The 144,179-nt window shown below is 36.1% G+C and overlaps 1 protein-coding gene across 4 annotated transcripts; it reads left to right on the forward strand.

Moving 5' to 3' along the window:
- The first annotated feature begins 15,199 nt into the window (after positions 1–15,199).
- Positions 15,200–72,960, forward strand: znf608.S (zinc finger protein 608 S homeolog). 4 transcript variants are annotated; one of them, XM_018244278.2, is made up of 10 exons: positions 15,200–16,630; positions 17,120–18,236; positions 37,929–38,187; positions 62,903–62,990; positions 63,104–65,546; positions 66,377–66,779; positions 67,298–67,473; positions 67,852–68,005; positions 68,796–68,877; positions 71,938–72,960. In XM_018244278.2, exons 2-10 carry the CDS (start codon positions 17,355–17,357, stop codon positions 71,942–71,944), a joined length of 4,494 nt encoding a protein of 1,497 aa, XP_018099767.1. In that variant the 5' UTR covers positions 15,200–16,630; positions 17,120–17,354; the 3' UTR covers positions 71,945–72,960. The 4 variants fall into 4 exon arrangements, with proteins under 4 accessions (XP_018099767.1, XP_018099769.1, XP_018099770.1 ...); XM_018244280.2 differs by having other exon boundaries at positions 17,354–18,236; XM_018244281.2 differs by lacking the exon at positions 71,938–72,960 and having other exon boundaries at positions 68,796–68,881.
- The last annotated feature ends 71,219 nt before the right edge of the window (positions 72,961–144,179 follow it).

Here is a 144,179-nt window from a genome sequence, read left to right on the forward strand (position 1 = left end):
GAACATTGTGTCATCTTGGGCAACAAAAGATTATTTATGTGGCCTAAACTTAAATGGGGAAATTATACACCACCTCTCCTTCCACTTGCAAATGAATGTCTAGAAATTGCCTGGAAAACATAAAATTGGAGTACTGACAGCAGAAGTCCTCATGTCATGTAAATCTTCAGCAATTTTTTTAAAATAATCATTAATTACATAACTTAAGTACTTATAACCATTTTCCTGAGTTTTACTTGTCTTCCAATTGTTTTTAAAGTATTATAGATACTGTATATACATATGCAGATGAGGAATATATATACAGAATTTTATTGGATCTCTCAGAATAGTACTTGAAATAATTTAAGTTGTTAACCCTTTTACTTCCAAGTCTGGACTTTTCCTTTACTGGCTTTTTTTGGATGGCACTTCCAGAACCATTCTTCTTTTCTTAGAATACTGGACCATCTCTCTTGTAAGTATCAGACAAAAAGATCATAACCTTGCAGAAGGAATTTGGGAGGAGATAAAAAAATGTGTAATCAAATAGATAATTAACAATGAACGTTTATGCAAGACTGAAACTGAAATGGAGTCCTGCCAGAAGTCAACATTTTAGGATAGTGGCACAATTTAGAAATCTCTCCTCATTCACAGATAGTGGGAATCACTTCTATGGGCCTTGACAGACATGTATTTTTCAAGACTCTAGATAAGACTAACTCTAGATAAGGCAAGGCATAGTTTTCCATTCACTTTTTGCCCCTTCCCACAGAGGAACAAAATGAGTGCTAGAAATCCGACTGTGTGCCTTTTCTCTTCATAGGGTATACCTTGTTTTCTCTAGCTTTGTAGATATGCCAGCAGAGAAAACATAACATGTACTACTAACCTAGCAATAAAGGCCAATTTGCTCTTGTCCGCTCTCTGATGTTTGGGCACTGACAGGCATTGCATTGGCCCATCTAAGCTCACATATTGAGGATGTCAGTGCAACAATGCTTGGCTTAGCGTTTGCATGCCAGCATCCATCCCGGCAGGCCAGTGCCATGCCTTTCTGTGTGCATACAACAAAGTGTGGATAGGACCAGAACTTGTTGACTGTTGTCATTGCTATCTGTTATTGTTCTTAGAGAAACTTACGTAATTGTGTGGCCCTGTTCAAATGACACTCCATGGTGCAAGTAGAAAAAAATTTTTCTCCACAATGAGAAACCTGGACATGTTTGGTACTCCCATTACTGTTAGACACACCTCTTTACACCTCTGGTGTTGAGTGCAAATACACCCTGAGTTTGTCATGTAAAAGACTTGCATGTAGCCAGCTCATGTCCACATGATAACCCCTTATATGCTTCTTAGATGTAGGAGCGCCTGTAGGTGTAGGGTCCTGTTCAAGGAAGGTGCAAGGCATAGAGTGTAGCTCACAAAGTGCAAGGGCCAGGCACTTGTGCTTAATTGTAGGTAAAGTGTCTAAATAGCACTAGCCCTTTGTAAATGAGATCTCAAGTCAAATAGTCCATTGTTTTACTCTTGTGAATTAAAAAAATAAATAAATGCAAAACACAGGACCCAGTGTTTTAATCTCTAGGGAATAAAAATTACTACATATGGGGGCACTAGTAAGCTGCAATCCAAGATGGCCGATCGTACTGATGGGGCACTAAAAACCCTGTTAACTACCTCGTAGAAGCACTTCTGGGCAAGAAACTATTGGCAGCAAGACTCCAAAGCAACAGCGACAACACGGGTGGCACATAAAAGATGCAAATTGGAGAAAAACGGGTTGCTTACTACCTCTCCGCAGTGATGCGTTCATCATATTTGCATCATATTTGCATCATATTTGACTAGGCCCGAAGCCCCAATCCAGCACCTATGACTTTGCAAGCACTCTCCTCTTTGGAGAGTGATTCTCAGCCGCCCCTTGGGGGAGGGCACCAACCTATAGACATAATATTACGTTTCCATTATCATCAGACACAGGTAGCGATCCTGCAGGCTGCATGACAGAAGGACTGCCTAGAATACCAATACCAATGCTCCATTTCAAATTAACACAGATTTAGCTCCGATTACACTACTGAAATGCAAAGCTCTGGCACGAATGACCAAGATCCTTCAGCAACACAAGATTAGATATCATTGGTTATTTCCAGCAAAGCTGACCTTTTCGTTCAATGGTCAATCTCATCAATTTAATTCTATACAAGCAGGAACAAATCTACTAACATGTCTTGGTTTCTTATTGCGTCATACAGAGGGCCCAGTAAACACGTCCCAACCTTCTCAACCCAGGAGAGTTAGTCCAATATGGGAGAAAGTATTGGACTCACCAATTCAGAAATCATCAGCCACTTGAGACTTCATAATGTCTGAATCAGGTTATCTTCATCTTGTTACCCAGTGGGTCTCTTTATTAGTTCAATACCAAGATTTTACTCATATCTACTCTACTTATCTGTGTAGCTCAGACTGGGCTTTAAGGTATCTCAGGTGACTATGTACTAGAACTCTAGGAAACTATCCATTATATTTGACCACAACCAACCAGAATAACCGGTTTTCTATACAAGAGCTCCATACCAGCTGGGCTGGTCTGATACAGGCCTGGATGGCCGCCAAAGAGTCGGGGTGTAATGCACTACCATATACATCTCCTTGCTGAGACTATTCAACAGGTTGGTTGACTGATTTGTGATAGTTATAAGCCACTGGACATTACCAATCATGATTGCCCAGTATTGACCACTTTGTTTCAGAGTCAGCCCATGGATTTACCTCACTGCCCCCCAAGCAGATTTTGCCCTGCTTTCCCTATTTTGTTCTAGGGGCCTAAGGGTAAAGCTCAAAAAAAGCAAACGGTTCCACTGGGTTGTTATTAGAAATGATCTAATTTTCTTGCTAATACATTTTATATGTTTGTGACAGTGGTACTTACAATTGCTAAATATTTTAATAAAACTCCCTGCCTCCCTACCTCAGAGTTCCCTATATATATGCTACTTTTTCCTAATAATATAGTGGGGCTGAAAGTTTTATCTCATAGTGTCCAGGGATTTAACTCCCCTTCAAAGCAAAGGAAAGCCTTACAATACTACAAGTCTCTCCATACATATTATTCCTTTAAGAAACCTACTTTTCGGCAACATCTTATCCATAATTTTTACATAAAAGCTATCGATTGGTATGTATGGCCAACAGTACAACTAAAGGTGTAGCAATTTGTATGAGAACTGGTTACAAGCAGAAGTATTAGAGACCTTTGAAGATCCAAATGGTAGATATATCGCTCTCAAAATCTCATTAACTGATATGAAATTGTTGCTGGTCTTTTATTATGCCCCAAATTCAGGTCAATTACAGTTTTTTGAATCTTTAGTAGGCTTCCACTCCCATTGGGCTGAGGGATATCTGATTATCGGAGGTAGTGATAGATACTAGAACAGACGATTTTGTTGCCCCCTGATTTTAAACATACTTATATCTCAACTGAAGGGACAAAAATAAGCCTTATATACATCTGAAAGATGGGTAGAAATCTGAAGAGAATTACACCCAGGTACCTGGCAATTTACTCACTATTCCCCACCCCATAAATTATATACCAGGATCAGCCACATTTGAATCTCTTAAGGGTTACAATGCCTCAGTCCTTCAGAATTTTAAATATATCTTGGTCAGACCAGAATTATGCACCTAAGTAGAAAATTCTCTCAAAACATATTTCCAGGAAAATGCTACCCCATCCACCTGATCTACTACTTTATTGGTTGTTATATGGGGTCTCTTAATTCAATGGGGTTCACAGTGGAAAAAGGCCCAAAATTTAGAAATCACTAATCGTACCTCTCAGATGAATGATTTATTGTATCAACAAGCTGACAACTCTAATGTTGATCTACAAACCCAGATTAACCAAAACTGTACAATGAGAAATGGACCCAACAGGGATTATATTGCCATACTAATAAACCTAGCCATCTCTTTGCCAGGAGGCTCTGAAATCCCAATCACTAAAATCAAAACCTCTACTGGGTAGAGGAACGACAACGAATGGATGCTATAAGGAAATTAATCTTATAAGTAGCATGGGCTAATAAAACCTCTACCCCTTCTCTGCTCCTAAAACTGGATATTAAAAAGGTGTTTGATTGCTTAACGTGGCTTTATCTTTATTACACTTTACAAAAATGGGGGGTTGGGTACAACTTTTTGAAATGGGTTCACGCACTTTATGATAACCCAATGGCAAAAATTCGAATTGGGCCATATTCCTCCTCCCCATTTAACATTGAAAGAGGACACGACAGAGGTTCCCCCTTTCTCATTTACTTTTTGACTTAGCACTAGAACCTTTAGCAATCACTATTAGGAACAACTCAGATGTCCTAGATTTTAAAGATAAAACTCACCACCACAAACTCAGTTGATTAGGTCATTTGACCAGCTACAGTATAGGAAGCCAATTACCCATGTTTATATTTAACACTATGTAAACTTCTGGAAGACTGGGGTAAATATCAAACATCATGGATAGGGTGAGAAACAGCAGTAAAAATGGTATTGCCCCAAAGATTTTATATTTATTTCAAGTGTTGCCTATTCCTATTATACGTGCCCATTTACGGAAATTAGAATCTAACATTTCAAGGTTTATTTGGAATAATAGCATCCCCCGGGTGCAGAGGGCTTCCAAATCCAACTGGTGCACCTTCCCACTATGCATGCTCAGGCAAATGCTCCTCTATGGACAACTCTAGAAAATTGGTTTATTACCCTATATACAGCAGATTCCTTACTCTGTACACAGGCAAAACATAGACCATTTATCGCTGGCCCCACCTTGCGGCATACTTTAAGTGTCTAGTACATTAACGCACAATCCTATACACTATACACAAGTGTATAACATGTTATTTGCAGTACTGAATGTGAACTTACAAAAAACGTACAAAAAAATCCATGAGAGACCATAATGGGAGCACCACCACAAAACGCAACAAGGGTACAAAAAAAGTTAATCAACTGCATTTTCTTATCTGCTAGATAAGTCTTAGTGAGATCTTGGAAGTCCCTATCACTAAATTATAATCTGTTTAAGCCTAAAATTCACTGTATATTTGTCAATGAAAAACTGACTATCATTATTTAGAAAAATACTCTTCATTCTTAAAAGTGTGGCAACCCTGCATAGATTTAGAGGGACTCTCCCCCCTCACTTGCTATCAATGTAACCACTGGGAAGTAGAACTGTACCTTTACAAGTCAACACTCTATAGAGGTTTAAAAAATGTGAGTTAGCCCACTTTCTTGTTCCATTTTTTCTTGTTAGTTTTTCTTTTTACCTTATGGTTTTATTTACTCTTTTTATTCTATGTTATCATCACATATGTTTTACTGTTGGAATTGGTTTCCAAACTCAATATCACATATTTAAACAAAATACTGTCGCGACTTCACATTTATACGTGTACTAAAATATTGTCAGAATCACTACATTTATATATCATACGATGTTGTAAACTGTTATTTGTAAAACATTAACAAACATATTGATAAAAGAAGAAATTTACTACACATAATACTCGCACACTTGCTATGTTTGGAAAATGTGAGTTAGACAACTTTCTCGTTCCTTGTTCATTTATTTCTTGTAAGTTTTTCTTTTTACCTTTTGGTTTTAGTTTCTCTTTTTATTCTATGTTATCATCACATATGTTTTACTGTTGTTACTGGTTTTACAAAATACTGTTACAACTTCCCATATACGTGTACTGAAATATTGTCAGAATCACTATATGTATATATCATATGATGTAAACTGTTATTGGCAAAACAATAACAAACATATTGATAAGTAAAATAACTACACATATTACACACAAAAACTTGCTATGCAGATTAGTTATTATTCATTTGTGTGGAACTTTTCAAGAAATCGACCAATCAGAATACATCACAATGCTTTACTAATAGAAGTCCTGGCTGCTGTTTGAGAGCTAATTTCCTCCTCTCCAACATTACATTTTTTATCTTGAAATTAAATTCTGGATGTGTCTAAAGTAATCTCCCCTAAAAGTGTGTAGTATTTTAAAATTAATTTTATTGATTCTCCTGTCACGCAGCTACTTTACAACATATTAAGACAGTAATCATCACAAAGTGTTTTTAATCTTATTTAAACAAAATTTGTGAACACATTTTAGGAGCTGGAGTAATGTTATTATACTTTATACATGTGGGACCTGTAATTTGCTCTTGACTTTTCAGGTCTGTTTCTACAGATGTTAGTGAAAGGATTCTTTACTTCTGCTGAATTTTGAAGCCTCACATTCAGAGATTTTCTCACAGTAAATATGGATGTAGCGTTGATGTTGATTATAGAGTTTCCCAGTAATTGATGGGAAAAGTGGATGAAGGCAAAGAAAGGCCTCCTTTAATGCAAAAAAAATGTTCTTCTGGCATGATGTTTTGCTTTATAGACAAACATATTTAGAATGTTATTAGCTGTATAATAAAGCCACCTTCAAATCAGCTAAACCCAACCATCCCCAACAGTTAATATATATAAAAAAATCTACCTGTCAACACTAAGGGGCAGATTCACCAAGGGTCGAATATCGAGGGTTAATTAACCCTCGATATTCGACTAGGAATTAAAATCCTTCGACTTCGAATATCGAAGTTGAAGGATTTAGCGCAGATAGTTCGATCGAACGATCAAAGGATAATTCCTTCGATCGAACGATTAAATCCTTCGAATCGAACAATTCGAAGGATTTTAATCCAACGATCGAAGGAATATCCTTCGATCAAAAAAAGTTAGCCAAGCCTATGGGGACCTTCCCCATAGGCTAACATTGACTTCGGTAGCTTTTAGATGGCGAACTAGGGGGTCGAAGTTTTTTTTAAAGAGACAGTACTTCGACTATCGGATGGTCGAATAGTCGTACGATTTTTACTACGAATCCTTCGATTCGTAGTCGTAGTCAAAGGTCGAAGTAGCCCATTCGATGGTCGAACTTTGAAATTTAAAGTTTTTTAACTTCGAATCCTTTACTCGAAGTTAGTGAATCGGCCCCTAAGTTTTAATGAGTTTTAGTTTACATATGTATTTATTTAAATGATTTGAATGGGTAAACATATTAACTGTTTGAAATAGATATTAACTGTTTGACACTGGGTCAGTCAGGCAGGGCATGAATCACTATGTGTCAAGTAAGAAGTTGTTATCTTGTGTGTGGGGGGGGAGTTTGGGCAGAGCATGTGCAGTGGGTGGTCCAGCTGATAAGCCAATATAATGCTATTGATGATGTCCTGTATTTCCATTGCACTTGGATGCTGAATCAAAAGAAGTTTATGGCCTTATGTGACAAGATGAGCTTTTTGTGACCTGCATTTACAAAAGGGTGAAAATTTTACTCCGGATGATCTCCTCTCTTGCTGTAGGAATATATTTGTTCTTAAAGCTGAAGATAAATGCCCATGAGTCTACCGCTTTATATTTACAAGCACTTGGATATGCCATGTCCAACACAATGCTGCTGCTTGAAAGTTAGCCCAAGGTCAATTATCCTTAAACAGCAACTACTTAATTTTTTGTTTTACAATTAACAAAACTGTTACTTAAAATTAATAGCTTGTGCTTGACTTTCTTGTTTAAAAAGTAAACACCACCTAAACATTTGCATATTTTCTTAACAGAGTGGTTTCTGTTCATTCCTTAACCTCCTGACTGAATGAGGTTAAGTAACCCCACCAACAGGACCGGTGTTGTACACACAGCGAGATGAGGACCATGATAATAACGTTAACAAATGTTACAACTAAGTTATAACTGAGGTACAGTACAGCTGTATTTGCAATGCGACTAATATATTTAAAACTAATATCTATATATGACTACATGTTGGACTGCACTGAACATTTGAAAGAATACACTATTCTTACATAATTGAAAGAGCATTTATCTCCTTAAAGACTGTAGTTTGTGATTGTGTTCTTTGACTGATACTTCTTCTAACCTTAAACTGCCTATTAACTCCTGTGAATAACATATGAGCAGCACTTGGCAAATGCAATTGTGTATATTACCCTCATTTGTGACTTACCCTTAAACTACTGTAGCTTTTGCTTCCTGACCTTTGGTGTTTACTATGCCAAGTCTTTATCTATCTGCAAGTTGAATTGTTAACCACACACAACACTAAAAGAAGTGCTTTAATTTAAAATCAATGTGTTAATATAATAATTGGGGCTGTATTGTTTGCAAATTAGTTCTTGGCCCTGTTAGTGTTGATGTGCCCCTAGAAATCATTACCATGTACCATAGGATTGCTGTCAAGTGTAAAAGGAGAAGGAAAACTACAAAAGCAGTTTATTGTCAATAGATTAGCCACAATAGTGCAAGCTATAAGACTATATTTTTTCTGCAGAAGGCTTTACCATCCCTGAGTAAACAGCTCTAGAAGCTCTCTCTCTCTCTGTTTGTTTAGGATAGCAGCTGCCATATTAGCTTGGTGTGACATCACCTGCCTGAGTCTCTCCCTGCCTACTCATAGCTCTGGGCTCAGATTACAGCAGGGAGGGGGGAAAGGGAGGAGGAGAGGGAGAAAGGAGCAAACTGAGCATGATCAAGCATTAGCCCTGGAGGTTTAAGACGAAAAAAGGAAGTCTGATACAGAAGCCCATGTATACACAACAGAAGGAAAGAAATGCTGTGTTTCTTTTGACAGAGGACTCAGAGCAGCATTACTTTGAGAGTTTACTGGTTTATTTATATAGACTTTTCAACTGAAAGCACCATTGCAATTTCTTGTAAGACACAACTGTCTAACAAACCTTTACACATGTCTATGAGGCTATGATTAAGGGGTTGTACTGATTTTGGTTTTGTGCGTTTTCTGCTGTGCTCCCCTGCATCTAGTTAAAAACATTCAAAGCATCCTCATCATGGCACATGTAAGGCAATGCAAGCACATGCATTCCACCTGCATTCGGCACTTTCGTCTATTTGGAAGACTGCTCTTTGAGTGCCAGCTCTACAACAATACGGTTTGACCCACTCCCCCAGCTGAAGGCTTAGGGTGCTGCACCTGGGCCTCTTCCAGTACTTAGTACTTGGTTATGAGCTTTCTCAACCACTTGACAAGCCTTTTTTCAGTTTATGGCCATTGTATGCAATTCAAATTTGCAATGCCATATGAGCTACTAAAAATGACAGCTTTCCCTGATATAAGCCAATGCATTATGTGTCCCTTTCGGCATCCATGCCCTTAGGGATTATATTTTATATATCACCATTGGATTCTAGCCTTCTAATGTATATAGCAAGAAAAGAGTATAATGAGAGTTCCTTTTTCAAACACTTGTATTTCGTTTCTTATCTCCTGCACTTTTTTGGATTACAAATCATCAGGCTGTAGGGTTGTGACTTATGAGAACAAGGCAACCCTGCCTCAAGGATTTAAGGTAAGGCTCAGCTAAAATCAAGACTAAAAATAGTAGAGTGTCGTGTATAAGGAAATACCACTGAAAAAACATGCATACATCTTTTTCTAGTTTCTTTTTCAGTAACCCATTTGGTGAAAACCTTATTTGTGAAAAAGTACATTTCGATTATTTGTAGAAATCCTGCCACACTAAAGAATGATTATTATGTTTTTCTGCACATAAAAAGCTATTTCTGCTGCTGATAGAACCAAGAAACTTGAAAAAGAATGTAGTTTGCAGTTGAATGTAGACTGAAGCTTACATTTTAGATGCTTAAAGCAAGACGTGGCCCTGTGAACTCTTTCTTCTACTAGCACATTACATTATGTTTTATTGTTATTCATAAACAGTCCCTTTCATAAGTCATTGCTAAAAGTACAGTACCTAAAATGTAAAATGTACTTAAGAAAATGCATGTAGTTAATTCTTCAGTCTCAGACGTAATGTCTTATGATAACAGCAAAGTACTAACCATTTATTTCTGCAGAGTGATGACACTTGGATTGAATAACCTTATGCTACACCATACACAAAGGAATAATTCGAATTTTCTTGTACTCTTATAGAAAAGGGTAAAGACAGGAGGAAGGAGAAGTAGAATAAAAAACAGAAAAATGCTGTATTTCCACATTATTTTCAAATGTAATCACATATTACAAACATGTCATAGTTTGTATAATTATAAACTGTCTAAGACCAGCAGCATGTAAGCTTACAAGAAGACAATGTGGTCCAGTTAAGGCAATTTCATCCAAACTGTTCTAACAATTCATTAGATTTAACTTTGAAACAAACAAAAGTTATGCCTTAAATCCTCTCTAGTAAAACATTTTTCAGTCAGACATGTCAGTGAATTCATTCAGTAGTATGGCATCTTGGACAAATTAGCTACTTTAGTCCCCCAGTTATCTGGCAATTTGGTCAGCTGTCAAAGATGGGTTTGTTCCTGTGTCTGTTAAATGAATGATCTGCTTGAGTGTGACTTGCAAAATAATCACAGATTTGTAGAGAGTATTTTAGGGGAGATGGAATTCTGGTGTCAAGGAGTTTATAGTGTTCTTTTATTCTGAATATAACTGAATGATATTCCATGGATATGAAACTGTGCCTTATTTAATGTCTGTGTCATTGTACAAATAACTACACACTTGCACAAATGTGCAGTTCCAGTAAGACAACATCTGTTTTTTTTGTGCATTATTATAAAGGGATTTGTATTATCTCAATTACACAGGAGGAATATATATTTTTTTTTACTTTTTATTTATGAAATGTTCTCCAATAAAACTCAAGCAGTTTAATAAGAGGGAAATATGAAGGAAAGTTAAAGAGAGTGGGAAAAAGGAGGGGGTGGAGAAGTTGGGACTCTCACTTGGCCTTTAGGTCGTGAGTCCACATTTTCTATTGCATGGGCGAATTACCCGTTTATCTTACCTTCAATGCTTGGACATTTTGAATGGATGTATTTTTATCCAGTGGTGGAGTTAAATGTTGTTTGAGTAGAGTGGCTTTCAGTCTATAGTATCCATGGGGACCAAGTCTTTGTATTTTTTTACAACTTATATTGTATCAGTGCGGACAGCATTTCCATGGTGAATATCCACCACATTTTATTTTTCACTTCAGGGGGTTCTGGAGGAAACCTTTCCATTTTTTTCTATAGCACATCTGGTTGCAAGACATATTTGTGAGCATAGCTTAAATTCCTTTTTGGTAAGAGATTCTGATTTGTGGTGTAGTAACCCAAGCCAAGGATCCAGATCCTTTTGTAGAAGTTTGCCACACAGTCCCCTAAAGCACTTTGTGTCAGAGCCATAGATTTTGTTTATTTTATGCATTGGGATATGTTTGTTTACTCTGTGGGTCTTGTCCTTCCAGAAGAATCTGAACATTTTTCTCTTTAGTTGTCTTTAATCTTAACTTTTTTTAATTTTCAAAGTGGGAACCATGATATGGGTTTTTCCCCCATGAGTGTAATAACATTTTCAGTTTTTTGATTACTGACTCGTAGGGATGGGCAAATCTGACACGTTTTGTTTCGCCACAAAATTCACCGCTAGCAAATATTCGCCAAAATGCATTAAAGTCTATGGGCAACAAATTTTTTGATGCATGTCACTTCCATTGAAGTCAATGGGCGTCATTTCCGCAGTGAAAATTTGCCCATCCCTATTACTGAGGGATAGTTTTTATTGTACATGTCTTTAGGTTTTAGAGTCACGTTAAGTTAAGGCATTCATACATCATTTGAACCCAAAATGTATTTCTAAAAGTTGTGGCCTTGACTGATAGCATTAAGGTCTTTGACTTTGAGTTGTTCACTCTAAAACCAGGTGCCCCTGCATATTTAGTTATTTTTTTAAATAGATTTGGCAGGGATGTTCATGGTTGGATGATGGTTAGTAAAGTATCGTCAGTCAATAAAGCTATTTTAAATGATTCCTTTCCCATATGGATGCCTCCTTTGTCGTAATTCATTCTGATCCTCTGGGCTATTGGCTTGATACAGGCCCAAAGAGGAGGGGTGACAATGGACACTCCTGCCTCGTCATGTTGTGGATATTAAAATGCTCTGAGTAATATTCTGACGTGCTTACCCTTGCTATTGCTTGACTACATATGGCCGTCTGATGTTGTTAGTAGCATCCCTCCCTAGTATGAATCCTACCTAGTTTGGGGGTATACGTTGTGGCATTACTATGGCTAGTCTGGCTGCCACAATTTTCTCTTAAACATTTACATTCATATTAATTAGCGATATGGAGCAATAATTCTGGCAGTACATTGGATCTTTTGGCGGATTAGTCAAGACTGTTATGTTTGCTCTCAACATATCATGAGGTAGCTTACACTTATTTTTAATAAGATTGTTAAATAATGATTGCATATGGGGAAGGAGTTCTTATGAATCTTTTATAGTATTGCACTGTAAAGCCATCCGGCCTGAGGGAGGGTTCCCTGTAAACATGGATGACTCAATTTTAGGTTAGTAGCTGGATATACAGTGAAACCAGTGTCACTTTCGATTATTGATAATGTTAAATAAGCAACCCTCCACAGTTTCTCCACCACTAAAAAGGCCCCTATGCAGCACTTGGTTTTCTTACCTGAAACGTGTGTACATGTACGTACTGTATATTCAGGTGAATTCTGTGAAACTCCAAAATGTTTTTATACAGGTATAGGACCTGTTATCCAGAATGCTCAGGACCTGTGGCTTAATAGATAACAGCTCTTTATGTAATTTGGATCTTCATACCAAACATTTAAACATTAATTAAACACAATAATCTTATTAATTATATCTTAGTTATTATATCTTAGTTTGGATCATGTACAAGTTGCTGTTTTATTATTACAGAGAAAGAGGAAATCATTTTTGAAAATTAGGATTATTTGGATAAAATGTAGTCTATGGGAAACAGCCTTTCCGTAACTCTGATTTTCTGGATAATGGGTTTCCGGATAAGGATCCTATATCATTCTCATAGAAGCAATCACCAGCAGTTTGGGCATTTTAAGGTATCCTATTCATGTGTATGGTGTAAGATATTTTCTGGCACAAAAATGCAACTAAAACAACCTTAACTCAAGTTTAGGATTAAAAACATATTTCATACTTTCTTGCTGCATGTACCTCTTGAAAAATAAAGCCCAGGGCACACTGAGTAGTTCTGAGTATTTGCTTGACGTGTGTTTTTCCTAATACCCAGAAATTGCTCCTCATTAATGTCAGCTGCAATCCTGTGACTACACTAGCACAGGCAGTTTTAATGCAGGCTGCAATGGGCAGGATTGGTGAGGATTTGGGTTTTTCTAATGCTACTTTTTTAACATGGAAAAATCTCATCTGGAAAAATGGCCAGAACCATTATCTTTAATCTTTAAGTGATTGTGGCAGACACTCACACTTACTAGTGTGTGATTTATGCAAGGTTTTACAATGCTATTAAAGGAAACAGAATAAATTAACAGATTGGGATTGGAGAATGAAACAAGGAAGTTCATAGATATCCACAGAGGGCAATCAGTTCTTTCTTTGAGTGATTTCACCCAGTGAATCAAGAGGCTTTTCATTTAGTCAGCCGACAATCTTCTTATGCACTAAAGGCAATTGTGTTTTTTACCCATATCTTGAAACATCTTGCTATTAGCATTTGACTGGCACACTGCAATTGCATATCATTGCAATAAACACGTATAAAGTCCACAATCAGAGTGAATAGTAAGTTAAAATAACTGAAAGAGGCCAAATAATCAATCCTATTATTATTTTTTTTCCTTTATTGAGAAATTACCATTATATGTAGATTCTGTATCAATTCAATGCTGAAAATCTCTTTAAGGCTGGAACGTCTCCCGTGATCAATTTAAATAGCATGCCTAATTAGTATGCTGCCGTAGTCAAATATTTTGGTTGCCAATGGAAACCGCTCTCTGTAATAGAGTGTGCCACTGAGTGCATTTGATCTACGCAAGAGAAATAATGTAATGTGTGCAGGTCCTGTTACTTATTTAACCTCTATTTTTAATGTGAAGCCCAAAATTAGTGCACATTGCACTTCTGTTAGTTAATTGCTTTCGTTCAGTACTGTATTCAGGCAGACGCTTTTGTGTTCAGCAGATTTGTGTGTTAAACTGTTACTAATTCAGTTAGGAACATGATGAGTCTAGTGCTATGAGTTTTTTTTTTCCTGAAGGCTCAGTTTTCTCTCTTACTTGCCTGTGTGTTTGTTATGTGTATTCAGAGGGCTCTCTCTGCTGCTCTCCCATTACCTCCCCCACTCAAGCTAAAGAAACATGCATCCAATCAGCAAGCCCAGTTCCACAAATGCTCCCATCTGATTGGATGCATGCGAAAGGGCATTTGGAACAAAGAAAAGTCCTTTCAGGTAGAGACAGAGCTCAATTCTCCCTCTCTCTTTTCCAGTTCTGATTTCTCACCATTGTAAGTAGGCACCCAGTGAGCTGTATTGATGGCCTTTTTATTAGGCAGAAGCTCAGGCATTGAATTATTGGCTTCTAACCTATTATGCACACAGGAAGAAAAATGAACACAAAATAGGTGTAAAATAAAAATGACTGCACCATAAAACGCATTTAGAAGCAAAGGTCATCTTGATCCCATCTGATCGTAAGTATAGCTGTATGCAATGCTGCGACAAGATGATCATGATGAATGTTCATAAATAAATCCTTGTTTTAGAACCAGCACTCATGGGATAAAGGAGTGTGCTAGTTTTACACATAATCCAGAATATATTTATATAGCTTTAAGGATAACGGAAATTGTAGTCCAACAATAAATACATTTTTGAATGCTGCCCCTCCCTGCATTAGCCATTACACTCAATCAGTGCTATTTCTGTTTCCTACCCTGTGCTGCAAGCCCCCCGCCACCACCACTTTAATACTGAACCTATAAAAATGAGCTCAGTTCAAATAGTGCTTACACAGGGGTTATGTGCAATTAACATTTCAAAAGCAGATTTTAAGTGGAGTTCATTTCAGAAGGCTTTGGGTGGGGGGAGCAAAGGCAAAGTTTATCCAAACTCCTTGCCCCCCCCCACGGTCTTTTACCGGCTGAAGATTAATTTTTCAGATAACGATGGGCAGAATGTTTTTCCGCTTTATTACAAAACACACAGCATTTCTCTATAAATCCACAAGCACCATTCCCCTGTGCATGCGAATCACGTTTCTCTGCTCTTTTTTTTTTTTATCCCCCAGTCCCAGATCTACATCTGCAGAAAGAAAATGTTTTGCATTCACGCGGAATACTTGTACTGGGGAAATAAGGGAAAGAAGAATCACTGAAGGTTTTTCCTTGTGTTAAAAAGATGAGATTTTTTTTTCTATGTGTGTGTTGTTCTCCTTGTCACCCATTTTTTTTGTTCTCACATCACGACAAGCAATTGAGTTCTTGATCCTCACGTGATGGGAAAGGTTGAGCTGCTACAATATAGCTGCTTTTATATGGTTGGTTGTCCCTGACGTTCCCTTCCCCCCCCCCACCTCATCTTACATTTCTAACAAACCACTCCAGCCTTCCAATCTATCAACAATTCATTACAGCTTTTTAGCTGGGAATGCCAGCTAATTAAAAATACTAAGCATGCTCAGAGATCATTTGGCTAGCACACACAGACACGCATTTACAATAAACACACATAGGCTGGAGAAATGTTGACAGAGAAAAAAATACAAATGCATTTTAACATTTCCTTGCCTTGGAGAAACACTATAATACATTTGTCAGAGTGATTACTGGGTTAGGCATCGTGTACAGACAGTTAAAGCACAGAGGATTTTTCTCTCTCTCTCTCTTCTATGCAGCAGAGACAGAAGGCAGTGTGCAGAGGAAAAGGTTCACATCCCTCTCAAGACTGAACGTCACACTTAAAAATGTTTTGATAATAGGTTTATCAGATCACAGATCCATCACTGTTCCAACCCACAACCCCCTCTTTCTCTTTTCCCTTCAAGTGTTATTCAAGAAACCAGATTTGTCAGGAAAACTGGTGAATGGGGGAGGGTGTGGGAAATGCCACTTCCTGACTAAGCAAAGAGCTGAATCCAGACCAGAGTTTCAGTCCCTCTCTCTCTCTGTTTCTCTCTCTCTCCTTTCACTAATTTATCCCGATGTTAGCACATTCTGTCTTGTTACAACCGGACGCCTGTAGGTTTGTTCATTGGGATCATTACTTTAACTGATCAGGATGGCTGTGGAATCTCTGTTTAAAGGAGAGACGTGACTGAAGTAGTTGGAAGGAGAAACACACACACAAAAAAAAAAACTTTTTGCTTTTTTTTTTAACATTTTTTTCCTTGCCTGGCTAACATTGTATTTTGGAAAGGATGAACCATTTCCCCCCTCTGTGTTCTTGTCTTGTGTGTGAAACATAATCTCCAGCTGTAAAAACTGAAAGAAGGGAAGACTCACGAGAAAGAGGAAAGAGCATTCAGATGTTTTTAGTAACAGGGGATCTTGTGAATGGCACGTTTACCCTTTATCTTAGATACACATGACTTGCGTTCTGCTTGATCACTTGTGGTGTAAAATGAGGCACGGAGCGTTTATTGAAACTTGGTGCTTACAGGACTTTGAACCGGTGGCCTTAATAACTAAAAAGACAAAACAGGCGTAAGAAAGGTAAGCAATGTATGTGTTTGTTATAGTCATGCTGATGCTGGCATAAATGCTTGTCCCTGTAAGATTCCCTTAACTCATCTTTGTCAAACATTGGCTCATTTGTGGTCACTGAGGCCACCTTGGTGCAGATCACTTAAAGCGTATGTCTTAATCAGTTTCCTGTACAGTCAGTAATGCTATATTTAACACACTTTGCAATTCTCCTCTGCATGACCACTCTGCAGTGTTTTTACCCATTTTTTAAGTTTTGTTAAGATTTTCAAAGCACCACAAATGCTATAGAATATATATCCCCCATAGCTAAATGATTATTACATTATTGCCTAAATGTGTATGTTTTTTTTTTGTTTTTTTTTTCCAAATAACCATAAGAATGTAAATGATGTTATCTGGGATAATTAGTAAATAAATCCCACTTTTAACCTTATTACTACTTCATTTGAGCCTTACCATTTTTTAAAACCCACCTATTTCTCTCCCCCCTCACAGGAGGTGTAATTAAAATGAAGAAAGATTATTGAACATTTATTGGGGTAAACATCTCTGAAGACAAAGACAATCCTTGTTTATTTTTGGAATACTTTGATTCAATCATTTGGATTTCTTAGATTTAATTAAATTTTTTTTGAAGAAAATATAAATATTACATTGGAGATAAACGAATGTCCCCATTTTCTAAAAAGCATTTTCCTTGGAATTTAATGCCAAACGTTTCATCTTCAGGATGTCAATAAGTATTTCTGCTGCAGCGAAAAGTGTAGATACTAACGCAGTTGATGCCTACGACAGTGGTGATGACTGGGAAATCGGTGTGGGAAATTTGATTATAGATTTGGATGCTGATTTGGAGAAGGACAGACAGAAATTTGAGATGAGTAATTCAACAAGTAGCAGCTGCACTTCCAAGGACAGTGGCCATGGTTTGGCATCAAGTGGAGCAGTTAACTCTACCTCTTCTTCTTTAGCTGACAGCATCAAATTTGCTTCTGTTCAACAGCAATCATCTGGCCCTCAAGGGAACGGCCACAAAGACACTAGCAGATCAAAAGTGAAAAGGAGTAAAACTTCCAAGGATGTTAATAAGGCTTTGGCTTCTGCATCTTTATATGGAATTCCTGAGATTGCTGGTGGAGCTGCCAAACGACAGCAAGAGGCTGGACGCCTTGGGGAAGTGGCATCTACAGTTGGCATGAGTGCAACACTGGGCCACAATAGTGGTGGAGCTGGTCTTAATGGAAACACTTCATGTAATAAAACTTTGAAAGATGAAAAAACAGGAGGAGGGAAAAGTCAGAGCACCAGGGGCTCAAAAAGGGATAAGGATTCTGGAAAATCAAGAAAGGACAACAGTAATAAGTTGTATGACCTTGGGCATGCAAACACTGGAGTGAATAGCCAAGCTGTTGTGCATTTGTATGGATTTGGAAGTGGAAAGGCCGCTGGGAATGGCAGCCCTTTTCACTGTGGCAATAGTTTGACTGGTGAGATGGCAACGAGTGCAGTTGATTCAGGGATTATGGGGAACTCAGTACTGGTTAAAAAAGAAGATGATGATGAAGAAGAGGAAGAAAGCCATAGGCGAAATAAGAGATTAAAAACTGAAAAAGTAAGTAAAAGCAATCATTAACCTGCTGATTCTGCTTAGCTAATGTTTTCCAAGTGTCTCTTCTTGTTGCAAATCACATTCCTTAAGAGATCATGTTTTGATATAATTTTCCTTGCTGAAGGGAATTTAAGTATGTTAAACTTTGACCTCTCTTACCCTCCTACATTTTCCTTCAGGGGAAAGTCAGTTACAAGGTGAGGCTCATGTTTGTTAATAACGAGCTGCTTAGATAAATCAGGGATTTTTCATTAACTTGTATGTCTTTTAGAACTAATTGTTTTGATTTTGCAAATGTCATATTGCTTTGTTGCCAGCTACTTACTTGCCTAGGTGATAATTGCTTGCAAAGGTTTATGATTTAATGGGTTTTTTTAGTTGTAAAATGATACTTCTTTCCTATGACGTGATCTGTTTCTTGTATCAGCAATTGTTGGGATAATGCAGTTAAGCTCACTGAGCAAAATTGTGCTCAACACCTGAAGGGTTAATGTAGCTACTGTATTACCCTTCCCCCATAATCTTTATTACATGTAACAGACAGCTCTATTTGCACAACAGGCAATAGTATAAACAACCAATGAGGAATGACATGGTTATAATAATCTGTTGTTTGCCATGGTTGGGGGAAGTGTCTTTATGTATCTTGCATTGAAGGCACATTAGTGAAAATGTTCCCTTTTCTCTCCCTCTGTAACTAGAGTGCTATTTTGAGAAATGCAAGACGGCACTGTTCTTGGCCTCCCTTTGATTTGAACCAGTCTGTCTGAAACTGCTTGAATGCTAAGTAGCTTGAAAGCACATGAGCAAATCAAATGTTAGGACTGGTTATTTAGAATGGCCATTCTTGCTGCTCATTGAGGCAGGTTTTTTTTACTAGCAGTTATCCAGAGGGCGTAAGGTTTCTCTGGGGAACTAGTGCTTTTGTTGATTGATAATTAAGGGTCAAATGCATTCTACAGGCAGTGAACTCTGTTTTATCTCATTCCCTTTTCTTTTACCCCTCAGATTTTCTAGCTGAAATGCTGGAAACCTTATGCACCCTTCATTGTTTTTACAATCTTTTGTCAATCTTTTCCAGTCTTGCTACAACTCAGCTCATTGGTTTTTCAGAATCACATTTTTTAATCCTCTCAGCTTTAATATGCATAAAATACTAATAAGACGTGGTTTCATGAAAGACAAAATTATATTTCTTTCTCAAATAATAACAAATGCAATCATGCTCTTGCCCTTTCTACTGATTGCTGTACGTTTGCATGTATTACATTCCTTTAAGATGCAATAAAGACATGAATTTTTATTAATAACAATAATATATCAAATGGACTTGTGCTACTTGTTTCTAGTTTACCTTTGTTAAAGCGGGATTTCAACTGTCAGTAATAGCTTTATATCTGTAATTTCTTAATCATCCTTAACTGTCCAGATAAATTGCCCTAATCCACTGATCATAATAGCACTGGTTAAGGAGTCAGTTATTTTCGACTGGATTCAGTGGTTTCCTGGAATGTGGGAGGTTTTACCCCTTTGTGTCCCCTTTAGCCTTTTAATCTTTCAGCCAAATGTTCACATTGAACAATTTTGTTTAGCTAGCAATCTGTACATTTCAGTATCTCAAAAGGCTGCTGTCATGGCAACAAAGATTAGTATGCTGTGGTTTCCTTGGCTGGTTTAATAATTCCTTTTATACAATGCAGCTTCAGAGATAAAATGTGAAGGAATTATATATTTGTTCATTGTTACATTTTTATGGCTTTCGATATTAACTCAGTTGGAATCAAATTGCTATGGAGAGCCTTTTTATTTATTTTCTTTAAAGGCACATTGGCATTCAAAGGGTAAAGCAACATTCCCAATGACAATAGTTTCTTTACTGGTTGTCTTTAGCAAATATTTTCCTTTCTGTGCTCTGATTACTAACCCTATTACATTCTTTGATCTTTTATTTTGGATGTTTTTCATCTTCCTATTTTGGAAGAGAAAAACATCTACAAATGCACTGCTAAATAGGCACTTCAATATTAATTGGGGAAAAACATATATATATCTATATATATATATATATATATATATATCTATATATATATATATATATATATATATATATATATATATTGTTATAATCAGTTCATCCTACATAAAGGGAATGAAATAATTATAAATGGATCAAGCTAAATACCCCATTCTGCTATGTAGTCATTGATGATCTATACAGTTTCGTTTTTTTAACCAGTCTATAGCAGATGCCAAACTTCCAGTTTAAGGAATCCATTTAAATAGCCAACCCTAATATCCCACGTTTAGCCATTAGAAATTTCCTGCCTAATATGGACATTAATCAGTAGTTGGTAATGTATCTAATATTGTGTTTGGCTGCTTTGAGCTCTTTGTTGCACGGTGCATATGGTTTTCAATGGAGTGTTTACTTTGTAGTACAAAGGGGTTATTCTCGCCAACATATTTTGCTTGTATTGAATAAGGGAACATTTAAAATTAGGGTTTTGAAACATTGTGTTTCTGTACATTCTCTGTAGGCGAATGCACAGTTTTGCTATAGAAAAAGAGAAAAAACGAGAAAGAACAAAAAAAAATCTGATTTAGGCAATGGTGGTTTTAGAAAAAAAAATATTGATTCTATTCCATAAAGCTTCATTTGTAAGTGTAATGTCACACATTGCTATTCGTCCTTATTTTGTTGTGACTACTAAATACATTGCAGATGGCTTCACATAATAAGAAATGGAAATAGCCCGAGGGTCTGGCACATGGGGTGATTATCACCTGAAACCAAACCCAATCTGTGGGATAAAGTTGCATTTCCAAAGAAATTTTGCTAAGAAAAACCCTGGACAAATCACCTTGTGTGAAATTATCCTAAAATGTAAAATGAAAAAAAGAATTCTATGACAAATTCATGTACCTGTTTTTCAATATTAAAACAAATTTGGTATGTTAAGTTTAAAATGGTGCAGCAACCTGTTCCAGATTTGACCTGAGCAGTTGATTTTTTTGCAGTTTTATAGATGATGTCATTTTGTAGTTGACAAACCTGCAATATGAGACTGGATAATGGAATGGTAGAGTCGTATTCATGATTATGCTGTGGACAAATTGGCCAATTATGTACAGTGCAATCATGTAGCTTGTATCTACACTTGTCTAGGTGTAGTTAGGTGCATGTGATTAGTCATAATCTCACTTTGTAGACCTTGTACGTGGTGTTTAATAAGCTCGCATTAATCATTGATTTTTTTCATTTGTTTGTCTTCCAGTTTTTTTGTAGCCTTAAGAAACAGAAATAAACAAGTATTCCTAATAGACGCCATACCTAAAAATATATATGTAGAAAATATTTGCTATATTAAAAATGGCAGGAAAATGGTATATTTTGAGAGTATTGCTTTTCATATTTCAGTGGACAAATATTTATTTCAGAATTATTTTTAATTAGATTCTTTTAGATAAATCAATTTGACATACTGCCTAATGGCCACACACATTGCAGTTTACATTAATATATAACCTGTATACATGTATAACCTTACTGTAGTATGATTACTATAGGCAAAGCAACAGGGGGTAATTGATTTGTCCGCGAGACGTAAAATAAATCTACAATAAACAGTAATAGGCAGGCTACATACAATGAACTATGTTTTAATGTCTTTCACATGTGTATAGCTTTCACATGCAATAGATCCATATGCTCTTTATTTGCCTTGGCTTAATGTAGATACTTTTGTTGAACCAGAGAAGGCTCACATTATTCCCAATTTCTTTGGGGCAGATTTTTCAAGGGTCGAATTTTTAAGTAGAAAAAACTTCGAAATCCGACCATTGAATTGGAATACTTCGACTTCGAATATCGAAGTCGAAGTTTTTTTACATTGAATTTGGCCATTTGCGGTCGAAGTAAAATCGTTCGATCGAACGATGAAATACTTTGAATCAAAGGATTTCAGCCATCAATCGAACGATTTTACTTTGACTTGCTCTAGAAGGTCCCCATAGGTTAACATAGCACTTTGGCAGGTTTAATTTGGCAAAGTATTGAAATCAAAGTTTTTTTTAAAGAGACAGTACTTTTAATATTCAAGCTATTTTACTTTGAATCGAATTCAAAGTATCAAAGTTGTGGTATCCTATTCGATGGTCGAAGTATCCAAAAAATTACTTTGAATTTCAAAATTTTTTTACTTTGAAAATTCCCTCTAATTCACTTTGACCCTTGATAAATCTGCCCCTTAGTGTACAGTGCATCTTTTCACCTTACGGCTCACTACACCACACCGCTAAATGTGAATATATTGAGGATTCCTTTAGTATTACATTTTATTTTATATTTTGGCATAATCCAGGGTCCTTTACAGTGCAAAATATTTACATGCTGTTAACCAGTCACTGTAAAATTAGGTTTGTGGTCTAGAAAATGCCTACTTAAAAAATGTAATGTTACTGGACTCTTCCAACCCACCGCCCTGTTTTTGAGGAGGAGGGTATTCAGCTGCTTGAAATGTAAGTCATTCATCCATTACAACTGTGACCAGCCAGCTCTCAAACCATGAAAAGGAAAACATCACGTGGCCTTTGTTTAAGGTCTTTTATTGAAGCTAATGACTGGTCTTGTGCCACCCTTAGATAAATGACATTATCTCTGAGTGGTCTGACAGGCAACAGACATGTTAATGGTTAAGATGCATGTAGGGTTTGTCATTGTTCTAGCAAATGAATTACAAATCCCTGAACTAATACAAGGAAGACCAGTGTGGTGGTGTTATGGACTGTTTTACAAGAAACATGTTTTTTTTTTAATTAATAATTTACATACAATATCATTTTTTGTTGTTGCTGTTCATGTAAAAAGTGATTTACAGCAATAATAAAAAAAAACATGTTTTACTACGAGAAAATTGTGATTTTCCCCTTGAAAAGTCCAAACAGAAAAACTTGGACTATGATAAATAACTCCCTTATTGTTCCTCAATATATTAGAATATTAATCCATATATCGCCTTTTATACTGTATGTGGTGTAATTTTATACAGTGGGTTTTTTTGGAAAATGATTGACATTTTAATATTAGCATATAGAAGGGATCATTTCACCAGCATCCAAAAGGGTCACTCTGAAGGATTATGTCATGCTGTCTGGAGCTTCCACTTACTGTAACCATCAGCATGGATTACTGCATTAATTAACCCATGGTAAGTGGGAGATAAAGGTTGCAAGACTGCTATTATTCTTCTGGGGGTGGTCAAAAAAAACATCTGACGTATAATTATTTAAAAACCTCTTTATAAAATACTAAAGCCTTGGTACTCCTTTTTTTATATGTATTATCTTTTGTTTATAAAGTAGAAACAACACAGATGTGCTCCTTATGGTGTCCCAATTACCCTGTAGTGTAGTGTTCAAAGGCCCTCCAAGTTTGGATTGCAGATCTACATAGTTTTCCACCTCTGAAAATGTTATGTAGTTCCCTCTATTGTTAACAATCAGCCACGCTGATTGCACCTCCCTTCACACTTGGTAGTCTTGGTAATTGGAACAGTATGCTTTGCATTTCAATACATGAATGCAATTCTATTCAGCTATAAACACTGCCATTATAATATGAATCCAATAAGAGGGTGACAAGCATTTTCCCTATTAATAAGGGATTTTTTTTCACAAATCAGATTTAAACATATAGCCAGCTGCTTATTACAGCACTCATTTTGCAATTATATCTTTTCATTATTGTTATGAGTTCTAAAGAACAAAGCCTTTCAATAATTTTCTGCAACATAGCAGAATGAAATGAGATTATTAGACATTAAAAAGCATAATCCACCGTGCAACAGCATCTAAACAAAATGGGTTGTGAAACAGATGAAATATTTTAACATTATGATTACATTTAATTACATTCATTTTGTATTATTAAGATGTTAGTCAATTAGTTATTTTCATGTAGACTTGAAACAGTCTCAATTCCTCACTTGCTCCATTTTCATATTATTGAGCTCAGTTACTATTAGGTGGAAGTGTTGCTTTGCTAAGAGGGGCAAAGTGCATCCCCTCGGGCACCAATCACTTAGCACCTGTGTCTATCCAATTTCCAGTGAAAAATGTACTCTGCACTTTGTGCTTGTTGCACATCCAACAAAAGCCACAGTGGTCAGACAAAAGGAGCCTTGCAGTCAAAGCTTGTCTTGAGCAGGTGTGAATTAAAAAAAAATGTGCATTCACAAATATGTTAACATAGTGGGCACAGATTGCAAAGATTTGTGTCTTACAGTGTGACTCTTATCACATTAGTTTATAAATGATCACTTATGTGCAGTATGAAAGTTTGAAGTAAGTCTAGTTACCTATAGAAAACAAGCTTACATACAAGCAGATACTGGTATGGGATCAGTTATCTGGAAACTTATTATCCAGAAAGTTCTGAGTTATGGGAAGGCCATAAAGACTCCATTATAATCAATTAATTTGAATTTTTATAAAATATTCCCAGTGCCTCGCAAATAATATACAATTAATCATTGTTGGTGGAAAAACAATCATATTGGATTAGTAGATTTATGTAAGTAGATTTAAGGTATGGAGATCCAAATTACAGAAGGCTGCCTTATCCAAAAAAAAAACCCAGGCCCGAGCATTCTGGATCCCATACCCAAATTTGCTTTCAAATGGCAGACAAATAAATACAACCTATTCAAGGTTTTAAGGACTAGAAAAAAAGCTTTATTTGTTGTTGCATTACCCCCTTTAGTAATACCCAGTCCTACAAATCCTACATTGTTATGGCATTAACATATGACTACTAACATTAACATAACACGTAACACTAACATTACAATCTTTTCTAGAAATGGCTGTCTTTCATGTTATATTTTTTTTTATTTAGAGTAGAATACAAGTCTGAGGAGTAAAATATTACATATAACTGCAAACAGATACAGCTAATTGTATTTTGATCCTAATACTCATTTTCCCCATCTGCACTGCTGTTTTTTTTTTATATCATAGCAATTTAATTAAATTAAAATTGCAGCAATGGAATATCATGAAATTGGCCCAAACCTTCATGAATTCTATACTGAATTTTATATAGATAATGTTTTTATATCATATATTTCATTACTGTAGTGTATCTTTCTTTAAAAGAAAAATTCTACCACATTACAATATGTGACTTCTTATGGCTAGACTTTTATTAACAATAAAGTGGAAATAATAGCAAGGTTAAGGGAGCAAAATACAGAAAAGGGTTAGAAAACGGCAGGCACATTGCTAATCACTCATAATGAAAGTGTTTCAGTACATTTCTTGTTTCTTAATCTACAAACCAGGCGTTCCAAGGCAGTTATACTATCTGGTGTGAAATTTTTAAATTGCACACCGACACAATATGTGATACTTCTGAAAACATTCGAGAGGGTAGAGTCAATAAAAATAGAGGGAGGTTGATAGGATGAGGTAACTGCTTTGAAAAATGGTAAATGCAACACATGGTGGAAAGAATCCATCTGAACATAAACAATATTTAACATAACATATCCAGTGTAGCAAAGATTTATTGCTCTTGCCTTCTAAAAGGCAAGGCAGCCTAATATAATAATGTATGGGACCTTTAACAAAGGACAGAAGTTGATGGGTAAATTTATTCGCCAGGCATGGATTCGCGGCAAATTTCTGCACTTTTATACACGCAAATGTTTTTACTGCTGCGAAAATTTGCCATGGAAAATTGTCTTGCGTCAAAATTATTTGAACGCCTTTTGAATAGAATGCATTTGGACAAAAGAGACGCGCATCAAAATTGTTGTGCGTCAAAATAATTTTGACGCCCATTGACTTCAATGTGTTTTGCAAATTTTTTGAGTTTTTCCAGAGTTTCGAAATGGGACAGATTCGCCCATCACAACACAGAAGTAATATGTAACCAAAAGATTAAATAATTTCTATACCAAACACAAAACATTGCTTTGCTGTGCCGCCATATTGCAAGAAAAGTGTATGACTTTAAAAGATGTCCTGTGCATGCTTTATATTTGGGTTTGCACTACTAAAGATTTTAAATGAATATTGAACTTTTGCCCTGTCCGTTGAACCCATAAGACAAACAATAGAGGTGTAGAGGGGTTAACAGAGTAGTACTCTATTTAGCAACCTACAGGCTCATTTTACAAAGTATACAGCTAGATGAAATTATTTTTGGATTTCCTTTTACCTTCTTGGCTGGATATTTCTGGATGGCTCATGTTAAAAAGCAATAATGATGTTTGAATTGGAAGGGTTTGGTCTTTTGGTTTTCATTCTTCATGCAGAACTATTTGTTTGTATGTGGTTCACCGCACTACATGGATAATGCTATCAAATCTGGGCTTTATTATAGGCTTATAACTGCAGTGCAGCAGCACTTTTCTTGTTGTGTGTTCCGCCTGGGATTCATTTTCTTGCCAGCACAATCTCTGATATAAATAAAATGAGATCTTAAAGCTAGTGCTTCTTTTGTAGGAGAAGAGTAGAAACCATGAATGTTTTAAATAGATTTTTCAACATAACAAAGGCAGGATTGCAACTTGTTCCCATTAAAATCCCCTAGCAGACCTTTTATTGATGTAACTACTGATCTTTTTTTGTAGATCCATACACATTTTTTATTAGCATTACTGCAATAAAGGTCATTCAAAATACATTTTGCCCATAAGATCAGCAAACCTTCATAACATAAGTCTAATCTACATCTGTTGCAAAAATGTCACTCTTTAATTGGCCCTGGATGTTTCAAAGCATTTCCTTCTTTTATTCTTAATTTCATTTCTACGCCAAATCTTATTCTGTTAATGTGTTTTATGCTATTTCTGTTTGGTTATGCTTACAAATAGGTTTGGATTGCAATGAATTTATTTTGCTTCACAAGCAGATGTTCCCCTGCCCCCATCCCCTCCTCCCTGGCTCTTTGAGTTAAGTCATTGTTTCCTAGCTCTATGCTGTTATTACTCAGATGTGACTGACAGAACTCCATACAGTAAAGTGAAGCATATTCATTTTCATCTAGTACCCGTTTATTGCCTTGAGCACTGTAAATCTGTCAGCTCTTCAGGATACTTTCACCTCTTTTTTCATTTTCTCTAGCTCCTAGTTTGACAACATTTCCCTGAGGCAAAATCCTAATTTTCTTCCAATTAGTTGCAAAATGTAATGTAAACTTTCAGCATTATAACTGGAATTTTACTTGCACGCAATCCTTACACAGAAATTAATTCTTTAGAATATTTTTAGTTTGGGTGCTTTGAGTCTGTTTTCCATGAACATCCTCAATTTCTTTCAAGCGACTTCCATGTCGTATTTCCTTGCTGCAACTCTCAGATGTTGACACAACTTAAAATGCTTTTGTACCCACAGAGCCTTCCTATCATCAACTTGATTAAACTATATCATGCATGCATAATTCAAGTACAAATCTTTCTGCAGTATCTAGATCAAAGGATTCTTACCTTGCAGAATACAAAGATAATCCTGATTTATTGCTCAGATAATGCACTAAGGCAGGATATTGCAGATAGTTTCATTAATAGGCATAATCTTGCAATACGTGTTTTGTATTGCAACCTTTTCAGATTTGTACCCAGCTTCATTTACAGTGATATACCCATTGCAGTACACGATTCAGGAAGTGAGGAAAAGGAAAAGTCCCAGTTATTTTCAAGTGCTAACATATTTTAACGTTAATTACAGTTAAATTAAACTGTATACTATCACACAAAATTGTAGGCTGGTTATCCAGTACATTCTGTTTTTAAATGGGATCATATTAAAATTACATACAAGGAAGATTATAAAACCGCTGGACAATGTGGAGCCATAAAAGTTCATTGGCTTCAACTTAGAACCGAGAATGTGAGTTGGATAGTGTTAACCTATGACTATATTGTTGAGTTATTCTTCTTTTTAAATGTAATAGGCTCTGTTGAAGAACTATTGTTGATTATCACTTCTATTCATTGTCAAAAGTGGAATCTCTCATGCTTTGTGCTTGAGACTTAGGCTCCAATTCTTTATTGCATAGTTAAATGAACTTTACACCCTATTTTATTCTCTTTATCAAGTCCATTAAGTTCAAACTTTGCAAAATAAACTCAGTAGTAAGTGAAAGGAAATCAAAGAGCTTTCCATGAAAATGGCTAACTGCCAGTTTGACCTCCACCATGAAAGAAACGGAAAACAATTTAAACCCAACAATTTACTCCTAACCACTTTTTGAGGTTAAAATAACAAATTACTATACCTGTGAAAATATATCCTGGGCTATTTTTGAAATGCGGCAATACAGAAGCTAAATATGCATGTTTCAGTCCCTATTGAAGCTTAGCACTTACAGCCATATATAACTAAAATCACTAGCAATAACACCAAGAAGACTTGCACAATATTTATTGTAGCCTAACAAAAGGCAAATGCTACACCATAACAATATCCTGTCTTGCAATTCACAGTATACATTTGGTTTGCTTTGTAATTCATAAGGAATTTTCAAGTCATAGCACTGAAATTAAATTAGGACATCACATTCTGATCTGAAAGGTTATTATTTATCTTGGTTGAGACTCATGAGAAACATTACGGTAGGGTTCCTGGGCTGAAATATATGAATGTCATCTTGGTTTCCTTGGCTTTTACTTGTATGGATTTTTTTATTAAATGGGGTGTATCAGTATGGTATATGGGGTGGCACAGAAACTTTCAGAATCTCTTTTGTAAAATCATTGGGAGTGTAAATTGGGTGGGGTTGTGATCCTATGCACATGTATGTCATTCAGTTTTTCTTATGTATTTTGAGCTTGGGTTGGCTTCAGAGCCCTGCATATCAGACACTTTCCCATCAGTATAAAAGTGCTAAGATTTGTCTGTCTCCTTCATTGTTTCATTTGTTTATATGTAGATGTTTGAAACCAAGTGAAATACCATTTAGGACCAGTGTGTGGGCTGTTATTTTGAAAAACTACACTGAAACAATTTTTATCAACCTTCTGCAATTTTAAATGAGTGGCAATGGTAAGGAAAACTTTGATAAATGGGGATAATATTAACTGCTGAGAATTATTTATACAGCATTATTGTCTTGTAAAGAACTTCATAGATTAAGGGATACAGGGGTTACAAACACCAGATGTAACAATTTACACCAACAAACAATGGTATCATACTGAGGCATATGTAGAGTTTGCATAGGGCTAAAGACAATGGGGGAGGGCCCTGCTCAAAAGCACTTATAGATTTACCCTTAATTGTTGATACTTGAGAAATCATTCCTCATGTTTAGGAAAAGTTTAGTAAATATTATATGGTTGTCCAATAGCTGCCTGGCTAACCTTTAAGCTAATTGCCCACTGTAAGAGAAATTGGCAACTTTAGATCTTCACCTTCTCTGCCTAGACAGATGTTAGTATGGACAGCTGAACTGTGCCCATGTGGAAGATACAAACAACTCAGCCTAAGAACATATAGGCTGCATCATTGAATGGTCTGTAAGGCCTATTACCTGCTTGCCTCATTATGTTTCTTACGTTGCAGTTTCATGGAAATAAGTAGCCATTAGGCTGTGCTAAAAATTCTCTAGGGGTTACCGTGGTTTTACACACAGCTTTGCAAGCCTTTGGTGTAGTCCTTTTCTTATTATTTTTTAAACTGGATAGCCATACAGCAGATAATCTATAAAGATGCAGCATCATTATCATGATATGTGTTCAACCTTTTTTCCCTTGGTCTTTTTGACATGGCATAGAGGTCTGTCATTTTTGTCATTAAATGCATTTCATAAATGTGATTCATTTAAACATATCTTGCTGCAATTTGCTAAGGAACATCTCCAACAAAATCCTGCATTGAATATGCATGTACATCCCCTTGTAGAGAAAAATATAATTCCATCTAAAATGCTATTTGCTTGATTAGTGCAGTCTTCACTCTGAATGTGTTGTTTCTTCACACCCTTCAAAAATACCCAATAGATTTTTATCATTCAAGTAGCATAAGAGTAGTGTGCAATTTGCAGTAATTGACTACAAAGCACTTTACCAAACCAAGTACATTTCTTCCTTTTTACATTATTAATTCTGCAGGCAAAAGCCACAGAACTTCTAAGAAGCTTTAAATGCTTTTGTTGATGGCTTACAATTTTATAAAGTCTAAATGAGCTTATTGCCTTTTAACCATCATGAGTACTAAATAATAGAAAAACATATGAGCTTGTAGATTGGATGACTGCCAAGCAACTACAAAAAAGAAAAAAAAAAAGAAGAAAAAGAAACGGATAGTCTAATTGTAAAGCAAATCATTTGTTTACAGATTAAAACCTAGTTGGTAGCCAACTGCTACGGACAAAAAGGTTAAAGAATAGGGCGATGAGGTATAGGAAATGAGTGTCTGGCTTTAGATTTTGTCACTGTTGTGACATTGCTCCCTCTTTCTACTAGGGAGGCATTAGTAATGAATCACAAGGACACTACATCTAAGCCTTCTGTGAGTCTTAAAATAAAAAGTGTGGGGGTAGGGCAGTGCGTTGATTTGTTTATGCTGTCTGAGTGGAACCAGATAAGCCTAGTTACTCCCAGCAATTGTACACCAATTATTGCAAGAAGGACTTGTCGGTTTTGTTGAACTGCATACATTAAACAAAATGAAAGAAGAAGAATGGTTGTGGATCTGATAAAACACAATGATTGCCTTAAATGCTGTTGTTTTTTCCCTGTGCAGTGTACATGCAGAGGCAGAAGGGTGATCTCGCATTTTGTTCACTGCATTTTTAAGGCTTCTTAAAAAAAAACTTAAACATTAACATGACCACACAAAAAGAGAAACACAGCTGGCTCTACAGCTTAGTAAAAATTATCTAAAGCACAGAACAATTCTCTGCACTTAGAAAACGTAGTGTCAAAAGCAATTGTAGAACTATAGCTCATCCAATGGGAGAGATGACCTGGGTGTAGAAACCCCAGGTCCGACGCGTTTCATATCAAAGGAGGAGTAATCACAGTTGCCTATGATTACGTACCCTTTGATACGAAACGCGTTAGGACGTGTGATTTTTAACAATATGATATAAAGCTTCTTCTTTTTTACCTCACAGGCTGGCTGCAGGAGTGTGTGCACTTTCTTTGACTGAATTAACATGACCAGACAACAAAACGTTGTTTAAAAAAAAAAAAAACACAGATACTGTATAATAAAACAATTTTCAAAGAATGTGCCATAACATTACAAGATATTTGTTTTAGCCTTAGTTTGGAATGTTTTCTCTCTGGTGCACAGTTGGATGGATTTAGTAGAGAAATTGATTTGAATAAGGGGTCCTTAAAATAAAGCTGAGAAAGCTCTTCCACCCTGTAGATTTCAACTATATCAATAAATGGACTAATGGGCTTGTTTATTGTTTTTGTGTCTGTACACATAATAATGACGTTTGAACACCGGATTCTGCAGTATAATGCTTTCTGCAGTCAGCTTGGGTATGTTGCTTCAGTATGTAATAATATGAAGGGAAATGAAGAAGCCCTTTAATGATCCAGTTGCTATCTATTTGCTATATCAGAATCTCATGTGCAAATTGAGCCCAGAATGCTGCTCGTTTGTACAGTACAGTGAAATTTAAAGTAAAAAAAAAATTATATATATATTGATTAAATAAAAGTGAAGATTTTCTATAGATAATTCTCAGTGTGCATCCATACTTTTGACTATATATATATATATATATATATATATATATATATATATATATATATATATTTTATATATATATATATATATATATATATTTATATATTTTTATATTGAGTGAAGGATTAGAAGGAAAAATACTTCGAATTTCAATGTATTTTTTTGGCTACTTCGACCATCGAATTGGCTACTTCGACCTTCGACTACGACTTCGAATCGAATGATTCGAACTAAAAATCGCTCGGCTATTCGACCATTCGATAGTCGAAGTACTGTCTCTTAAAAAAAAATTTCGACCACCTACTTCGTCACCTAAAATCTACCGAGCACCAATGTTAGCCTATGGGGAAGGTCCCCGTAGGCTTTCTAGGCAATTTGTGATTGAAGGAAAATCGTTCGATCGATGGATTAAAATCCTTCGAATCGTTTAATTTGAAGGATTTAATCGTTCGATCAAACAATGTTTCCTTTGATCGTTCGATCGAGCGAATTGCGGTAAATCCTTCGACTTTGATATTCGAAGTTGAAGGATTTAACTTTGATATTCGACCAATAGTAAATGTGCCCCTTAATGTGGGCACAAATTAACGTTTCGGCTGGGACACCAGCCTTTCTCAGCCGAAACATTAGTTTGTGCCCACATTAAATATTTTTTCTACTTTGTAAGACCTGTGAGTGCGCCTTCTTTGAGGACTACATTAAGAACATATTTAAGGATTGCACCCAGGCATTCATTTGACCAAATTTTTTGTGAGTGCCGGCATTCGACAAGTATATATATATATTAGGGATGCACCGAATGCACAATTTTATGTTCGGCTGAACCCCTGAATCCTTTGCGAAAGATTCGGCCGAATACCGAACCGAATCCTAATTTGCATATGCAAATTAGGGGTTGGAAGGGGAAAACATTTTTTACTTCCTTGTCTTGTGACAAAAAGTCACGCGATTTCTGTCCCTGTCCCTAATTTGCATATGCAAATTAGAATTCAGATTCAATTCGGCCGGGCCGAATCCTGGCCGAATCCGGAACCTGGATTCGGTGCATCCCTAATATATATATATATATATATATATATATATAATTTAATCAATCATTAAAAGAAAACAGGCCAATGTTTCAGGTCCCCATCTTGGACCTTTTCCATATAATGTATATATAAATAAACCTCAGTTTTACCCTGATATCCTGATTTTCATCTTTTTTACCCTGATTTCCATTTCTCTCTCATTTCGCACATTTTGGGGGTCCCATCGATAATATAATTCATAATGCATTTCTCTGATTTTACACCAAATATATATTCAAAATTTCAATTTTGGTCTTTTTAGCACTGCTTTAAATTGTGTTATGCAGGTGGGATATATTTTTTCCTTCTACTTACAACTTTTGCTCTTCTTTCAGAAACCTGAAATGCTCTTCCGCTTATGGCCCTAGAACTGGCTTAAGTGTAAGCTGGCAGTGCATTACTTCTTTATGAGGGCTATATTATGAGGGCTATATTCCTAGGCCAACTGTGTAAAAGTGGGAATATCTTGTTTTAGAGTGTGAATTACACAGACAGGCCTTCTCATAACCCTTTTCTTTATTTATATTCTTTATGATGCAAGCTTGTAAAGTGAAGGATTGGCTGTTAATCTTTTAGATCTTGAGGGCTTTTGGCAGTGTCCCATAATTGATGTGTTCACATAGCTGTTGTCTGACTACTAATAATTAGACCTCAGTGTTAACCTGCAGCTAAATCAGTGTTACTTATAAATCATCATTGATAAACTGCAGAATCAATTCTTCAAAGGCTTTAATATATGTATACTAGAAGCGTTTTATGATCCTGTCACCTTCTTTGACCTATATATTTAGTTATTTCTAAAAATATTTGTAGTGTAGTATCTTCTTGCAGATTATTTGTTTACAAAGGGATTCCTCTAGTCCCTGGTGGCCTAAGAATTTTAATTCCCTGAGTTTGGGAATTCCATAGAGGGCCATTCAGGACATCAAAAATGTATTTCCAGTTGAGTAAACAGTTGACCAAATGCTCAGATTGCCCCCATTTCAGTGGCAGTCACTTGGACAGGTGGGTACACACATTACCTTATCAGTATAGAATCACCCTGTCTGCCATTGCCCCAAAAAATAACTGCCTGTTCTTTTAGATAATAACTCACATAGAGCACCGATTGCCCTTCTTATATTAATAGGTTACTTCTGGTTCCTTTAGAAAGTCACATAATGACCCATCTGCAGATTATATGCCAGAGTTGTTTTTCCTCTCAATGGATTTGGAATTTTTTATAAAGAGTATTTATACTTAAACAAGTTATGGCAAAACACTCAGCATGGAGCTGAACCAGTTGTGTGAGCATTGTTTTACACTGTGGGATTGGAAGCTACAGTAAATGAAAAACTCAGCATCATATATACTTTCCTAAAGTGTTTACACTGATTATTCTCACTTCACAATTGTCACCCTGTTTCAGTACTAATTAAATGTAGGTTTCCTGGGAAAAGCTTAGTATCAGCGATTTTCCCAGCATAATTGTGCTCTGTGTCTATGTTCTGGCTAGTTCTCAGTGCGCATTAACACCTGGCAGTCGTCAACTTAAAATAATGAGCTACTGCAAAAAAAAACTGTGTTTTTTTCCCTTTGTATTAAATTCTGGATTGAAATGGTGCCAAAAACAGCTGTTGTATTCGTTGCATCTCTACTACTTTGTTATTTTGTTTTGTGTGTTAAAAATAATGGTTAATTTTAAAGGACAGCAATGAAACCTCCTGAGATCACTTTGCCCCGAGTATTGTGCTGCTGTTCCACTTTTCAGCCATAAGAAGCTGAGGCAATCTGTATTTAGTCAAATTTGCTTGCTATACCTAGGAAGTCTGTGAAGGTTCTCATTCATCCAGGTCATATTATCTCTGTAGTAATAAGTCAAATCAACTGGACTTGTTGTAGTTTTTTCTCGTGAAGATGTTTCACTAGTCATCAATTCTGAATTGAGAAAGCCAGTCGGAATCATTTTGAATTGAGAAAGCCGGTCACATGACTAGTCAAAGATCTTCAAGAGGAAAAATACAGCAAGTCTGGTTTGATTTGATTTATTACTATACAGTTCATGTACCTGGAAAGCTGTACAACTATTTATTGTCTGTAAGATGATATAGGGCTATTGTATTTACTTTTAGGCCAGGTCCCTGTGTCCTCTGTCTCTCTTATATTTGTGAATGATTTACACGTTAGGGGGCAGAAGGTGGGGACACCTATGTACCTCCCCCCAGCCTCTTGCCAAGAAAGCATTCTAATCAAGGCAATAGCTGCAGCTATCTGGGCTGCAAAACAGAAGACAGACACTTGCGCAACTCTACAAGAGTAAAAGCCTCAACTTTGTTTGCTTTTCATACATTTTGTTCATCACTGAAAAATCTCAAGTACCAACAACTTATATAATGTTTTCTAGCTATTAGTTAATGTTATATTTCTTAGCAAGGGGTTTATTTGTATCCATTGCAATGTGAGGCAATATCTAGCATTCCATATTGTTCATTAATTTATGTTTGTTTGTCTAATGTGACTAGTGATGTTTTTTTTAGGTCAGACACACATGGGTGGTAACTAATACAGGTATAGGATCCATATCCGGAAACCCGTTATCCACAAAAAATTATAAGAAGGCCATTGCACACAGACTCCATTTTATCCAAATAATCCATTTTTTTATTATTTACTTTTTCTCTGTAATAAAAAACAGTATGTTGCAATTGATCCAAACTAAAATATAATTAATCCTAATTGGAGGCAAAATCAGCCTATTGGATTTATTTAATTTTTAAATGCCTTAAATAGTAGAGTTAAGGTATGATGATTAAAATTACAGAAATATCCATTATCTGGAAAACCACAGGTCCTGAGCATTCTGGACTCATGAACAACAGGGATTGAGGGATGGAAGACTTAAATTATGAGGGTGGACTGTCAAGGTTGGGGTAGTTTTCTCTGGAAAAAAGGCGCTTGCGAGGGGACATGATTACACTTTACAAGTACATTAGAGGACACCAGAGGCCACCTCTTTAGACTAGAAGAAAAGAACTTTCATTTGAAGCAACGTAGGGGGTTCTTCACAGTCAGGACAGTGAGGTAGTGGAATGCACTGCCGGGTGATGTTGTGATGGCTGATTCAGTTAATGCCTTTAAGAATGGCTTGGATGATTTTTTGGACAGACATAATATCAAAGGCTATTGTGATACTAAGCTCTATAGTTAGTATAGGTATGGGTATATAGAATTTAATTAAAAGTAGGGAGGGGTGTGTGTATGGATGCTGGGTTTTCATTTGGAGGGGTTGAACTTGATGGACCATGTCTTTTTTCAACCCAATTTAACTATGTAACTATGTAACTATGTAACACTTGGTGGTCACTGAGGAGATAAGTGAGGAATACATTCCACATATTTATGAACTGCTGGAAACAAAGATCATGTCAGCTAGCTGCAATAACCCTGTGAATTACCCCGTTACCTACTGCCTAGCCAAGACCTAGTTTTATTGCAGAACTGAATACTGCATCAGTAGTTTCATTTATTTATTGGCTTTCTGCATAATGCAGCATTTTTAGAATAAAAAAAGGCATCATTTTTCAAATTCTAAATTAAAATTGTGGTGCAGGATCCTATGTATAGTATCAACATTTCAAAGGGAAATATAAAATGCAAATCTGTAATTTTTAAGGAAATAATTGTGTTGAAATATTATTAAAAATATAAATAAAGGCTAAAGTCATGTATTCAGCCTATGTAACATGTATTTCTGAATCTTGAAAATAAAATCAACTCTTTGCTTTTGTGGGTATACAGTGTAATATGTTGGTGCTATATAAAGCAAGGATAATAATAATTCTCTGGTTGGAAGATGCAGCACAAATGGAGAACTAGAGAGGTATTGGATTGTTATCATGCAATGATATAGCTGTAGATGATTATGCAGCATATATGACAAGTAGCCTCTTATGGTGCATGGCACATAAGCAATTTTCTACTCAGTGAGCTTTATCTGATTTTCTGTGAGACTGCTAAGAATCCAGGAGATGACCTAGAATCAAGGAGATACTAAGCACATTGTCTATTCACCCATTCATTCAACTATTCCTCACTAAAACCTGCTGGCCATATACATAGCATAATTATAGATCTTCATTGGGTTGCAAGGTTAGTTACAACCTTATGCAAAAAGTCACACATACACACAGACTATAAACATACTATAGACAAAGCAGCTAATCACATTTTATTTTGCAAGAAGACATTTTCAACCAACAGTTAGCAACATAGGATTAACAATCCTGCTACTGGACTATTCCAATGTGTTTTATGTCCATTGTTTTAAGAGAAAATGTAACAAATCAATGTAACAAATCTCCCCAATATCACATTACCCCCAAATCATTCCACTTTTCCCTTGATCCATTTAATTGTTGATAAATGAAAACTTGCCAAGCATCAAGCAAATGATTAATCCACAGACAAATTAGATGACCACTAGTATTGGATCACTAAGGTGCCTCAGGGACTGAAAATTCTGTTGGTTAATAAAGTGCCCTAATTGATCATGTGATAGGTTGTTAGCTAACAGAAAATAGCAACATCCAGTTTTTCCTCATGTTTTCAAAGTAAGTCATCCAGACGAACAGCAAGTGTGTGACTATGACCAAATAACAGTGTCTGGTCCATGCAAATTCACTTATGTGGGTAATGGGGAACACATAGAACTAGAAACAAAGATTTTGTTAACTGCATGCTATGAAAATGTATTGATCTTCCAATCCTTTATGCAATTACAAGTATACAATAAGTATTTATTAATATTAAAATAATAATTTTTAAATAAAAGTTTGTTCCTGACATGTTCAAAAATGTACATGTTGCAGTGTGATTTTTAATTTGTGGCCCTGATATGTATCATAATCTTACATAAATATTTTTTTTTCCCCAGGTTGATCCGCTGTTTACTGTGCCTGCCCCACCACCACCACCAGTTCACAGCAGCATTTCCCCTCAGATTCAGCCTTCCTACTGTTCTCCATCCTCAATAACTATTGCAGCCCCAGTGGAACAGCTATTGGTGCGAACGCGTTCAGTGGGTGTAAATACCTGTGATGTTGGAATTGTAACAGAACCTGAATGCCTTGGACCTTGTGAACCTGGAACCAGTGTTAATTTAGAAGGAATTGTCTGGCACGAAACGGAAGAAGGTATGTTCTTTGAGAAAAAATATTTTAAAATGTTACCAAGAATTCCACCAATTTAAATGTATATTTACTGTAAATGAAAATGTATCAAACTTAATTGATTAGTTTCTGTATATAACGTACTGACTTCCCTATTCTTCCCTAATCTCAGTAGTAGCTGTGTTGATCCAAGATACTAACTTATTCTTGGAAAGTATTTTTCATTAGCGGATTAATGATAGGGTTTATTAGCTTAAAACATAATAGATCTTTCTATGGCAAAAATGGCACATTCCACAACATGTAAATTGTACCATGTTGTGTTCTCTCTCTCTCACTGTGTTTTTTATTCAAATAATTGTGTAACTTGTCAGTTTATAATCAATACGATGAAAATCAATACGATGAAAATCTTGAATAAGGAAAATAGCTTGGTCAGTTAGAAAAAAATATTCTCGATCAAAGAGAAGCCCAGAGAAGTAATATAATCTCTCATTACTTCTACTGTATACACAGTAAAATGCAGGAAAAAGAATACAGATGAATACAAATGTCATATGGTATGCTATTATGATTTTGTTTAAAAAAGAACATGCAAGTTATAACATGCTTGTACATGGTGTTAAGTGGCAAAGCTTATGAAATCAATCTGAGCAAGAAATATTGTCTTGGATTCAGTATTCAGTCATTATGCAGCCAGAAATCCTGCACAAGACAAGTACAGATGAAGCCACTTGGATTTGTGAGATAAATGCGTCATGACTCATGGTTAATTGAAGAAACTGCGTTATCTAAAGTCATCTTAACTCATTTAATGCATTTAACCTTTCCATTAGCATACCAAAGCACCATTGTGAACAATGGTGAATGCTTTAATTAGATGGGATGTTGTGACTCAGTTTTCTGTGTTAAATGAGATAAATGGGATATCTGTGTTTAGTTATTCTGTGTCAAACAGACAAACCAAAGTGGCTGCATCTGTATAATAAAGGTGGCTTAAACTTTTGCTTTGTCTTATGCAAATTACTTCTGTGAGAGGTTGTGTTTACCATTTTGAAGAAAAAGCCTTTTCATTATAAGGAGTATTTCAACTGAATAAACTTAAGTTGTGGCATTCTTTGAATTAATATGCACCCCCCTTGAAAGAACAATCCTATATACAAAACTTAAGTGCTCTGTATTTTGTCTCTTTAGCCTAAAAACTCTACCCTTTTTTCATAGTAAAAGGGATTTTGTGCTTTTATGGATTTCAAGGATTTAATTCCTCCAAAAGTATCATGTGTGGCATTGTGCGCTTGTTATTATGATGCCATGGTTTTCAAAGTAAGTAGGGAGGTTAAAATTTAATGAATAACTTACTATATTTCAAACAGCTTGTTTTGAAAAAAAAAATGGCATTTAACTAGGTCGAGAATGAAATTGTCTGGCTTGGAAAGAATTTTTATTCTTCAACTGAAATGCAAAATTGTCAGAGGATGTTTTGGGTTTCCTTCCTTTTTGATCTATTCTGTGCATTGGCACGAAAAAGTATTCTGCAAAATTGTTCACAGATGCATGCAAGATTTTCCATGACATTTCATCTGTAACATTTGGGGCACACATGGCTTTGCATAACTATGTGTATTCAGATTTCCTGGGATTATAAATGAAAGGAATAGTCTTTGTCCACCTGGCATTTCCTAATATGCTCATTTTTCCCTAATAAAGGATTTTTGTTTTCTTACTAAGTTTAAAATGATGTGATTCCTAACATTCAATCTAAAATCAAAGTTTTATATGGCAGTTGTCCTGTTAATAATGTCCAGGCTCTTTTCTACACTTTTCAGTATTGCTCTCTTATCAACTAAGATGGTAACTGCTGGTGTGCATATTCAACTTCATCTGTGAAAAAACCAATCACTGTTTGAAGTTATGTAAATGAGTTGTTTACTGCTAATTAAAATTCATTTGTATCTGGGCCAAGGGTATTCTAAACAGAATGTGTGCTCTGAGCTGTGCATCAGCCTCTTACTACACAGGCTCAAGAAACTGTGCAGTAAGATGAAACATATTATTTGAAGGGTTCCCCTGACCTCCACTAAATCTAATACCTGCCGTTTTCAGAGGTCTGTTTTTGGGAATATAATACTCTAGAGGTGGTTACTATGAAATTAGACCTGTTACTTAACCTGTCACAGTCTGTTTTAGATGCTCTTATCCTTCTGGGAAAAAAGAAGCATATGTTTAGACTAGCTTCAGTGTACGGTGCATATGGTATCTAAAGCAAGAGCACATTATATAAAAAGTAATATATATATATATATATATATATATATATATATATATTATATATATATATATATATATATATATATATATATATATATATATATATATATATATATACTTCAAATGTTAATTTTTCATCCTTAATGGAGATTCAGCACAACATTCTAAACCACTATTTACAGGTGATTTCAAGTTCCAAAACAATCCATTAAAAATCGAATCTTTAAGAAATAAAAAATAAAGTTTATGTTTGTGTATATATTTTTGGCTACCTATAGTTTGTTTGATTTTGATCCTTTACATTATATAAGCAGACTAATGTCTATGTGAAAAAATTAAGCTATGGAAACCACGCTTTATTGGAATGCTACATGGTACAATTTCAAATGTTTTGTCATGTTTTTAGTAGCCCAAAAATAAAAATCCCTCCCCATTACCTTCTATGAGAATTGCCTGATTGTGCTTGTTCAAGCATAAAATAACCCTATGAGCTTTTGCCATTGAATATAGTCCAAGCATTTATTATTGAATCCTTATATTACTTCTAGTGGGGCAGATTTGGTTCTATTATTAATACTGGCAATAAAGATACAAATTGCATTTTGTAGTAAGTGTAACCCACATAACAAAACTGTTGTAGGTATCCATACTGCATTTCTATAGCTGTTGTTGACCTAAAACTTCCAGATTCCCCCAACAGACAAATTAATTGCTTTAACTGAACAATAGCTTGAAGGTTGGATCAGTTGAGGTTGAGGGTTAAGCGCTGTTTAGAGTCAGTTTAATTGGTTCCATATTAAAAGTAATAATGAGCTCTGTACATGTGGAGACATGAAATATACAGTATATTGGCTGATATGAATCCCAATAAGTCACTTTCTATAATGCCACTATTAAGGTTTTTAGTCTAGGAAAACCCCAAAGAACCCCAAACCCATTTTAAAAAAATCCAACACACACAATGAGAATTTTGTAGATTTGTTCCCTATGAAGCTTAGTTAGAAGGTAAACAATCTCCCTTTCTTTAAGTAAAGAGCAGATAGAAACAAGCCATGCTACATACCTTCAGAGATTTTTATAGACACAGACTGGATTTTCCTAACGCTAATGTTTGTGTGAAAACTTCCCTGTGAGCAGATTTTTTCACTTTACAGCTTTTGTTCAAGGAATGAACTGTCAGCATGCCATACACTTCTCACATTAGTAGACAGAGAGGCATCATCTCTCAGCCCTTCTTTTAGAACATGTTAATGCCAATAGAAAAGTAGGCTAAAAAATATGAAGCCCAGAAGATTAAGGTAACAAAATAAAGAATGCTTGAGTTCTTCTCTGCATTAAAGTTTTTCACAGCTGTATATTGGGCATTATGATGATTCATGACATGCAATATTTCTTGTATTTATTGGCATAACTGAGGTATAAGGTTTATAGTTTGGTTTAACCAACCTCCCAGAACTCTTGCATGATCCTAATAATGCACAATGTCAGATGTTCTGTTACAAAGGTGAACTGACAGCTTGGTGGCAGTGATCCAGATTTTACTTTAAACATTGTTAAACAAAATATGATCAGATGACAGATGTGTCTATGGCTGGCCATGCCTGGTTTTTATTCCAAAATTCACCTTCGTGTTTCTTCATAGCAAATGTAGTTGATGACAAAGGAGGCATCTAAAATCTAAAATAGCTGACCAGATTAGAAACCTAAACCTCTAAGCATACTCATCTACTAAGTAAAAAATCCTATTAATTTGTTAAACACATAATTTCATATTTCATTTAAAAGGTGTTATCTAGTTTTAAATGTCGCAATACATGATCCTTGTCTGTCCTATATAGATTTGCATACTGTGAGCTTGGTAACGCAGTGAAGATAGAGAACCTAAGCACAAAATCCAACTATTCAGGTTGTTATTATAGGGGGTTGTCAACATATCAGACCAGGAGATCATTTCTTTTGTTTATCACAAAGGTTCTGGCAGGTGGATCAGAATTCTTTGTTCATTTTCCAAAATTAATATTAACAGTTAAACTTGTCAAAAAATTCTATTTAGTGCCACAGTGGTCAGTTTTGGCTCTTTAGTTATCATTAATGATGAGATTCATTGCTTTTTATTTACAAAAAAACCTCTAATTTATGCCCCAAAAAGTGACACACTTAGCATCTAAAAGCTGACGTTAGAGCTCAAACTGTTTTCTCAGCTGGCCTACAGTAATTATGTTTGGGGGCTGCATGTAGACATCTATCCTATGTGGAATTCTCAGTGGGGGTGGGAAACCCTGCTGTGCGGCTTTTCTTTTCAACACACTCTGCGTTAGAGGAGGATTGAGCTTTAGTTGTTTGTGAGAGAAGAAGTATGTTATGTTTTCTGTATTATTCTACATATTTTATTGAACTCCTCAAAATAATCCTTATTTTTGTCTAGTGTCGTGTAATTACTTCTTCACTTTGCTAACCATAATCTCCAATTCCTTTTTAACTGTCCTGAACTCTTAGGTAATACTTTCAAGCCCCCAAGCTAAACCATCAGTAACAGATGTGTAAGCAACCAAACACCATGTAATTCTTACTTTTGTTTCTTTCACATCGAAGTTAAAAGTCTGCACTCAATTAGAGTATGCTGATACTGCAAACCACTGAATTGAGGGCAATGTTTAGTTTGCTAAGAGAGGAAAATATAAGACTTGTTGCTTGATCTGTGAGAGCTTCCTGGCTGAAGGCCATAATAACTTCAGCCATGCACTTTTTTTGGTTCTACTGCTTAGGTACTTTGGACAATGCTTAGGTTCCCTGCAACTGCTGGAAAACTGTGCTTTATGGATCACATGGTATATAGTCATAATAAACAGCACACCAAGAAGTCTGGCTTTTATGAGTCCTAGTCAGTATTTGTTTCTAAATCAGATATTAGGTTGTATATTTCAATAGTTTACAAGCCAACCAGATGGGATAACAGATCTGAAATTGTTTCTCTGGCTGCTTGCCACAACTCAGTATGTTTTCATTTAAGCAGCTAAGTAACCATTCTACTTTCCTCTGTTTGCAAGAGCCTTCCTGTAAGGTCTGAAGGGAAGTTAATCCTCAGTTTCCTGGAAAATATGTGCTTGTTTAATAGATGCTGCAATGTGCCATACCAGCTCTGAATTGTGTGAGTTTATAACTTTAGTTCCATAAATGTTGTGTAAAGAGTTCACATTTTTCCCCTGAGTATTTTAAGCTAATGACTAACATAAGAAAACAATGTCCAGTCAAAATAAAGGCCTTTTGTTTTGTCTGGGAGAAATTGTCCCAGAATCTTATAGGACAATGCTTGTTTCCCAGTAAAGTATTTGACATACAGTATTTTCAACAAATGTAAGACTTTATGCCAAAAAAGTATAATATGCTCACCTAGTTGCATTGCAGTTCAATACACCTCAGTGGCTACTGATATGCTTGATTTGCATCCATATGGGTGTGTGTAAACTTTCATGTATTAAAAATATTGCAGTGGTAAAATTAAGCAGTTGACCGAATAGTTATGATTTAAGGTGAAATGCTGAAATAGCATACAACTATTTATTTGCTCATTTTCTTTACTGTAGCAATAGGTGATACTCTTAAATTCCTAGGAATATCAAGTTCACAATGAAATCCTTAGTAGTTGTTTTTTTTTTAAATCAAGACCACCCTACAAAAATAGGAAACTGCCTTTTCTAGCCCACAGTGCATGTGTATTCATGTTTTTCTTTCCATTCACGGATATCTCCAGCTGGGAAAATATAGTGTGTACAATTCACTATGCCTTCAACTGACATTTCTCATAAATTGCAACAGAAACACTGTTATCAGCAGCTTAATAGCAGCTCTACAGATCAAGTCTCAGCGTGACACAGAAACTATGGTAACCAAATTTTCCAGGAAGATAAAGGAGAAAGGAGGCTTAAGTAGGAAAGTAACTGCAAAAATATTGTAAATTACCTAACAGTTGATAAGAAGTTGATGGATTAATAGTAGTTTACAGTAAGCCCTTTGCAATGCAGCTGTAGCAATGTTAACAAAAGAGCAACATTTTTTTTATCTTCTCCACAGAAAATTGTGTGGTAAATGCATATTTACCATTCCTGAAAGTATAGAAAATAAGTCTGACATCTGGTCACTTCCCTCATTGTCCAACAGTAGAGGTGAAGTCTGTCCAGATAAAAGCTTCCATTATCCATGTTCTGTACATAGCTATTGTCATACTTGTTGTAAAACGCCTTGTGTTCATCATCAGTCTAATTGCTCTACATTTACATGAATGGATGCCCACAAGGCTTGAACTGAACAAAGGGAGAGAACATTCTCCCAGAATGTCATAATCCTACCATACAAACCTCTATTTTCATTGTATTCCATGGTCATTTTTTTCCTTAGCATTTAACATGATGCTAATAAATTGCTGTACTTCTGCTTTTAGTGAATTAATTTATAGTAATAAAGCAATAAAACATCATAGGTTGATTCATGGTCCAACTGTGTTGTCCCTCCTCTAAACATCTTGCCCTTATCAGCATTAATCTAAAGCCCCAGGGTGAGATCACAGCGTGGTACTTGCTTCTCTCTATGAAGGTAATCATTCAGCGTATGTAGTTTAGTGGATATTTTAGTAATTAAGAATAAATAAGTACATTGCTCAGATATTTTCTAAATTTACCATAAAAAAGCAGCTAAGGGACAAATAACTACAACCTACCTAAAAATATAATAAGAGAACAATTAAAGCTGTTCTGACTGTTTAATTTATTGGGATAGTTAACTGTAGTGTGATTTTTAAATTTCAAACCTATTTTTTTACTTTGTGTGCGTGCATTCATGTTCACCAGCCTATCCAATAGTAAATATGAAATGTCTACATCGGACAAAATTATTTTGATATTTATCTTTGCTTCTGCAATAACAAGTTTTCCCTTTGAGTGTGTACAAAAGTGTGTGAACATTTTGCCTTAATTAGTAACTATTTAAATTGTGTTTTTTAAAAAAAAACAAAAAACCCAGGCTTATGTTTCCGTTACAACTTTGTGGTTGTAATCAGTGACTGTCAGTCTTTCTGGTACATTGCACAGTGTGATCTAGGCAGCCTATCAAGGTAAACTTCTATTTCACTTCCTCACGCACCAAGTCAGTCAGGCATTAAAGATTAAATCAACAAACTGACAAATGGTAATTAATAATGAAAGAGCTGTGTGTTGCTTTGAGTTATAAGAAACTGTAGTTTAATGGACACAATGCCCTCTGCTTAGCTGTGCTTAATTAAATATTTTTTACTGTTCTGCATATATATATATACTGTATGTATACAGAGTATATACAGTATATTTATTTTTATATATATATATATATATATATATATATATATATAGAGTCAATGGAGGAGCCGGCACTCTCGTCAAACGGTTCAACATTGCCTGGGTGCAGTGTCCAAAATTTTTGAAATATTTATCCCACAAAGAAGGTCCGCACTCTCAGGACTTAAATTGAAAAAATGTTTTTATTAACTAAACGACTAACGTTTCGGCCTCTCCGAGGCCTTTCTCAAAGTATATATATATATATATATATATATAACAGGAAGGACATAAGAATGCTTTGCATAATTACTTTGGATTTTCTCTTTGTCTAACGCTGACAAAGTATGATTCGCTACACTAAAGGGGTTATTTATTAAAGTCCAAATACTAAAAACCCTGAATATTTTGAGTTTTTTTATACCCTGAGGCTGCAAAAAGTCAGAATCGAAAAATCCGCCATTTCAGACCTGCCGATATTGTATATAAGTCAATGGGAGAGTTCCTTATCCTCTTTGGAAGTTTCTGTGGTCTGCGCTGAATAAATCAGAATAAATCAGAACCAGAATAAATCATACGATTTTTTTGGGGTTTTCCCCGAACTGATTCATTGTGCTTTTTAAATAATAAATAAGGTCAAATTGTGGATTCTAGTTTGGTAAGACTTTTTATTTAAAAAAATCAGAAAAATTCGGATTTTGAAATAAATAACCCCCAAAGTGCACTGTGTGTAATATGGCCAATTTTCTCTTGACAAACATTCTCTGATTTAATATTCACCGGTGTATTTTGACCATATTATTGTAGCGGGGAGAATTTTAAAGAAATTACATATTTTGGATATAAGCATGGAGGAGATGAAAATGAGATGTAGAAGTGGCTGTTCTACCTTTAGAAATTTCTCTTGGCAAATATTTGTTCTTGTGCTTTTGGAAAATGGTGCATTTCCTAATTTTAACACTGAATTGTCACCTGGCATAAAGATGTGAATATTTGCCAAAGAGAAGTTTGTTTGCCAAAACTTGTACTTTTCTTTTAGCAATTGGGAATATAGTGGCAATTTTTTATTTTAAGTGAAAATATTTAAAACTGTAACCTTCACCCTTTAGTAAAGATATCCCTAAAGGTCCCCATAGACGCAAATATTTTTCTTTGGTGAACCACCGATTTTAGCAAGATCCGACCAATCCGTTAAATTATCATGAAGTTAGTGGGATTTGAATGATCGTACATCTTACGATTTTTCGTCCGACATCTGTCAGAAAATTGATCAGCCAGGTTAAAAAAAAATTATCGGCCCCAGTGCAATCTATCTATGTTTGCAGGGCCAAGCAGGCAGCTACCCTTCCATTTTGCTGGCAATATCACCTGAAATGGGCTTTTTAGTTGATGGACAAATCATACATTTAAACGATGGTTTCGAGATAATCGTGGTCTCACGATAACAAAAAGATCTTTTGAAGATCTTTACATCTATGGCCAGCTTTAGTCTCTTGACCAGAACCCAACATAGGACCCCAAGGCTGAAAGGTAGTAGTGCTGACCATTGTGTTTGATGTATATGAACAGTAAATACACCTTCTGCTGTTTTGAAAAGAGACCACCAATTATTGGTCTTAATATAGATCAGTGGTCTGTATTACAAATGTTGTTTACAGCCCTTTTAAAACCTGCAGATATACAGTAATTAAACTCATATGCCAGGCACACTATTTAATTTGTGCATGATTGAATTAAATGTTTTCATTTGATGAAAGTGGCCTTTACTTCATGGAGCAGCTGTGGTGTAATGAAAGTTACCTTGGCAATGTAGTGTTTCTCATAGTGGGTGGCCATGCTCACTTGAGCAGCTCCGTTGAAAAGCTATTGAGACTCAGATAGACTCCTTGATCCCCAGCCATGGCAGAAGATTTCTCAAGTAGTTGAGCATTTGCATAAGTTCTTGTTCTGACTTTTCCTTTTGTTAAAGTAGTCTTTGCTCAAACTGATCCAACATTATGTTCCGTTTGTTGTATTATAGATTCTTGCTGTCAGGCAACTGCAAATAAAAAGGAATTAGGAGAAATTGTATTTTGTATAAGAAAGGTTTATGTATAGGTGAGCAGACAGCAACAAATTAATTAAACAAATTTGCGAAAGCACCGCGAAATTTGTTTTTCTGCACGCTGACGCATTTTCGGCGAGAAATTTGTGCCGGCGTCCGCCTGTGTCGAAAAACCGGACACAAGTGTCAAAAACGAGGCGCGGGCGTCGTTTTGAGATTTTTTCAACGTTTCACGAATTTCGCTGGAAATTTGTGAATTTCGCAGGAAATTAGCACATTTTCCGTGAAGCGAAACACCACAAATGTATTATTATTATTATTATTTGTCTGCAGTTATAAGGTCAGTAACACCAAAAAATGTAAACTATATCTATCATGGACAGGCAAATAAAATAGGCAAATAACACCTTGTTTTGTAATGGAAGAGTTTTTTTATCCTACTAAACAGTCCACAGAGGCATTCCTTCAGTATTCATTCTAGCATAGTTGCTATTTCAAAATGTTTATTGCTTACCTTTAATCATACCAGATACAGTTTGCAGGAAATAGGATTCATTACACCCATCATTACATGTCTGAGGAAATTGAAGAAATACAGTATATTATATTTGTTTCAGTGCCAAATCTTTCTGCACCTTGCGAAAGGGTGTCAATTTGTATGTATGGTAATGGATTCAGGATTCTACAAATAAAGATGGCCTTGCTTATTGAGCTGGAAATCTGTTCATAGGAAACAAATGCTAAATATGGAACTAACGACACTGGATTTTATATTGGTGTCACAGTTTTGTAGTCAAAAGAATACTAATATCTATTCACAATTTATTGAAAGACATTTATATAAAATGATTTTGTTTTGGTTTGGTACAAATGTAATTGTAATATAGTGTACACTGTACATACAAAAATATACAATTACAAACTATGTCTTTTGCTTATAAAGAAAACCTCTGAATGCTGAAGGCTCATGTGGTACTGTACTTTACACCACAGCTCAAAATGTTACGAATTGCCCCTGTTTACTTTAGTGGGAGAAGCTTTAATGCTCCAGTAATGCGATTTTTCAGTCTTTAAAGCACATTGAAACCAATGGAAGTGACAGGAGGTGGTATGACTATGAAGATTTTCATTCATCCAGGTCATGGTATATCTAGTATAGGTAAATCTAAAAACAACTGGACTTGCTGAGTAATCAATGAAGACGTTTCACTACTCATCCGAGAAGCTTCTTCAGTACAACGTCTTCATTGATTACTCAGCAAGTCCAGTTGTTTTTAGATTTACCTATACTAGAGACAGGAGGTGGTGTTTTGTTTTTTAGCTGAGTGACCAAGCACCATGTCTGTCATTAGCTAAAATGAGAAGTAGACACATTCCCGGCTCCAAATATGATCATTCTATTGTTCAAGTTTTTATCATACAGAGTATACCGCACTTGGAGTGTTACATCAGGCCTGCTGACCTCCAGATGGACCAACACTATGTTTTATTATCTGCAACCTTTTATTTTGAATTTATAATAATTATGGGACAGCAGACCCAAAACTTGAAGGAACCACTGGTTGGGAGGATTGGGGTAAAAACTGAGCCTCATGTGTGTCTTAGGACTGTCCATGGCCAGACAGTAATGCTAATGTTTTCTTGGTGACATTATTATAGGAGTCAGGTGGGTCAAAAAAGTCATAAAAATGGACCAGAACTTCAGACCCATTAAAGTATAGGAACAGTGGGTTATGACAGGCGCAGGTGGCAAATTTTAACATGAAACATGCTTTCTGCTAATCTACACAGATCTAAACTTTATAGAGAACTAAACCATTTTGTAATGTGTATCTACAGCAGGAAGGACATAGGTTTTAAATCCTTAGCCTGCATGAAGGCATAAAGATCCAAGCCAACAGATACATTGCCAATAAATATTCTGTTTACCTTGCCTGTGTCATCCTCTCATGTTCTAAGAGAAAATATTATTAAACTTAAAAGGTTATCAGGAGCCAGCCCAGCTGTGAATTTCAATCTGTTTTGCATTAGTCATTGCATCAGCCAATATGGGGTTCTTATTTGTGATAGAAACATAAAACCATATATTTTTTAATTATATATAGTATGTAGGGTGAAGGCACATAGCTGAGAGGTAATGTAAGCTTGAGTGTTAACATTTCGACTCAGTGTCAGCTGAGCAACAGAAAGGTCTAAGTGTATCCAGTATGTATTTCAGTAGCATCTGCTTAAGCCCTTTTTCTTTTAAGCTATTTGTTTTACAAAGAACTTGTTTATGTGTAGAGAATAAAGCCACATAAGCAGCTGCTCTAAGCCTCAGTTGATTGAGAAGAGATATATACGGCTTTAAAATAGTTTCTTTTACTCATTCTGAAACAAAAGCAGTATAGTAAAAACAAGACTAGCTGGCAATAGGACTGGAAAAGAAATGCAGTGTCTTTCTCTCTCTTTGTGGGTATGTGAGCACATGTGTACTCAGCTTTTTCTGTGTTATGTTCCTCATTTTGTGACATATATTGAATGGCAGGGAAAGAAACGGGCTTTGCAAAGCAATCCAGCTTAGTTTCCTTTAAAGCAAGATTTATGAATGTACTTTATCTTTGTTTTTAGTGTAATCATGTGCTGAGTGACAGCTGAAAACCAGAGTTTTAGTGCCCAGGGATTAAATAAAAGAAGACTAAAGTACTCTCACTGCTGTCTAACATAAAAAAAAAACATTTTGAGGCATAGCCAATTTTTGCAGTAAGATAAGCCCATGGCATGCTTTTAACACACCAGGGTTTAGAATATATGTGTATTCTGTCTTTTTCATTTTTTTCATTGCCTCGGGCTTGCTTTTCTTTGCATTGTTGTGTCATATATCCATTTCTACTAATGATGCCAAGCTTTGCTTGCTTACTTACATTTATTCATTCACCATTGGATTAAGTCCTTACCTGCATAAAAAAGACATAGTGGGTCAGTGCACTCCAAATTAGGGGTTATTTCATTTGTTCTTGTACTACAACTCAGCATCCAAAGGCTGCCCATCCCTACTGTATAAACATATATTTTTGACATAAAAGATAATAGTATCCATTAGGAGACTACAATTCATGAAAGCTGATTTTGTCCTTGTATGTTTTGTTTTCCCACATGAGGCTTTTAGAGAACACCCATGGATTTTTCTTTCTATGGAGGGAAGGAATGGGGTGGTTAGTCAATGCAAAATAAGAAGATTATATTCTTGCAGAGTTTAGTCACTGAAACCTTGGACCTGCATTAACTTCACAAGAGTAAAAAGGAAATCATATGAATGGAAACCCTGGAGTTTGTGTTAGGCCTAATGGAACAAGGCTGTCAGAGCGTTTGATTGATTGGCAGATACATTGCAGTCCCCAGAGCAAAGCAATCATGCTCTAGCTTTTTCTGAGAGGATTTTATGTGTCACTCAGGGTTACAGATTATCTTCTAGTAAACCGCTTATTATAGATAAACAATGTTATGGGTAGTAATTTACACTGAAATAAGTGCACGGAATGCATCTCTCTGGAAAGTTTGTGCCTACATATTCATGGGGGAATTACTGTATATACAGTAGAACCCCCATTTTACATTTTTCAGGGGATCAGAAAAAATGGTGTAAAATCCAGGAAAATATAAAATTAGGGAAATGTATTATGCATAATATATTGATGGGACCACAAAACAACAATGTAAAATGAGGAAAAACTTAAAATCAGGGTGAAGATGAAGATGTAAAATTGAAGTTCCACTTTATATTTATATAGTTTTATTAGCTTTCAAGTGGCTTCCTTGTGTAGAGTCAAGATCATATTTACCTTTTCACCCAGTGGCAATTATGTGCTTGGATAAAGGCAGAAACGAAGCAGATATTAGAAATTATATTTGCATAATAGCATATTAATTATTGTTTAATTACCAGCCATTTGCAAATGTTTGGTTTATAATTCCCACTTGCTGGGGTACTAGGGCCTTACAAATGTTGCTTTTAAACTTTTTTCAATCTTTATCATTACCTAAGTAGAAAAGTGGTTTTTTTTTGTATGTTTGAGAACACAAATCATAGAGTTCTACACTGAAAACCAACAATTCCATGGCTTCTGATTGCCTCCTTTTTGCTTGGCTCAATAGCTATTATTGAATATTAAACTATACCATATCTTTCACTGAGCATATTTAACAAGACTGAACCATTATCAGCATCATTTCTGATGTATGGGGCAAAATTCAAAATGCTCACACCCAGAGACACAAACCTGTGTGTTGCTAGAGTGGACAGCTTACATCTCAGTAAAACCAAGTACATCTTGTGTAAGTGCCATAGATTCTATGTCTGGCATGTAACGAGTTAAATTCTGTTATTTTTTTCCTGTTTTAGTGGCATTAAAGGACTCTGTGTATAATTAGCAGCATGGACATAATAAAATATTTGGATTATCCCCTCATTATGCTATCATTTTTTTTGGATTTATGGGTCAATTTTCTAAGTAAGAGGCATGCAAATACTCTTAGATATAAGGAGGCTTTTTCTGTATCTATTTACCAATATTTACCTACCTATACCTATGTATTCTTAGGACAAGGGCTCAGTTTGTTTTGACTTGCAATAAAAACAAAGAAAACAGACCATGGGGGCCTTCTCACTGTCTGCAGTAGAAATCACCATGATTAACAATACAACAGTATATTAACAATATATTGTTGGGCAAAAACGTACAGTCTTCTGACAGTGGTCATCAACTTCCATTGCTCCCATTATCCTCATTAGCTGTTTTAATGCATCTACTGATTGAAATGATCTCTTTGTCATACCATTTACTTACTAGTGGCGTCCTTTTTTTTTTTTTTACGAGAAAAATGCACATCTGCAAATCGTGGGAATTCGCCACAAATTTTTGCCTGGCGAAAAAATTCGCCAATCACTATACATCACACATTATCGCTAAACAAAGATTAGCGTTAACACCTGCTCTGAAGTTTCATGAAAATTTTGTATCACAAAAAAAAATGCGATTGGTAAATTTTATTACATACTCTACGCATGTTTGCAAAAGCCATTTGTTCTCAAACATTGCAAGGAAGTCGTTGAGGTCTGTAATTGGCCAAAAAGGATGAAAACATGGTCGCTAACATTCACAGAGGTGTTTGTGAACATTCCCCTAATAGTCTTTATTCAGTTGGGTTGCTTTTCATAAATCACTTTCTGCTATGCTGCTCAGCTATTTTCTGCAAGAGATGCGTGTACATGTCTTTAAAGGCAAGCCTTGTACATTTTACATGCCATTGCAAAAAAACATTTTTTGTTATTTACATCCATAAAGCCATTTAAAATTTAGCTTTTTTTTGCTTTAAAGATTTGCCTTTATAAAACCTTTTCAAATGGACTTAGATGCTAAAGAGACAGCACAGTCATTACTTGCAGAAATGTCCATGATTTATGACAAACCAAACCATACTATGAATGAGGCAAATGAAATTTGCAAGCAGCTCTGCCTCTGGGGACTACATGAAATAGTAACAGAAAAAACGACAACGTGTTTGGCAACTTGACTTTCTTGAAAGGAGAAATCCTGCAGGTCTATAAATGGATTCTGTGGTCAAATGGAATGCAGTTAAGTATCTGCAAGTTATTTATCTCTGTGATTTTATATTCAAGGAAATGTGATACAGTTGTAACTGTTATTTAGTTTGTATTACTATGAAAAAAATAAAAAAGTGACTCAAACATTTTATTTTCTGTTGTCTTCTCAATTTTCTGGATTCTATATGCTAGATGTTACTGGGAACATATACCCCTGTTTTTAAATGAGCTTATTCAGTTGGGTTTATGTAAAAAAGACACATCAACACTTTCTGGACTGCCAGAAATAAATATATATTAATTTTTCATGCTCTGCCACGGATATATTTTTGAGTATTAGATGAGATGTTAAATAATGATCATCAGTAATTTATATGGGAAGCAATCTAGCGTGCACCACCATAGCCCTAATAAGATTAGAAATAAGGCTGTATGGCTTAGGACTGAGTCGAATTTGGCCAGTGGAACATCACTTGGGAAGTTAAATGATATGCAGTAGCAAATATGACTTGCCTTGGAAATATGATTTGCCTTGTGATTTTAAAGATCAATTGGTGCGCAGGCATCCTGTTTGGACGGACATATTTACTAGTTGCAATGTTTCTTTTCTATAATAATAGGAAAGTAACGTTTTCTGTACAAGTTGTGTTTTGTTTCAATATACAGTATTATGACACGTTAAAAGACCAATAGATCATGTGTACAATAAATGTTAATTATGATCAAGTAAATCTTGAGAGCTCCGCATACTGAGCCACATATTCAGGATATGTCCATTTAATTTCGCAACTCTTCTTTAAAAAAAAATTCCAGATCTCTTACGCAATATGTTGGCGCTATATAAATACATGTTAATAATAGTAAAGAATAATCCTTAAATATATGACTTATGTGACCCATTTGATCAAGTATTCAAATATGCTAAATTCCAGAGGACTGGGTATTGACAATAAGTCATTGTGGGAACATCACATAATGAAACATTGTATAATTCTAACTAACTTTCCAGCATACAATAATTATAAATTTACATTGGTTTTAGAGCTATCTGTAAATGATATCATACTTCGTAACCTGCTTTTCTTTTACTTCCAATTGGGGTCCAGGGTTGGGTAATTGCCTATTATCTTCTGAGTCAGTCTATGCTGAATCTGTGTCTAAATACATTTTGTCTATTCTGTTTTTTTAATGCTTTCTGTGTGAAATACAGCTTTTTAAAAAATAACCATCACAGTGTTTTTCAATGTCCCTGAATTTCCATCTAACAATATAATGCGGGAATAATTATTTCAAGTGAAAACAGTTTAAAGAATTGCTTATTAGGAGCCTTTATGATTATCCAAGGCCTCAGCTGGCTGCCAGCAGAGGTTTAGGAATGTGTTCTCGAGGGCCTGGTAGGGAAAGATGAAAAGGACCCAGCGCTGGCACAGAAGCAAATAAATGCTTTGACTATAACTAAAACATCATAATTTATGAGACTGCTTTCAGCACAGCATGAATAGATAACAGCTTTTGCTCTAGCACAGAATACTGCCTGCTTTACAACATCTCCTTCTGCAGTGTCATAGAAAAAAATCTCTTTCACACCTTCATATAATCATTCATTGTAGGAAAAAATTGAAGATTGCAGATTTCACCTTTGTTACAGTTTTTATTGCTCAGGAGAAACATGAGGTTATTGTTGGACATGTGTGGAGATTAGTAGGAATTTATTATGCCTTCTCTCAGTAAGATTCCATCTGTGAGACTTTGACTGCAGAACCATCTTGTTTCCCTATAACAATAAAAAGTTGCTCTGATCACTTCTCTGGACTGCACGAAGACTCTGTATTTCTCTGCTTCTCTATCCCAAAGGGTTTTATTGTAGCTGGGAGCATTGATGTCGTTCTCGGCAAGACATCTGAAAGAATAAGAAATGTGTTGTTGCATGATTGCTAAATGACTTCCACAAACAAGAGGAAGAAACTGTTCAAACACTGATAATAATTCATTTCATTTCTGCATGTTCTGTGCATTGTGCGAGGAGACCTAAAAATAAAGTAGAAGATGTTAAAGAGAGTGTAGAAATGAATAAAAATATCTCATTTTAGTCACATGTACTTTATGTACTTAAACGTAGTGTTTTCAGAACTTAGAATATTTTATGATGTGTGCATATTTGCTTTGAAGGGTAAATAGTGATGGGCGAATTTGCGCCGTTTCACTTCGCTGAAAAATTTTGACCAAATCAGGGAATGTATGGCCACCTTAACTTAAAATGGTCTTGCACACACCTATGTCCTTCTAATCTGAGCACAAGTGGAAGCTTCCTTCCGACCAAATCTCAAATAAAAGATGCTAACTTGTCTTATGGTATTATAGAACACTGGTCTGGCTGCACAGATTTAACCAGTTTACAGCAAAAAATGCATCTTAATCATTATCCAGAGTTAAGAGCCAGCAAGATCTCAGAAACATTACAAGAGGCAATTTTCATTTAATGCCTTTTGCATTCATACTCATTATTCTGTTGGGTTAAAGGCAATTTCCAACTGACTAGTACATTTTCTCAAAGCAATCAATTTCCATAAATCAGAAAATACCCGATCAATTCTACTTTACTTTGCAGCCTGCTTTCCATGTTTTCTTGGACTATTCAGTCATAAGAAGGGTGTTTGAGAAATATTTAGCTGTAAAGATTCTGTAATTAATGTAGAGCAAATTGATAGCTTTGCAATGCTTTCCTTGTATGCTCTTGAGACACCAGCGCATGTGGGGAATCTTTTTTTCTCTGTTTTTGCAGTAGAAGCTGCAAGCCAGGCATTACCAGCACTGCAGCAGGAAGAGCTACTACATTGTTCTTTTATTATACAACAAGGGGGTGATTTATCAAGGGTTTTTGCACAAAAACTCACAAATTCGAATTGTATTTTCAAAAACTGTCTGGTATTTATAAAGCAAAAAAACCTCAAAAACTGGAATGTAAAAAATCGGGCTCTAAAAGCTGGTGAGTTCATGTATGTGAGTTGTCTTAGGCAAAATTCAAGGCATTTTTTTAATTTTTGATTTTCGAGTTTGAAAACTCATAAATTTGAGTGTTATGCGTATAAACTTGAAAAATTCACAATATTCAAGTTTTTTAAGTATATAATCGCTAAAAAAATTCAAGGTATTCATGGTTTTTATCATGTTTGTATTCAAGTTTTTTGCATTCAGATTTTTTTCATAAATAAGCCAACATCTGAGTTCTTTTTAAAATTATAAGTTTAGTCGAAGTAGAAAAAATCTCAGAAACCTCACAGATTTGATTTTTGACAAATAAGCCTACAAGTGTAATACAAACTGCAAAATCCTTAACTCAAGGATGGACAGATATAAATCATTCTTTCACATGTGGCATTATATCCACAAAGGGTCCCACGTACTATCAAGGTTATCTGTCAGGCATGGAGATTAGCTGCACAGGGCAATGAGTGTGTCAAATTCCAACCCAATGTTTTGTTGGGGGATTCTCTCTAACAACTACTGAAATTGAGACAATTTGTAGGCGTTCTGACTGTCTATATTCCCACATAGAAAATATTTTCGGATGGAGGGCACTCTAATATAAAGTATATGCAATATTATTAACTTATGGGTGCAAATAAAGCCCAAGTCTATATTCCCACCCCTAAAACATGTCATAAAAAGCTTCAAATTGCACCTCACTACTTTTCACCTTGCCAGTTTTCAGCCCAGAATTGCATCCAGAATTGTGCTGACAATTAGATAAACTCTCATTGCAGGTGGGTATAATTAAAAATTAATTGACATTGTGTTTTCAGTGGGAAAACCCACTGCATTTAATACTCCCCCTTGGATAGGTCTGAAATAGTTGTTTGTTAAGTTTTGTGAATAAAAGAAATATTCTTATCTTTGAAATTCAACACTAAAAAATAAGGAAACAAAACATTTTATTAGTTATCCTACTAGGACTTGGGCTTTGATAGAATGTTTTATGACAAAATGTTGGCTCAACCTTGAATTAATACATTTTATTAAGTAAGACATACAGTAAACAATCATAACTTGACCTGTGCTATAGAATGTACTGCTTCTTATCCACCAAGCCACATTGCCTATTTGACACAATGTAATTTAGGTCACCTGGGGAAGGATACAGTTACTATGGAAGCAAGGAAAATAGGAAAGAAGCAAGTGATGCTTTTAGCTGACCAGTCAACTGAATATTGACCAACTGTCTTTTCAGTAGAAAGAAATAGATGGTAGTGAATAAGCTCAAGTCTAGTTTTCCAAGAAGCTGAACGATTTCCCCAAATCAATACAGCTCATCGGGCTTCAGAACAAAGGCTGCTGGGATGCGACAGCGATTGAGGTGGTGATAGGTTCTTTTGTGTTTAAAAGCAGGCAGGCCCAGGGGAAAGCTAAGTCTGTGTTATGCTCTTCATTGCCTTCTTTCATAGAAGGTCTTCAAAGATCTGCTTTCCTTTTTTTGTTTGAAATGCATAAAGGCTGGGAAGTCCCCCCCCCCCGTCTTTAGGCATGACGCTATGCAGTTCAAGCTGTGTTTTGTCTTTTCCCATCTCCTTATTTTTACAGTGCATCTTGATTATCTGCATACAGGGAAACCAACCATGTTCAGCAATCATTAATTTAAAAATATCTCTGGTTGTGTGTATCAAATTTTGAGGGGCGTTTAAACAAAAAAAAAAGAAAAAGCTATCCCCTCAGCCCAGTCACCTGCAGGGCAGACATAACTTAACCACCAATTTCTAGCCTTTTAATCTGTGTTTAGTACATTAACACCAGAGAAATGTGTCTCAAAGGTTTATGACTGTAGCAGCAACAACTCACTAGGGCATAAAGTGTTTCATTATGTTTCTTTTTGTTAGCAATGCCCTATCTCCTGAGCTTCATTGCAGTACATTATTTGTTCAGATAAAGCTCAATGTTCAGGGTGACTAATCACAGATCTGTGTTCCAGATGGTTTGATTACAGGATGTGGTTAAAGGGATTCTTCAAACATTTAGCTCAGCAGTGGAGCTCTTAAAAAATCTGTAATTCTGTTTCTAGTCACCTGGCACAATTTCTTTGTAGCCAACTTGGTGTTTTAGAGGCATTTCTGCATTGTAAGGTAATTGTGCCTTTCAAGATAACTGAAATTTTCAACAAAAATTGGAATAGTAAAATATATTGAATCTTATCATTTGGAATTGTACATATTTAGCAGCACTTGTGACTTTTAGTTTTCATTTTACATTGATCAGTGCTTTTTGTATGTTATTATTGATAAAACGTGTAAATTTGGAGATTTAACATGCCCATTTTGTAATTGGGTTCATATTTATTTATTTTTTTCTTTAGGGGACTTTGACCTTGTTTTTATTATATTTTCATCTGAGGTAGTTTTACAGACATACAGACTAGTGATTGGCGAACTTTTGTTTCACTTCACCACAAAATTTAGCAAAAAAAAAAACTGGTGAAAATTTGGGAAACGTGAATTTTGACGCAGGCGACATTTGACGCACAGTCAATGGGATCAGTTTCACGAGAAGCCATTCAACCCATCAATATGTTTTTGGACTGAAAATGGATACTGAAGCAGCTGTATGAAACTAAATAAACAAGGACCAAAAATTCAGAATCAGAATCAAATATTATAATAGCAAAACTGGTTTTAGGACCCGAAATATAGTAGTTTTGTGACCAGACACAAGACTTGTTTTAATTAAAAACAAAATAGAACATAATCTTTAACCTTTAACGTGCATGAAAATTGTCTATTGCACTAGAGAAGTACTTGTTTACTTCACAAGGTTTTTAGTCCTACTAAGGTGTTGGAGACATCAGTGCACAATGTTTTTGCCAAATAATGAGTCTGTTTGTTGCATGTTGCACATATATGATCTTTATTACAATGCTTTATTCTAATGTACATGCTTTTGTTGTTATAGATAAAAAATTTGATCCGTTCCCTATATCAGATCTTACAATACATCCAATGTTATTGTTTTTCTTTTTAATTCCATACTTAGCATGTAGCAGCTACTGTAGGTGTTTACGTAGTAGTGCAGTAGACAATACAGACTTATTGGCTATTATTGGGGTATTCCAGATGGTGGTTCAATTAAAAGATTGGCTGACCACAATGCGATTCCTTTACATTTCTATCTGCAGGTCAGAACATTGATTTTTACATCGATTGTGGAATAACACAAGTTGGCTAAATTTTGTGAAACCTTTTAGTCGACCGGTGTAATTGTTCTTCATAGAGTTTGCTAGCACATAGGTTTCTGTTGCAGTTTATGTTTCAGTGATGTGCATATTTGTATTTGTGGTTTAAGCACTATGGTCTTTAAACTGTCACCTCATTTTCCAAAACCACAACGATTTGTCATTCCTGAAATGGCCTCCAGGAAATGTGTTTGAGTAAAGATTTCTACAAATCAAATGAATGTGGACGTTTTATTAGGTATATTTTAGAAACTGACTAGGATAATACAGATAACTTGCATGAACTGTTGCTGATTGATGATCTGCTCCATCTTTCTTGTGACTTGAGGCATGGCACAGCCATAGTTATATGGGTCATATCCAAATCCCACTTCTAAAAATATCATAAAGGAAAAGTAACATAAAATATAAAAAATATCCATTTAACCTGCATACTGTTTTTTCTATTCTGTCAGGAGGTGGGAACAATATATATATATATATATATATATATATATATATATATATATATATATATATATATATATATATATATATATATATATATATATATATATATATATATATACACACATATATATATATACATATATATATATATATATATATATATATATATATATATATATTTATATATATATATATATATATATATATATATAGTCCTCTTTATATATATAGTCCTCTTTTAAACCAAATAGACCGCTCCAAGCTTATCCTCCCATCAGCTGTTCCAATCCCTCCTTGTTAGGTGCTCTGTCTGCAGCGTCCCCACCGCCAAGTGTCGATTCAAAGCCAAAAAAATGGACGGCACTCCTTTCAAGGAGGTAGCAAGTTTATTGCAGGCTCCTACAAGGATCTAACTCCCTACACATTTCGGGATACAATCCCTTAATCATAGGCAATATATATATAGTCACACATGTCTGTCCTGAGGCAACCACTTTTTTAAAGACTGTAATCATAAGGGACCCACCAAATAATGTGATTATTGCAGTGTTTAATTGCCATACACTAGAATTCCTAGCAATTCTCACTGATAGAAGTGATTTTTCATGACAGAGATCCTAAACACACACACACCCCTGGCAAATGTTGTTTTTTTACACACCTTGACCTTACCTTTTGATGCTAAATAAAGCTCACCCATTTCCTTTAAGTTTATGACACTTAAAACATTTAATCAATGCAATGTAAGTTTTGCTGGATTTCTCAGAGCTCTATTCTTTGTTTATAAGCTGTCATGCAAGCATACGTTTCCAAAATATTTTTCTGCATTAGTTCTAAAGCCATTAATTTAGATTATAAATTATTTATCACCATCCAAATTCTTTGTTGGAATTAGCCATTTTAATCCCATACAGCAAACTGCTATCAAAGATAAAGGGGCTCATTTACAAACATGGCTACCAGTGCTATTATCCATTGCAACCAATCAGACCTTTGTTTTCAAATGTTTATCCTGTTCAAAGCTAATTGCTGATTGATTAATGAGCCAGCACACCACAGCTGATGTAAGTCTGATATCTTTCATATAGAGCAGTTGTTCTGACTGTTTGCAAATATAATTGCATCCAGCACTTGCAGGACTATAGATCACTTGCATCCATATGCCACAAATTTGATGCAAGTGTGCAATTGTCAGTTAGCTCACTGGTCAAGATAGAGCACTCAAGAACAGAAACCCAATGCCACTTTCAACCTACAAACTTATACCACGTGCCTAGGTAACAAACAGTTGTGGTGTATGTATTAGGGGTTGCACAAAAGTCCATGAAATCAGAATATGCACATTATATAAGGCTGCTAGGTTGGAAAAAATGACTAAAAAGGAAAATAGTTCAAAAACTGTTAGGCTACTCCACATCCAGCTTGCTGAAAAGCAAGTAAAAAATGTTCAGTACTATAACAAAATGGGCAAATGGTGCATTCATGGTGCAGTCAACATTGAAATCTTTTCATCTGTCACCTAACATTGATTTTTCTTTACATTCATCTCTTTATCATTGCTTTTAGTAGCAAGCATTTGCCAATTTCTTGTTGCCTTATGATGGAGAACTGAAATACCCTAGGGAAAGGAAATGGCAAAGGGTTTTCATTGGGGACTGGCTTTTAGTACTTGAGCAGACTTTCCTGTTTTTATTAGTCTTTGAATGGTGAGCTTGTTGTTCCTTTTATGTTTCCTTTCTTCCAACCAGTTTTAATTATACATATGTGCTGCACCCAGAGAATTTGTTACGTAGCTATTTACTGCATCTGGATCTCAAAATGCTGTAACATTTGACTAAACCACTATTCTTCTGATATAAATGGAGTAAATATGCTGTCACAGGTTAAAGGAAAACTATCATTAGATTGTGTCTGATAAAATTGTAAGAAATAGTGAGAAATATAAGTATAGTTCAGTTAAGCAAGGACATATTTAAGGTCAGAGTGTCTTTAAATATGGGAGAAGCTTCTCAGATTTGTGGTCGGTATTGTTCAGTGTGTATGCTCATTTTTCTCAGGAAACCCATCCAGTAAGAACTGTCCACCTACATATCTATGAAGAAATGCCTGGTATCAACTGTGTAGCCTGTCATTGGCATTAATGGCAATAGGCATTTTAATTCTAGTTTACAATGTCAAGTCAAGAATTACTTTTGCCTCTACTAATAATAATGTACATTTTCTGTAAGTGCCATAAGGTAAAATGACTCTTAATGGATTTATATGAAAATGATGATTTATTTCCCAATTGCTCGGTATATACAGTAGATGTAACTTTATTTATGCAGCACTACTTGTATATGCAGATATGTACAGTTTTACAACACAGCAAAATTGCAGACTAGGTGGAAAGAATTTTTTTGCATAAATAAATAAATAGAGTAATGAAATTAAGTACTGGGAGGTAAGAGGAATAGTGAAGTTTCTGACCATAGAGCTTACAATCTAAGTAAGTGAAATTATCACTTCAAGCAAACACTTTTGTTTTAAGACAAGTTATATTTGTGGTTACTTTCTGGTTTACTCCATAGTAACTGATGTTTTTTTTGTTTGCTAGCTTATTCTTAAATGAGGGTAATTAGGTATAGTAATGGCGACACCATAAGGTGATGTTTTACAGGAGAACATGCCAAAATAATTCCCTGCTGTCAGTTTTATCTTGCTTATGCATAAATATACACAATTTCCTGTGGGTTTTAACTTGAGGCCACTAAAACCAAAAGAGGAAGCATGACGACCACAGCTAATAACAGCAAATTTAACTGAATCTTACAATGTTTTACAGTGGAGAAAATATATGAGCTGAATTGATGTTTTTTTTGCATTTCCAGGTGTCCTAGTTGTGAATGTTACATGGCGAAATAAGACATATGTGGGGACTTTGCTGGACTGTACAAAGCATGACTGGGCTCCTCCAAGGTGAGCAGCCATTAAATCTCTAAAATTGACATAAAAGTATTTGTTTTTAATTTCTTTGGCTAATAGTCATATCATATATGCAGTACTGGTAAAAAATGTAAATTTCTATGCAGATTTTGTGATTCGCCAACAAGTGACCTTGAAATGCGTGGAGGTCGTGGCCGAGGGAAGCGAGCAAGATCAGCAGCAGCCACCACAGCAGCAGCACCAGGAAGTGATGCAAATTTTACAGAATCAAGAGGACTTCAAAATAAAAACCGGGGTGGTGCAAATGGTAAAGGGAGAAGAGGATACATTAATGCAAGTGGACGCAGAACTCCCCCTAACTGTGCCATTGAGGATGTTAAGGCAAGCCCTTCCCCTGCAGGTAAAAGAAAGAACAAACCTCAAATGGAGCTGGATCTGAATTCAAGCTCTGAGGATAGTAAGCCTGGAAAAAGAGTCCGAACAAATTCCCGAAGCACTCCAACAACCCCCCAAGGGAAAAATGAAACTTTTTTGGACCAAGGCTGCTCTTCTCCAGTTTTAATAGACTGTCCTCATCCAAACTGCAACAAAAAATATAAGCACATCAATGGACTACGTTATCATCAGGCACATGCACATTTAGACCCTGAAAATAAGCTGGAGTTTGAACAGGACAGTGAGGACAAAGTTTCTGACTGTGAAGAAGCACTAAGCAATGTGGCACTTGAATGCAATGAGTCAAGCACAAGTTTGGATCAATTAAAACCACCTTCATCGCCTGGTTCACAAGGTACACCTGGGACACCAAAGGGCAAAAGAGATGTTGCCAGCAGTGGTCCTAATCAAATTAATAGTTCAAAATCTGCAAAAAATTCTGGCAAAAAGAAAGGTCTAACTGTTGAAATAAATAGCCTTCCTGTGATTTCAAATATGACAACTACACTGGAAAATTGTTCTGTATTAGACAGCAGCTTAATAGTAGAAATGCCAAAGCTAGAAGCAGAAGAACTTATTGACAAGAAAAATTTAAATGAAAAAGAAAAGGTTAAAAAAGCCACTAATTGTAAAGTTGACAAAAACATTTCAAAGCTCAAAACAGCTAGACCTATTGCTCCAGCTCCAGTCCCTACCCCTCCTCAATTAATAGCAATCCCCGGTACAGCATTTACAAACACTACTACAGGGACAATACCAGGATTACCCTCATTAGCAACAACTGTTGTCCAGGCAACACCAAAGAGCCCTCCATTAAAACCTATCCAACCAAAGCCCACAATTATGGGAGAGCCAAGCACTGTAAACCCTTCACTAACATCACTCAAAGACAAAAAGAAAAAGGAGAAAAGGAAACAGAAAGAGAAAGAAAGTAAAGAAGCGATGAGCCCAAAACCAGACTCAAAAGTGGTTAAAGGGGAAGATATGAAAGCACTGGGAAAGGATTTGTCTGGCCAGTTTATAAAAGACCATGTGAATAAAAATGAAGCTCTTGTTTATGGAATATCAGATCCTCAAGAAAATCGGATGGCTAGTATAAAAGCAGAGGCGGATAAAGTATATACATTTACCGACAATGCACCAAGCCCCTCCATTGGAAGTGCCTCAAGGATAGAATGCAGCACTGTGATAAATGGACAATCTTCTATTCCACCACTACATGCGTTGACACAAAATGGTGGAGATAGCCCTGCTACCAAAACTAACAGCCCTGCATATTCTGATATTTCAGATGCTGCTGATGATGGGGGCTCTGACAGCAGGTCAGAGGGGCAAAGGTCAAAGACAAGTTCGCCTTCAGAAATTATTTGTAATAATGATAATGTAGGTAAAGGGCATTCAACAGCCATGGCACAATCAACCCAAGCAAAGGAACCTCATTCTCCTTATTACCATGGTTACGATCCTTACTATTCTCCAAGTTATGTGCATTCTGGACAGGTTACCAGTAATTTGTCTGTGAATAACAGCCCTTCACAAGGATTAAATATCAAGAAAGATATAGACGATGAATTCGAAAAGAAAGACAAAACAGACATGTTAGACTGTAAGAAAAATGAAGTTCTTTCCAATAATATTCCTTCTCAACATCAGTCTGTTATTACACAAAGGCACCCTGCACTCGCCCAGTCACTTTACTATGGACAATATGCCTATGGGCTTTATATGGATCAAAAGTCTTTAATTGCATCAAACCCTGCCTACCGACAACAGTATGAGAAATACTATGAGGATCAAAGAATGGCAGAACAAAAAATTGCCCAAACTAACAGAGAATGTGAAAGGAAATCTGATAATGTTTCCAAGGAATGTGGCAAAGATGAAAACAAATTGAAAACAGTGCCATCAGCTACTGTCTCAAAACCACCCTCTACACCAGAACCAAGCAAATGTAGTTCCAAAATGGGTAATGTAAACAGAACAGATGATCCTATGAAATCGCAGGCTTTGCCTAATCATCAGCAACTTCAGTGTGACAGTTTTAAGGCAAAACAAATGGAAAACCACCAGCTAATAAAAGAAGCCGTGGAAATGAAATCTGTTATGGACTCAATGAAGCAAACAGGGATGGATCCCACAATGAGATTTAAGCAGGTAAGAACACAATACTTTTAGAGACACTTAAACATTGAAATAAGATGGCAGATAATGGCCTGTTCTGTCTGCCCAACATACCTTATGTTAAGAACAGTTACTTGTATACTCTTTCTTGTATAAAGCAATAGTTATTAATGTTAATTTATGCTTGTCTAAACTGAACACTGAAAAAAAGAAATTAATTTGAGGGCCATATGAATTCTATGAGGGGGATGTCCATGCATTCTTAGACAAATATCATACAGTGATCAAATCCAGGCAGCAACAATGGTAGTAATAATGATATCTTTATAAATGTTCAAAGAAACACAACTTTAAAGGGGCAGTACATCAGATTTTCAACATGAGTTCAATGAAAGGGGTGTGAAATGAATATAATGTTCACCTATTGTTTTAATCACTAAAAATCTAGGTTTTTTGTTAATTCTTAAGGTAAACAGGGCAGACAGGGAATCTGAAGCTATTTCATGTTTGGCCCTTGCAAGGTAGATAATTAGATTTCCCTGTTTTCCCTTTTTAGCTCAAACAACAACAAAAACAACGTTTATCATTAAAACAATAGGTAAAAATGATGTTCAACCCAAGCCCTATTCATTGAACTTATGTTGAAAAGGTGTGTTCTAGCCCTTGTTTAACTGTGCCCTATAATTATTTTTGCTTTGACCTGCTTATTGAGCTTCAGTATTTTATATGAGTTAGATAAATAGTATGTCATGGTAGCAGAAACATTTCATTCTTACTACAGTAATATGTAACTTTATCTAAACTGAACAATTAAAGGATAAAAGGCAATTTTGGTATGTAATGATGTATTTGTGTGTTTGAAGGAATCTGATTCAAGATCTTGGCAGCATTATGCATATCAGTCAAAGTTCTTGGAACAACATAAAGCAGATGAACTGGAGAGAGAGAAAAAACTAAAAGAAGAAAATGTCTGCAGAACCCCAAACAAGGATAGTATGATGGCAACTGCATTACAAAACATGAAAGAAGAGAAGGAGGCAAAACGTCCAGATTCTCAGCCAGTAGATGAAAGAAATAAGAGTGATGATCGGAAAACACCAGTAAACTGGAAGGACTCAAGGAATGCACGGGTTGCGGTCTCTTCACCAATGAGCCAGCATCAATCCTATATACAGTATTTACATGCTTACCCCTATACTCAGATGTATGATCCAAACCACCCAGCATACCGGGCCGTGTCTCCAGTTTTAATGCATGGATATCCAGGTAAGTTAAGATGTAGTTACTAGATGGAACTATGCTAACCTTGGCAAAAGTATCAGATGCTGAAGTAATGATAGTCATAAAATAAATAAGTACAGATTTGCTTTTATTATGCATTAGTTAACCAAGCATGGTCAGTATGGTGTATGTTGTATTTACCAAATTCACTGTAGATGGCTTCCTGTCATCAGAGTGCCCTGAGGCTGGATCCGTAGGAGTTACAAAGAGCTGCTGTATTCAGAAAGCTTTATTTGCATAGTTTTTAGCCATTAAGTAAGTTGAACTAACCACACGTGAGATGACCAAATGCAATTTTGCCATTCACATACTTTGTAATATAAAACAGCTGAATGTTATTTAGGCATATTTTTACATTAATAGGAAAATGAATCTTAGTGGTTGTGATCGCTGCACCTTCAAAGGAAAACAAAAATACTGCACATTTGCAAAAACGCCTAATTAACTCTCTTGTTTATTTCCTAAAAGCAAATATTAATTTGTATTTCTATGTTTAAACGCAGGAGCTTATTTGTCTCCAGGCTTTCCTCATTATTCTGTTTATGGGAAGGTGTCTGGGAGAGATGAAGCTGAGAAATCAAGCACCAGTCCCAGCATTAATTCAAAATCTGCATCTGAATCAAAAGCACTAGATCTCCTTCAGCAACATGCAAATCAGTACCGCACCAAGTCCCCTGCTGTAAGTTTCCTACAAATCCATTCGTATTTCTCAGTTTGTGTGAATTTCTTGTGTATAATGATCTTCAGAAACTGAGCAACAGCTTTGTGCTGATGTGCATCTTTTTTTATTGGTATTTGTTTTAACTAGTCATGTTGTATAAAGGTGCACTAATGGATGGCATTCAGACAGTAGGATAATGCACATAATTAGAGGGTTGGGCTCAAAAAGTTTATACTTCTGTTCTGTAATGATCACCCTAATGATCATAGCATTATGTAAAAATATGGTACTTGTAGTATTTAATTATGTGCTGTTCTCTTTATTAATATGTATTTAAAATGTATTTTATCTAGTTAAACTTCTTATTCTAAGATTTTTTTTGAATTCCTATTTCAGCTGGCAGAAAAAGCATCATCTGAACGGGAACGGGAAACTGAAAGAGAAAGAGATCGTCACTCCCCATTTGGTCAGAGGCATCTTCATACACACCACCACACACACGTTGGAGTGGGCTATCCACTAATACCTGGACAGTACGATCCATTTCAAGGTAAGAGATCCCCTTGTCAAATGAATGGGAAATACAGTAAATGCTTTCAATATGGATAAGCTGTCCCTTTTTAGACAAGCATTTGATATTTGAGTGTGCTTTCAACCTCCTCAAGCATATTTCTCTATAACGCAGGGGTGTGTTCTAATAGAAAAAGAGTGTAGCAATAAGTTATCACTGAATGCTAGCTACTCTACTGTCATTTGTTAACTTGCACACCCCCATTTCTCATTTCCAAGTCATAAGTCAGGGGCATATTTTGCTAAAGAGAGACCATACTTACATCTTAACTTGGTATAGAAATAAACCCCATTGTGCACATAAAGGAATCTGTAAAAATGTAATAATTGCTGTGAGAATGTAGTGACAGGACTTGCATTATCTTCAGGTCTGAAGCAAGCATTATATTTCCTTGTATTGTGTACCTACTAGTAATGTTCAAACATTTCCAACCATAAAGGAAACACTAAACTAAGAGAAAATCTTAGCTGATTGTGTCTCTCTGATTTCTTATTATTCTTATATTATAGATTTCACAAGTTAAAAAATTGTTGTGAGCCCTAGCAGTCCTGTATAATAAAAATATGAGTACTTGCAACACATTTATTCTTGCCAAAATGGTGATTCATCTGGCAGATTAGTTCCATAAAGCCCGCCCCAGGGAATTCTCTTTTTGTTTTTCTTTTTGGATATTAGCACTATTTGATCTGTATACATCTAAAGCAGCACCAATTGTGATGCATGTGTACTGCATTCAGAGGAATGTACTCACATGGTGCTTTTCCTTTAGGGTTGACCTCTGCTACCCTTGTTGCCACTCAGCAGGTGGCTGCTCAGGCATCTGCAACCGGTATGTTTCCTACTCAAAGAAGGTAAATGAGTGCATCTATGGACATAAAAACACATTTAGAGACATGTGAATGATGGAACTTTTCAGTATTGTCAATTTTTTTATAAAGTTAGCCAAGCCCACTAAGCCCAAACCAATGTGGAGGAAAATTGCTTTGGAGTCAATTTTATTATATCCACAGACTGTTCTTTTTCTATATTTTTCAACTGCATGGCTTAAAATTTCATGGAAATGAGAATAAGCATGGAAGTGTTGCATTTAGTTTTTCTTATACCACCAAACAAAATCTATCCAATGGTAATAATCATTTAAAAAGGAATGCCAGCAATGCTGCAAAGGACATACAAATACTGCTGTACTTTTATTAAACAAGATAGCAGGCAAAAAACGTATTGTATACTTTATTTCATACCATAAATAAATATAGGTCCAATGCTCACTGCATACATTGTGCAATATTTTGTGTATCCCTGTGAACTTTATGTAAAATGTAATGCTAAAAAGTTCCCTGTGTGCATTTTTTGAGCTCTTTTTATTATATTACAAATTGTTTGAGCAAATACAGAAATATCTGGCAGTGATATATCTATACTGCCATCTGCAATTAGTGTTAATTGAAACATGAATTATATACAAACCTCTACTAAAATAATGTTATTTGCTGCTTATTTGTCTAATAAAGGATTCCTTTTAGGGATCTTATAAACTTTAAGAACATTAGAATATTTTACTATGGCTTTATACGACAATATAGCTAGCTATTCTTTGTGCCTAAATGTTTTATTTTTATGCAGATTAGCAATGTGTTATAAAGCTATGATGGTCATTTTATCTGCTTGCCATGGGTAGTCTTGTATTTCCTGGTACTCAAGGCTGTTTCCTTTTATTGTCATTTATCTAAAAACATAGAAGGGAGGGGTAGATTAGAATGCCCACAAACTAAAATCATTGCATGTTATAAATAAAAGATTTATGAAAATAGCAAAACTGCTTTTACAAGCCTAGAATATTATATGAAGCACATAGAAAAAAATGGTACCATGACAACATCCCTTCTTTTTTAATACCTCTGCTCTTTACTTCAGACTGCACGGAAAGATACTGTTTTGTTATCTGAGCCCATTGTATTAAATTGTCTTTATCAAGGAACTGCCCATTTTGATATTAGGACTAACTGATGTTGACATGATTCTGATCTAATCATGTTTCTATTGTGAATAAAACCTTTGGGTCAGAGTTATAAATAATTGCCTGACTCTACTATGCTATAGTGTTAAAATCCCATCACTTAAAGGAAGGCTATGGTCAAAACAATTACATGTACATACATACAGGATATACATTCCTCATGCAAGCAGAAACATTGCACATCATTTCAAAAACTGTTAATGGAACTGTTTTAGAAGAGATACTATAAGTTAAATACAAAAGAAATGTTAAGTACAACATAAAAGTAAGCACCTCATAATAAAAAAAATCAGGTTCAGAACCTTTATTCTATATTTTGTCAGTTAAGTGAATAACTATGTCCTAAAATTGATTTTTTTGAGGAAGTGATACTATCTATCAAAATAATTTTTTAACGCCCTTTGCCGCTATTTTCCTTCTCTTACTGTCTCAAACATTTAAATAGTCATAATAGTCATGCTACTGAGAAATAACTGCCTATTGACGGAGGCTAGAATAAATTGATAAAATGGCAGAAAAATCCATTTCCGGTTGGAAGTAGGTGTAGTGTTTTCATAAGTGGAATGTAATGTTTCACTAGCGCAAAAAAACGTTTGCAAAGATGCTTGCGAACGTTAAAGACCATGTTTGCAAAATTTTTAAATGATTAAAGACCTCAACGACTTCCTCGCAAAGTTTGAGATCAAATTGCTTTGGCGAACGCTCGCAGTGTTTGTAATAACATCTCGTAATTGCAAACCATTTTTTGTGATAAAATATTTAACAAAACTGCAGAGCATGTGTTAAAGGTTAGCAATGTACAATTAAGATTTGCAATGCAATAAAAATCTAACGAAGAATATTACATTGGGAAAGGCAAATTTTTATGTGCAAAGTTTTATTACATTTCCCCCATAGAGTATTAACTAACCAGGCATGCAGGACATGAGGACACCTTAATTACAGTAAGACATCAATAGTGAAGAACAAAGAATATATAAAGAGATTAGAAATAGTACTTCCTGACGGTTTCCTCTGGGCTGCCTGCACTGGGCATCAAAGTGTGAGACAGGATAGGACATACGGTGACTTTGAAGGATCTTAGTAAACAGTATTTGGGGAATGCAAAGGAAAAGGTCCTTGCTTCTGCTTTACTCTATACCAGGGGTCCCCAACCTTTTTCCACCCGTGAGCAACATTCAGATGTAAAATGAGTTGGGGAGCAACACAAACATGAAAAATGTTCCTGGGTGGTGCCAAATAAGGGTTATGATTGACTATTAGTAGCCCCTTTGTGGAATGGCAGCCTACAGGAGACTCTGCTTGGCGCTATACTTAGTTTTTATGCAAATAAAACTTGGGAATTCAAAAGTAATCACCTGCTTTGAGGCCACTGAGAGCAACATCCAAGGAGTTGGGGAGCAACATGTTGCTCACGAGCTACTGGTTGGGGATCACTGCTCTATACTATATACAGTCTTCCTGTATTGTTGTAAATTCATTAGGAAAAACACAAAAATATGAAGTATCTCCCAGCAACCCCTATGTTTGTGAAACAAAGTGTCAGTTGTAGCTTAACTGTGTCAAGAGGGTCAGTGGTTACCAACCATCCTTAAAGAATCATCCTCAGGTTTATGAATAAAACCATTTAGAATATAAAGTATATAAAAGTATATAATGTATAATAAATGGTCAGCTCTCTACATCTGGAGATTAAAGCAAAGAGATTTTGGCATTCTTATCTCCAAAGTATACACATTAGTAAATGAATATGAATCAAGTGAGAATTAATAAAGGGGCAATGATTTTGATTAATAAAAAATGCTTGTTATACAGTCAATTGTCAATGTTCCATAATGATCATCAGTAGTTATAGCATGGACAAATGCTAACAATTTTTTTCTCTCTCTTTCAGGGAATGAATATATTGAAAATGTACATTAATTCATGTGACTGGATCACATGGGAGAGCTCTTTATTGCAGACATCAGTTCCATGGTGTTTATCTGAAATGCCTAAATGGCAGGCAAAAGTTCTGTTTCTTTCTCTTTTTTTTTTTCTTTTTTGTAAATTGCAGATTTTATAACAGAGTAACATGTTCCTGTAATTAGACGTCTGTGTGCAAGTACAGCATATATATGAATATATATGTACACAACAGTATGTTTGTCTATTTACATGCACACAAATATATAAATATATATAAATAAATATATATTCTTTACTTTTTTTGTATTGGTAACCAGGCTCGCACACATGTAGAGTCTGCTGCTAAAGTGCAAACCACACAGTTACTACAAAGTGTATTTGTCATGTTGGGATGTGTTTACTTACAAATAGCTGATTATTATTCCCCCCGTTTCCCTTTAAAATGTAAATATTGTTAAGTATCCATGTGCCTGAAATTTAAAAATCCTAACCATATTGGCCCTAGGCTCTATTAGAGACAGACTGTAATGAGGACAGTTTGTTATAATGTAGATAGCAATATGGTGCCTCCAGTAAAATGCTTCAGTGTAAAATGTCACTGTAATAATTTGTTTTATTGTAATTGTGTATTGTGAAAATAAACATATGGAGGGCAGGGGGTTGCCAGTACCATAAAAAAACGGCATTGTACATAGTGTAAAAAGTTAAAATAAGTAAATAATGAGCATATGTGAATATGAAAAAATGTCTCTTTTAATCTTGAATGACAAATAATCCAACATCCTGCATACCAGATGACATCTGTGATTGTTCTTTTACTTGAATAGTACTGCAGTCTTTTTAATGTTTACAATTATCTTGTTTTAGAGAAGAGACTTTAATGCCATTGCCTGGTTACTTGTTTTATGCTGTAATCTAGTTTATTTTATGTAAGATGTATATTGAATGCTTTCTTTTTATACCTGCCTTAAATAATTTGGCAATCAAAATAAAAGAAGTTGTTTTTGTACAGTTGTGTTCCCCGTCTTTCATTTCAGTATTTTCATCTTGCCTTTAGCCTGTAATTTGGGATGTTAAACACTGGGTGCCCAATATGGCACTTAAGCTTTAAATACATCTTTAGATGTGAAACATTTGCTTTATCCACCCTCTGATGTGTGTTGGGTTAAACTGAATAAAGTATAAATGTTAAGACTCTCCATTAAGATCATTCTAAAGTGCTATTTAAAACCATCTTTCATCAGCCATTCTAAAGCCAAAGGGGTATTTAGAAGCAAACAATACATTTCAGCCTTGAATATTGCCCATGTCATTTGCATTTTTTTTCCTTTACATAATTTTTATTTGGCTATACCAATACATGTTTTCTAACAAAACATACAATGTTACGAGCAGGGAGCATATGGGGTGTTTTTGTCAGCATGATTTTGGAACATTTATTGCTTTGATGGGCTTTGATCTATGCTTTTAACGTGTTTTTAATAACTGTTATTATTGTTATTTACAGTATATAGCATTGCCACATTTACGCAGTGCTTTACACAAATAAAATACATAATTTTTGTAAATCATTTTACATCTCTGTGGAAACCCTTACCAAACCTACTGGTCATTGGGTGCTACTATTGTATTGTGTTCTCTGCATCGCTTTTCAATGACTACAAAATAAAACACAAAAGACTGATACAGTTTCATATGCCAAAGTAGACATTAGACTTGTGGAGTAGAATTACCACTCATAACTCAGGACAGTGTTGACCATATAATGTTGTTTGGCGATAGCTCTGCTTGAAAACATAAACAAAGAAAATATCAAATGAAACTGTGTTTGATAGTCTTACTGAAAGAAATGATCTGCCATCCCCTATTGCTATACCTGTGTAATCATGCCTGCTTCCAGTAGAAAACATTGAAGTCGCACTACTTGAATCAGCTTTAGAGATATCCTCAAACTGCAGATAGAGGGGTCCTCTGACAAAGTAAAAGGGTTGCTTAGTGAAGCAGGATAAAATAACAGATTATAAACTTCAGTAACAAGTACCCAGTACCCGTGCTTGAAATCATAGAAACCCTTGTTCTTTTATTGATAGTTACAATGAAAGCCAAGCACTTCCTAGTGATAACAATGGGATGTGATCAGCACAGACCTTCTAGCTAGGTTTTTTGGACTTGACCCTAATATTTCATAGCATCTGGCAGAACTAGACGGATCAGGAGCAGGAAAAATAAAGTTTTGTAATTCTCCATCTGAAACATCCACATTTAATTGCAGCCTCACAGTTCTATGGAAGAAAGACAACCAGTAGCACAGGTTAGACAAATAATCAATAAGCTCATATATGAGATTTATGCTGGGCACTGTGCATCAAAGGTTTTCTTATAAAGGAAAACGGTAATATCTTTTTTTCTACAAAATACAATTCCTTTAAATTGCAGAACAAAATCCCAAAGAGTAATTAACTTGCAAGATAATAGTGTCTCCTGAAAACCAACTTCACCCCAGTAACCTCACTAATTCAACAGTGCATTGCTGGTTCTAACAGTATCCAGTCCATATAGACTAGGGAAAATTGGTAAATAATCTCTATAGACAACCCTGCCCTGTGCACATACATGAATGAAGGATATTGCTTTGTTTCATAAATCCCTACAACACTCTAGCCACATATAAAAAAGACAAATGTCTAAATAAAACATATGTTTCCTTAAGAACAATGCAAAATTGTGAGTGCTATAAACAAATTTTTACTTTATTTTTAATTGTGTAAGGGGAACTAGGAATGGATTGCTATTTATTCTAAAGCTGAAAAAGTAATATTTTATGGTTTAAAACCACTTACTTTTAATATTGTACTATAGTTTTAGCCATGGAAAAATATGGAAACATAGGAAAAGGTGATACCTCACTATAGCAGGTTTTGACATTTTCAGGACTTCTTGATGTCTTCTTCAAGCATGTCATATAACATACTGTATGTAGGTAAGGAATAAATCTATAATGTTTTCCTGTGTGTACAACATACACAACTGTAAGAAAAATCCAAGGATCATTATTCAAGGGCCACCATACTGCTATTCTGCAAAGGAAACGTTATTGTCCCCACTGACTGTAAAATATAGGGAAAATGTTGGTTGGACTTGCTTTTCCAAGGTTAAGGCTAGGTTCAGAGACAGACAAGACTACATTCAGGATACTAATTTAGTCATCTGGCTACATCAATATCTCATTATTAACATTTGGTTAGGATATTGTCTTCACCCATTGTCTGTATCTTTAACATGCAACATGACTGAAACTCACTACCGATGGGTAAAATGCTATTATTTTGATAGATAAATATTATAGGCTTGCTCATTAGGATTTTGCACCACTAAGATTAAAGCTAGTTACACAGCATAATCACTAGCAGCATCCCAATTTAGTCTGCATTATTTCTTGGTTTGTCCTTAAGGTCCCCTGTGGTTAGCTGATTCTCTTTAGTTTAAAACATCCTGGGCTATAGAGAGTAATCAAGATATAGATCAATAATTGCCAGATTTAAGTAGTTTATAGTTAATAAGCAGACATAGGTTAAGGCTTTGGGATTAGTGATGGGTGAATTTGCACAGCCGAAAAATAAACGGACACCGGCGTCAAAAACGGACGCTGGTGTCAAAAACGAGACGTCGACGCGAATTTTACGGCAAAGCGAAACGGCAAAAAATTCGCAAAACGGCGTCGGCGTCTAGTTTTTGACACCAGCGTCCGTTTTTGATGCCGGCGTCCGTTTGTTTTTCGGCTTCAAATTTTCCCATCACTATTTGTGATCTAAAGCGGTAAGAAAAATATGGCTATTTTTATCATATAAATACTTGCAAGATTCATTGCCACATGAGAAGTCAAGGTATGCCATAAAGAACCTATTTTAAAAAAATTATTATAATGCCTAGAAAGTAGCTTAATGGAGGAGAATATAAGGATATTAACCAGGCAATGATAAGGCATTATTGATTAAGTTTGATGAGTAAATGTACAAGATGAATGGCACCCCACTCTGCTGTATTTTATGAATGTCAACTTTGACTTTTCATTTTCATTACATTCATTAAAATGAAATCATATGTCCTTTAAAGATCCAGTCTGGAAAAAACAATAAAGATATATATATATATATATATATATATATATATATATATATATATATATATATATATATATATAGCTAGATAAAACAAAATGCATAGAGTTCTTTATCATCATTGTTTACCAAAGTATAACAAACTGCACTATACAAGTTTTCAACAAAAAAATGAAAGATTTCACTAGCAACTGTCTTAAATAAATAAATAAATGAATAAGTTTGCATCATAGGTTTTTTTCACAGTAAATGTATTAAAGAGCAAGTAAACTCACCTTTATACTAATACTCAATGTCCGAATAACCAATGAATACAATCACAAGGAAGCATCTCTTCAAATTGTACATGTAATTGTGTTATTATTAGCTGACAGTGTCAAACATTGTACTGAAAATAAGTAGATTTCCCCAGTCTTAGTAAATAAATATAACCATAGGCTGTGGTAATTGTCCAAGTACACATCTGTGATGAATACAAGTTTATCAATAGCACAGCTGATGACTCTCTTTATTAGACATAAATTCACTTTCCTGTGTGTGTAATAAAACTGCCTATTGATTTCTATGGGAATTATAGATTTTTCTGTCTTGGATTTTTTCATCTTTACCTGGATTAAAAAAGATTAGAAAAGAGAGGACGTTCTATTGTGATCAAATATAAACTTTGATGATTAAACAAGAAAAGACTCCAATATGTTCCTGCTGAATAGTGCTTAGGGGATCCTTAGTCTATGGAAGGGAGTAATTCCCCACTTCCTGGTTATCACAGGTTTGGCCACTAGAATAATGTGCTATAATATATAAGGCCTGAGCCATCTGTCTTCAGTGGATTCTTTGGTCAGGGTTGTTACAGTACCTGAACCTCTTTTAAGTGAATTTGAGCCTCCCATGGAGCCATCATTGGTCAGGTCTAGTAAGGATTAACTAGATTCTGTAACAGTCTCTCTAAGAGATAACTCCAAATTAGGGCTACCTATATAAAATAGCTTTGAGCGAAGTAACTAGATCCCAAGGGCATCTAGTTATGGAACTAGAGACAGGGCAATAGGGAGTTAGAATCTGCTGGGTATCCTATAGAAGTGTCCCCAGAGGAAACAGTAGAAACTCTGGATAGTCAGATATTCCCCTCTCAAGCACTATTAGAGGGAAGACTCTGCAATTGGTCTACATTGTATATGCTGAGATATATATATATATATATATATATATATATATATATATATATATATATATATATGTATCAAAGAAATCCGCACTCATAGGTCTTTGGTGAAGAAACGTTTCAGCTCTTAGACTCGAGCCGTCATCAGGAAGGATGGCTCGAGTCTAAGAGCCGAAACGTTGAATAAACCCATTTTCCATTGTTTTCTGAGTGCACCTATCTAGTAGTTTGTTATTACACACACACATATATATATATATATATATATATATATATATATATATATATATATATACACAATAGAAGATAGCACTCACGGAAAGGAACTTGGTGCCACATGGAATGACAAATGGCAAGTTCCTAGAAGTTTACTTTATGGGGACAATTAATCAATGTTTAGGGGGTTTTTTCCATTCCCCAAATCAGACTTTTTTGCTAAAAAATTGTGTATTAGAAGTCGAATATTGAAGTCGAAGGATTTACATCATTTTGTTGGATCGAAAGAAAAATCTTTCGATTGAATGATTAAATCCTTTGAATCGAACGATTCGAAGGATTTTAATCCATCCACTGTACAGTTTTGGTCTCCATTGCTCAAACAGGATATTTAGATTGTATTAGAGAAGGTACAGAGAAGGGCAACTAAGCTGTTAAAAGGTATGGGAAATCTTAGCTATGAGGAAAGACTGGCAAAATTGGGGATTTTCACGCTGGTTAAAGGGGTGATATGATAACTAGGTATAAATATTTAAGGGGACTATATAATAATCTCTGTAATGCTTTAATTACCAGTAGGTCTTTCCAGCTGACACAAGGTCACCCATTCCGATTAGAAGAAAACAGGTTCCGCCTAAATATTCGGAAGGGGTTTTTTACAGTGAGAGCTGTGAAGATGTGGAATTCTCTCCCTGAATCAGTTGTACAGGCTGATACATTAGATAGCTTTAAGAAGGGGTTGGATGGCTTTTTAGCAAGTAAGGGAATACAGGGTTATGGGAAATAGCTCATAGTACAAGTTGATCCAGGGACTAGTCTGATTGCCATTTTGGAGTCAGAAAGGAATTTTTTCCCCCTCTGAGGCAAATTGGAGAGACTTCAGATGGGGTTTTTGTCTTCTTCTAGATCTACTAGCAGTTAGGCAGGTTAAAAAAAGAGGTAAAAGGTTGAACTTGATGGACGTGTGTCTTTTTTTCAACCTAACTTACTATGTTACATATATTGTTGTCTACCTATTGGCACCTATTTCTGTATAGTGAATATTATTTTTCCAGATTAGCCTATTTGTGTTTAATTATTTTAGTTAAGGCAGATACGGTATACATAGTCTGAAGATGTAGCCTCATCTATTTATTGTCAAAGATAAGGGAAACCTGATTTGTGTGCAATTTAAACTGGTCACCAGTACACAGCATATTTTTTTTGTCTGCAATTTACAGCTTGTGGATAGAAAAACACTTAAAAGTACCCCCTCCACAGACCTGCTATTCGCTTTGACCCTGCCGGTGAAACCTAATATCAGACAATTATGGCTTGAAAATGTTCATTGCATTTTCAAATAATAATCACCAGACCTGTGACCGCACTGTCAGGATTACACTGTGTGGGACAATGTCATTGACCTTGTTCTTATTTCGCCTTTCACCTCGATTCCCACATTTGTTCAGAGGCTATATATTGTTATGTTTCATTTGTCGATATGAAAGAGTTATGGGAAGTGGAGGCAGCGCCATAAGGGCTTGATAAATGGTGTATAACTGAAATGTTGCATGTGAATATGAAATGTAGACATTGCAAAAAAAATTAAAAGAGTGCAAATCTTAGAATTGAATTACTGTGGATGCAGTAAGTAAAGGCTGTGGAATGAGAACCTTAAAGCTGTGAGTGTGAGCAGCTAAGTGCTTTTAAAAGGTATGTATACACTGCCAACAATCAACAACCCCTTATTAAGTGATTTGCAATCACATCTTTGCATTATCGGCTATCAGTTATACATGTAAGCTTTTAGAATTTTATTCTCAGGGACTGCAGTTAGATAAAAATGTTATCAACCTGTCAAAACCTTTGGCCCTTACAAACAAGACTGCCAAGTAGAAAGGACTATTTGAGGACTAATATGTCACAGGGGAACAAAGTGATAAACAGGGAACAGGGGTGTTTTTCTTTTCTCGTAAGATTGAAAAAGCAGCTTAATCAGCTACTGTTTTAAATCGAAAAAAACCCATGTTATTTTCTATGCTTACATAAAGATTTGTGCCATAATTCTGGGACTGCTAAATCCTTTCTTTCAAACTAGACACATATTAAATGCTGCATTGATTTATAGCAAATCATTTCGATTCCTATGAGAGACTGTATAGCTTTCGCTATTTCCACTCAATACACATGGCTGAAACTATTTGCTAATTAATCATATAACATGAGTATTTTATATACCTAGTTTTAAAAGAGTGACCTAACAACACCCACATCTGTTAACTGAGATTTAATAAAGACATTTTACTCTATTTATATTTATAATTATGTGAATTAAAAGGCAGTTTGTGTGTGTGTGTTTGTTTCTTTTAAACACTTGTATTTAGGTCAACAGACAAGACTAATCCTCTTAATTCCATGTCAAAAAATGATTTCCATATTATAATTTATGTATATTGGCCACAGGGACATAAAGGAGTGATTTGCATGTTTCTGCTCATAATGACTCATGTGAGCGTTAAACTCTCATTTTGGGTATTAAAGCAATGCTACAGTATGTATATGCCAAGAGGCAAGTAAATACTGTCTGTTTTCAGAAGGCTTTACCCTGTATGTCTTGCATGTGAAGGGCTTTTGGCTTCTTTAAGCCCATTTCATCCTAACCAGGCCATGTTCTCTGCTGTATAGCAAATGGTAACATGGAAATCCTACAAAGGAAATATATGGCTTAATTGGTGATCCTGTCTTTATTAGAAATATATACAATTTTAATGTACTTCACTATTAATGAGCCATGTGTAGTTTTGCAGTGAATTTCTGAGTCACCACTGTAGAAAAGTTTCACGGAACAGTGGCAAATAGTCGCCATGGCGCGAGTTATGTGTATGACAAAAATGTTGCACATGCAACAAAAAAGTCACCAATATACTCTAATGTATATTGCTACAAAAAAGTTGCTGCGACAAAAATGTCGCCCATAGACTTTAACGTGTTTTCATTTTTTTGCTGTTTCCCAAATTTTCTCGTAGTTTCTTGAATTTTTCACCAAACCATAACAGGACAGATTCACTCATCACTATACTTCACACATTCGATTTTAAAATATACTGAAAACTGTGTATTTAATGGAAAATAAAAAATGATTTTTTTTATTTATTGTAATGGAATTAGTCTGTTTATTTCATTGATTCAATAAAGGGTAATAAAAGGGCAAGAAAACGGTGGAGCTACTTACTTATTTTATAACTGGCTCTAACAGATTTCAACAATTACATAGTCCATTCTGTATGCAATGAATGTGCAGCTCCCAATTAATCTAGTGCACCTCCAGGCAAGGTCTAATTCAGCTGGATTCAGCTAAAGCAATTTGCACACATCTAAAAACAAATTGGAAAATAAGTGTTCTACAGTACTGCTGCCTAACTGCTTGAGCCAAGTACACAATCAGGATTCTGGCTGCAGTCTTTTTTCATGCTACTGAAGCTATCAATTTTAATTATAACAATTATTGATTAGGAGGGAAAGTAAGTAATCAAATGTTCGCACACGGTTTCAAGGCCTCGGCTTAGAAATTTTGCTATTCAGAACAGATGTTCACCATCTTAAATGTTATACTAAATAGATACACATCCAAAGACTATGATATTACAGGCTTTTATGTGATTGGATTTGATCGAGTGCTCAGTAAAACTATATATTGGATTTTAGTTTTTAAATCAAATCACTTTCAGATAAGAAATAAAATCAGGCAGTGAATATTTGCTTATCGCAATGTCAGTATATCCCCCAAGGTTAGAATCAGGATTAGGGCGGGGTCAGTAGCAGGAAAAGAAAGGACCAGGAACACAGCAGAAAGATTAAGCTATTGAAACAAAAATATAATAATTTATTTTCATGTTTTAGTTCTGCTGACACAATTGGGTTTGCATAGGAATACTCTGTATCAGTGCAGTACTCCATATCAACCATACTAATCAGATATTTGCTTTGAGTTTCTAACTTGCAGTAAAACTATTTGCTGATTTCCCAGTGTCTATAAATAAGTCCCAAATAAGTACATGCCTCATAAAGTGTGCATATTTTGAAACAGAAAAGGAGACCAAGCAGTTATATTATGTTTCTTTATTTTACAGCATCCAGTTCCAAAAAATAAACAGACACACCACACATATGGGATCTCTTATCCGGAAACCCATTATTCAGAAAATTTGGTATTATGTAAAGGCCATCTTCCATAGACTCCATATTAACCAAATAATTAATTTTATTTATTAAAAATCCCCACCAGTACAGAGGCTCAGTTGAAAGAGATGGAACATCTCAGAGGGGCCCTGAAGACAGGTGGGTATCCAGATTGGGCCTTTGTGAAAACAGGTAGAAAGAAAAACAATAACACCAAGACTACCCGTGAAGGTAGAAAACAGGACAGGATAAAGAACTTGGTCCTCCCATATGTAGCTGGGTTGTAGGAAAAACTTAATAACTATCCCTATCTGTATCTAGTATAGGTAAATTTAAAACAACTGGACTTGCTGAGTAATCAATGAAGACATTTCACTACTCATCCGAGCAGCTTCTTCAGTTCAACTGACTGGTGTGGGAAGTTCTCGCCATATAAACTCCTCCACTAATCCAATCACAATGGCACATTGTAACTCTTCAAAGAGGCGACATCTGAAGAAATTCACAGAGGTGTTGATTCTGTGTAGTTACTGTGATAGGTTTATCCAATGTGTCATGCAACTCCTAGAAAGAGGTGTTACCTGTGAGAGTTGCATGAATGGATGTGTAAGTGTTCTGAAACCGCCGGGGTACAGATGTAAGAACAGCATTGTATGTAGCAGACAGGTGGTGTCGAAGGCCCCCACCTCTGTTCAGGGATGGTTTCTCCACCTTGACATGCGGTCTTCTTTATATAATATTATATAATAATTATATTTTAGGTGTAGAAAGACAGCTGAGTCTTGAAGATGTCCACGAGAACAAACTTGCCTTTTTGGACTGTTTAATATGCATCCAAGAGAGGGGTAACTTGAAGACGGAAGTATACAGGAAACCCACTCATACGGATCAATATCTGTTGTTTGACTCCCACCATTTACTGGAACACAAACTGGGTGTAATTAGAACTCTGCACCACAGGGTAGAATGTGTGGCAACTGATATAGAGTCCAAAGACAAAGAGCAAAAACATCTTAGAGGAGCTTTGAAAGCGTGTGGCTACCCAGACTGGGCCTTTGTCAAAACAGCAGCAACCAAGCCAAACAGGAACACCAATAGAAATAACCACCGGGAGACACATAGTAGGCGAAACATAGTCATCCCACATGTAGCTGGAGTGTCTGAGAAACACAGGAAGATTTTTAACAAACACCACGTTCCTGTGTTTTTCAAACCTAGCAACACACTGAGACAAAAACTGGTACACCCAAAGGATCCAACCCCTAAAGAAAAACAAAGCAACGTGGTATACGGAGTCCAGTATAGCGAGGAGTGAACAGATCTATACATTGGAGAGACAAAACAACTGCTCACCAAGCGAATGGCTCAGCATTGGAGGGCGAACTCTACAGGGCAAGACTCAGATGTCTTTCTACACCTAAAAGACAAGGGACACTCCTTTGAAGATAGCAAGGTACAAATATTGGATAAAGAAGACTGCTGGTTTGAACGAGGCATGAAAGAGGCGATTCGTGTCAAGGTGGAGAAACCATCCCTGAAAAGAGGTGGGGGCCTTCGACACCACCTGTCTGCTACATACAATGCTGTTCTAACATCTGTACCCCGGCGGATTCAGAACACTTCACACATCCATTCATGCAACTCTCACAAGTAACACCTCTTTCTAGGAGTTGCATGACACAATGGATAATCCTATCACAGTAACTACACAGAATCAACACCTCTGTGAATCTCTTCAGATGTCATCTCTTTGAAGAGTTACAATGTGCCATTGTGATTGGATTAGTGGAAGAGTTTATATGCCGAGAATTTCCCACACCAGTTAGTTGAACTGAAGAAGCTGCTCGGATGAGTAGTGAAACGTCTTCATTGATTACTCAGCAAGTCCAGTTGTTTTAAATTTACCTATACTAGATATACCATGACCTGGATGAATGGAAATCTTCATAGTCATATCCCTATCTGCTTTAAACCCAGCAACACACTGAAACAGTAACTAGTTCACCCAAAAGACCCAACCCCAAAGCACAAGAAGAGTAACATTGTGTATGCAGTGCAGTGAGTGAGGAATGCTCTGATTTGTATGTGGGGGATACCAAATAACAGTTACACCAGAGAATGGCGCAGCACAGAAGAGCCAGCTCCTCTGGTCAGGAATCAGCCGTGTACATACATTTAAAAGAAAAAGGACACAAGTTAGATTCTAGAATGGGAGAGCGACTGGTTCAAAAGAGGTGTTAAAGAAGCCATATATGTTAAAACTAAAAAACCAAGTTTTACTAGAGACGGAGGAGGGGGTGTAACATCTATTGTCTGCCACATACAATGCTGTTTTGGCACCTTAAAGATCCAATCATGCTAATACAATCAACCCCTAACTTCATGACATCCTTGTGGATTATAATAAACAGATTATGCTGATTGGAGCAACACACCAGAGGATATATTCCCGAGGAAAGATTCTATTTACAAGTTATTTTGAATTGAGAAATCCAGCTGGATGACTGGTAAAACATCTAAAAGGAAAAAAACACAGCAAGTCCAGTTGATTTGACTTATTTCTACAGATATACTATATACTGAATGAATGAGAATATTCAGAAATTAATTAATTGTTCTTATGGAAAACCAGATAGATTTATTGCTGTAATAAAAAGTGCTTAGAACTCAATGTGGAATTTATTCTAAATCCATTTTGGATTAAAAAGTGTTTTCCTCTTCTTCCTTTATTATATTCTTTTAAAATATTGCTTGAATATGACAATTGAGATTTTCTGGTAATACTGTTATACAAAAGGAATGACAATGGCTAATTATATGGACATCCTCATAAATCATGGATTATAATACACTCTATAATTGGTATTCTGAATGTATTAGGAACCATAGTCACAGTCTACAGGCAAAACTAAACCCCTTCCCTTGAGAAAGTTACATGAACGTTTTACAGTAGGTCACATGAGAAAATAGATAAAAGCAAAACTTAAAGGGATACTGTCCTGGGAAAACATGAACAAAACACACTAGTTAAAAGTGCTATCTAAGGTCTATAGACATGCACATCATTTCCAGTTTTTATGTGTGCAAGGGAATGAAAAAAATAGCATTTTCTGTTATCCTGATGTAAAAGTTTACCTTCAATTCAGCATGTTGATGGCAAATCTATGTGCATTATACAGTACACAACATTTACAAATTACACTCAAAAACAATTACTACAGGAGGTACAGAGACACAACTCAATGGAAGATTGCACTTAGTAGGAGGCATATAGAATTGGCTTCCATATATTAAAACTCTCGCTAAAATACATGCTATCATTTCAAATCAAGTTTTTTTTATTTTAAGAAAAGAAAACACAGTTAAAATAAGACAACTAATTTTATTTTAAGTACTTGTACATAGTTACACAATGCTATAGTGCTCAGCAGCCCTTGTCCTTGTATCAACAAAGCCATCTTAAATAAAATTATTTCAGGTTAGAAGGCACAAGAATAGCTGAGTGATTGTTTTGAATTGCAGCCTTCTATTTACGCATTTGCTTTACAATGTCTTTGCATAGGTAATTGTGAAATATATGTTTCAGGGTGAAAAACATTAAAGGACTATTGAGGGCATGTAGTTTGGTAATTTGAGTCTCAGAAATAGCTCGGAATAATAATAACGCTTAAAATGCAGTTTGATGTAATGCAAAGAGCAGGGTTCATAGATTTCTGTAAAAATAGGTTTGGTTCTACATACCCTACTAAATCACCTACTGGGACATTTTGTCCCCATGGAAATTCCTACTTACCTTCTAGGCAAACCTTTCCATAAGACCCGCAATAATACCCAAGCTTTAATTAACCAGGTGCTGACAGCCACCCACATAGCCATTGTATTACAATGGAAATCTTCAACACTACCATCATTGTGAGAATTAATAGGATTTGCAACCCTATAAGAACCACCCTTATGTATAAGGAATCAACTTTAAGGACTCAACTTAAAATGAATGCACATGGTAAAATCCTAACTGGGACTGCTAACCACTGAATACTCTCAATGTTATTCTATCATGATGTAATATTTATATTGAATATTGCATTAAAAGATATCCAAATGCCTAATTTTTTTCCTTTCCGTTTCCTATATATGATTTGTTATCTTCAATAAAACTATAAGTTACAAAGAAATAGGTTTGGTTCAGGATATAAATAAAAAAAACCCAGTTTATTATAGGGAAACGGGATGTGCAAAACAGATGGGGCCTGATGTACAAATGTTTTAATGAGCAAACTATAAATCTTGCATTCTCTAGAGATGCTGAACACACAGAATCAGTGGGTCTTTGTTTAAATCTGCTCAAGGCCATCACAGAAAAATTAGTTTCTAGTCCCAGATTACTGTGCAGTTCAGTTCATGTCCATGTCACCAGTTTCATCAGAGTAACTGATATCTTGGCAAATGAATATCCTTTAAAACATACTATAAAACTGGGATTATTTCATTAATCTTGAAACTACATTTATTACCTTCCCTCCTACACACTAGGGGGCCCATTTACTTAGCTCGTGTGAAGGAATAAAATAAAAAAACTTCGAATTTCGAATGATTTTTTTGGCTACTTCGACCATCGAATTGGCTACTTCGACCTTCAACTACGACTTCGACTTCGAATCGAACGATTCGAACTAAAAATCGTTTGACTATTCGACCATTCGATAGTCGAAGTATTATCTATTTAAAAAAAACTTCGACCCCCTACTTCGCCACCTAAAACCTACCGAGGTGCCATGTTAGCCTATGGGGAAGGTCGTTCGATCAAACTATTTGCGGTAAATCCTTCGACTTCGATATCCGAAGTCGAAGGATTTACATTCGGCAGTCGAATATCGAGGGCTAATTAACCCTCGATATTCGACCCTATGTAATTCTGCCCCTAAGAAAACATAAAATTCCCTAAAAACAATTGCTCAATTGAAGTTGATTGCATTTGTGGCTGTGACCAGCAGGATAACAGAACTAGGTGTTTGAATCAATTTATTAACATCATTTTTTGTAAAAATATTATATTTAAAAATTAAGCTTTTTTTTATTTAAAAAATTGAGTTCCTTTACTAGCCCAGCCACAAAGTATTTAAAACAACCTTTGCCTAAACGTTTGATCTGTGACCAATATATCTCTAGAAGTCCAGCTACACAAAAATGTATTATGTTATTTAAGAATTATATCCATTTTTAATTAGTTGATGGAATACATTAATATGCGTTGTTGTTGTTGTTGTTGTTGTTTTTGTTGTGTGCATGAATGCATTTATCCATACTAAGGACAGTACCGCAGATGAATATTTCCAAAATCCAAGTAGGACATTTTGTTCAGACAATATATGCATTTGAGCCAGCTAGTTAGAGGACTAAAAGCAATTAAGGATCTTCTCTAATGCTGCTATTATTCACAAATGTACTGTATGTACTTTGTTTTCCTTGGCATAAATTGATTTTGCTGTGGCTACACTGTAATGGGACAGTCTCTTCCCAGTTCTTCAATGTATGCCTTATGACATAATAACCACTATGTTTAAGAAAGTTTGTACTGGCAAGTTCAATCCTGTTCACCAGTTGGGTAAATAAATTGTCTTTTTGATAGAGTGTCTAAAGGGGAAAGAGAAAAGCACTGAAGCACAGCAAGAATAGATAGATGATTTTTTTTGTAAGTTAGCGCATAAAGCCTTCAGTATAACTTGAAACATGTAGAAAGGAGGATTCTGTTGCACACTCCCACCCCAGTTGCAATATCCCTATTTGTACACATTCAAATCGATCTCAATTAGAGATGTCGCGAACTGTTCGCCGGCGAACTTGTTCGCGCGAACATCGGGTGTTCGCGCTCGCCGGAAGTTCGCGAACGTCGCGCGACGTTCGCCATTTTGGGTTCGCCATTGTTGGCGCTTTTTTTTGCCCTCTCACCCCAGACCAGCAGGTACATGGCAGCCAATCAGGAAGCTCTCCCTGGACCACTCCCCTTCCCTATAAAAACCGAAGCCCTGCAGCGTTTTTTCACTCTGCCTGTGTGTGCTGAAGAGATAGTGTAGGGAGAGAGCTGCTGCCTGTTAGTGATTTCAGGGACAGTTGAAAGTTTGCTGGCTAGTAATCGTTTTGATACTGCTCTGTTATTGGAGGGACAGAAGTCTGCAGGGGTTTGAGGGACATTTAAGCTTAGGTAGCTTTGCTGGCTAGTAATCTACCTTCTACTGCAGTGCTCTGTATGTAGCTGCAGTGGGCAGCTGTCCTGCTTCTGATCTCATCTGCTGACTGCTGCAATAACAGTAGTCCTTGTAAGGACTGCTTTTATTTATTTTTTTGTTGTTTTACTACTACTACTACTACTACTACTATAAGAGCCCAGTGCTATTAGTCTAGCAGTGTTGGGGAGTGGGACTGGTGTGCTAATCTGCTGCTCCTAGTAGTTCAGCAGCACCAACTTTAATTTTTTTTTTTTAATATTCATTTTTTTTTTATTTTACTTTTTTTTATTTTACTACCGCTGTAGTAGTGTATAAGTTGACCTTTTAGGCATTATTTGCCCTGTAGGCATTATTTGCACACTGTTTTCTTCAACCCGCCATCGAGCTGTGTGACCTTGTTCACATTCTGTCTAAATATCCATAATATTACCGTCTCCAGAAAAAACACCGGAGTCACTTTTTTCAAGCAGCCATAATATATTTTACGTAATCCGTATCCACCGCTGTAGTAGTGTATACGTTGGCCTTGTAGGCATTATTTGCACACTGTTTTCTTCAACCCGCCATCGAGCTGTGTGACCTTGTTCCCATTCTGTCTAAATATCCATAATATTACCGTCTCCAGAAAAAACACCGGAGTCACTTTTTTCAAGCAGCATTCATATATTTTACGTAATCCGTATCCACCGCTGTAGTAGTGTATACGTTGGCCTTGTAGGCATTATTTGCACACTGTTTTCTTCAACCCGCCATCGAGCTGTGTGACCTTGTTCCCATTCTGTCTAAATATCCATAATATTACCGTCTCCAGAAAAAACACCGGAGTCACTTTTTTCAAGCAGCATTCATATATTTTACGTAATCCGTATCCACCGCTGTAGTAGTGTATACGTTGGCCTTGTAGGCATTATTTGCACACTGTTTTCTTCAACCCGCCATCGAGCTGTGTGACCTTGTTCCCATTCTTTCTAAATATCCATAATATTACCGTCTCCAGAAAAAACACCGGAGTCACTTTTTTCAAGCAGCATTCATATATTTTACGTAATCCGTATCCACCGCTGTAGTAGTGTATACGTTGGCCTTGTAGGCATTATTTGCACAGTGTTTTCTTCAACCCGCCATCGAGCTGTGTGAGCTTGTTCACATTTTGTCTAAATATTGATAATATTATCGTCTCTAGAAAAACCACTTGAGTTACTTTTTTTCAAGCAGCATTCATATATTTTACGTAATCCGTATCCACCGCTGTAGTAGTGTATACGTTGGCCTTGTAGGCATTATTTGCACAGTGTTTTCTTCAACCCGCCATCGAGCTGTGTGAGCTTGTTCACATTTTGTCTAAATATTGATAATATTATCGTCTCTAGAAAAACCACTTGAGTTACTTTTTTTCAAGCAGCATTCATATATTTTACGTAATCCGTATCCACCGCTGTAGTAGTGTATACGTTGACCTTGTAGGCATTATTTGCACACTGTTTTCTTCAACCCGCCATCGAGCTGTGTGACCTTGTTCACATTTTGTCTAAATATTGATAATATTATCGTCTCTAGAAAAACCACTTGAGTTACTTTTTTTCAAGCAGCATTCATATATTTTACGTAATCCGTATCCACCGCTGTAGTAGTGTATACGTTGACCTTGTAGGCATTATTTGCACAGTGTTTTCTTCAACCCGCCATCGAGCTGTGTGAGCTTGTTCACATTTTGTCTAAATATTGATAATATTATCGTCTCTAGAAAAACCACTTGAGTTACTTTTTTTCAAGCAGCATTCATATATTTTACGTAATCCGTATCCACCGCTGTAGTAGTGTATACGTTGACCTTGTAGGCATTATTTGCACACTGTTTTCTTCAACCCGCCATCGAGCTGTGTGACCTTGTTCACATTTTGTCTAAATATTGATAATATTATCGTCTCTAGAAAAACCACTTGAGTTACTTTTTTTCAAGCAGCATTCATATATTTTACGTAATCCGTATCCACCGCTGTAGTAGTGTATACGTTGACCTTGTAGGCATTATTTGCACACTGTTTTCTTCAACCCGCCATCGAGCTGTGTGACCTTGTTCACATTTTGTCTAAATATTGATAATATTATCGTCTCTAGAAAAACCACTTGAGTTACTTTTTTTCAAGCAGCATTCATATATTTTACGTAATCCGTATCCACCGCTGTAGTAGTGTATACGTTGACTTTGTAGGCATTATTTGCACAGTGTTTTCTTCAACCCGCCATCTAGCTGTGTGTATTATCGTTTCCAGAAAAACCAACTGAGTTTTTGTTGTTGTTGTTGTTTTTTTAAAAATAATGCCAGGCAAAGGCAGGCCGCCACGCAGAGGCCGTGCTAGGGGCCGTGCTGCTATGCAATCCTGTGGCCCTAGCAAATTGCCCAGTTTTAAAAAGCCAATGACCCTGAACTCCCAAAATGCTGAAGAGGTAGTTGACTGGCTTACACAGCACACCCCATCCTCTACCGTTTCTAACTTTACCACAACATCCTCCTCATCCTCCACTGCTATGGCCACCCCACGTAACACTTCCTCCACCACCGGTGCCCCTTCTTCACTGGGGTCAGAGGAGTTATTTTCCAATGAGTTTCTTGAACTGAGTAATGCGCAACCATTATTGCCAGAAGAAGATGAAGGAGATGAGGACCTTACACCAGATTTAATTCTGGCAGAGAACACGATAGAGATGGACATAATGAGTGATGAGGAGGAGGTCCCCGCTGCTGCTTCCTTCTGTGATGTGTCAGAAGAAATTGATGCATCTGAGGAGAATGATGATGAGGAGATTGATGTTTTGTGGGTGCCTAGTAGAAGAGAGCAAGAGGAGGGTAGTTCAGATGGAGAGACGGAGAGTCAGAGAGGCAGTAGGAGAATAAGACTTAGAAGAAGCAGGGAGGACAGCCCGCAGGGATCAGCAGGGCAACAACATGTATCGGCACCTGTGTTCAGCCGGCCAACGCACCCGCCATTGCCGCCAATACCGCCAACTCCGCCAACTTCTACTGTTACCGCCAGATCGCACACTTCCAAAAAGTCAGCAGTGTGGGATTTTTTTAATGTGTGTGCCTCTGACAAAAGCATTGTAATTTGCAATGAGTGCAGTCAGAAACTGAGCCTTGGTAAGCCCAACAGCCACATAGGTACAACTTCTATGCGAAGGCACATGAGCGGCAAGCACAAAGCACTTTGGGAGCAACACCTCAAAGGCAACAGGCAAACTAAAAGCCACACTCCTTCTGGTCCAGCATCTTACTGCTCTACCTCTGCTCTCCTTGACCCGTCTGAACCACCCTCCACTCCGCCTTCCACCTTGACCACCTGTTCCCATTCCCAGTCATCTGCCACCAGCCAAGTTTCTGTGAAGGCCATGTTTGAGCGTAAGAAGCCAATGTCTGACTGTCACCCCCTTGCCCGGCGTCTGACAGCTGGCTTGTCTGCACTCTTAGCCCGCCAGCTTTTACCATACCAGCTGGTGGACTCTGAGGCCTTCCGCAAATTTGTAGCAATTGGGACACCGCAGTGGAAGGTACCCAGCCGCAATTTTTTTTCTAAAAAGGGAATACCACACCTGTACCAACATGTGCAGAGCCAAGTTACCGCATCTCTGTCACTTAGTGTTGGGCCAAAGGTCCATATGACTACTGACGCATGGTCCTCCAAGCATGGTCAGGGCAGGTATGTCACCTACACTGCCCACTGGGTGAACTTGGTAATGGCTGGGAAGCAGGGAATGGGTAGCTCAACAACAACAGTGGAGTTGGTGTCACCGCCACGGATTGCACGCGGTTCTGCCACCACCTCTACTCCTCCATCGCTCTCTACCTCGTCTTCTTCTTCTTCTTACTCTGCTGCTGGGTCCTCCTTCTCCTCCTCCACACCTGTGCACCCCCAGCTCCCCCTAGGCTATTCGACGTGCCAGGTACGCCGTTGTCACGCTGTCTTGGGGATGACGTGCCTGGAAAGCAAAAACCATACCGGATCTGTACTCCTGTCATCTCTGCAGTCACAGGCCGATCGGTGGCTGACCCCACACCAACTGCAGATCGGAAAAGTGGTGTGTGACAATGGAAGCAATCTGTTGGCAGCGTTGAGACTAGGCAATTTAACACATGTGCCCTGCATGGCACATGTGTTAAATTTAATAGTCCAACGTTTTGTCTCCAAGTACCCAGGATTCCAGGACGTTCTCACCCAGTCCAGAAAGGTGTCGGCCCATTTCAGACGTTCCTACACAGCCATGGCACGCCTTGCTGACATTCAGCAGCGCTACAACATGCCAGTCAGGCGTTTGATTTCTGACAGCCAGACTCGCTGGAATTCAACGCTCCTTATGTTGGAACGTCTGCTGCAACAACAAAGGGCCGTCAACGAGTACCTTTTTGAACTGGGTGGTAGGACTGGATCTGCACAGCTGGGGATTTTTTTCCCCCGTTACTGGGTGCTTATGCGCGATGCCTGCAGGCTCATGCGACCTTTTGAAGAGGTGACAAATATGGTCAGTCGCACCGAAGGCACCATCAGCGACCTAATACCCTTCGCTTTCTTCCTGGAGCGTGCCGTGCGACGAGTGACAGATGAGGCTGTAGACCAGCGTGACGAGGAGCTGGAAGCGCACGATTTCTGGTCGGAATCACCAGAACGAACCCAGGCACCTGCTGCAACGCAGGGAGAGGTGCCAGAAGTGGAGTCAGAGGAGGAAGGTGGCTTTGTGGAGGAGGAGGAGGAGGACCAACAGGAGCAGGCTTCCCAGGGGGCTAGTGGTGACCTTTTGGGGACCCCTGGTCTTGTACGTGGCTGGGGGGAGGAGACCGTGGATGATGCAGTCCTTGATAATGAGGAAGCGGAGATGGATAGCTCTGCATCCAACCTTGTGAGAATGGGGTCTTTCATGCTGTCATGCCTGTTGAAGGACCCCCGTATCAAGAGGCTTAAGGAGAAGGACCTGTACTGGGTCGCAACGCTACTAGACCCTCGGTACAAGCATAAAGTGTCAGAAATGTTACCAACATACCACAAGTCCGAAAAGATGCGGCATTTACAAACCAGCCTGCAAAACATGTTGTACAATGCTTTTAAGGGTGATGTCACTTCAGGAACTCATCAACATTCCAGGGGCAGAGGTGCCAGTAATCCTGCCACGAGCACACCTGCAAGGACAAAGCCCTTTGGCCAGTCTGTAACGTCAGACATGCAAATGTTTTTCTGTCCAAGGCAGCGCCACAACCCTTCTGGATCCACCCTCAAAGAACGCCTCGACCGGCAGGTAGCGGACTACCTGGCATTAACTGCAGATATCGACACTCTGAGGAGCGATGAACCCCTGGACTACTGGGTGCGCAGGCTTGATCTGTGGCCAGAGCTGTCACAATTTGCCATGAACCTCTTGTCTTGCCCAGCCTCAAGTGTGCTCTCAGAAAGGACCTTCAGTGCAGCAGGAGGGATTGTAACTGAGAAGAGAACTCGCCTAGGTCACAAAAGTGTCGATTACCTGACCTTTATTAAAATGAATGAGGGGTGGATCTCGGAGGGTTACTGCACGCCGGAAGACTTGTTCTGACTTCTATGCAGCTGTCCTTCTCTTCAAGCCTCATGACTCCACACACAGCTGTCCTTTAGCGTCCTCCTCCTCCCTCCGCCACCGTTACAAACTAGGGTGCAAACCCTACTGGTTTAATTTTTTCTGGCCTCTGTGCTTCAGTGGCTGCAACCAAAAAAACTGGGCAAACAATGTCTACAAGGTCAACGTATGGCAAAAAATGACTATTTTCAGCATTTATATGGCATATTTTTTCTGGCAACTGTGCTTCAGTGGCTGCATCCAAAAAAATGCATATTTTCTGCATTTATATGGCATAATTTTTCTGGCCTCTGTGCTTCAGTGGCTGCAACCAAAAAAATGCATATTTTCTGCATTTATATGGCATAATTTTTCTGGCCTCTGTGCTTCAGTGGCTGCAACCAAAAAAATTTATATTTTCAGCATTTATATGGCATAATTTTTCTGGCAACTGTGCTTCAGTGGCTGCGACCAAAAAAATGACTATTTTCAGCATTTATATGGCATATTTTTTCTGGCCTCTGTGCTTCAGTGGCTGCGGCCAAAAAAACTGGGCAAACAATGCCTACAAGGTCAACGACGTTGACCTTGTAGGCATTGTTTGCCCAGTTTTTTTGGCCGCAGCCACTGAAGCACAGAGGCCAGAAAAAATATGCCATATAAATGCTGAAAATAGTCATTTTTTGCCATACGTTGACTCAACGTATATGGCAAAAAATGACTATTTTCAGCATTTATATGGCATATTTTTTCTGGCAACTGTGCTTCAGTGGCTGCGACCAAAAAAATGCATATTTTCTGCATTTATATGGCATAATTTTTCTGGCCTCTGTGCTTCAGTGGCTGCAACCAAAAAAATTTATATTTTCAGCATTTATATGGCATAATTTTTCTGTCAACTGTGCTTCAGTGGCTGCGACCAAAAAAATGCATGTTTTCTGCATTTATATGGCATAATTTTTCTGGCCTCTGTGCTTCAGTGGCTGCAACCAAAAAAGTTTATATTTTCAGCATTTATATGGCATAATTTTTCTGTCAACTGTGCTTCAGTGGCTGCGACCAAAAAAATGCATATTTTCTGCATTTATATGGCATAATTTTTCTGGCCTCTGTGCTTCAGTGGCTGCAACCAAAAAAATTTATATTTTCAGCATTTATATGGCATAATTTTTCTGGCAACTGTGCTTCAGTGGCTGCGTCCAAAAAAACTGGGCAAACAATGTCTACAAGGTCAACGTATGGCGAAAAATGACTATTTTCAGCATTTATATGGCATATTTTTTCTGGCAACTGTGCTTCAGTGGCTGCGTCCAAAAAAACTGGGCAAACAATGCCTACAAGGTCAACGTATGGCAGTTGTTTAAAGAGAACAGTAGATTACTAGCCAGCAAAGCTACCTAAGCTAAAATGTCCCTCAAATCCCTGCAGACTTCTGTCCCTCCAATACAGAGCAGTATCAAGCAGATTACTAGCCAGCAAACTTACTATCATCTGTCCCTGAAATCACTAACAGCTCTCCCCCTACACTATCTCTTCCAAGCACACACAGGCAGATTTTTCAGATACATTTTTGCCCTTGATCCCCCTCTGGCATGCCACTGTCCAGGTCGTTGCACCCTTTAAACAACTTTAAAATCATTTTTCTGGCCAGAAATGTCTTTTCTAGATGTTAAAGTTCGCCTTCCCATTGAAGTCTATGGGGTTCGCGAACCGTTCGCGAACCGCTCGCGTTTTTGCGCAAGTTCGCGAATATGTTCGCGAACTTTTTTTCCGACGTTCGCTACATCCCTAATCTCAATAGACAAAATGTGATTGAATAAAAAAATAAAAAAAGCTTTATATTTGCTATAGACATCTCCCATTGACGTTTACAGAAACTCAGCAGTTTTTTAATGCCAGTGTTTTGTGCTTAAAAAGTATCATGCATGCAAGTTTTTGAAAGTATAATTCAAATAGTGGAAAAAAAAGTAAACAAAAATGTAACAATTCCTATTTGAACACTGATAAATAGCCTCCCTAGACAGAGCCCTTGTCCCCCCCCAACTGCGCCACTCCTCATTTGACCACTGTGTTCAGCGCAGGGGGCAAGGTAGAAACCTATGTACTTGGCTGGCTTGGCACGCCACTGGTTCTCCCTGTGTCTCAAAACTTGTCTGATTACTTTGGTTTCCACCAACATTCCAAAGCTGGTATATACACACAGAAAATAATTGGTATCTGATAAAATAGACCTTTTTTATTAGTTTAATAGTTTTAATAAGGGACATTTTTAAAAGAAAATTTATTGGAGCTATATAAATTATGTATCACATGTCACTCTAAGGGGCATATATATCAAGCTGTGTGGATAATGTGGCTTTAGAATAAACCAACTATTACTGCTTTAACTCTATACTACACTCTAAAATCAAGTAGTAAAATGAATGTGAAGCTTAAAGCATCGCTTTTTACAACACTTTTTTCTATCCTTATCATATATTTGCACAAATGAAATCCTTAACATATATTCTAAAACTGTGATCCTTGTGACAGAGTTGTTGGAGACGCATTACACACATTCCAGGAAAAGATTATTTTTCTGTTCTTATGATTGTTTCAACTAGTTAAAGCCCTCTAGGCCTGTACAGTTTTAATGAAGCAGTTAATGATGTGCGAATTATAGATCCTGACAGCCTGTTTAATAAAAACAACAGAACTGCACCAACTGGCTATGGCAACTACATTAACTAATATTACAAAATTATGAGTTTTTTTACATATTCAAATGATGGATCCTAAACCTGTTCTGCTTTTTATGTTATTGATTGATATGAGGGCGAATTACATTACCCTTCTTACATTTTCATTTCCTAGTCTTTTTAACAGCAAGATTTTAAAATGCTCATTAAAGATTTTTGGTTTATTTATTGTTTATATCTGCCGGGTTTTTCTCCCTACTGTTTTTAGGCTCATTGGGGGAAAAATAACTTTTTTTGGTAATTTAGATCATGATGAATAAGCCCAAGTAGCTCTGGGAAAAAGCCAAATATATATATATATATATATAATGCAGTGCAATTAAGCCATTGTTTTTTTAATGAAAAAGACATATGGATAAATATAGCGGCAGATTTATCAATGTGTGAATTTAGATATCACCCCAATAAAACTCACTCACTTTCTATTCATTCCAATGGAATGGAATTTTTAAAACCATATTTATCAAATGGTGAACGCCATTGATAAATGCATTTTAAAAAATCGCATAGACTTGAATAAAACATGGGTTAATTTTTATATGGTGAGCTCTAATCTCACATTTCGATAAATCTGTCCCAAACTATATTTTCGTTGTGATTATAAAAAAAACTGAAGAGGATATCTACCTCATCTGCCTACAGCAGCATACAGATAATGCATTGCAGAGTCCCCATACATATTTTTACAAAGGTATCATCCACCTTTCCTTACTATTTCAACTGTAAACAGTCTTAAGCAAGCCAGCCCATCGTCTGATCTTTCATACACTTTATTTAATTTGTTGCCCTACACTGAAGTAGCATTAATATTTTGCAGCCGAACGCTATTTGTAATAAAGACTGAAATGCTTGCCCAGATGCAGTAACCCATATCAACAAATAGAATGTTTTCTTTTAAACAGGTGACCATTAAATGCTACCTGTTGATTGGTTGCTATTGGTTACTACATCCGGGCAGACAGAGTACCTTTTATTACATAACCCCATAAATACATAATCCTATATTTATCAACACATTATTTTATCAACTGTTTAGATAAGATATGTCCAGATTATGCATTCTGCACAAATTTTACTGTACACAATTTTATATACCACTGAAAAAAATCTTTTGCAAAAGCAAATTTGACCATAGCTACTTCAACGCCCTTATGTAGCTTTCAGTTATCTGCATTATATTTGTTCACCATGTGGATAAATAATTTTCCATATAACAGTAGAGAGAGAGAGAGAGAAAGAGAGAGAGAGTTTACTGCAAAAAAATTTGGTAAGGTCACGTTTCTTCTAAATAGTTTTGTAAATTCCCCAAAAGTTCAGAAAAACATATATTGAATGTGCAGAATTTCAAAAGATCAACTCAAATGGATAATTGGTACAAAGTAAACCTTATCTAATACTATCTTGGCCTAAAAGCTCCTTGTCTAGCCAGTTATGGTAAACATTGGTCACATCAGAGTTTCTTACCTAGCTGTGAAACTATACTTCTCTGCTGCTGTGTAGAAATACAATTAGGACACCAGAGGTTCTTGCAAAAAGAAACAAAAGGGTTAATTAAAGCAGCCCCACCACGGGGTTAATTCTCACATATCAATGAGGAAGTATTTATATTGTCAGATACAGTCAAAGGTAGAGTAGGAATCTGTGTCACCACTATTGAGAGGCTTGGTAGGTAACTGTCGACCTGGATGCTAACATATTTGAGGAAGCCCAGGACCAACTGTAAGAATACCTCTTTAAGACTACCAGCTTGTGGTCTGGACCCTTGCAATATAAATGGTTAAGGGAGCAATGTACTAAACCTGACTCCCTCTTCAGTACTGTGGTCCCTGAACATTGGGCTAGTAATACCTAAGGAGAGCAATTTTCAGCCACAATCCTTTAGTGGAGCACAACGCTGTTCTCTATAGCTTTTCTTTACTATCTTGCATTTCTGTAATGTACTCCTAACAAATGATAATCCTTATAAACCTCCGTCACAAGGTCCCAGAGGCCCTAAATTTTTCTTGGAGGGTTGTCTACTTTTCAATCACTATATTAAAGAGTGGGAGGAATAGCCTTTGAAAGGGCCAGAAGCAAAGATGTATAAATAAGATACAGTAATCTAGGTTAATAAGTCATCAGCTATCTTAACCCCTGTCACGGAAGAGATAAGAAACTGTATCTGGGCAGAGTTGAGAAAGTCACTGGAAATTTAAAATATATATATATTTACACATTCTAAACCTCTCATGTTACATAAAATACCAGTACAGGTAAACCTTGTGTGTATAAGGTTGCCATTATCGTCAAAATGTCTTATTGTGTGTTAAAGGCATTTCCATAATTTTATTTTGTTTTTGTTGAGATATGTAAAAGGAAACCCAAAGGTTGCAATAAATCGTAATGAAGGCGCAGACATTGAGATTAAAGCATCATTTGTATGAGTGAGTAAATAGTGTCCTGTGATAATATCTTGGGACATGTTGTCCTAGAAAATGTTCTGTCACTGTAAAAAAGGAAAAGGTGCTTTCAGTTCAGAACACAGTAAAATAGAAATGTGTATCAATTGAACAGAAAACAAACTATGACAAACAAACTATTGTGCTGGGAGTTACATGCTGATGGCTACAAGAAGGAAGATTATAAAATACAACATACACATCAATAACCTTTCTGCTCAAGCTGAAACTGTGTCTGACTCATCTCTCAATTATCCTTCAAACCTATAATAGCTAATTTATGAGAAATGTATTTGTTTATTTAATCTAAAATTTCCTGCACATCTACCCTAAGATTTATATTGAAATTCATTGTTAAGATAATTTAGTAGAAAAATCCATTAAAAGGATGAAATTCAGGAATGAATCACAAAAGCTGTTCATGAAACATTTATAAGGATAGAGGAATATCTTAAACAAGCCATAAACCTGATGCTGAATCATAACACATCATGGGGGATATAACCCAGTTCATCATTCTTTAAATAATTTAGAGTTCAAGAACTGTAACAATGTACAAAGGACAGTGAATGGATTATATGGATTTAGAAATAATTAGGATTGCTCTGAGTAATTTTATGATATCCAGCTTTCTATAATTTAGAATTTATATCCATGTTTTGTCTAGTTTGATTAATAGAAGTGACATGCAGTGTCTCTGTCCCCAACAAATGAAATTACACTTGCTAAACATATGTTCTTACAATAGCCAAAGGTTTTAGAAAATGTTCAATTAAAAACATTAATATAAATATCAATCATCATCATCTTGACTATCGTTATAATCAATTATATATAATGCTAGCAAGTTAAGCATTTATAACAAACGGGGACTTACAATAATAAAACAAACAATGGTTAAAGAATAAAAATGAGAATGGGAAGGGTCCTTCTAACAAGAGTTTACAATCTAAAGGGGTTAGGGAACTTTTGAAACATAAGGAATATAAAAACAATTAGTATTTCCTAAGTTGTTGCCTGATCAATCAAAATGCATTGAATATGCCTCTCTAAACAGGTACAGTAATTCTTCAGGGAGTGTTTGAGGTTATGTAGGGAAGGGGATGGCCATGAGCAGTAGCTCAAGAGAAGTCTTGCAGCCAGGAATGGAATGTATTTGTATCGCTATAATAAACTGAAATAACTGTGGTCAGTTTTAGCTACTTTCAGTGTGGGGTAATACCACAAATGAGGCCCTCTCTCTCAGTGTAAGCCCTCGCAACGGGGAGGAGGCAGGGTGCAGTGCAACTGTAATCAGGTGCAATCGCACAATAAATGGGCACCAGTAGTTCTTTAATGCTTAACCAGAACAGTATATTTATTTAAACATAGCACAGATCCACAAATGAGTATTCAAAACAAGTAGCATAAAGGAAAGGTACATCCAGCTTTCAGGATCTCTTTAGTTGGCATCTAGGGGAATTCCTATCATCCCTAGTCTCAACACTTTGTTCCTACTTCTGGGCTATTAGTACCCGGGATCTTAATTCCTCTAATGTCTCCTCGTTGGAGCTTTGAGCTGCTCAACTACCTAAGCTATCTATCACTCCTAGAGTGATCTATGACAGAGTATGCTAATCTTTTTACTAGGGCCAATGCTCCTAGGAACACACTACCCATTCCCTTCCAGCCTGCTTGGTTGGGCTAAAGTAATGGACCCAGACCTCATGGTTCCCAAGACCTTTATACTACTGCACAGTGCCATCTAGTGTACACTGTGAGAACTACAGGGGTTACAGAAGCACAAGGTCCCCATCAGGACCCACTTAGGCATCCATATTACTAGGGATGTGCCTGTCAATAATGTGTAAGGGTGTCTAAATTTTCACATCCCTACATATTAATGAGAGGAGAAGAGAGGCGAAGGTCAGAAGTAGAGCACAGGTTTACTGAAGGGGTCTATTTATGGATCAGAGCTGAGATATAGGGAGGAGCTTCATTGTTAAGGGCCTTGAATGTGAGTAATTTGAATTAGATTCAAATGGACATTATGAGTCAGTAAAGCATTATACATCAGTGAAGGTGGGAAATAATAACAGACTGAATAAGGATTAGGGATTTTTGCATTTTAGCTGAAGTTAGGTTGTAAACAGGCAATGTTGCACAGATGAAAGTGATAGGATTTTGCAGGGATGTGGGTGTGTAGTGTAAAGACATTTGGAAGTCTAAGATAATTCCTACATAGCATGCATGTGTGGTTGACTGAAAAGTGAGGTAATCGATGATGACTCAATTCTAAGGGGCAGATATAGTGGGAATATAATGAATTCTGTTTTAGAGTGGGTCAGTTTCAGGGGACACTGTGCTTATCCAAGAGGAGATAGCATAAAGACTATCTGTATATATCAAGCTAAGCTTTCAGGTCACAGTATGTGCAGGAAACTCTGGGTGTATTAGAACTACAGGCTAGACACTACAAAATATCACCAGGGCTAGACAAATCTTTGGAGACAAAAAATACACGGACTCCTATAATCTGACTCCACATTTTACATATTACCATATATTATGTATGATTGTGTGTTATTGTTATGATTCATGGCAGGTTAATGTTTGCAGCAGATTTTTTCTGCGAATATATGAAATTAAAAATGAAATGAACCTAGTTTAATTCATTCTTATTAAAGCAAAGAGATGTAATGAATTGTGAGACACTGGGGTTTGTTTATTAACCATGGGCAAATTTAAACGAATCAGCAATTATTTCTGATCAGTCTACTGCAGGTACAATAATGAGAGTAACTAGTGAGTATGCATGAAACACTACTCTATTTTACAGACAGAAATATGCTAATGGACCAGTAACAAAAAACATGGCCATTTTTTCATTTTCAATTTTATTTGAATCTTTTTTTTTTTTTTTTTTTTTATTTGCTATCACTTCTGGCGAGTTCAACCATCTATTGTCTAACAAAGCCCTACTGAGTCTATTATGTTAAGGGTAATGGAACACAGGGTGATGCCACATATTTTGTCACCAGATTTTTGAGTGATAATCACTTGACCCATGAATGCACCTGGGGTGCAAATGGTAACGATGTGAATGAATGGGGGGGATTTCTGCATGTGCTATTAGACCAGTGATCCCCAACCAGTAGCTCGCGAGCAACATGTTGCTCTCCAACCCCTTAGATGTTGCTCCCAGTGGCCTCAAAGCAGGTGCTTAATTTTGAATTTCTGGCTTGGAGGCAAGTTTTGTTTGTATAAAAACCAGGTGCACTGCCAAACAGAGCCTCAATGTAGGTTGGCAATCCACATAGGGGCTACAAAATGGCCAATCTCAGCACTTATTTGGCACTCCAAGAACATTTTTCATGATTGTGTTGCTCTCCAACTCCTTGTACTTCTGAATGTTGCTCACGGGTTCAAAAGGTTGGGGATCCCTGTATTAGACTAAAACAAAACTTAAATATTACACCTTAATTCACTTAAGTAACACACAAACACATAGGGGCACATTTACTTAGCTTGAGTGAAGGAATAGAATAAAAAATACTTCAAATATCGAAGTATTTTTTGGCTACTTCGACCATCGAATTGGCTACTTCAACCTTCGACTACTACTTCGACTTTCGAATTGAACGATTCAAACTAAAAATCGTTTGAATATTCGACCATTTGATAGTCGAAGTACTGTCTCTTTAAAAAAAACTTCAACCACCTACTTCGCCACCTAAAACCTACCGAGCATCAATGTTAGCCTATGGAGAAGGTCCCCATAGGCTTTCTAGCCAATTTGGGATTGAAGGAAAATCGTTCGATTGATGGACTAAAATCCTTTGAATTGTTCATTTCGAAGGATTTAATCGTTCTATTGAACGATTTTTCCTTTGATTGCAGGAAATGCGGTAAATCCTTCGACTTCAATATTTGAATTTGAAGGATTTTACTTAGACGGTCGAATATCGAGGGTTAATTAACCCTCGATATTCGACCAATAGTAAATGTGCCCCATAATATGGATATTTTCAAATATCTTGCTTTTAGAAACGGTGACACAATTTCAGTATATTTCAGTACTGTATGTATAAAGATCAAAGTAGAAATAGATGGAACACATATCAAAATAATGGTTTATTGGCCCAATGTTTTGGACCCTCACAGGACCCCAACAGAGGATACAGGTTATTTAAAAACACCCACTCAAGTGATGAGCAAATCTGCCCTGTTTGTCTTTCCAGAAATTTGCGAAACAACGAAAATTTGCAATGCCTTAAAGTCAAAGGATTTTGTAACAGTGACCGTGGTTTTTTTTTCACTCAACTTTTTTCATAGAACAATACTGTACATTGAAGTCTAGGGGCATTATTTCATGGCAAAAAATGGGTGAAAAATTTCGCTCATCCCAAGTCCACACCATTTTCACTATAATATTGTTGCTTGATAATGCAAACAATTTAGTATCCTAAATTACTTAATGTACAGTAAAAAATACTCAGCGATGCAAAATATAGCAGTCGAAATCCAAAGAACAAAGGAACGAGATAAAGAAGATAGCACAAGCAGAAATGTACAGATGCAGCCACTTTGGTTTGTCTGTTTGACACAGAATAACTAAACACAGATATCCCATTTATCTCATTTAACACAGAAAACTGAGTCACAACATCCCATCTAATTAAAGCATTCACCATTGTTCACAATGGTGCTTTGGTATGCTAATGAAAAGGTTAAATGCATTAAATGAGTTAAGATGACTTTAGATAACGCAGTTTCTTCAATTAACCATGAGTCATGACGCATTTATCTCACAAATCCAAGTGGCTTCATCTGTATTGAAGGATCTGTCACCATACAAAAAATGTGAGCCCCTAAATAAAATAATTGTCAGTAGCTATTTAAGGTTTACTATAGTGTATTAGGACATGATAAACAGCCTTACACATTTCCTGCTTGGTGGAGCACTTAATAGGCTAATAGACACACTCCTGTATAGTTTTTTTTTTTTTAAAAGTGGCTGTGACCACTAAAAATGTGCTACACAACTACTAATTAAACAGTGCTAAACTGACATTTAAGGCCCCCCATGAGCCACCTGCTGGAGTATGTGCATCAATATAATGACTATATAACTACAATATCTAGTGCTAATAGCAAGATACACAGAAACTTGAAGGAGTAAAAAGCATTGGGTGGGGCTTGGGGGTGGGCGGCACCAGGTGGCCCAGAAATGTGATTTCTGAAGGCGGCCCTGTCTGTAATAGACACAGTGACTTGAATGCTGATCCACTGACACCACCCTTAACTTCTTTTTGTTGTATAATATTTTACATATTCTTATAAACATGTACTGTACCTATCTTCACATGCTTTAGATCATTTACATTTCCTGGCGTTACTGGTTCTTTGTGCTTTCATTTCAACAAGGTGCAACATCAGACACAATTTTTCAAATAGCAGCAAAATGGTTTTACACTGCCATTTAACATGTGCCGAGCATGAGAAATAAAGTTTACTTACTAAATAGTATTATACAATTTTATACATATTCCCAAATATTGTCTTCTGGCATTTAATAAAACAATTATTTTATTATGAATCACTTTGCATTCATTTAAAGTTTACAAATCCCAAATCCAACCTTGGGTCTAGGCTTTCTGTCACCTATATCACAGCCCAATTATTCCTGAAATTTCCTATTTTGATCCACAAGTTGATTAGCTTGTCATGGTGGTGGTATCAATAGGGAACTTGATACCTAAGCATTTTCTAAGCATAGGCATGTGCCAGCCTGCTTCATCCCAAATTTCGTATATATGGGTAAATATTAGCATGTATCAAATTATCTGTAATTGTCTTGTTCTGGTAAATTGGTTAAAGATTGATTATTAGAATGGGCAGAATAGTCCTACTTTGTTCATGAAACAATGGCAATGGAATTGCAAGTTTCCTTTCAATTGGTGTTGACTGTTGTTTTGTTTTACTACAGGGTCATTTATGAACTGTTCCCCTCAAGTTAATTGCCTGAGTTGACAGCTTGCTTCACATGAGGAACATGGTGACTGTCAAACTAAACAAAGTGTTGGGGTCAGTCTTTTTTTACTATGTTCAGCTGGGACATATTAAGACACACTGTGGGGCAATAGTCTAACAGTTTTCATAGCATAGTGATCTCAGATGGTTGCAAGACACAGAATGACAAATTGTTTATAAGTTTTATACAATAATAACACAAAGCCTGTTTTTGCTTTGCATCAAAAACTACCCTACTTTGTCATTTTTGCTAAGTGACCATGCCTTCTTAAAAAAAAGCTTCATAAATGTTGTTTACTGATACTGTCAGATAAATTAGTTATATTTTCTGTAAAAGTCAAATCAAATAAATTTTCTAGCCATATTTAAAAATACTTGAAAAGGAACAAGACCACTTCTGGTTTGCACAGTAACTTCTACTTCTCCACCCCATGTCTTATAAAAAAGCAAAGCTTGGTCTTTTTGCACTGTTCAACTGCTGTGTTACTGTATGTTCGCTCAGCAGCTAATGCACAGACTAAAAAATCTTTGCAGTAATGTTTAAACTTAAGACTGAGCAATTATTAAACAATGCAGATATATAAAAACACATTGCTATCATCCAAACACCAACCAGTGCCAGTGTCAACTCTATTCCTTAACTTTATTTTGCTCTTAGTGAAGGAGTAGGGACTATTTATGCTACCTAACATATGTATTTACCTTAACTAAATACAAACACTCCACTCTGCAACTAGATACTGTTACTGAATTGAATATAGGATACTGGCAGATTTTTAGATTAGTTGCCAGTTATAAATCTCCTGAGAAAAATTAAGTGACACATATGTTTTCCCACAGGAGATTTACATTATTGCTGTGGGCAACTAATCTTCACGTGTGCCATTACCCATAAAGCAAAACTATACCCTTTTTTTTTAATAGGCTCATTCAGTTGGGCTTATGTAAAAAAGGGGCATAAACACTATTTGAACTTCTAAAAATAAATATAATAAGAAAAGTCCCTACTACCCTAGATACTCCCCCCCTCCCTGCTTCCCCACACATAGTTTGTTACCCTTGAAAGTGCACCTAAACTTTGCTCACATATGAGTACAGAGTAAGCGTAGCAGAGCTCATAAGCACCATCTTCCAGACTTCTGGTCTTCTTTGGGTCCTCTTCCTTCACTTTGGCAATTTCTGGCACTTTTGGCACATGCGTCGTTGCTACAAACCGGAAGACTGCTCCAACTGCACATGCGCCAATACGGCGCTCCCTTAAAGAAGAAGACTAAGATCTGGAAGGTGGCACCCATGAGCTCCACTGCTCTTACTCTGCACCGATATGTGAGCAAATTGTTAGAGGCACTTTCAGGGGTAACGACTATGTGTGGGGGAGGGGAAAGGGAAGGGGAATATCTAGGGTAGTAGGTTGGGGCTTTTCTTATTGGGAGGGGGATTTCTTCTGAAAATGTGCCCAGTTTTTATACATGACCCCTTATAGACATGCAACCATTCCCTTACCATTTTCCTTTGTAAAATTATGGATTCTGGGATTTAAAGGAACAGTTCCGTTTTAAATAAAAACTGGCTAAATAGATAGGCTGTGAAAAATAAAAAATGTTTCTAATATATAGGGATGCACCGAATCCAGGATTCGGTTCAGGATTCGGCCAGGATTCGGCCTTTTTCAGCAGGATTCAGATTCGGCAGAATCCTTCTGCCCGGCCGAACTGAATCCGAATCCTAATTTGCATATGCAAATTAGGGGTGGGGAGGGAAATCGCGTGACTTTTCATCACAAAACATGGAAGTAAAAATGTTTTCCCCTTCTCACTCCTTATTTGCATTTGCAAAATAGGATTCGGATTCGGTTCGGGTTTTCGGCCTAATCTTTCACAAAGGATTTGGGAGTTTGGCCAAATCCAAAATAGTGGATTCAGTGCATCCCTACTAATATAGTTAGTTAGTCAGAAATGTAATCTTTTAAGGCTGGTCACTGGATTTGTTACTGTCTGATAATCCAGCCTTCGTAGATTACATTTTTGGCTAACTATATTAAACATATTATTTATTCTGCACAGCCTACCTATTCACCCAATTTTTATTTTTACACTGAACAATTACTTTAAAGTCCCTCTGCTTTCCATAATGGTTGGTGCACTGAAAGCAACGGGCCTGTGCTTGCCTAACAATATAAACATCTGCTGTAGACAGCTTTGAAAGTATGGTGCATTATGGAGCTGGTACAGTAAATTTAGTAAATAAAATACAGAATTTTGGTCATAATGTTTTTTAGGCTTTACTTCTTCTATTGAATGAAATTCCTATGACACCTAAGGAGGTATATTAGATAATAAAAAGAATGAGAACAATAAAGAAACTAAACAATTGTCCAGCAAAAGTGTAATCTGCATGTATCTGTGAAGGAATGGCTGCTACGGGGCTCAGGTAAGTAATAGCTGCTCACCTCTAGCTGGCTTCACTAGAATAATGAATTTATACAGAACTGGAAAAATAATATGTAAAATAAAAATTCATGTTTGAATGAATCATGTAGCCTACCATATGCACCTATGACTGTTATGGGAACACAGGAAAGTATGACTTTATACCACACTGTTAGCCTGTAAACTCTCTTTTTTCATATGGAACTTTGGTTTTTGTATGAATTCTTAGGAAGCACAACTATCCAATGCAATGACTTATTTTAACTATTTTAGATATGATTTTAACGCATACAAATAAACCCTATTACCCTATTCTTTATTGTTTGTTTATTGAATATTGTTGACAGAAATGTTCAGGGATTGTACAAATATTCTTTAAGATGTAAGTAGGCTACCAAAAGATCAACAGCTTGTCCATCAATTGATTAAAGCATAGAAAGTGTTTTTTAAAAGGCAGAATTAAAATCAAATGAAAATATCTCTCCAGGCAAATAGCAATCAATACTCTGTACAAGAGAGTCAATTAACAAGAGTCAGAAGATCAGGACACAATACTCAAAAATAAAAAAATAGCCATTCAGCTCATTTGTGTACTTTTCAGAAAGACAACTCTTACTAGTTTCTGAAAGCATTTCTTGGGCCTGAAAAACTTTGTTAAAGGCTAGTCATCCTTTATAAGTCAAATATTAGCAATCTTACAGGTTTTCCAAAAAAGTAATTCTATTATAGATACCTTATTTTATTATTTCATATTTCTGAAGGCAAAACCTGGCATTACAATAGTTACAGCATTTCATTTTCAATTTCATTTATTGGCATTTATATTTAACCACAATAACTCAAGTAAGAACAAAACAAACATGCATGATCTTAATACTGTCATGTCACAATAATACACCCATCTTGTCTTACGTTTAGCATTATTTACTTAACATATTACATCTGATGAGTGTACACTGTATTGTAATGTCCCTGCACTGTGCTGACCTGTCTTGCAGGAGCACTTTTTGTCTGTTGTCCGGTAAATCTATGTTGTGTTGTGTGTAGCACCATGGTCCTAGAGCAACGTTATTTCATTTCACTGTGTACTGTACAAACATATTTAGATGAAATGACAATAAACTCACTCTTGACTTGACTCTTTTAAACAAGCTGTGCAAATTAGTACAAGCTGTATGAATTGTGCAACTAATAGAAAACTAATAATAATAAAAAACTATTATAACTAATAAAACTAAATAAATAACAACTTGACTGATCCAATATTAAAAGATTGAAGTTCTCACTGTTACAAAGTGAAGTTGGAGTAATTTCATTTGATTTAAATTTTTTCCCCCAATAAATTTAAAATATTTACTAATATCTATGGGAAGACTAAATTAATGGTTTTAGTTTCCAAATGATATTCGAAGTAGTTGAAATCACCTTCTCAATTCCTAACCATAGGTGAATTATTGTAGGACACAACCCCATAAAATTAAAAATATTGTTATCAGGACTCCATTTTGATGTAGTTTTATTCAAGGTATATGTTTTACAGGCCATATGTAAGAGGCAGAAATGTTCATACTGTATCTCTGTGTCAATGAAATTGTTTTAAGCTTTCAAATATTAAATTGTGTTTAGGAAAGATATATGTACTAAGAAAAAAGACCATTTTGTACTTGTCTTTCCCAAAAAACTGACTGGGGTCAGTATTATGCAACCATAAGTTACTTACAATTTACATTTCTTATATTAATAATTGCTGGAGTATTAATAAATGTATCAAGTGTATTCAAAATAGAATGCTCTTCTAAATATAGCCATGTTGGATTTGGCAATGATTTATAATAACATCTAAGTTGGTAATAAGATAATGTATCACCATCTGAGAGGGTGTATTTAAGTTGTGGAGGGTTAGTTATAAAAGGTCAGGTTTTTGAAACCAGGATTAAACTCACAAACTTTAAAACCATGAAACCATTTAAGGGGATACTGTCATGATTTTATGCTGTGGTTTTTATTTCTAAATTATATTGTTTAAACTGCAAATAATTCACTCTACCATATAAAATGTATTCCTGAACCAACAAGTATATTTTTTTTCTTGTAATATTGGTGTGTAGGCAGCCATCTCAGGTAATTTTGCCTGGTCATCTGCTTTAGGAAAGATCCACCACTTTGTGATGGAACTGCTTTCAGGCAGGCTATTGTTTCCCCTACTCAATGTAATTAAAATATCCAATTATAAACGGTACTTGTTTATTAAAGGATGAGTTTATCTGGCCGAGTTTCAAAGGGCAAAAAAATGGTTACATTCATTACATTTATTAGATTAATTTAATAAACTTAAATTTTATTATACTCTGAAGCTGCTAAAAAAATACTCCAGGCAAAACCTGTTGAAATTATGTAAACGTTAATACCAAATGGTCTCTTTAACCTTTGGAACATGCGTTTTATCTTCTGGAATCACAAGCATTTTGGGGCTGCACTGGTTTTTGTTCGATAATCCAATAAATTCAGGATTTTCAGACAACAACGTCGAGTTGAGGAAGCGAACAGCACTTTGGTGGTAAATATATCTGCACATACTCTTACAGACAAGAACTGGGGGTTCTACAAAAGGGACTCTCATTCTGTGCGGATTCTATGCGTTATTTTTTTAAACTGATTTGGAACTGACTAATTTTTTCAGAACAATTAAATTGAAAGCTCATTTTGGGACATTAGAAAATACACAGGACTGTGCATGTATTAGTGGTGATAAATATAAAAATATGTTTGCCTTGTCTATGTTTGATTTAAAACTAAAGAGTAATTTTGTCCCAGATAAAATACATAGGTATTGATACATATATAAAGATGGTAAGTAAGGACATATGTGTTCTAGAGAAGAATATTATAATTAAACCTGTGGATAAGGGAGGGGCAGTGGTAGTAATGGATAAGGCATTTTATATGCATTTTTATGTGAATACTTATGTATGATTAGGCACTGATCCCCTCCCTAATATCCAGAAAGTTATAAAGGATATTCTAATTTAGGAAGACTCTAAGGTGATTTTAAATTGTCAATTTTCCTAGAATATAAGAACCCTGTTACACCTTTACTGTACATTCAAAGATACGCAAAAATTTTCAATTTGCACCAGGGTGCCTGATATTGGCAGGTGTACAATCTGTATTTAACCCCATCGATGTGTTTCTTGATAAGGTTTTGCGTCCTTATGATGAAATACAGAGATTATTTATTCTGGATAACACAAAATTTTTGAATGAATTAAAGGCAATTGATAATGTACGGGTCACACAAGCTTGTATACGAACATACCCCACAAAGGTGTAATTGAAGCAGTAGAACATTCCCTGAATGGGGAGGGACCCTTGCTGGGATGGTGCTCAAAAACATTTTATTATTGGTTTATTAAAAATTATTCTTGAAAAAAATTATTTTTTATTTCAGGATACATTTTATGAGTAGTGCTGTGGAACCACGATATGGTTGAATGTGGCCCTACATATGCAAATATTTTTGTACATTTTTTTGAGGACAAATTTGTGTACACAAACTGTAGCCATTGGGGTTGTTACATAGATGATATCTTCATGCTGTGGGAGTGACCACATTCGACCTTGGTTGCTTTCCTGAGTGCATTAAATGAGTACTTACCTGCTTTAAAATTTACCTTGCAATATGATTTGCTGGGTAATTTTCTTGATGTATTGATCTATAAATCTGATGGTAGATTGGAGACAGATTTATATATATAAACCCACTGATAAAAATACCCTGTTGTTACTTCTTTTCATCCAGTACATATAGAATAGTATCAGAGAAGACAATTTGTTTCAAAGACTGGATGAGATGGAGATGAAATTGAGAAGGTGATCCGCAAACATTAGAATATACTGAGGGAGGAACTTCCTGGGGGTCTCATTAAAGAATATGAATTAACTCAGTTGATCTAATTATGATGTATCAATGATACATCTGTAGTATTAGGGTCTTCAAAGGTAAATGATTACTCACCACAATAGGGAAGTGGCCCAGGTGCACCGCCCTGAGCCTTCAGCACGGGAAGCGGACAAACTGAAAAACCAATTTGGAGCAGGCACTCAAAGAAGGCAAACTTCCACCAGGTCAAAAGTTCAAAGTGAAGAAAGTTTATTGTGTCCACAGCCTTACGCGTTTCGTGTCATCAACACTTAATCATAATTATGATGTATATATGGCTCAGTTGTTTTTATAATTTTAATTGTTACTCTTATGTTTTATCCTGTAGTGGCCACCAATCAGTCTACATGTGCAAGTGGAACAGTAAAAACAAGTAGGCTTGTATAAAGATTATGAAATGTATACATACATCTTGCAATATCTAATACTATAGGCATACAAATTTTTACAAAATGTTGATATTTGAATTTATGTTACATTGAGTGTTGCTGTGATTACAATATATTTTACATTTGTATTGTTCTATATTTGTACTGCTTGGAGGCAATGTTATATGGATATTTAAGGAAGTTGTAATTATCTGCAATTGATACTTTATCAGCTTAAGAAAGGACCTGGATGGTCGTTAACATTGCTGGAGTTGAAATAATAAAGGCGGTTTTATTTTTACAAGATGGGAGTGCTGCTATCTTTTGACTTTCAGTATATAATCCCCTAAAGATGCGAACGGAAAAATATGTGGAATGATGCTGTAAAAAATAGGAATACATCAAAAACTTCTAAAAAGTTTTTTTTGGACAATTTCTAGCAAAGAAAATATCTCTAAAAGTCTGAATTTATTTAAAGATCAGTGCAGCTCCCATTGACTTCTATAGGACCTCCACAACAATGTTTACTTGGCAAAGTTTCGCATTAGAGGTTTTTGTGGTTTAACACTTAATACATTTCTAATTTTTAGAGCTTTTAAGAAATATAGGAAAACCACAGATGCTTTAGATTTGTGTAAAAAATTATGATTTGATTATTAGTAAATGGGTCCCTTAGAGATTGCGATGATAACAACTCCCAACAAAGTGTTTTATGAATTTTATTAGGGATGCACCTAATCCAGGATTCGGCTCGGGATTCGGCCATAATATAATATGTTACAAGTGGCAAAAGGTAAAGATATCTCCCCTTTAAATATTTTATTCAATAAATCTACTACAAAAGGTAATAGTTTCATTGTGAAGAATTTTGTAGAATTTAACTGTGTGTTGTGGATATTTAAAATAGAAAGATATTCGTGGAAAATATGTGGTAAAGATCACTGTTTGATTTTGTATCAGAGAATATAAAGTTTGATAACAGTTTTCTACTATTTTTTTGGGATCAGTTAGTAACTCAATTTTTTCATCTAGTAAAGACATAGGTTTATTTGGATTCTGCCTCATTTTGATTGGATTAGAAGGCATTCTATTTGCTCTGTTCCCATGGTTATAAAATCTAGCTTTAATAATTAAAATATGAATGCCTCATAGAAAGGCCTTCTCTCATGTCTTTCAAATTGTCTTGCAGTTGTTTCCTCACTAGTACTATAGGTTACATTTTAGGGGCCGATTCATGAAGCTCGAGTGAAGGATTCGGATTAAAAAAACTTCGAATTTCGAAGTGTTTTTTGGGCTACTTCGACCATCGAATGGGCTACTTCGACCTTCGACTACGACTACGACTCGAACGATTCGAACTAAAAATCGTTCGACTATTCGACCATTCGATAGTCGAAGTACTGCCTCTTTAAAAAAAACTTCGACCCCCTACTTCGGCAGCTAAAAGCTACCGAAGTCAATGTTAGCCTATGGGGAAGGTCCCCATAGGCTTACCTAAGTTTTTTTGATCGAAGGATATTCCTTCGATCGTTGGATTAAAATCCTTCGAATCGTTCGATTCGAAGGATTTAATCGTTCGATCGAAGGAATAATCCTTCGATCGTTCGATCGTAGGATTTGCGCTAAATCCTTCGACTTCGATATTCGAGTTGAAAATTACTAAAGAGCAACAATTTTCTCAAAAAATTTCAGCAAGTGACTTACTAAAATATAACTAGTATATATCTGTAGGAACCCATAGGGTTAATAGTCCCTATGGCTTTAAATCCCTACAGGTTCAATTCCCTTGGTTGTTGGGCAGAAGGGAATGTATCTTAGTAAGTTCATTTGCATATGTATGTTATTGGCTAGCAGGTAAGGTGACGACTTCCTGCCTCACTCAGGAATAGGGTGGATATCTGTTTTGGGACTGGGCATGGGCCCAGTTAAAGTTAGGTTATAGGGCCCCGTGATTGAGGTAATAAATAGTGGCAGGTGTAGCTCCTGTACCACTACATTCTAGTGTAAGTCAGTTAGGGTTGAGTGCAAAAGAGCAGTTTTGAGCTCCAATATAGGAGTGACAGTTTTGGAGTTATCTCTCCCAGGCCATATTGCCTGTACTGTAGGGATCCCAGTGGAGAGGGAATCAGCATAGAGGATTTCCCAGAAATGATCCAGACCACTACAGGGTGTGTTGCAGAGGTGAATGAGATTCCTGCTAAGTCTATCTGCAGGGGATTGTCAGCCTGTGTTACCCGCTGGATGTGATGTTGCCTGTAACACTGGCCTCTGAGAAACTGTGGTTTGAGAAAACCCTGTGGATTTTCAATAAACACTTTCTGCTTTGTTGTTTGTAAAAACTTCTGGCACCCTCTGTCTCAGCAAGAACGGTGTAGTTGCACAACACCCTCACCTTCCTCTTTGCAATAATACTAAAATCTGAATTAATATGTGTTTCTGTGTGGCACACAAAAATTGAATATGTAAATGCATACATAAATACATACAGTTATATTTAATATTATAGTAGATTTTGTAAAACAACACTATCATCATAAACATAATTACACCACAAATGCTAACAGTTATCATTAATAATGTAGTAACAAGGCAATGTAGGTATCAATTAGTGAACTAGTTTTCATAAAACTGTTTATTTGAAATGTTCAGACCTTGTATTTTCTGATTTTATTTATTTTCTTACTGTATCTTCCCAAACCTTTCTTATATAAAAAAATGATCAGGCTACAGAGTTGTAATATAACAGAACAAAGATATTCTAGACACTGAAAGAACTTGAGCTAGAATAAATATTTGTATTTACATCTAGGCCAGCGCCAGGGTTTTTTTTACAGTGAGAGCTGTGAAGATGTGGCATTCTCTCCCTGAATCAGTTGTACAGGCTGATACATTATATAGCTTTAAGAAGGGGTTGGATGGCTTTTTAGCAAGTGAGGGAATACAGGGTTATCTAATATAGCTCATTGTTGATCTAGGGACTAGTCTGATTGCCATTTTGGAGTCAGGAAGGAATTTTTTTCCCCCTCTGAAGCAAATTGGAGAGGATTCAGATGGGGTTTTTTTGCCTTCCTCTGGATCAACTTAGGCAGGCAAGTTAAAAAAAAGTTAAAAGGTTGAACTTGATGGACGTGTGTCTTTTTTCAACCTAACTTACTATGTTACTATGTTACTTTCCGACATACAGAATATGATGTCACTTACATAAGATTGAGAAGGATGTACTGTAGCTTTGTTTTATCAGTTCGCCTGGTCGAAGATGGTGAAGGAAACTCTGGCAAAAGAGGTAAGGTTCTGCAAAATTCGCACTTCAGTGAATTTGCGGAGTAACGATCATTCGCCTGAGCAAAAATGCGCCTGGCGAAAGGGCATAAAACTGCACTAGCGATGGTCTCTTACAGTAGAGAATTGTTGTCTATGCCTGTTAGTAAATTGGCGAGGTACCTGCGGATGAGCTTTCTGGCGAATTTTCGTTAGTGACGACCACTTCGCCTTTTCGGAAATCTGCCCCTATGAGTTTATGTCAACATGGTTTTATGTGCAATAGATTTTACCAGACTAAATGTATTGCCTTTCATGAGGAGGTGGATGGCAGTGGATGTAATCTACATCTTTATAGGTACCTGGTAAAGCCTCACTTTAAATATGCAGTGCTGTTTTGTATTCCAGTTCTTAAGAAGGATATTAATGAGATGGGGAGAGTGCAGAGACATGCTATTAAGCTGGCTAAGGGATGGAAGATTTCAATTATGAAGGTGGATTGTTAGGTTTGGGATTGTTCTTTCTGGAAAAAAGATGCTTACTCTTTATAAGTACATTAAAGGGCATTATAGAGAGATAGCGGGAGACCTTTTTTTGGATCATCGCACCAGAGACCACCCCTTTAGATTAGAGGAACATTCACAGTGAAGACAGTGAGGATGCAGAATGCCCTGCTGGATGATGTTTAAGAGGGGCTGGATGATTTTTTGAACAATTCTTGGATGATTTCCTGAACAAGCATAATACCCAAAGCTATATTGATACTAAAATCTACAATTATATGTTTATAAATATGTGAGTGTATGGAGGGGTCGGAGGAAGTATGTGTATGTATGTGCGCTGGGTTTCATTTGCATGGGCTGAACTTGATGAACTTTGGTCTTTTTTCAACCCAAGTTAACCATGAAACTATGTAATAAATACTATTCCAACTTACTTTTTTCCTTAACCCTAAAGGATTAAAATGTATCTCTAAAAGATCATTTTAACTGAATAAACACCAATCCATCACTCTCTTAATAATCAATATACACAAATAAGAATTTTAAGAGGATTAATTAAGTTCAATGCATCCTCAGAATCCTGAGCATGACTGTCAGAGGAAAATATTTTCAAAAGAGACCTAGATTGGTTTCATTTAATTTTATCATCTTTCTGAATTTTCCTGTGAAACAGGGTGAATCAGTAAGGGTTTTTTAATAATTTGTAAATTTTCATTGGAAATATCCTTTCCTTTTATTTGATAAAAGAATATAACTATCTTGACAGATAACTATTTTTTGACTTTCCAAATCCAGACGATTCACTTTCTTGTAAGCCTGAAGAATTTTTGCCGTCTCTTAAAATCTAAAAATTTGCAATTATTTGATTGGTTAAGATGGGTTACTGTCCACGAACAAATATTCCCAGTATTGATACCCCACCTCAGGGCTGCAGAGTTAACTGGGAGCCTATTTAACAGATGTCCAGTCAGCCTCTGTGTCTGGGACTGTTTTTTCAGTAAGTTTTGCTACCAATATGATTTTTTGCAGCTTAGTTAGGATCAAGTTAAAGGTACAGTTACATTATTACAGAGAAAAAAATATATTGTTTACAATTTAATTTTTTTTCTTAAAATTGACACTATGGGAGATGAGCTGACCTCCATTAATTAAAAGGATATAAACCAAGTTGCTGTTTTCTGCCATTGAAAATCCAGTTTGTATTAACTGAAATATAAAAGTACAAGAGAAAACATTGTATGACATAACAGATGGTGTAAGAAGAGATATACTGTTACTTGCTCATAGGCCATTGTCCTTTTTTGGCAACTTTCCACAGTATTTAATCACTGCTGAAATGCGATTGAGTTGGTATTAACTGAAATATAAAAGTACAGGAGAGAGCAACTTATGAAACAACAGATGGTCTAGATGTAAATACAAATATTTATTCTAGCTCAAGTTCTTTCAGTGTCTAAAATATCTTTGTTCTGTTATATTACAACTCTGTAGCCTGATAATTTTTTATTCAAGAAAGGTTTGGGAAGATACAGTAAGAAAATAAATAAAATCAGAAAATACAAGGTCTGAACATTTCAAATAAACAGTTTTATGAAAACTAGTTCACTAAATCATACCTACATTGCCTTGTTACTACATTATTAATGATAACTTTTAGCATTTGTGGTGTAATTATGTTTATGATGATAGTGTTGTTTTACAAAATCTACTATAATGTTAAATATAACTGTATGTATTTATGTATGCATTTACATATTCAATTGTTGTGTGCCACACAGAAACACATATTAATTCAGATTTTAGTATTATTGTTGTAAAATAAATTATTGTGCATTTAGGCCATCAGTAAAATGTCATCAAGACCCCATATCCAAACCCATAATTGTGAGTTATGAGTTTTGGAATTGTTATAAGTGGGCTTGTTGAATTGCACAGCATGTTGCCAGCATAAAAATCATTTCTGTTTTCCTTGCCTTCCATGAGAAAGCTATTTGTGTTTGGATGGCTTATTATTTGCTTTGCCTGCAGCTCAATACACAAAGTAAATATTGTTGATAAGTGACAACCATTACACAATCCTGTATGCATATTTATAGGTTGTGACTGACATTTCATTTTAGCTCACACTACTAGTGGTGTTGAATGCTGGCCTTTGATGATATTTAGAATTGACCCACCTATATAATTTTGTAAACAAAAGGCCATATTTTACCAATGAATTAAGTTCAATGAATGAATGCTGAAAAAAGGTAGCATTATATCCATTTCACCAGTGATGACCAATACACTAATATATTTGAAGTCATAGAAAAAAACAACACATTATATAACTTGTAATGCATTCTTCTTTCTATTTGTATAATAAAAATGCCACTATTTTTAAAATAAATAGATGTATTACTATAAATACATTCTGTGTTATTCCAGACACTCGTATCCAATATTTGTACATTTGAGGGCTATTCTTTTAAAACCCAACTTTTACCAATTATTTAATAAAAATTCTACCAATCTCCCATTGATGATCTGGCTTAATTTACTAACAAATATTTTGAAATGTTGCCCAAAAAAGACATTTTCAAAAAATTAGGCAAATTCACAAGGATTTGTTGAAGCTAGATTTGTAGCTACATTTGATACATTAAAATTGGTGCCCCACTAACACCAATGAGTTGCAGATTGTAGGTCTATTGTGTGTTAAGTTGCTGACTACAATATATATATATATATATATATATATATATATATATATATATATATATATATATATATATATATATATATATATATATATATATATATATATATAGATATATCTTGGTATTTTACTGTTAACTTATCCTTATTGCCGTCAGGGCTCATCAGGGTTTGAACCCTGACCTGTGTGGTGATAATGTGCTTCACTATTTTCTTGAGCCAATGAGGCCTACTGTAAGTTGACAGCCATGATAGGTTTTACTATACTGACTCTGTTCTTAAGATCTGCTCGTTTACACCAGCTGCTGGTAATTGGCTAATTAAGGGCATATTTAAGCCAACCCCTTCCTGTCTCTCATTGGTGGATCACTGAGCCATTTTCTGTTTTCTAGCAACCTCCCTTCTTGTTCCTGAGTTCCTGCTACCTATTCTTCATATTTAATCTCTTGGATTTTAACCCTTGACCACTAGATTGCACTGCCTCGCATTGTTTCCTGCTTGCCTAAACCATTCACCTGATTATACTGACTTGTTTCAGCTTGTTGTCTGCCCCAACTACAGCTTGTTATGTGGACTTGTCTCACAGGTCATATCCTCAATTCTCTTACTTGGACTTCATTTTCAATCTATCTTAATTTCAATCATTATTATACTGTTCAAATTACTCATTAAATCAATTATTGTGCTACTTATGCATTCCTGTTTTCTTTCTTAGCCCCTAACATGGGAACATCGCATTACCAAACACTAATGGGGGATTGTAATAAAAGTTGCAAATAGGAAATCAATTTGCACAAATAAGAAAAAAATTGCATCTTAAACTGTCACTGCATTGCAAATTGATGATCCCCAGCAAAGAATATAACATCTGTCAAAATTTACTCTGGATAATTAAAGGTGCAGTCCCCATTTCAACAAGAGTTCAATAAATAGGGCTTATGCTGAACATACTTTATGCCTATTGCTTTGATACCAGAAAATCAATATTTGTTATTACTTGTGTTAAACAAGGCAACCAAGGACAATTAAGCTCCTCCATGATTGGTTCTTGAGAGGAACGTAAGGAAAAGCATATCAGGTCAAGTTGTATTGTCATCTCAACTGTATACAATTACACAGTGAGATGAAATTATACATTTTTAGGACCTACTAAAAACAACAATATACATATATCAACATACAGCACACAAAAAAACAGACACCATTCAGTGCAACTGTAAATTTGTGCACAAAACAGTGTGCAAAGCAGCAATCCAATATAAATTGTCAGTAATCAGTATAATACAATGTCATAATACCCCGTTAGATAATAAATCAGCATCTTATTCTATATATCTCTCCCTGGTCTATGTATCCTGGTGACACACTCCAGACCAGTGCCCATTTACTGGGTATCCCCCATATTGAATAAATTCCAGTTAGTTAACACCCCTTCCCACTAGTTCCCAAGTATTTTCAATTCCCGTCTTGTACATCAAGCTCATGTTGAACAAAACTTATACTTCCCCCTTTAAGCTGCTCTTGTAGAACTTTATATTAGTTATTTAAAAGTAATTAGCAGATATTGCTGTAATTGCCTGCATCCTTTTATGTGTCATTCTAAAAGTAAATCTTTGTTATTAGGTGCACAGTAGTATATAATGAATGGTTGTTCTGTTTTTTTCCAAAACAGGGATTATAGTAACCAACTGTACTTTAATGGCGACATTCATATTATTACAGAAAAATACATTGTGTTAAGATACACATTATTTCAGCTTTCCGTTATATCTGAATGATCAATACTTTCATCTCATATCCTACAGTGCTGCAGCTCTGCATACAAATTATGGGGGAGGGTGGCAACAGAACTAAACAATACAAAGAACAGGAATTTACTACGATGTATTACATGATTTGACCAACTCACTAATCTCTATATCTTAAATCCGGAAAGAGTGCGCTCACTATATGGACAACTACTGGCCTGTTTCTGTGCTCCAGGGCAATTTTAACCATTAGTAGCTGCCTTTTTTGCTTGACCAACCCCTGGCTGTTTGAACCTGTTAGTCACAATTTCAAGTTGTTAATACATGGATTACTAGATGAGAGAGTCTCCAGTTTGTCCTCATATTGTTGAAAATATATTACTATGATAAAATACAAAAAACTGTGTAAAACACTGAAATATAACTGCACTGCTTTTTTACCCAAATAATTTTGTCAACACTGTTTAATTAATTGCGATTAGCACTATCTCATGACAAGTGGCGTTTTACCCATCATCAAAAAGATACAGAAAAAGTACTGACACCCTTTGGTTAACTGCAGCTTGCCCCCTGTGTAATGAGCAGCCAAACACCTACTTAAAAGCTTTTTAGACTATAAATAAATGGTACCCATTAATTAGTGAATACTATATGAAAGCTGTACAATGTTAACACCCCAATTATTAAACTGGATTCTTTAGTGAAAGGACACCTTCATGCTTCTGCCTTGATCAGCATTATAATGAAAGGGATTCTTTGTTATTTATATTTACATCTTTTTGGTTTCTTCAAGAAGACCAGTGGGAAACATGTCTTTGTTTTATTCCATTCGAGACCTATTGAGGTATACAATAAATAAATGCAAGGAGATTTCACTGTTCTCTAAGCAGCGTTTGTGAACTGTGGAATAAAAAAAACAAGTCGAACCTTTTGTTGTTGATATTGGATGCGGTATGTCATTCAGGATCTGCCGAGTTCACACTGAGTCTAAGCTAAAATTGATTTTTTTTTCCTTTCTGTGTTTTTTTAATAAAAAAAGCAGCTGGTTTGGAAAAAAAACAGATTTCCCTTTTTCACTGGAGCATTCAGTAACTGTAGTATAATAAGCTGAAGTAAACAGTGTCAGGTCCTGTTATATCAAGAGGTCTTTTAAACTAAGCACACAACAATTAAAACCTGCAATTTGTCGAGAATGGTGAAATGAGTTTGCTTATTGACAAATGTTTTGACAATGTAACACAAAACAAGAATGAAATACATTGTTAATTATTACAGCTCGCTCTGTTATGATGCTGTTGCATTTAAAATTATAAATAGCAGTCTCTTAAAAGGATAGTGTAATGATTAAATACAATGTCAAAGACATGTGAATCCCACTTGATAAATAGAGGATCTGAACTAAATCCTTCATTTAATTGGAACATACAGTGTACAATGTTTATAGGCACAACTTGCAGTGCTTCTCTTTTCCCTTCGGGACAATAAAATGTGAAGTATACTATAGACAAGTAACCTTTTTTCTTACTGAAACATATTTATTGTTCTTTGGTAGGTCCTAAAGCAGTGAACTTATTTCTATACAATACTGGCTACAGTAATTGTGCTACTAATTAATTTGTCCAAGGTTTTTGTGTTTACTTTTAGACATTTACCACCTAACCAAAGTAAGGTATGAATATTTGGAGCAAATTAATATCAAAACCAAGGTTACACTGGCTCACAAGAACTTCTTATTTCCAGGCATGGGATCAGCCTCTCAGTACACACAGAAGATTTCACTGTAAAAATCTATACTTTAGTGCTTCCATGCCAAAAACCACATGTACTGAACCTAATTTTTGCCTATTGTTTTAATTTAATTTGCAAAAATGTTAACAAAATCTATATTTTTGTTATTTCATGAGCTAAATGGGGCAAACAGGGAACAATGAATTGAACAAGACTTGATGTTTGGTTCTTGCAAGGTAGATCATTAGATTAGATTAGATTAGATTACCAGTGCACAGTCAGTAGTCCATTATGCAGTGGGATTATCTGAGAACTAGTAATACAGGCATGCGATCTGTTATCCAAAAAACTATTATCCAGAAAACTCAATTACATTAAGGTCATATCCCATAGACTCCATTTTAATCAAAATATTCAGATTTTTATTTTACTTTATCTCTGTAGTAATAAAACAGTCACTTGTACTTGATCCTAATTACATTTAATTATTATCTTTAAATGATTTTCTAGTAATTTTTTATATATATTTGAGATCCAAACTATGGAAAGAACCCTTATACAATCTGGATAACCGGTCCTATACCTGTAATTATGTACTTAAGAACCAAACATAAAGTAGTTTCCATTTGGATTTTGACAACAGTAATTATAGGTGCAGATTTATCAACGTTCAAATTCAAATTTTTGTCTTGAATGTTTTTATTTTTTTGCACTCATAGCATGAGCATTCAAGATTTAAAAACCTTGAATGTAAAAATGTACATATAAATGCTTGAAAATTCATGTAGAAATCAAAAGACATTGTCCTAGGCTAGAATGTGTCTAGTATAGCTAGAATACAGTACAGAATGCAGTAGAGATTATTGTTATGCACTTAGAAAGCTATTCTGTTTCTTGAAAATCCATTAAAAAAGGCTGCTTCCCAACTTCACTTAATATACTATAGGAAAAGAATATAGACACCTGTCTCTCAAGACAATGTACAACCCCAAACATAAATACCACAAGAAAATGTTAAACCATTGGGGTAATCACTCTTCAATTCTTCTTCCCATAAACTAAATTTGAATATTGTTTTCTTCTTGGCACTGGCAGTTTCCTTGCAGAGGTTACAATGACATAATATGTCAACCTAACCCAATGTACTCTAACAAGTACTCCTTTTTCTCTATCACCTCTATACAAATGTAGCCTATCTACAGCGTTGCCTGTAACAAATGGTCCTTGTCCCCTCATGATCTTTACTCCCTCTCCCTTACAATACATTAATTTGTCATTTTCCAACCTTGCTCTTCTTATGAGCCTTACACTGTGAATTCTAAAATTTTAGATGATTGTTGTCCAGGGCTCATTCCACGAATAAAGCTATACATTGAAATATATATTATATCTAGCAGCTCGTTCATCTTAATTACCAGGAAAATACTTAATAATAATATTAATAATATTAATTGGTGAACATGGCTAGGGTGTGCATCAATGCATAATAGTAGATTCATATTGAATCATATCATCAAATTCTTTCCCTACAACACTGTTTTGCCGAATCATAACAATCTGTGCTCTGTCCATTTAACGCTTTAGAAGATTGAGCTATCATTCCTTATTAGTTAACATTTCCCAAAGACAGTCTCATAAATGAATAGTGGAAAGTTATTTTTTGTGTCACATGGAGACAGATTTCTGTAGCATGTGAATTGTTAGCATAGGCGTTATTAATGCAAATTTCAACTCTATTTAAATGCAAATATTCATGCAAATAATCTTAAAAACCTGAAAAAGGACTGGAAAATAAAAAGAGGAATAAAGATGGCTTGAACATTCATGACTGATTGCAGAAAGATATGTGTCAGGCAATACTTATGCGTGTGAAAGCCTAGTATTACATTGCACTCCCACTTTTAAAAATCATATTATTTTGTTCATATTATATTTGCTTTTGCTCACAGGCGCTGGAGGTTTGATGTACATTTTAAATCTCCATGTTTTTGTTTGTCCTACCTCAATTTAACTTTAGCTTGTACATGGGCATGAGCATCAGGTCCCCCATTCTGGCACATAGACAAGATTTTGGGATGATACAAAGCTTCCTTTAATAGCAGTGTTCACAAAATGGCTGTTGCCTGCTTGTTGTGATTGTGTACAAATACTAACAAATTATAATTTCAAAAATATGAAGTCTAGAGAATTATTAAGCACAAAAAATTAAAAACTCGAATGTTAATATTCAGCATATAAATCTGTTGCGTTTATGTAGAAGGGGGTGGGATTTGTCCTAGACAACATTTAAGTAGCTTACTAGTCTGGGGTAAGATAATTCTAAATGTAAAAAAGCATGATTATCAAATTGTTTGAATAGTGAAGGTACATTTCTCACTCACTTCAAGGTATTAGGTGGCAATTTTTTTATGATTTTGATTTGATAAATTCCAGTATGAAATTGTTATTAAGAAGAATATCACAAATGCAGAAGATCAGTCATAGTTAAATACACCTGCAGAGAAAAGGTCAATCCATCCCACACTTGCCCTGTGTGTAATAAGAGGAATAAATGGGATTCACCTGTCACAGCGAGTGTTGGCCAATAAACTCAAAGCTTTTTCTGTCTGACATGAAGATCAAATTTATTCCTGTCATTACAGGAACAGGTGTATGGTAGTTTGGCCCTTTTTCTGCATTTTAATGCCAGCTGAGATAATATCGGGTGTGCTATAGGCTTTAAAGGAATATTAATGATGAGTAGATGTGACAGGTTAAATAAAGGACTAAAACAAAGCAATACCAACAAGTAAAACATTCTTTCTGCTGGCATTTATATTTTTCCACTGAAATTTATAAATTACAGGATTACATGTTCAGTGGGCCAATTACTGGACATAGATCACCACTAGATGTTGTTTATATGTTCTGTGTAATGTCATAAAATCTATAATGTCAGTGACCCCAATCATTAAGTGACAAAGGGCAACCTGTAATCAACAAGTGGCACATTGTATTCTCCAGCATCAAGTGTCAAAATGTATGCCTAAACATCCATTGGCACAATGTATACATTATCATCAAGTTATTAAGTACATGTCTCTGGTTTATCTCTTTTCCCCCAGACCCCTTCACAACAAGGCAGCCAAAACTGTTCTACTTCCGTGGCCTCCTCCACTTCCCAACAAATGAAGTATCTATGCTCAGTTGAATTTAGTACCTGTGCTGATGCTGGCAACATGCCAGGAATTGAGAAAAGTCAATGGCCTTGCTTCCACTATACATGCTCCAAACCTACAAATATCAGGCTACAAGGGGTCTAATCATGGGCCTGGAGCTGTAGCTCCTTCCACTTCTACATAAATCTAATTTTGTCATCTCCCTAAAGGTCTATGTTTTTACATTTTCTACAAACAGCTTTTTTGCTTAACTGAGTTCAATATTTTGCCTGTATGTTGTCATCTTGCAAAGTTTAATTTGCTTTTATAAATGCTACTTCACTTAAATAATCTCAGATAAGATTTGTTTTATATGTATTACCCAATCATTGCCTACTCACATGAAATGAATGCTTACCGACATCCCTGTGGGGACATAAGTGTAATGTAGTGTATGAGAATGATCACACAGGCCTTTAGGGTAAATGTTACAATTTATTGTGCGCAAAGGTCTAATGTTAGGACAAGAATTACTTTGCACTGACAGTTCTAAAACTGTGATAAATGTTATTGCCTTGTCATTTTAAAATGCCTTTTAAAAAGAAGTTCGTTTTTCTACCTCAGTATATTAGGCATATCTTTTTTTTCCATAAAATGTGTCATGCCCTGAAAGAATAATTTAATAGAAAAGAGATACTTCAACTTGTCCTTACTTGTGTTGTTCCAACAAAATTTGAAATCCAGAGCAGCTTCTTAAATCCACTGTTCGTGTGTATACCTATACATCACAAAGTGTCATTAATCATTTTAGCAGGCACTTTATCTCTGAGGAGATGCATAGAAATGATAATGTTTTATCGGAGGAATTAATCCTGAGGCAGATGTGGTTTCTAAGACTGAATTGACAAATTCCAGAACACGCACTGAGATGAAACTATTTATTAGAAAGGCAATTATGGTGCAATTCATATCTAACTGCTAATCTGCATGCTAAATGTACATTTTTAAAGTACACTAAACCAATTTAGTCACCTTACCTGAGCAACTTTAAAAATTGTTCTTTTTTCTGAATTCCAGTACGGAAGAAACAGATAAATCACATTGCCATTTCTCTATGGGGTCCAAGGGGGGCAGTACCATCTTGTAACACTGCTAGCAACACTAGAAATGCATGTACAGGTATGGAATCCGTTATCCATAAAGCTCTGAATTATGGGAAGGCTGTCTCCCATAGACTCAATTTTATCCAAATAATTCAAATTTTTAAAAATGATTTCCTTTTTCTCTGAAATAATAAAACAGTACCTTGTACTTGATCCCAACTATAATTATATATATAGATATAATTAATCCTTATTGGAAGCAAAACCAGCCTATTGGGTTTATTTTAATGTTTAAATTATTTTATAGTAGACTTAATTTTATAAATAAATTATGAAAATATCTGCTATCCGGAAAACCCCAGGTCCTGGTCCAGCGTTCTGGATAACACGTCCTATACCTGTACAAACAAAAGAGTTTGTTACCATTGACCATATTTTTCTAACAGCACTTTAAATGATAAGCAACAGAGAATATGTTATTAAAATGATTGGATCTTTAGAAAGCTTCCCTTTTCTTCCCTTGCACGCTGTCTTGAGAATATACAGATATCAAGAAGATCTTCTGAATGTTTACAATAAGCACTGCTACCCTTAGGAGGGATTGTCATACAGAAAAAACATAACAAAGAGATTGATGCCTAGAGTTAGAGAACAAGAATGAGTGCTCAGAGACGCATGCTCAAGTTTAAATTTTACAATAGACAAAAAATATATTGTCAAATAAAAAAATAATGAAAGGTTCTGTCTTTTGCCAGATGTAGATGCACTGTGAAGAATTGCAGAGTTAATTTTTAATTCAAGAATTGACCCCTTGGAAACATATAGGTCAAACACTACCCTTACAAGAAGACTATACGCTTAGAGAACTGGATAAAGATATGGTGAGGGCTTATAGTCACTCAAAACTTCAGGTGGATTGAGACCTTCTGAGGGTATTCAGGGAGGGGAAACCCAAAGTCAGGTTGAAATGAAGTTTCCAGGAATATATGTTTCCAATGGTATTGGAAACACAACCAAATAAAAATTGGCGAGCAAAGATTGAAATTGTGGGATATGTATGTGTGCATAGAACTGTGTAGTGCAACATAAATTATCTGCCACCATAGATTTCCAGATCATCATATGGTGCTAGTTATTGTTCACACTGATCTTAAGCTATAATGGTTTGTGTTTCCCTATAGTTATGTTTAGTGATGGGCGAATTTGGCGTGTTTCGCTTCGCTGAAAAATTCACAAACTTCTGGCGAAATTAGCGAAATGGCGAAATATTCGCGAAACGGAGCTGGTGCCCGTTTTTTTTTATGCCGGTGAATTTTCACGGCGGTTTCGCAGCGAATAGCGGGAATTTGCTGCAAATTCGCGCCTGCCGAATAAATTCGCCCATTACTAGTTATGTTTATTGTCTGTAAAAACTTGAAGATGTTGACCATAGACTGTCAAAAAGGGTAACCTCCCAGTAGAGGTATGAGAGGCATTATTATGAGTGAATTCACCCAAGGGAGGGGAGAGACAAGTCATCCCTGCAAAGAGTTACATGACTGCTTAGGAATTGTTCCAGGGTTTGCTTTTCTCACTCCATGGCTCAGTTGGACTATGGGTGGTAGGCAGAGGAAAACTGAGGAGTGATGCCAAGAGTTTTACACAAGGAACACCGAAACTTGGAAACAAATCGGGAGCCTCTATCAAACACAATCTCTGCTGGAAATCCATGCAGGTGATAGATGTGCAAAGTTCCACAGCTGAGGGAAGTTTATGGATAAATAAAGTGTGTCATCTTACTAAAAGGATCAATGACTACCCATATAACAGTGTTCCCTTTGGAAGGTAGCAGTTCAACAATAAAGTCCATGGCTAAGTGGCTTTATGTTCAACAGGGTATAGGCAGAGGCTGCAACAGTCCACATGGAAGGGAAAGGTTAGGTTTAGAAAAGGCACAAATGGTACAAGAAGCAATGAAGTCCTTAATGTCTCTTTGCATAGATGTCCACCATACAAGACGATTTAATAAGTCTATGGTATTATTAATGCCTGGATAACCAGCTTGTTAGGACCAATGGGTCTGCTGAAGGATAGAGAGACAGAGTTCAGGAGGGCAGCAGACTGAGAAGAATAAATATTTGAGGCTAATTGCAGAAACAAATAAGCAACAATTTTGACAGGAAGCATAATAGGACCTTGGCCCTATAGAGGCGGACTTCAGGAATAAAGTTTCTAAAAAGAGCAACTGTCTTCTTGTACTCTAGATTTTTGTGGTCCGTAAAGATGGTGATGGGTCCAGAGCACCTTCTAGAATATAACACCATTCTTAACAGCGAGAAGTTCACAATTTCCATTGTCATAATTTTGCTCAGATGATGACAATTTCTTTGACAAATAAGCACATGGGTGTAACGTCCGATTCAAGGTTTGTCTTAGAGATAAAATAGCTCTAGCACCGATGTCTAGGGATGTAGCGAACCGCCGAGTATGTGTTCGCGAACGCCGTTCGCGAACACCGGCAAAAAATGCGAACCGTTCGCGAACTGTTCGCGAACTTTGAACATCCGAAAATCGTTCGATTTTAGCGATCGAATGGTCGAATGGTCGAACGATTTTGACGCGAACGCCTATTGGCGAACGTCGCGCGACGTTCGCGAACTTGCGGCGGACGCGAACAGTCGAAGTTCGCGCGAACTAGTTCGCCGGCGAACAGTTCGCTACATCCCTACCGATGTCGGAAGCATCAACTTCAATGAAAAAAGTTTAAAGACAGTCTGGAAGCCTAAGGATGGGGGCAAAAGCAGATTTAAAGACTTCCAGGACATGTGGAGGCCAAATGTTAGGTTTCCCTCCTTTGCAGATAAGGGCCAGGATTGATGCTATGCAGGAAGAGAATCCCATAATGAACTGTCTATAATGACTGGCAAAGTCGATAAATCTCTGTATGGCTTTGATGCTGGTAGGATGAGGCCAATCTTGAATTTCTTACTTTTATTACTAAGGGGTCCGTTTACTAAAGTGCGGTAAATCTGACTTTAAGTTTCCGCATGTTATCGCTGAGAATATTTTTACGCCAGAATATTCGCAGCGACTAAGTTTACTAAACAGCGATGCGCTCAGAAGTCATTGCGATCACTTGCGGTAACTACGTTAAGGAACCAGCTTACGTTAGCGGTAATTTTAGCGAGTTGCGAATTTTCTGGCGAAAAATTACGTTTTTGCGAATATTTATGCTATAAAATAGTCTTGTTTTATGGCGGTTATTATGGCAATTTTTACTGTGACATTTATGGCCAGAAATGCATCTTCAAAACTTATAAACTTTATTGACTGATGATTATACCATCCAACAACATCACCAGAGTAATACCAATCAAACATGTCTGCATCATATAAACTCTTCTGCCAATAGAATCATAGGAAATGATACCAGTCAATCTCTTTGCTTCATAGAAATGCACAGTTTAATGTAGCCAATCCCAATGAAACCAAAAAGTGTAGAGGCTGACGAATCCTTGGACTGTGATGCCACTGCCAATAATACGACTCTGAGCTGAAACTGCTGCTGTTGCACCAGATAGAAGCAGAAGCCAAAACATCCTGTCAGCAATAGCTACAGATCTCTCTCCTGTCAGCAAAGAATGATGGGTAAAAAAAAAACATTATTATGGGATATTTCCTGCCCCTTGAGAATTTTCTGGCAGAAAAAATACTTTTACGCCACTTCATATGTGGCGGTAAAAGTTTGCGAATATTCTGGCGTTAATTTTGTCTTTAGCACATTTCGCTGTTTAGTAAACCATGCGTTAATGTGTACGTAGCGTTATTTTCAGCAAATGCGATAACTGGCGAACAATTATTCTTGCGCAAGAAAATTCGCAAATTTATATTTACCGCAGGTTAGTAAACTGGCGATAACATATTTGGCGAAAATTCTGTCTATATATTGTGCGAATATTTTTAACGCACTTTAGTAAACGGACCCCTTAATTCTTGAATTTGTCATTATTGGAACAAATGAAAACCTCACAAACTACACAAACTGACTACGCAGTTGCCTTCGCAGTTAGCTTGTTTTACATATGTGAATACAGGCTGTTTTTAATATACTTAGCCATTTCGCTTCTTTACACCTGCTGCTAGGTGTAAAGTGATGAGCGAATCTGTCCCGTTTCGCTGAAAAAATTAGTCTCTTTGGACTCTTTTGTCCAAATGCATCAAAGTCAATGGGCGTCCGAATAATTTTGATGTGCAACAATTTTGACACACAACGTTTTTTTTGATGCAGTAAATTTTTCCACAGCAAATTTTCCCTGCAGTTTCTAAAATATTTGCAGTCAGCAAAGTCTGAAAATTTGCCGCAAATCCATGCCTGATGAATAAATTTGCCCTTCGCTACTCTTGGTTTCACAGTGAAACTTGCACCAGCTGAAATCTGGTTATGGTTTATTCACAGGTCTCTTTTCTCATTGGTGCTTCATCAATTTTCTTTTTGTACTGACATATAGTTCTGCTTAGGCAAAGAGGATAGGCAGCCAACAGTAGGGATGTAGCGAACAGTTCGCCTGCGAACTTGTTCGCGCGAACTTCGACCGTTCGCGTCCGCCTAATGTTCGCGAACGTTTGGGAACGTTCGCAATTTGAGTTTGCGACCATTCGACCGCTAAAATCGAACGATTTCCATTCGTTCGAACGATTAAAATCCCTCGACCGTTCGATTCGAATGAAAATCCTTCGATCGAACGATGAAAATCCTTCAAACGTTCGAATCGAACGAAAAATCCTTCGAACGTTCGAATCGAACGATTTTGCGGGTGTTCGCGAACGGCGTTCGCGAACACCAAAACGGCGGTTCGCTACATCCCTAGCCAACAGTGATAATTCGAGGTATATAATAAATCATGACAGCAGCAGCTCAGTATACACTTATTTTCATACCTATTGTAAAGAAATTACATACAGTATGACTATCTACCTTAAATGAATAGATGTAAAGCCTGGATGTAACGGTACCACCTGTGACTGGCAGGTACCTATTACAGTGAAAGACATATAAAGAGACTTTAGTACAAGAAGTAGACATGTTACACATCATTCGGATAAACCAGGGCAGACTTTTATTTAACAGATTACAGGTTACAGAACAGGGTTCTGGTTTGCCTATTCAATGAGATTGCTTACATAATAAACTCTACTTCCGGGGATACTCTCCACTCAGATTTATCATGGGTCAAATTGAAAATTAGAATTTTAAAAATGTTTAAAATTTTAATTAAGTGTAATTCGACTAGTTAATAGTCCAAATTCAATTCGCGTTTAAAAGAGTCAAATTCCGAATTGAAAAAACTTCGAAATTCGAATTCAAAAATACCAACCGAAATAAAGTCAGTTTTTTTTTGGGTCGAATAGGTCAGTTTTTGATTGATTAGGTCCGTATTCCGCCGAATTTAAATCGTTTGAATTGACGAAATAGTGCATTCGATTGAATTCGATTAGAAGTTTTTCCCCAAAAAAACTTTGATTTTTCAAACTCCACCAGTTGACTCCAAATAGGTTATAGAAGGTCCCCCATAGGCTAAAACAGCAATTTGGCAGGTTTTAGATTTTTAAAGCGACAGTACATGATAAATTTCGATATTCAAATTTTCAAAATTTTTTAAAATTCGAAGCAAATTATAGCTCGAAATTCAAATTTTTTTCATTTGAAAATTCACCTCAACCTTTGATAAATCTGCCACTTACTGTCCCTTTAAGAATTCAAATTTGACTATTCGTTATCTTAAACCTGCCGAATTTGTCTCAGTCACTCACTATCTAATCATCATTTCCTATTATGAGACATGGTCTGGAACCAGAGAATGCTTATTTATTGAACCATATAAATTTCCCTTTTTTCCCAAACAACACTATTCATAGCAAACACAACTGAATTTGCAATGACATACTACAGGGTAATTTAAATTCAGTGTTACTTTATCAGTCATTTAATCTACCACTCTGGGGAATGCAAAAACCATCAAAAGTAGTGCAGGAGTTGTGCTGAATCTTAATGCATTCTATTTTATCCGACTCACTTTCTTAAGGGCATTTAATCAATGAGGACAAAAAGAAGGCAGATTTTTAAATAAACGTGTCACTTTAGGTTAATCCACCACAGAGTGTTATGTGTTTGTTTATGCTATTTTCCAGTTACGTGCAGTTGAAGCTCAGTACAATTGATAATCTTTAAATCAAAACCAGAAGAACAAGCAGTTTGAAAGAAGTCACGAGAAACTTTTCTGACACTGATGCATTTTACATATCATGAAAGTACAATTCAAGGGTATATTTAAATAGATCACTGCGAGAAAAGAAGAGTTAGCTACAATAGTTCATGCACATCCGCTGAATACTTATTGCAATCTTGACTGAGACTGCTTTGAAGCAAAGGAAAGAAATAGCTCTTAATACAAACTTTAACTCCGATGAGAAATAAAATAAAAACCTCATATTCTTGACTTGACTCAGAACAAAACAGTCATTCAATTAATTGAGAACCATATCTTCTCACTAGGTACACTACATTTTAGCTCATATTTCTTAATTATGTTCTTTATATTTCTAAGTTATTTAACTGTTTCTATTACAATTTCTGTGGTCTCATTTGAAAATGTTATTATATTTTTTTATATATGTATATTTTATTTTATTATATCCATGGTTGATAGAATTTTTTTTAATTTTGGGTACTGAAAGACAATGTCAGTCTTTGGTTTGCATATCTGCTCCCATTCTCCAAAAACATGCATGAAGGTTAACTGGTTTCTGATACAATTGATCATATTTGTGCAAAAGTTTTTCTTATATAATTTAGTTTGCATGCTACTGGGACAGGGGCAGATCTAAATGAATTATCAACAATAATAATATGTTAATAATTTATTCCTGTAGTGACATGTGGGTTAACCTTGTTTCTGTGAATCTGTTTTAGTGTTGCCATCACTCTTGCTTCACATCTGCAGATACAGTATATGGGGTCTGAGTCTTTGTAACTTGTACAAAAAAATGTTTCCGAAAACTTTGTGAAATGGTGCACATTTTTTCACTGTGTTTTTTCCCATGCCAAATGGGTTGAAGTAAATGTGTTTATTCTCCTGTTTTTTCCCATATCAAATACTTTGGTAGTACTCTTGCTCCAAATACAATGTCAATGAGTGTTTTTCCCTTTCATTTTTGGAAAACACAAATCGATTCATGAAAGATTTTGTCACTCAAAAACTTGAATTTCAATGCGATTCTGTTCAGGTGAGAAAAAATTATTTCCTCATCATTACGGCTTATAAAGTAATATTTTAAATGAAAAATAATTATTCAAAGGACAAAAGCTAAGAGGTGTCATCTAATAACTGTCTATATGCAAAATAATTTTTAGGGCCTTCAAATAAATTTAAAAATGGAATTGATGATTATATGAAAACTGTATATTAAAAACATAAAGAGGCAGATTTATCAAAAATGGCATTGACTTTTTTGTCTTGATTCAAAAAAAAAAACAGTGCAAAAACACAAACACGAATTCTTCTGCAAATATTTTCTGAAACCTCAAATAGTCTGGATTTATTACAGAACAAAAAATTGCGAAAAGTTGCCAGAAATAAACCTGGCAAGTAAAAGCTGGCTATATTGTAGAGAAGTCAATATTCTTTAACAACTTATTTACTTACTGTATTTTCCCAGTTTCCAATATTCCAGTTTTATAGCCTCATTGAAAATGAACACTGTAATTCTCATCTTAAAAAAAAAGCAAACTTGACTATTTGGTTTTCTTTTAAGCTAGCGTTCAAGAAAAAAGTAAAAAGATGCCTGCATTTTGTTGTGGGGGAATTGCTGTACTCTGTTCCCCCACTCAATCGCAAATTGTTATAAAATTACCCTCTAAGGGCAAATTCACCATTAAATCTTTCATACTCAATGATTAAATACGATCCACGCTCAATTGTACTTTTTAACTCCAATGAACCATCCATAGTCAATTGGATTGATTCTTTTTGGATCAATTCACTGTTAGGGATTATCAATCAATATACTGTACCTGTAAAAGGAATTCAGTTAATGCCACTATAGATAGAATCCACTAAAAAAAAATTTAAAACATTAAAATCTTGGAATACTAGCCCATTCTAAAAGGTACTTTTTGAGGTAAACTTATGAGGCTGTACAATATGTATTATGAATGCATGAAAACTGGAGTCTAAAATTTTCTATTTTGTTATAACCTTGACAAGCTCCTTCCTGTAATTATTAACATAATAAATATCTTTGTCTGACATCATAGATAACCAATTTACAGGTTCTACTATTCCACATCTTTTACGCTTTCATCCTTTTTTTACCATCACTTCCTTGAGCTTCCGCTTACAGGTACACTGTTTCCTTTCAATTGCCGCTGTTTCATCTTGGAGGACAGGACTTTGGAAGCTGAGTTTATATGTGTTCATAAAAGATGCTTCCCACTGTTTTGTTTATGATTGCTTATGGTCCTGTTTTATAAAGGCTAAACCCCTACTTGGATTTATAATGATAATGCTATAGATGTAACATCTAAGATTTGTATCCCTGACTTTTAACAGCAACAAAAAATATAGCATATATAGCAAAAAATATACATATTTTGCCTGCTTATGTATAAAATGCATATTTTGCTGCTTTTTGTTATAATTTGTTTATATATTTCACTGAACAACCTATGCCTAGACGGGCGAATGGCCAGTATACAGAGTGCTATAACATAAGTCTAATATCAATTACTTACGTCCACCATTTGCTCTCTTATGCGTCGAAGCCAAAGGCCTAAACCAGAATAGTTAAAAGGGCCAGTGAATGGTGGTTTTCCAGGTATATAATATAATTACATGATAACTAGAGCTCTAGATCTGCAGACAGATGTCAAGGGCCTCAATTTGTCCGTTAGGCTGCAGTACAGAAATGATTGCTTAAGATAACTGATGCTGACCCCAGTCTATATTTAACAGACATAAGACCACAAGGTCTGAGCAGGTTAAAACCAGAATGCCAAGGTATGTCGCAATATACTCTTCCAAAGTTGTAATGCTAAGCAAATCTTCTTAATATATATCGTATAAGGAGGAGTCAGACCATGTATGGTATGTCTGTATACCCCCATTTCCATCTCCCCATCCATGACATCAAAAATGGTATATAAACTTATGTCAGGTGGGAGTCTCTTTGGCAAGCATTCGTGTACCACTTAGGTGTCACATTGACTGCTTTCCCTATCTATTGTCTTGCATTGGACTCAATTAACTACCTTGTTGTATTTGTAATTGCCTTATCTCTTGGTTTTGCTTTATAAACGAGGTCATAAAGGTAAAAATATAACAACAAATTCCACTGAAATTAGTTTTCCTCTTGAAACAGGCATAAACCTTTGATTTGTGACATTTTCCAGCATTGCCCCAAAAAATATTGATTTTATTTATTATTATTATATGTCATATATACTTGTATATGCATTGTTATCATATATTGATGTCCTTAACACAAGCCATCTAGTGCTCCACAGTGTTATGACTTGGAAATGATAAGCAGTTATTCACATGAGAAAATTACCTATTCAGAAGCTGAATAACAAGTAAATATTTGTAGGGAAAACCATGCACATATCTCTAACCAACTGGAATCACTATTAACCAACTATAAACGACTGTAATCACATTTTACAGAAATAACAGAAACAAAAATATAACCATTTTGATTAAACATATTGCAGCTATTCAGCTTCAAAATAAATCATTTTGCCATCTGGAAACTTGGCAAAATGAGATGAAAATGAAATGGTATACATATTGCACCTCAATAAATATATAATGAATGTGTGAAGAGAAATGCCTTTTGTGTAAAAAAGTAGCTCATTTGGAAAAGCCCACAGCTATGAGGGATGAAATCTCTGAATAATCTTAAAGTTAAATGTGTACCATGGAAGGGAAGGTTGAAAATATCAATGGTATCAAATATCTCAATTATAGGAGAGGCACTTCCACTTCAGTGCTTGCATTGAAGGCGGCACAGTTATCGACCCCTTGTTCTGTGGCCTTTTGCCATGTATACTGTTTGCAATACGTCAGGTAGTGAGAGAGGTTATGTATTTTGGTATGCCCAACAATCTAACATCACATTTGAAACAAATACAATATGTTATATAACTTTTGAGTGCCACAAGGGGCCAATATCCCCTGGCATACTGAGTAACCTTCTCCAACAGCACACTTTGTAAAATACAGAACTCTATGCCATAACCTATAATTTTGACCTCTGAGTTTAATATCTACTAACATCTTACTAATTTCCTTGGAATGTTAAATAATGCTAAACATTTAACAAATTGAGATTTCCTTTTTATTTTATCAAAATGTGCTCACTACTGTATTTTAAACATATCCTGTCCATTCAGTAGGTAAAATAAAGTTATAAGCATGTATTAGTCTACACTAGTGAAAAGCAAATGTTTTCATTTTTTCACCAATTTTCTCAGCAAAATTAAGTCCATAGACTTTGATCGGTGAAAAAACTTGTCACGCGTCAAAAAAAATTTGTCACCCATACACTTCAATGAATTCCATCTTGGGCAAAGCAAAAATGGTCAGATTCACCCATCACTAGTTTATACAAATTCTTATCCATTTGTCTGTGAAGTTTAAATATATTTGTTGCCTTTTTTGGACACAAGTTATTATTATTACTATTATTACTATTACAAACAGAAATGCTTTCATAAAAGTTTTATAAATGTAATTTTAATAATTACCCATAATGCATTTATCTAGTATCTTTTAATAGAACACATCTGCTATAAATGCTAAACCTTTGGTTGATAATTTGCTTATAGATATATTGATCATTGTGAATGGACACATCTGCTGCTTTGTCATCTTTAGAATACTGACAGAATGATATAGATAAAACTGCACTCCGTCACTTCGGCTAGTGCCTCATAGTCTAGTGCCTTGACCTAATTAAACCAAATATAATTGTTTATGTAAATAGGCAAGAATTAATTTCAGACATTTTTATATAAGTATCCTATAAATTGTATATTATTGGATCCACACTTGGATCTAACACAAATAAATAATTTATGCAACAAGAAGTAAATGAAACTAAAATGCTTTGTCTGAAGACCTTGGACACATCTAAATCATCTGAAAATGTCTACTAATGTGCTCCACACTTTATAGAATCCAGAATTGTACTGAACACAATATAATTAGTGATGGGCGAATCTCTCCCGAAAAATGTGCGAAAAATCGTGGAATCAGAAAGTTCACGAAAAAATCGTGAAATTCAAATGTTTTCACAAAAAAATTGTGAAATTCGAACGTTTTCACTCAAAAATCGAGCAATTCGAACGTTTTCACTATAAAATTGAGCAATTCAAACCTTTTCACTGAAAAATCGAGCGTTTTCACTAAAATATTATGAAAGTTGGAAATTGACGCCAGCGATTCGCAAATTTATTCGCCGGTGACGAAACACAATAATTTGCCACGAATTGTGCCAGGCAAATTTATTCACCCATCACTAAATATAATTTATTTAATTTTATGTTTGGTAAACTAACATAGTTCTTTGTGCAGTTATAGAAAAGTTACTTAAAATTACATTATGAAAGGGCCTGTTATGGAGAATCCCTAGTGGAAAAAAATCTAAGGGATTTATTTACTAAAACCCCAAATTTTCTCATTATTTTAGTAAAGCCACTTCAACTAAACTCCCATCCACAATTTTACCTTATTTAGCAATAAAATAAGTACAAACGTTTAGTGCTATAAACTCTTGATAAAATTGTGAAAACATTCGAATCCTATCATTTTTTAGGATATGACGCCTGAAAACTCCAACTTGTGTTTTTTTCACTTAATACATTTTGCTTTTTCAGCGCTTTTTAGAAATATAGGAAAACCACACATTTTTCAATATTCATGGTAAAAATTGCAATTTAACAGGTTGTCTTCAAAATCCATTCTCTTTTTGTACGAAGTGACCAATGAATTTCCACTATACAACATATGCCTATTATTTACTGTTACACACATTTGAGACTTATTTATTAAAATTTGAGAACTGCTGTGTAAAATTAGGTGTAAATGAGTTTTCAACAAATTCACAAACAATTCTCAGCACTGAAAGCCTGCTACAAAGCCCTTCTCATCTGCATGCAATTTGGGGTGATTTGTCTGCACTAGTCCCCTAGGCAATGGAAATAATCCACTGTAGTAATCTCTCATTTTATCTGTCTGTAAATGATTCTGTGCTCTCCTGTAAAATGCAATTACATAATCACTGAATACAATTTATTTCTATTTAAAAGAGAAACTGTCACTAAATATAAGTAACAGAGATTGCTGGCTGCTTCAATTTCATAGTTGCACTAGTGGAGCTTCCAGTAACAACCAATCAGCAATTTTTCATCAGATTTTTAGAAAATGGAAGCAATAGCTAACTGCATTGGTTCAATGTAAAGGTAAACTACCCATTTAAGTGCCAAAAAATTTAGAACCTACACAGTTGACAAAAATGTAGCAACAAATGTAGCAGCGTGCCAACACTATAGACTCTCTGTTTCCTGGGTGGATTATAATTTATGGAATGCTCAAAATCAAACAACAGCAAGGTTTACAGAAATTCCTTGTTTTCATTTTCTTAAAATATATAAGGTTTCCAACTTTAATTGCAGATTTTGGGAGAAAAACCCGATGGGCCCTCCAACCCAGACCTGCTCCCCCATTAACCCTGTTCCTTGCTCTCACCTAATTACAGCTAAGGGGAGGAAGGAAGTATAATGGCATTTTGGCAGGGACAGATTTCATCTGAGGGTGCCTGGAGGCCAATGTCCATTGTCCCGGTCCTAACCACCCGCCATCAGGATTGCACGCATGTGATTTCTTACCTCTACCGGAACAACTCTGGAAAAACTGAATTTACTCCTGTGACTGGGTGGCATGCCGCCCATTAATTTATGCTGCCCTAGGCCCAGGCCTTTCTGGGCTTCCTGCAAATCCGGGCCTGGATTTGAGAAGAGAGGGCCTTTGATGTTGCAAGGGGGGCCCTTGTAGTTGCAACTTCAGTGGGTCCTGGACACCCCAGCTCAAACGCTGGATCCTGTGAATAATAAATTGAGACCAATGAAGAGACAAACATGTGCAGGTGACACATATGTGCATAACTGTTTCTCATTATGACACATTTGGGCTCATTTACTAAAACAAGGCAAATTTGCACCTGGGCTGTAACCCATAGCAGCCTATTAGTAATTTTTTTTGTTCACTCAGCCACAGGATAAATAATGTCATTCTTTGCCATGGTTAACGATCAGGTGCAAATGTGCCCACTGATAGTAAATTAGCCAGAACTTTATATTGTAAAACACGAGGAAGAGAACATGTCCTATTACTAAGGGACATATTTATCAAGGGTCGAATTTCGAATTGAAAAAACTTCCAAATTCGAATTCAAAAAGACCAACTGAAATTAATTTTTTTTGGTCAAATAGGTCCGTATTTGAATCATACGAATTGAAGGAATAGCGCATTCGATCGAATTCGATTCTAAGTTTTTCCCCAAAAAAAACTTAGATTTTTCAAAGTCCACCAATTGATTCCAAATATGTTCTAGGAGGTCCCCCATAGGCTAAAACAGCAATCTTAGAAACTATAGATTTTTCTTTTGATGATCTATGCACTATTAATGTGATGGAGGATTTGTTGGCTGAATCTAATCAGCATGATGATGTAGGTGATCCTATTGTACATACGGGGCTACGGGAGAAATCCCATTTCTATCCAATAGAAAGCAGGGGTACACATATCGATCTTTTTCAAAAGTTGGTCACGAATGATTTGTGTAAGTTTCATCAGAGGAGAACTTCCTGCAATAAATCTATGAATTTAACTGATGAGGAGAGTAAGGCTTTAAATGATCTTAGAGAGGATAAGTCAATTGTTATAAAAAATGCTGATAAGGGGGGTTCTGTTGTTGTCCTTGATGCAGAATACTACAAGTCAGAGGCGTTGCGACAGCTACATGATGCGACTACCTATCGGGTTATAGATAAGGATCCTACTATCATGTTTCACACTAGACTTGTTAGGCTATTAGATTGGGCCAAATTTGAGGATATTGTAAACGACTCTGAATATGCTTATTTAAATAAAATCAATCCGTGTATTCCCATTTTCCATTGGCTTCCCAAAGTAGACAAGAGTCTGATTGAGGTTAAGGGCAGACCTATAGTATCGGGTATTGGCTCTCTGAATGAACCCTTATCAGAATATGCCGATCGCCTTTTGCTTCCAATGGTACTCAGGTTATCGAGCTATCTGAGAGATAGCACTGACTGCATTAATAAGTTACAGAAAGTTGCTTGGAAGATGACATATAGATGGGTTACTATGGATGTGTCTGCATTGTACTCGTCCATAGACCATCATAGGGGTACTTCTGCTGTACAGTTTTGGTTGACCCATTTTGGAATGTATTCAGATAAACAGAATGAATTCTTGATGGAGGCCATACACTATCTCCTTAGTACTAATTACTTTATGTTCAATGGGTCTTTCTACTTACAGAGAAGGGGAGCAGCAATGGGGGCGCGTTTCGCACCCTCTTACGCCAACCTCTTAATGGGTCTATGGGAACGTCTATTTATCTATGATGACTCTAATCCTTTTCGTGACCACGTTGTAAGTTATTATCGGTTTATCGATGATCTAATTTTTATCTGGGATGGCGACTCCAGCACTGTGGACGAGTTTGTACTTTACTGTAATAACTCGGGTTGGGGTATTTCCTTCACTAGTGAAACACATATTAATACTATTGCATTTTTAGATATTAAATTTACATCAGATTTGGACAGAATAGATACAGACTTGTTTCGTAAGCCCATCACCAGAAACACGTTGTTACATGCTAACAGCAGCCATCCCAAACATGTCTTGAGAGGTATACCATCGGGTCAGTTTTTAAGGCTGCGTAGGATCTGCACGACTTGGGACTCTTTTAACTCTCAAGCTATGGACTTGTGGGATCATTTTGTTGAAAGAGGGTATGCCATTGTTGATATAAAAAGAGCTTACGATAGAGCTGTGGGTGCTAATCGCAAAGATCTATTAAAAAGCAAATCAATAGACAAATTTAGAAAACGGGGCTTCAGGAACCCCTGTGGTAATAGGTCTGATAGACTCATGGGTAGATCTGTATCTAATCAGACCGATTTTCCCAAGATTGTGACTACATACTCTAATGATACTCCTCTTTTGAAGAAAATTGTACGCAAACATTGGAGTGTTTTGATGCAAGATTCTGTCCTTCGTGGTTTAATACCCTCTCAACCTGGTTTCATCTTTAAAAGAGGTAAAACGATTGGCTCGTCCTTATCTCCAAGTTTATTCCTAGAAGAAAAACCAATGGGTCCATCTAACTGGTTGAGTGTGAGGGGTTCTTATAGATGTGGTAGATCACGATGTCAGGCCTGTAATGTGATGAATCCGTCAAAGACCTTTGTCTCTAGGAATAACCCATACAAATATGACATTAGGTTTTATGCCAATTGTGGAACGAAAGATGTGGTATACTTGGCCACTTGTGTTTGCGGTTTGCAGTACGTAGGCAAAACGAACAGACCAGTGAGGAAACGCATTTCCGAGCATATGAATGGAGTAATGAAGGGTGACAGGAGTTCGGCCATAGCTAAACATCTGATAGAACAACATGGAGGTAGAAAATCCATTTCATTTCAGGTTATAGACAAAGTGATTCTGGGGACTAGGAAGGGAGACGTAGAAAAAGTTCTTCTAAAGAAAGAAGCATATTGGATCTTCTCTCTTGACACAGTGACACCTAGGGGTCTAAACAGGGAATGGGAACTTAATTGTTTCATAGATTAGAACCTTAATCGTCTCATAGACTAGATTTCTATAACAATCTTTACATTTTGTACTATCCTCTTATTCCATATACATTATATACGTACGTCCATATGGATATACACATACTTTTGATCATATGTTTTTCAAGCCTTTACTCTGCTTGTCTTTTTTCTGCTTTTGTTTTAGGTTTCGTCATCTTTTACATCATTTCTTCCCCCTTTTTTTGGATTTTCCCTTTTTTGATTTTCCTTTTTCTCTTTCTCCTCCTTTTATCCTATTCCTCTATTTATAACGGCATTGTCTTGATACTATTCTCTCTAAGTACTTTGGGGTGTTATGTTCCGTTCAAGTAAGCCTATTTTTGACATCTGTTTACATTTACCTAAATTTAACTAGATTCACAACTTTATATATATTGTCCGAGTTTACAAGAATATTATTATTATTATCATTATATTGTTCTATTTATACATATTTCTATATTTCTACATATCTTTATACGTTTGTAATTTGGGACTTATACAGACTGTGACTATTATGTTTTTTATTAGATTGGTATTCATCATCTGGTGTTTTTACTCATTTAATCAATGAATATATGTATAAATATGTTGTCAGCAGGGGGCGCTTTTGGCTTCTGATGAAGTGACTTGGTAGTCACGAAACGCGTAGAGCCATGCACTCCCCTGCCTTGCTTTTCTGGATTTCGTGGTTTTAAACATTTTCATCAATAAAGGAAAAGATTTTATACAGTCCTCTTCATATATTTTTGAATCTATCCTAAGAGGTTCACCGACTTGTGCGCCTTTATCATTGAGTTGGAATATGGCATGTGGTCTGTTAAACACAAGAGTCCTCTGCACTCAACCCATTATCAATATATTTAAGACAGCGACATCTTGTGCATACTGCTACTAAAAAATGCCTTACCCTTTAAACAAAACAGGGATTGTTTGTCCATATATTGCAATATATTTAAGCTGGCCAACTACGTCAAAGTCATCCCATATCTGGCCAGTCCTATGCTCAATTTTATCTGATTCATTAAGAATTCTGTTGCTTCATTATACATTTTACAAAGGGACTAGGTTTTACCTGCAACTTACTTGCTGCTTTCAAAGTAAACCTCCCAAACTTGGCTGCCCTTTTATTAGACACCAGTGGGATCACCTGACTATAGCTAGGAAGGGAATACATATTTTGTGGTCACAGCCTCATTGCACCCCCCCCTAATGGTTTTAAAAAATAGTGGTGAGCACAACTTTCCCTTGTTTGTTATAGTTATACAGGAGCAGTGTCACCAGCTATAGTCAGGTGGCATTTTCATGGCAATTTCTTATTTCCTTAATAAAGAGGCTAAATAGATGGAATATAGATTATAGTATGCAAAGAAAAAAGACTAGGAGAATAGAAGTTGAGTAAGGAGAGGAAGAAAATAAAACTGAGAGTGGGCCCTGGTCTAAGGTTTTCAGGTGGGCCCCTGGTGTCCCAGTCCGACACTGTGCTCAACTGTTCTGCATTAACTGGCAGTTGCAGCCTATCCCTAATGAGCTCCCAGCAGAGAGCCCTTATTTAAACCCCGACCTTGCTTCCCTCCTGGCCAGTTCATAGGTCTCTGTACCTGCTGGTCACCCTGCTAGGTTGGCCACCCAGTCCATGTTCCTGATTTCAGAGAACTCTGTCCTTGTTCCTGATTGCCAGTAGACACAGTGGGGCTTATTTATAAACACTGGGCAAATTTGCACATGAGCAGTAACCCATAGCAACCAATCAGTGACTGGCATTTTTCAGATAGCTGCAGGTTGAAAAATGAAAGCAAATATTTGATTGGTTGCCATGGGTTACTGCGCAGGTGCAGATTTGCCCAGTGTTTATAAATGAGCCCCCCTGACTCTGGTTCTGACCCTGATTCCGGAACCTTTTCCTTGCTGGTATTTTGAACTCTGTTTGTATTTTTGCTGTCTCAGAAATTTTGCTATACTTGAACTATTCCTACTGAGCCCGTAAGTTATTTTTTTTATTATGCTGCCTGTTCCTGTATAACAGTAGTTATTCACTTTACATTGGCTTAATAAAATGTTTTGTGTGCAACCATCCTTCCATCCTCCTATTCAGACTACTCCATCCCAGTCTATACTTTACACTTTAGCCCTGTGACCCTGATGGTCATTCCTATGTGAGGTTTGGGCCACCGGGCATGACAGAATTGTCAGCACCATCCCAGCAATAACTTTTTTTTTTAAGGGCATGCCAAATTCTGTTTTCATGAGGACAGAATCAAGATTGATTCATATGATACATAAGTGATCCTGAAGGTTTATATATTTTATATTTCAGACAATTTAGCTCCACACTTGAATATGGAAATGAGAGGATGCAATCATAACTGACAGCAAGGTGGGTGTGTCCAGGCCTGGGCTGGGAGTCAAAATAGGCCCTGCCATTCCAAGTACGCAGAGGCCCAAACAGCCCCCAACCAGCCCACTCTATGGTAACTTTCTATGGAACCATACAGCAGCCCCTCTGGCATTTGCCAGAACCCACAGATTGCCAGTCTGGGCCTGGGTGTATCATTCCCTGATATTTGTTTTGTGTTAAAAAGTTGCTGTAAAAAAAAAACTTTTTACTTGTGTGTGTTAAAGAAAATGTTGGCAAAGCAAAACAGGACAGTATTCACTAATCACCAAGCCCAGATTTGTGGCAAGGCCAGAAAGGCCTGGGCCTAGCGCGGCAACATTTTAGGGGCGACCCAGCCGCATCAGGAAT

The sequence above is a fragment of the Xenopus laevis genome, chromosome 1S, assembly GCF_017654675.1.
Source record: "Xenopus laevis strain J_2021 chromosome 1S, Xenopus_laevis_v10.1, whole genome shotgun sequence".
NCBI classification, from domain to species: domain Eukaryota; kingdom Metazoa; phylum Chordata; class Amphibia; order Anura; family Pipidae; genus Xenopus; species Xenopus laevis.

Coding starts and splice junctions, on each gene's coding strand:
- znf608.S (XM_018244278.2), top strand. CDS start 17,355: ATGTCAATAAGTATTTCTGCTGCAGCGAAAAGTGTAGATACTAACGCA. Junction 38,188..62,902: donor CTGGCACGAAACGGAAGAAG/GTATGTTCTTTG, acceptor TTGCATTTCCAG/GTGTCCTAGTTGTGAATGTT. Junction 68,006..68,795: donor ACAGTACGATCCATTTCAAG/GTAAGAGATCCC, acceptor CTTTTCCTTTAG/GGTTGACCTCTGCTACCCTT.